At 38.2% G+C, this 144179-nt stretch overlaps 7 protein-coding genes and 1 pseudogene across 9 annotated transcripts; 1 reads left to right on the forward strand and 7 right to left on the reverse strand.

Moving 5' to 3' along the window:
• Positions 1–15887: 15887 nt before the first annotated feature.
• Olfr112 (olfactory receptor 112) lies at positions 15888–22199 on the reverse strand. 2 transcript variants are annotated; one of them, XM_011246462.3, is made up of 5 exons: positions 22116–22199; positions 19357–19453; positions 18301–18436; positions 17837–18104; positions 15888–17083 (listed from the first exon to the last, which is right to left on the reverse strand). In XM_011246462.3, the coding sequence occupies exon 5, from the start codon at positions 17055–17057 to the stop codon at positions 16095–16097; it is 963 nt and encodes a 320-aa protein (XP_011244764.1). In that variant the 5' UTR covers positions 17058–17083; positions 17837–18104; positions 18301–18436; positions 19357–19453; positions 22116–22199; the 3' UTR covers positions 15888–16094. The 2 variants fall into 2 exon arrangements, with proteins under 2 accessions (XP_011244764.1, NP_001013593.2); NM_001013575.5 differs by having other exon boundaries at positions 15987–17083; positions 22126–22199.
• Positions 22200–27230: 5031 nt separating this feature from the next.
• Positions 27231–28169, reverse strand: Olfr113 (olfactory receptor 113). The gene has a single exon (NM_146289.1). The coding sequence runs from the start codon at positions 28167–28169 to the stop codon at positions 27231–27233; it is 939 nt and encodes a 312-aa protein (NP_666401.1).
• A 13991-nt stretch (positions 28170–42160) lies between these two features.
• On the reverse strand, positions 42161–43099 carry Olfr114 (olfactory receptor 114). The gene has a single exon (NM_146287.1). The coding sequence runs from the start codon at positions 43097–43099 to the stop codon at positions 42161–42163; it is 939 nt and encodes a 312-aa protein (NP_666399.1).
• Gm18213 (predicted gene, 18213) lies at positions 61381–62260 on the reverse strand (annotated as a pseudogene).
• Olfr115 (olfactory receptor 115) lies at positions 62533–63527 on the reverse strand. Its single transcript, NM_001011753.2, has one exon. It carries the CDS (start codon positions 63501–63503, stop codon positions 62565–62567), a length of 939 nt encoding a protein of 312 aa, NP_001011753.2. The 5' UTR covers positions 63504–63527; the 3' UTR covers positions 62533–62564.
• Positions 63528–76415: 12888 nt separating this feature from the next.
• Olfr116 (olfactory receptor 116) lies at positions 76416–77381 on the reverse strand. Its single transcript, NM_146632.1, has one exon. It carries the CDS (start codon positions 77379–77381, stop codon positions 76416–76418), a length of 966 nt encoding a protein of 321 aa, NP_666843.1.
• A 34744-nt stretch (positions 77382–112125) lies between these two features.
• Olfr117 (olfactory receptor 117) lies at positions 112126–113079 on the reverse strand. Its single transcript, NM_207155.2, has one exon. It carries the CDS (start codon positions 113077–113079, stop codon positions 112126–112128), a length of 954 nt encoding a protein of 317 aa, NP_997038.2.
• An 11693-nt stretch (positions 113080–124772) lies between these two features.
• Positions 124773–125738, forward strand: Olfr118 (olfactory receptor 118). 2 transcript variants are annotated; one of them, XM_030249887.1, is made up of 2 exons: positions 124773–125112; positions 125533–125738. In XM_030249887.1, the coding sequence occupies exons 1-2, from the start codon at positions 124773–124775 to the stop codon at positions 125736–125738; spliced, it is 546 nt and encodes a 181-aa protein (XP_030105747.1). The 2 variants fall into 2 exon arrangements, with proteins under 2 accessions (XP_030105747.1, NP_998886.2); NM_213721.2 differs by having other exon boundaries at positions 124773–125738.
• The last annotated feature ends 18441 nt before the right edge of the window (positions 125739–144179 follow it).

Below are 144179 nucleotides of genomic sequence, written 5' to 3' on the forward strand. Positions count from 1 at the left end.
AACATTTTTAATCTTCCTGACTTTTTGGCTGCAATCTTCCACATATTAGAAGAGCCTTCATACTTATAAAGAGATGAACAAATTTAAAATAAATAAAAATCAAAGCAGTGCAGAAAATGTGAGTAATTTTTATAGCAATCTATTAAGATAATTTTTATAGCAGTCTATTAAGATATAAGTATTATATCTTGGTTTAAGGTTAATTGGTACAATGGGTAGTTCACCCAGATCTCAGAACAATTTCTACTGCTGTCCCTCTCCACCCATAGTCAAATGGATTCATATTCACTTCAGATAAGAAGAGACACCTGGCAAAAACATGAAGTTGTGAATGGAGTGACCATTATTTTGCATGTCTGTGTGTTGTCCATTTTCAAACAGCAAAAGCAAAGAAGTATTTCAGTTCTTAGCTTGAAAATGTAATCAGTCATTACTATTTTACAAAACATGAATGAAATATAATAAAGATATTAACTAGTCTCCAAGGAACAAATGCTGTGCAATTCCACAGAAAGAAGGGAGGAATTCAGTAAAATTCACTGTACATTGATATTAGCAGTATGTCATTTAATGTCAGAGAGTGCAATAGTGATTGCCCAAGACAAGGGAACAAAATGAAGAGATGTTTTATAGTGTGTACAACTTTTCTGTTATGAGGAATAAGCTCAAAGCTGGGTGGTGATGGCGCACACCTTTAATCCCAGTACTTGGGAGGCAGAGGCAGGCAGATTTCTGAGTTCAAGGCCTGCTTGGTTTACAGAGTGAGTTCCAGGACAGTCAGAGCTACACAGAGAAACTCTGTCTCGAAAAACAAAAACAAACAAACAAAAAAGAATAAGCTCTAAATGTTTGTGTAGCACCCAGTATTGATAGTTAACTATACAGTACTGTGGATATCATAGATTATTTAGAGGGTGGAGCTCACATTAAGTCTTCTTGACACAACCACATACAAGCACAACACAGGAAAACTTTGGGAGGAAATAGACACAACCATTACTTTGGTTATGATGATGATTTGTGGGAATCTAAATTAGCATAACAATTCTGGAAAACAGCGTGGAAGTTCCTTAAAAATTAGTACTAGAAATTCCATTTGATCCATCTGTTCCACTACTGGGTATATGAGTCCAAAGGAGGTATATTATATAAAAAAGAAGTAAAATTATTATATTATACATTTTACACACACACACACACATACACACACACACAAACACACACACACACACACATATGTAGTATTGTTTATAACTGTCAAGATATAAAGTAAATTGTGTTCACCAAATAAATGGGTAAGTGAAACATACTGTATATATACAACAGAATACTATCCATGTGTAAAGATGAAAGAAACTCTACTAGCTGTCACAATAGAGATGCATCCAGATGCATTAAGTGAAATAGATCAGCTAAAGAGGGGTAAATATCACACCATCTTCCTCATTGGTGGAAGTTAATTTGTAGATGATAAAAATACAGTTTAGTTATTATAGGCTAGACTGGTTAGAGGAAGTATTATAGAGATGCTGTTCAAAGGATGCAGTTTCAGGAAGAAAGGGTGCAAGTTCACAAGTCTAATGCACAGTGTATTCACTTTTGTGCAGAGTGATATACTGTATTATTCAAAATGCTAGAGTAGAAGCTTCCATCGTAATTACATGAGACAATGCAGATGCTAACAGGGTGGATTTAGTAATTTAACAAAGCTGCTATATACTTCAAACATTATGCAGAACATCATAAGCACATGCAATTTTATTTTTTCATTCAGTCCAGTGTTAGTATTTGGGATGGTGCCACCTACCTCCAGAGTACATCTTTTCTCTTTAGTTCAACCATTCTGAAAATATTCTCATGGCACTTGCAGAGGTGTTTCTTTTCTCATTTCTTTTCTTTTTCTTTTTTATGGTGATCCTAAATCCAGTCAAAATGACAATTAAAGATTACTTATCACAGATCTTCCCGGGAACCCACTGGTCACGTCATCCGGGAAAATGGGTGGGCAGTCTTTATTCTCCTTCTCTTCCTGTACTTTAAGTTTCCCAGTTTTATCCCAGCTTTGTAGCAGACAATCTGCTGGTGACTCTTCTTTCTCTCTGCCCTAATTACAAAGGGACTAAGCAGATCTTCTCCTTATCTTCTCCTACAGCCTTCCTTCCTCATTTCATCCCTTTGTCTGACCCACCAACACCCAAGCCGCTTTTACGATGAAACCCATTGGCCACATTAGTACAAGATTCGGTAGGTGTCTTAGTCAGGGTTTCTATTCCTGCACAAACAGCATGACCAAGAAGCAAGTTGGGGAGGAAGGGTTTATTCGGCTTACACTTCCATGCTGCTGTTCATCACCAAAGGAAGTCAGGACTGGAACTCAAGCAGGTCAGGGAGCAGGAGCTGATGCAGAGGCCATGGAGGGATGTTCTTTACTGGCTTGCCTCACCTGGCTTGCTCAGCCTGCTCTCTTATAGAACCCAAGACTACCAGCCCAGAGATGGTCCCACCCACAAGGGGCCTTTCCCCCTTGATCACTAATTGAGAAAATGCCTTACAGTTGTATCTCATGGAGGCATTTCCTCAACTGAAGCTCCTTTCTCTGTGATAACTCCAGCTGTGTCAAGTTGACACAAAACTATCCAGTACAGTAGGTTATCTTCACTTTTCTTCCTATTCTTCAATCTTATCCCCACTGTGAAGCAGACCACTTACAGGGGCCTGCCTACCCTCACTTCTTTTATTCCATGGGGACTCCACAGACCCTTGGGGCTGACACATTTTTCTTCCCTTCTTTGGATCTTCTCACCCCCCACCCCCTGTCTTCCAACCCATCCCCATTCCTTCTTGTCAGAAACCCAGAAACAAATTCTATCTGGGAATTCAGTGTCTCCATCTGGCAGGGCCACAGAAAGAGTCTGTATCAGGCAACCCACAGCCACCACAGGCTCCTAAAATCCAATGAAGGTGACAGAAACCAAGGAGTGGAAACTTCATCCAACAAAGACAAGACAAGATATAAACACCTAGAATCATAATCATCCCAAATTTACATGCTCAGATATCAGAGTGAAAACATAGTTAAACAGCTAGCACAAAATGTCTTTGCTTGAGCTCAGCAACCCTACTGCCATAGATCCTGAGAAATGAAATATAGCTAAAGCATAATAAAGGCAGTTTACAGGATGTCCACAGTCAAGATCAACTTAAATGGAGAGAAAATCAAAGAAATTTCCCCAAAAAGACAAAGTTGACCACTTTCTCCAGATCTTTTCAATATAGAATTGGCACTCTTAACAAGAACAACAAGACAACTGAAGGAGACCAAGGAGAGACAAATAGGAAGGGAAGAAGTTAAAGTTTCTTTATTTTCAGATGATATAAATGTAAACACAAGTGATCCTAAAAGTTTCACCAGGAAATTCCTACACCTGATAAACATTTTCAGCAAAGTAGTAGGGCACAAAACTAACACATAAATATTATTAGCCTATATACAAAAGAAGAATGGACTAAGGCAGAATATAATATATTGTGATTATAGCCTCCAAGTTCCTTCTTCCCCCTTCCAATCCAGATCTACACCCTGTTTCTCATTAGAAAAAATATCAGGCATCTAAATAATAATAATAATAATAAAGTAATATTAAATGAAACAAGCAAGGTCACCTCAGGAGTAAGCACATGCTCTCCTGCTGAGGCCAGACAAGGTAGCCCAGTTAGGGTAAAGGGATCCAAAAGCGACAGAATCAGAGACAGAGAATCCAAGCTCTAGTTGTTAGGGGACTGGAATGAAGAGCAAGCTGCACATCTGCTATATATGTAGAGGGAGCCTAGGTCCAGTCCATACATAATCTTTGATTGATGGTTCAGTCTCTGTGAGCCCCCGTGGGCCCAGGTTAGTTGGCTGTGTAGGTCTTCTTATGGTGTCCTTGACCCCTCTGGCTCCCTCAGTCCTCCTGATTCTTCTACAAGACCCCCTGAGCCCTGCCTCATGTTTGGCTGGGGATCTGTGCATCTATTTCCTTCAGTTGCTCCATGAAGATTCTCAGATGATGGTCATGCTAGGCTCCTACCTGCAAGCATAGCAGAATATCATTAATAGTGTCTGTGGTATTGTGGTTGTTGTTATTTTGCTTTTGTTTTTTAGATGTTGGCCATCTACTACTGATTGTGGAATCTGCCCTTAAGAGTGAGACGCCATTGGACAAAACTAACTTTACATCTGCATTTTTGTTTTTGGGTTATGAATGGGAACCGTGTCCACTTCTCAGTGCTGGGACCAATCTGGTGTACCTGTGCCGGCCCTTGGCACGTTACCACGTTCTCTGAGAGTTCCTATGTGCTTTAGTACCCATGTGTATAGAAGGCCTCACTTTCTTAGTATTCTCCATCTCCTCTTGCTCTTACTTTCTTTTATGCCGTCTGGCTCTTAAATTGTTTTTGCTTCCTCTTTTGGAGAATTCTCTGAGTTCTGAGGGAAGAGATTTGATAGAATTATACCATGTAGGACTGGGTGTTTCTAAGTCTTTCATTCTTTGTCCACTGTTCAGTTGTGAATCTCTGTATTTGTCCCCATATACTGCAGTTAGAAGCTTCTCTGAAGATGACACTAGTCCACGAATATTACAAAATGTTATGAGGAGTAATTTTGTTGCTATCTTCATTTAGTAGTATTGTGTTTTCTCTATAACCCAGGTCTAACTAGTCTCAGGTTATTGGCCATTTGAGCAGTGTCAGGGATAGGTTCCATCTCATAGAATGGGCCTTGGTTCCATGAGAATATTGTTTGGTTACTCCCATGATATAGATGCCAACATTGTATCAATGTATTTTACAAGTAGGTCACAAACGTATATTATATAGAAGGGTTTATATTTGGATTGGTGTTTGTCTTTCTTCTCTGGAAACTCTAATTAGAGTACTTTCCAGTACCATAAACATTAGTATATCATAGTGAAACTCCATTAATGTAACCCATTCCTGGTATTGGAATTTCTTTCTTTTTTAAAACTATTTTTTATTACGTATTTTCCTAAATTACATTGCCAATTCTATCCCAAAAGTCTCCCATACCCTCCCCCCTACTTCCCTACCCACCTATTCCCATTTTTTTGGCCCTGGCGTTCCCCTGTACTGGGGCATATAAAGTTTGAGTGTCCAATGGGCCTTTCCAGTGATGGCCAACTAGGCCATCTTTTGATACATATGCAGCTAGAGTCAAGAGCTCCAGGGTACTGGTTAGTTCATAATGTTGTTCCACCTATAGGGTTGCAGATCCCTTTAGCTCCTTGGGTACTTTCTCTAGCTCCTACAATGGGAGCCGTGTGATCCATCCAATAGCTGACTGTGAGCATCCACTTCTGTGTTTGCTAGGCCCCGGCATAGTCTCACAAGAGACAGCTATATCTGGGTCCTTTCAGCAAAATCTTCCTAGCGTATGCAATGGTGTCACCGTTTGGAAGCTGATTATGGGGTGGATCCCTGGATATGGCAGTCTCTAGATGGTCCATCCTTTCATCACAGCTCCAAACTTTGTCTCTGTAACTCCTTCCATGCATGTTTTGTTCCCAATTCTAAGAAGGGGCACAGTGTCCACGCTTTGGTCTTCATTCTTCTTGAGTTTCATGCGTTTAGCAAATTGTATCTTATATAGTTTTGGGCTAATATCCACTTATAAGTGAGTATATATTGTGTGAGTTCCTTTGTGATTGTGTTACCTCACTCAGGATGATGCCCTCCAGGTCCAACCATTTGCCTAGGAATTTCATAAATTCATTCTTTTTAATAGCTGAATAGTAATCTATTATGTAAATGTATCACATTTTCTGTATTCATTCCTCTGTTGAGGGGCATCTGGTTTCTTTCCAGCTTCTGGCTATTATAAATAAGGCTGCTGTGACATAGTGGAGCATGTGTCCATCTTACCGGTTGGGACATCTTCTGGATATTTGCCCAGGAGAGGTATTGCTGGATCTCCCAGTAGTACTATGTCCAATCTTCTGAGGAACTGCCAGACTGATTTCCAGAGTATTGTACAAGCTTGCAAACCCACCAACAATGGAGGAGTGTTCTTCTTTCTCCACATCCTCGCCAGCATCTCCTGTCACCTGAATTTTTGATCTTAGCCATTCTGACTGGTATGAGGTGGAATCTCAGGGTTGTTTTGATTTGCATTTCCCTGATGATTAAGGATGTTGAACATTTTTTCAGGTGCTTCTCTGCCATTCGGTATTCCTCAGGTGAGAATTCTTTGTTCAGTTCTGAGCCCCATTTTTTAACGGGGTTATTTGATTTTCTGGACTCCACCTTCTTGAGTTCTTTATATATATTGTATATTAGTCCCCTATCTGATTTAGGATAGGTAAAGATACTTTCTCAATCTGTTGATGGTCTTTTTGTCTTATTGACGGTGTCTTTTGCCTTGCAGAAGCTTTGCAGTTTCATGAGGTCCCATTTGTCAATTCTCGATCTTACAGCAAAAGCCATTGTTGTTCTGTTCAGGAATATTTCCCCTGTGCCCATATCTTCAAGGCTTTTCCCCACTTTCTCCTCTAGAAGTTTCAGTGTCTCTGGTTTTATGTGAAGTTCCTTGATCCACTTAGATTTGACCTTAGTACAAGGAGATAGGAATGGATCGATACGCATTCTTCTACATGATAACCGCCAGTTGTGCCAGCACCATTTGTTGAAAATGCTGTCTTTCTTCCAATGGATGGTTTTAGCTCCCTTGTCGAAGATTAAGTGACCATAGATGTGTAGGTTCATTTCTGGGTCTTCAATTCTATTCCATTGGTCTACTTGTCTGTCACTATACCAGTACCATGCAGTTTTTATCACAATTGCTCCTTAGTAAAGATTTAGGTCAGGCATGGTGATTCCACCAGAGGTACTTTTATCCTTGAGAAGACTTTTTGCTATCCTAGGTTTTTTGTTATTCTAGTTGAATTTGCAGATTGCTCTTTCTAATTCGTTGAAGAATTGAGTTGGAATTTTGATGGGGATTGCATTGAATCTGTAGATTGCTTTTGGCAAGATAGCCATTTTTACAATGTTGATCCTGCCAATCCATGAGCATGGGAGATCTTTCCATCTTCTGAGATCTTCTTTAATTTCTTTCTTCAGAGACTTGAAGTTTTTATCATACAGATCTTTCACTTCCTTAGTTAGAGTCATGCCAAGGTATTTTATATTATTTGTGACTATTGAGAAGGGTGTTGTTTCACTAATTTCTTTCTCAGCCTGTTTATTCTTTGTGTAGAGAAAGGCCATTGACTTGTTTGAGTTAATTTTATATCCAGCTACTTCACCGAAGCTGTTTATCATGTTTAGGAGTTCTCTGGTGGAATTTTTTGGGTCACTTATATATACTATCATATCATCTGCAAAAAGTGACTTCATCTTTTCCAATTTGTATCCCCTTGATCTCCTTTTGTTGTCGAATTGCTCTGGCTAGGACTTCAAGTACTATGTTGAATAGATAGGGGGAAAGTAGGCAGCCTTGTCTAGTCCCTGATTTTAGTGGGATTGCTGCAAACTTCTCACGATTTTCTTGGATGTTGGCTACTGGTTTGCAGTATATTGCTTTCATCATGTTTAGGTATGGGCCTTGAATTTCTGATCTTTCCAAGACTTTTATCATGAATGGGTGTTGGATCTTGTCGAATGCTTTTTCCGCATCTAACGAGATGATCATGTGGTTTTTGTCTTTGAGTTTGTTTATATAATGGATTACATTGATGGATTTCCGTATATTGAACCATCCCTGCATCCCTGGAATAAAACCTACTTGGTCAGGATGGATGATTGCTTCAATGTGTTCTTGGATTTGGTTAGCGAGAATTTTATTGAGTATTTTTGCATCTATAGTCATAAGGGAAATTGGTCTGAAGTTCTCTATCTTTTTTGGCTCTTATTGTGGTTTAGGTATCAGAGTAATTGTGGCTTCATAGAATGATTCGGGTAGAGTTCCTTCTACTTCTATTTTGTGGAATAGTTTGTGCAGAACTGGAATTAGATCTTCTTTGAAGGTCTGGTAGAACTCTGCACTAAACCCATCTGGTCCTGGGCTTTTTTTGGCTGGGAGACTATTAATGACTTCTTCTATTTCTTTAGGGGATCTGGGACTGTTTAGATCGTTAACTTGATCCTGATTTAACTTTGGTATCTGGTATCTGTCTAGAAATTTGTCCATTTTGTCCAGGTTTTCCAGTTTTGTTGAGTATAGCCTTTTGTAGAAGGATCTGATGGTGTTTCAGATTTCTTCAGGATCTGTTGTTATGTCTCCCTTTTCATTTCTGATTTTGTTAATTAGGATGTTGTCCCTGTGCCCTCTAGTGAGTCTAGCTAAGGGTTTATCTATCTTGTTGATTTTCCGAAAGGACCAACTCCTCGTTTGGTTAATTCTTTGAATAGTTCTTCTTGTTTCCACTTGGTTGATTTCACCCCTGAGTTTGATTATTTCCTGTCATCTACTCCTCTTGGGTGAATTTTCTTCCTTTTTTGCTAGAGCTTTTAGATATGTTGTGAAGCTGCTAGTGTGTGCTCTCTCTAGTTTCTTTTTGGAGGCACTCAGAGCTATGAGTTTCCCTCTTAGAAATGCTTTCATTGTGTCCCATAGGTTTGGGTATGTTGTGGCTTCATTTTCATTAAACTCTAAAAAATCTTTAATTTCTTTCTTTATTCCTTCCTTGATCAAGGTATCATTGAGAAGAATGTTGTTCAGTTTCCAAGTGAATGTTGGCTCTCTATTATTTATGTTGTTATACAAGATCAGCCTTAGTTCATGGTGGTCTGATAGGATGCATGGGACAATTTCAATATTTTTGTATCTGTTGAGGCCTGTTTTGTGACCAATTATATGGTCAATATTGGAGAAGGTCCCGTAAGGTGCTTAGAAGTAGGTATATCCTTTTGTTTTAGGATAAAATGTTCTGTAGATATCTGTTAAGTCATTTGTTTCATAGCTTCTGTTAGTTTCACTGTGTCCCTGTTTAATTTCTGTTTCCATGATCTGTCCATTGATGAAAGTGGTATGTTGAAGTCTCCCACTATTATTGTGTGAGGTGCAATGTTTGCTTTGAGCTTTACTAAAGTGTCTTTAATGAATGTGGCTGCCCTTGCATTTGGAGCATAGATATTCAGAATTGAGATTTCCTCTTGGAGGATTTTACCTTTGATGAGTATGAAGTGTCCCTCCTTGTCTTTTTTGATGACTTTGCGTTGGAAGTCGATTTTATTCGATATTTGAATGGCTACTCCAGCCTGTTTCTTCAGACCATTTGCTTGGAAATTTGTTTTCCAGTCTTTCACTCTGAGGTAGTGTCTGTCTTTTTCCCTGAAATGGGTTTCCTGTAAGCAGCAGAATGTTGGGTCCTGTTTTGTAGCCAGTCTGTTAGTCTATGTCGTTTTATTGGGGAATTGAGTCCATTGATATTAAGAGATATTAAGGAAAAGTAATTGTTGCTTCCTGTTATTTTTGTTGTTAGTGTTGCCATTCTGTTCTTGTGGCTGTCTTCTTTTTGGTTTGTTGAGGGATTACTTTCTTGCTTTTTCTAGGGCGTGATTTCCATCCTTGTATTGGTTTTTTTTTCTGCTATTATCCTTTGAAGGGCAAGTTTTGTTGAAAGATAATGTGTGAATTTGTTTTTGTCATGGAATACTTTGGTTTCTCCATCTATGGTATTTGAGAGTTTTGCCAGGTATAGTAGCCTGGGCTGGCATTTGTGTTCTCTTATTGTCTGTATAACATCTGTCCAGGCTCTTCTGGCTTTCATAGTCTCTGGTGAAAAGTCTGGTGCAATTCTGATAGGCCTGCCTTTTATATGCTACTTGACCTTTCTCCCTTACTGCTTTTAATATTCTATCTTTATTTAGTGCATTTGTTGTTCTGATTATTATGTTTCAGGAGGAATTTCTTTTCTGGTCCAGTCTACTTGGAGTTCTATAGGCTTCTTGTATGTTCATGGGCATCTCTTTCTTTAGGTTTGGGAAGTTTTCTTCTATAATTTTGTTGAAGATATTTGCTGGCCCTTTAAGTTGAAAATCTTCATTCTCATGAACTCCTATTATCCGTACGTTTGGTCTTCTCATTGTGTCCTGTAGTTCCTGGATGTTTTGAGTTAGGATCTTTTTGCGTTTTGTATTTTCTTTGATTGTTGTGCCGATGTTCTCTATGGAATCTTCTGCATCTGAGATTCTCTCTTCCATCTTTTGTATTCTGTTGCTGATGCTTGCATCTATGATTCCAGATTTTTTTCCTAGGGTTTCTATCTCAAGCGTTGCCTCACTTTGTGTTTTCTTTATTGTGTCTATTTTCCTTTTTAGGTCTAATATGGTTTTGTTCATTTCATCACCTGTTTGGATGTGTTTTCCTGTTTTTCTTTAAGGACTTTTACCTGTTTGGTTGTGTTTTCCTTTAAAGTCTTGTAACTCTTTAGCCATGTTCTCCTTTATTTCTTTAAGTGAGTTATTAAAGTCCTTCTTGATGTCCTCTACCATCATCATGAGATATGCTTTCAAATCCGGGTCTAGCTTTTCGGTTTTGTTGGGTTGTCCAGGACTAGGTGGGGTGGGAGTGCTGCGTTCTGATGATGGTGAGTGGTCTAGATTTCTGTTAGTAGGATTTTTACGTTTGCCTTTTTGCCATCTGGTAATCTTTGGAGCTAGTTGTTTTAGTTGTCTCTCGTTAGAGCTTGTTCCTCAGGTGATTATGTTAGCCTCTATCAGCAGACCTGGGAGACTAGATCTCTCCTTATTTTCAGTGGGCAGAGTACTCTCTTCAGGCAAGATTTCCTCTTGCAGGGAAGGTGCCCAGATATCTGGTGTTCGAACCTGCCTCCTGGCAGAAGTTGTGTTCCACTCAACAGAGGTCTTAAGATCCTGTGGAGCGTCCTGTGAGGACCTTGGGGGTGTCCAGAAACTCCAAGCACGAGGAACCCCGGAGCTAGATTGGACCAGAAGGGACTTGTGCCCCTGATCAGGCCGGGTTATCTGCTTCCTTAATTAATGCAGTCTCAGGTCCCATGCTATTGGATTGGAGCAGACGCTGTGTTCTACTCACCAGAGGTCTTAGGATCCTGTGGGGGAATCCTGTGTGGGTCCTTGCGGGTGTCCGAGGACTCCCCGGGCCAGGAACCCCGGTGCTGCAGTGGATCTGAAGGCAGTACTAGAATTTCTATCAGAGAGATGGGCTCTGTTCCCCTGTTAGCTACCAATTTTATTGCCTTCATCTATGTGTATATTTTTGGAAGCTTCTACTATATTAGGTTTCCATACCACCCTTCAAATGACCCAGAGTTTTAGTTGTTTTTTCTTCCATTTTCTCCCTCACCCTCCTTTCCTTTTCTTTCTCTCTTGCATCCTCCTGTGCCAGTGCTCTCCATTCCCATAACTACTTTTATATTTTTCTCACCTGGGGAGATCCACCTCCTAGTCCCCTACTCTATACCCAACTTCTGTGGCTATATGGATTGTAGCTTGTTTATTAATGACTTAACCGGTAACTTCTACATAAAAGATGATATGTACTATGCTCTATTTGTGTTTTGAGGTCATTACTAAGAATGATATTTCTCTAGCTCCATCCATTAACTAATGAATTTTATTATTTAATTTTTTAATGACTGAGAAATATTCTACTGTGTAAATATTTTCTTCATCCATTCATCCATTGACAATCATCAAGGCAGTTTTCAATATCTGGCTATTATGAAGAGAGTTGCAATGAACATATGTGAGTGACCATAGGATTTAAACTCCTTTGGGTATGCCCAAGAGTTGTAAACCTGGATCTTTATGGATATATAGTCTCAACTTCCTGAGGAACCACACATTGATTTTCACAGCAGCTGTACAAAGTTTTACTGCCATTACCAGTGGATGGATGTTCTCTATAATATACATTGTAGCCAGCATGAGCTTTCAGGTCTGGACCCTTTATGTATTATGGCTTTCAATTTATCATATTTAAGTACAACAAGAGATAAACAAATAATAATAAAACAGAGCAACCACAACACACTGAATTAAGTTGTCACTACCACACTCTTGTTATTTGTGGACATTGCTAAATAGTGTGCTTGAATCAAGCATATTGGTAATGCTACAGTGGGTATAATAGTAAGAAGATTGCCAGATGACTGAAATAAAAATAGTTTACTTATTACTGATACTCGGTTTAATGATTAACATTTTGGTCCAGATATAGTGATATTGTGTAAGATTTCATCTCTTATAAAAGTATACAGCCTAAGCCTTGTGACTTTTATGTAATCACACAAAAATGAGGACCAAACCAGTACTCAATGTTTCAGGAAAGTACTGTACATACTAATTCCCATAAACTCAAATTGTTGTAAAAGTGTTTATTCAAGTGTCTGCCCAAGGCAGTGTTTGTGCATGTTCTTGTTTTCTGCAGAAATATTCCCATTCCTTAATAAACCATCTTTAAATAGGAAAAAAATAAGAGAATAATATATCCCCAAAGGAATAAACCACAGAAAAAAATCCTTATGAATTATCTTATGATTTCTGTTTAATAATTTTGGGTCCAAAGTAGAATGTATGTGATGTTTTGGAGGGAGAAGAAAGTATATAATTATATTATAATGTGGAAAATTAAAATAAATTAAAAATAGAACTGAGGAACCTGAAACCAAGTGAGAGGCAGGGTGCCTTCCACCTCATTTGTTTATACTCAGACTAGGATCTGTTTCTGAAAATAATCCAACCTAGACAAAAAAATAATACTTTCATTTCACTTTTACAGAACAAGTAGGTTTTGTAAAATAGCAATACTTTAAGTTTTTGTAAGCGATATAACAGATATGTTTTAATGGGGAAGCATGATAGGATATAGAAGCAACTAAAGGAAATATAATGTGCCTGCATGGTCAAATTGAAGAAACATTTCATTTCTTCATTTTCTTTTCTTTCTTTTTTTTAATATTATTTTTAAATATTTTTTATTACATATTTTCCTCAATTACATTTCCAATGCTATCTCAACAGTCCCCTATACCCCCCCCCCCACTTCCTACCCACCCATTCCCATTTTTTGGCCCTGGCATTCCCCTGTACTGGGGCATATAAAGTTTGCGTGTCCAATGGGCCTCTCTTTCCAGTGATGGCCAACTAGGCCATCTTTTGATACATATGCAGCTAGAGTCAAGAGCTCCGGGGTACTGGTTAGTTCATAATGTTGCACCTACAGGGTTGCAGATCTCTTTAGCTCCTTGGATACTTTCTCTAGCTCCTCCATTGGGATCCCTGTGATCCATCCAATAGCTGACTATGAGCATCCACTTATGTGTTTGCTAGGTCCTATTTCTTCATTTTCTAAATATAAGAGTGAGTCTGGGAGCTGGAGAGATGGCTCAGTGGTTAAGAGCACTGACTACTCTTTCAGAGGTCATGAGTTCAATTCCCAGCCACATGGTGGCTCACAACTATATACAATGGGATCTGAAGCCCTCTTCTGGTGTGTCTGAAGAGAGCAATAGTGTACTCATACATAAAATAAATAAATAAATCTTTAAAAAAATGCATCTGAGAAGCTATAACATAACATGTGGAAAAAATTAATGTAAGGCATTCCATTGAAACTCAAGCTTTTGCCAGCTCCTTTTGTCCATTAACTGTATCATGAAACCCTGGGATTATTAGGTTATAAATATAATATATTAGTCATCTCTGTTTTGTGTTTGTATCAAATTTAGAGATACCTCTTATTTTTCTTTTCTCTTCTTCAAATTGTTCAAGGCATATATTCATATAAATGAAGAAGTTATTATTAAGGACGATCAAGGTTATTGTTTGATCTGAAGTTTCTTTCAAAAGCAAAAATACAAGATGTAAATACTGAGGATCTGATTATGTAGCTTCTACACACCCTATTTTTCTTTTTCTCACTTAATTAAACAGGAGTTTTAAAGTATACTGAGTATGTTACAGGATAACTTTGGAAGGCAGGTAACAAAGCTTCCAACAGATGAGCCCAGGGCCATGAATGGCCAGAACAGACCACTATGCTGGCAACTGAGCTCAGACAATGATTTCCATACTACTGACTTACTGATTCATAAGTTGGATTCTGAGCTCCAGAAGACTGCTTTCTAAAGCTGATCACCTAAGCCACCAACTTTGGTGAAAATGACTGCTGCTTAGGGTTTTCTGTTTTTTCCTAAGCTGGTGTCTCCAGCTGGAGAACCCAATGTTATAACCTACATCTTATATCTACATTCTAGATATAGAAAAACTAGAAGAGGGAGTGTTTTGTTAAGTCTAACGTTAATGGAAGTCACAGGTCATTGGTTGTTCATCACAGAGTTACTGTTAATAGAAAGTAAGTTATATGTAAATGAGCCACACAGATGCAAATATATAACAAGCATTGAAAAGAGTATTATTTTTAAAAAGAACTGAAATTTTATTTTTTGTTTGGGGTCTACAACAAAGCTTTTGGTACATGTGAAAAAAAGCAAACTATTTAATGTCACAGAACACATTTCCAAAACTATTTTTGAAATATATTTGTATATTTGAAAGATCAATAATCTCAAAGAAAATAACTTTAACAACTAAAATGAAGACATTCAACATATCTAGGACAGAAGACAACAAAATACTTATAAACCAAAATATTAGCTATTTACCCAAGTCATTTGGTAATGATAAGCCAATATTTTGTCAGCCAAAATTTACACATGAATGCTCATGTAAATAAATTTAAAATATGAGGTTAGAAAACAGAATAATTTTGCTTATGTTGTAACTCAGTTAACTAATAAAATAACAGGCTAGCACATATTTCAGAAAATATACAACTCAATAAGAATGCAATGTAATTTACATGTTTCTGCAGGTGGATTGAACAGTCCAATATCTGAAGAGGTAAAATGTCTGGTGATCAGTCATGTGTGGTAGTATCTTGAAAATCTAAACTGACCAACTTTTGTTATTACAGGTGTCAAATCTGAGACTAAATATACTATATACAAAATTTGAATTAAAAATAGCCTGAATAATAGAAACGGAGACAGAATTGTTTTACCAACTATAAAATGGGGGATTATTGTTCTTCATATCATTATGAAGCTTTTTACAAAAAGAAAAGGAAATATATAAGATTAAAATAATATGAAAACTAACAAGTATTATCAATGTATTTGATCTGTTGAGCTATCACATATTTGAAGAAATTTAGCAAAGGTGGATTACTACTGAAATACAAATCTCCACAGATCTGAGTGCTGTTTATCAATATATTTCATGCATCTGGTAGGATTTCATCCAGGTCTAAGTTTCTGTCTGTATCCATAGTTCTTCATGAACTAGTAAAATCATGGGAGTTTTAGAAGAGAAGTGCCTTTACCTTACATTGCTAATTGGCATATAAATTACTTATTTTTAGAAAACAATATGATCACATCATTTCAGAGAGCTGAATATTTTGTACAATTCGATTCAATGAGTCCATTCATTAGAATCATAAAGACAACGCTTAGTAACTTACAAATGCATGTATCAAACTAATTACAATAATTAAATATTGAAGATATATAGGAAAAACAAGTGAGTATATATAGATAAATTTTAATATGAGTTGGAAACTACTTCAGGAAAATTTTAACTGTAAGACTATGCAAATTCATCTAGTGATATCATTTACATTTATATCAATACATATTAATAGGTAAAATAATTAAAATAGAATTTAAAAAAATACGTTGTTGACTTAAGATTATAACATTATGGTGGACCTAGGGCTAATAGTAACACATTTGTGTTTCCATTTTGGTGATTTTGCCTCAGCAAAAGTGTAAGAAATATACCGAGATTGTCAGTGTGTCTGCATGTAGATGTAGTAGGAGGGAAAAATTAGTAAATCTGTATTACAAGACTTTTAAATATTTTATTAATTTGAAGAAACAGCACTTTTAGTACTAAAATGCGAGATATAAAACAGTGTACATCCATAAGGACTTGGTTATACAATGGAGTTTATCTATAAGAAAACAAAACAAAACAATACTCTTCATTAACATTACAGTTTGAAGGAATCCCAATGACTATAAACATTCTTGTGTATAATTGAAAAGTCAGAAACAACAGGAAAAAATGATTCTAACAGTGAATTTTGTGCTCAACAGTAACTTCCTTACAACATTCTTTATCGTCTCATTTCTCAGACTATAAATAACAGGGTTGAGAGTTGGAGGTAGTACTGTGTAAAAGATAGAGAGCAAGAACTCTAAAGCAGTTGAAGAGTCTGAGGTTAGGTTTAGATATGCAAAGGCGCCTGTAGAAAGAAACAATGAGACAACAAAAAGATGGGGCAGGCAAGTAGAGAAGACCTTAGACCTGCTTTCAGCAGAGGGCATCCTGAGAACTGTGGAGAATATGTGGACATAGGAGATGACAATCCCAGTGAAACAGGCAAAGGAAACTGCAGTCAGGAAACTAACCATGTCCATTATTACAAGGTGGTCATTAGAGCAGGAGAGCTTGAGCAACTGGGGGACATCACAGAAGAACTGGTGAATAATTTTGTCCCCACAGAATCTGATAAAGAGTGTACCTGTTATGTACAATGTTCCTGAGATACCTCCACTTAGCCACACAGTTGCCACAGCCCAAGTGCACTTTCTGGGACTCATGATGACCTCATAGTGCAATGGGAGGCAGATGGCCACATAGCGGTCATAAGACATCACTGTGAGAATGGCCAGCTCACCCCAGGCAAAAGCTGTGAAGAAAAAAATCTGCAGCATGCACTGTGCATATGAAATGTAGCCACTTTGTGCCAGGGAACTGTCAACATACTGGGGAACTGTGACAGAGAGGGATGAGAGGTCCAGAATGGAAAGGTGCTTCAGAAAGTAATACATTGGAGACTGGAGCTGTGGGTCTAGTGTTGTGATGGTGATAATGATGACGTTCCCTGCTGAGCCGACTAGGTATGTCACCAAGAAGAGCACAGCCTGTACGATCTGCAGCTCATGGTTGTCAGAGAATCCCATGAGGAGGAATCCTCTCATTGTGGTTATATTTTCCACTATCATTTTGAAAACATAAATTGCAGTAGCAGCTGGAAAATAAAACAGTACAATAAATGCAGTAGAATGACACTGAGGCATTATTTATTTTCATCAATATTCATTTCATTAATTATTCTCTCTTTATATTATGTTTATCATCTATACTTCTTGAGAAATTTAAGTGAGAACACATTTTTCCCATCTCTATACATCTCAGACTATTTCCTCATAAAGCAGTAGTTACAGGAGAATGTACAAGTGGGCCATCACTGTTCTTTCAAGGAATGTGGTTTGGTTTGCCCCATGAAAAAGCACTGTTCCACTGACACAAGTGAAACCCATTGCTTTTCTTTAAGTCAGCAATAGTCAGTCAGTGATGGACTGTAGAACGAGTTTTTGAACATAGATTAGGCTAGTTATGTATAGCTTGGGCAGTGTACCATGTTAGCAAATAAAATAGGCTTTTTTAGGAAATAGACATAGAATTAAATACAGTTTGCGTGTCCACTAGAAATAGCTATTCTCTTTAGAAAACAATGCTGTCATTCTAGCAAGAGGATATTGGTTATTGTAGAAACAAGTGTAAAAAACAGTTTTAAGTATTATACAGGAGTTATTGAAATCAATAAGAAAAATACTTATGTAAGGGGAATACTCACATGACATTCTCAATTTAAATATTCATTTCATTTTAAGGAGTGTTTTAGAGGAAAAGCAGCTTCTATTTGAACTCTATTCCTATTTAACTGCTGTCCATAGTACTTGCCTTCAGGTGTAGTCACAAAGGAGTTATTAGCACTTACCAAAACAGAGACAATTCTGAAGATAGATGGTGATTTCTTGAGATAGTTTAAGATGTGGAGGAAAATGACCAACATCCAATAAATGACTGAATTTTTCAAGTCATTTATGATTCCAGTAGAAGTGATACTTTAGATCATGTTCCTTTTGATAGCTGAAGGATTGAAAATAATCCCATGAAAGTTGCATTTGGTGTTTGGGGGTGATGAGCATAAAATGGAGTGTCATCTTCCTGAATGTTTTTCTTCTTTTTTGTCCCATTGGTGAGTTCTAGGCAACAAAACAAACGAAATACTGTCACATATTTTCAAGTTTACTTAAAATTTGTGTGTTTACAAATGTAATTGCAGAATAAATTTGAGGTCACCCTTTTGAATGTTGAGACATTTTTCATTTAATGGCATCTCTTTTGTGACAGCTCACTCCAGCTTCCTCTTTCTCAAAGAATGAACCTACATCCAAATACCTGACAGGATGTTGGATTTTGATTGTAGTTAAAGAGATCTTAGATTCAGCCATGACATTAGAAAATGAGCCCCAGGACCTGTGGCAGCAGTATGCTGAATTAAAACCAGTGTGAGCTTCACAGAAAGATCCTCCATCTATGGGAAAATAAAATACTGTTAAATAAACTAGGTAATTTTGTATCATCTGGTACAGCTTTTATGTTTGAAAGCCTCTTTTGTCCTGCTCTGTGTACCTCAGTCATTACTTGAATCATTCTAGAATATTCTCATACTGTTTGATTTCTTCAAAACTTCATATACAGAATAGAAAACTGAGTAAAGGACTTCCTTATATGTCTCACAGTTTTCATCTTTTTGAATTCTTTGCTTTGATAGTTTTTATCTTTGAGATTGTTAAATGATAAAGCAGATTTATAATTGTTGTTCATAATAAATTTTTTATTGGTTCATTTAAATTAACATTTCAATCTGATTAATCAAACTAGCTCATTTAATATTAATATTTTAAACTGTCAAATTAAACCAGTGCACTGAGAGTTGAAAAAGCTGAATAACATTGATTATTCATGTAAATGAATAGGAGTCATGTTTGGGTCTTACATAAAATAGGTCTTGATCCACACAGATAATTTCAACCTCTTGCAGTTAAGCATTTAAATAGAAAAAAATTAAGTGTTCAAAGCTTAAGTAACATCAAGTAATAATAATTTATACATACCAAAAACCACACAGGGACAGAGTAATAATCACATTTAACATGGCTACTTGGGCTGTTTCTAATGTTGACATCTGAGAGCTGTTAAAGAAGTGCTTTAATTGTTTACAGAAGTGTCACATATGCAAGAATATAAGATATTAACTTCTCTCATTCAGTAGTCTTCTCACATGGACTCTTATTATGTTTATGTGAATTTTTAAATTCGGTTTATTTTAAGTAAGGTGCTCTTGCTTCCTTGTTATACTGATAATTTTGATTTAACAAACTAACGTTATAAGGTTGTGTTAGAGTTTACATAAAATACTTATCGTTCCTCATCCAAGTTCCAGAAACTCACTCCAGGATGATGTGTTGTACATGTGGCTCTCCAAGCTGATCAATAATTTCTCATATTTCTTGTCTCCGGTTGCAGACTTTTAAATGGTATTATGTCCCTAGAGAACAATTTTGGTGAGCTGTCTTCTTGCAGAGAGGGGATAGACTTGGAGGTGTACTTTCTTTTGAAAGGGGAATTTGGACTTAGGCAAAGTTACTAGATTTACTCTGACCCCATGTCACCTGGGACATGGATTCCCTAAAATTTCCACACAGCTGTTGAGTTGTTTTGTGATCTTGGGGTTTATTTGTTCCAGCTCAGTGGTTTTCAGTCCTTAGTAGACCCATGAATCTCTAGAAAGCTGATTAGAGGTCAGAACTCTGGGCACCACACTGAGTGTCTCCGAATCAGCCATTGTAAGCAATAGCTCACAGGGGCAGTTTCTGGTCTGAATACCACAGGTAGAGGGCTATGGTGTAGCAAAACTCTTTATTTCTGACAAGACAAAATTAAAATATGTAAATTATAGTAGTAAAAGTGTAAAAAATACATTTGTCAACCATAGTTTATTACAGCAGTTATTTTTTAACTAACTCATAATTTATCAGCTAGACTAATGGAGGAAATATAAACAGGAAATATTAATTGTATTGAAGTGTCATGTTAGGAAATGTTCTGTACAGATGAATGTTGAGTATGGGCAAATCACAGATGATACTTTACAAAATTGGTTTGCTCCTTAAAATTAATTATTACTTTCTCAAGAACATAAAGTAATGCTTTGTTTTGCTTCAAATATAATCTCATGATTTCTTGAAACTCACCAACAGAAATACAATTATAGGATTTTGCCAAAACCTTCCTGTGCATTTAATGGGATGCATTGTGCAGAACTTTGCCTAATTTGAAGCATTGTTTAGTTGTGGATGGGCGATACCCAAATCCTTTCGTGAAATCAATGGAATTGAGGGACAAAATGGATCATGATGTTGCTTTTTCTATGACTATTTTTTCCATTGCTGGAGAATAAGCCTGGCTGTGCTACCAAGATCTATCTCTACAGCTATTCATATTTAGGTTTCTACACTGATAAGTGAACCAGGTAGGTGATCTTCACTGCTCTTCCACACCTCCATTTCCAATTCTCCAATCTCATTTCCATTGTGCAGCAGTTTGCAGAGGCCTGTCTATCCTCTCTACTTCCCTGTGGACTACTATATCCATAGACCCTTGGGGAAGACCCTGTTTTCCTCCCTCCCTCCTACAGATTTTCTCACCCCCCACCCCACTCTCCTAGCCTATCCTCATTCATTAATGTCAGCTCCTAAGACCTAGAAAAATATTCTCTCTGGTAATCCACAGTGTCTCACATTGCAGGGACACAGATATATTTTATATCAGCCCACCCACAGTCACCACATGCTCCTAAAATCCAGGGAAAACAACTGAAAGCAAGGAGTGGAAAACCCACCCTACAAAGACAAGACAAGATATAAACACCTAGAATCATAATCAGCTCTAATTTACATGCTTACACATTAGAGTAAAACCAGTCAAACAGCCAGCACTAAATGTCATAGCTAGAGCCTAGTAACCCTATTAGCATAGGTTCTGAGAAATATAACTAAAGCACAATAATGACAGTTTACAGGAAGTACGAGATCGAGACAAATGAAGTGAAACTCAAAGAAATTTCACTAAAAACACAAGGTTGAGCATTCTCCCCAGATTTTTTTTTCAATATAATTTTGGGAGTCTTAGCAAGAACAATAAGACAACTGCAGGAGATCAGGGAAAGACAAATATGAATGGAGGAAGTCAAAGTTTCTTTTTTAAGATGATATAATTGTATATACAGGTGACTCTGAAAGTTTCAGTAGGAAACTCTTTTTTTTTTCCTTTTTTTTTAAAAATTAGGTATTTTCTTCATTTACATTTCCAATGCTATCCCAAAAGTTCCCCCATGCCCTCCCTTCCACTCTCCTCCCCCCTCCCACTTCTTGGCCCTGGCATTCTCCTGTACTTAGGCATATAAAGTTTGGAAGACCAATGGGCCTCTCTTTCCACTGATGGCCAACTAGGCCATCTTCTGATACATATGCAGCTAGAGACACAAGCTCCGGGGGGTCACTAGGAAACTCTTAAAGCTGATAAATATTTTCAGGGAAGTAGTAGGGCACAAAACTAACACAAAAAGATTTGTAGCCTTTGTACAAGAGAAAAATAGTCTAAGACAGGATAAAATATATTATGATTTTTCCCTTTCCCAATGCCTCCAATTACCGTCCAACTTCCCCGTCAATCCAGATCCATAACCTGTCTTGTATTAAAACAATAAAAAAAACAGACATCTAAATAATAATAATAAAATATAGTATGAAACAAAACCAAAAATATTGCAACAGGACACACAAACACACACACACAGTAAAAGCAGAAGAAATACAGACAGAGAAAACTCATGTGAACCACAAGTAAGTGCAGAGATAACCATGTTCAAGTACCACACACAGGGATTCAAAAAAGAAATCAAATCAAGAGGAATAATGCATATGCAAAGTACCTGTAAGGTTAAGAAAAATGCCCTGACAAAATATAACAGATACAGCCTCCAAAGATGCCACTGTGGTTGTTTTTCTCCTTTAGTGATTAATATATTCACTTTATGTCCTGATCACCGTCGCCCTCCCTCATCTCTTTCCAATCCCATCCTCCAACCCCCCTAACTATTCCATCCTCCCCTTCTCTTCAGAAAAGTATAAGGCCCCCATAGTACCCACTTTAGTATACCATTTGCCTCAGAACTAAGTGCATCCTTTCCCATTGAGGCCAGATAAGGCACCCCAGCTAGGAAAGTGGAATACAAAGCCAGCCAACAGGGTCTAAGTCAGAGACAATCCCTGCTCCAGTTGCTAGGTGACCATTATGAAGACAAAGTGTAGGGGGCCTATGACTAGATGCTCTTTGGTTGTTAGTACAGACTCTTTGAGCCTCCATAGGCCCTGGTTTTGTAAGGCTTCTTATAGTGTCCTTGACACTTCTGGCTCCTTCAATTCTTCTGGGTCTTCCACAAGACTCCCTGAGCCCTGCCAAATATTTGGCTGAGGGTCTCTACATTCATTTCCATCAGCTGCTGGATGAAGATTCTCAGATGACAGTTATGCTAGGCTCCTACCTGCAACCATAGCTGAGTATCATTAATAGTGTTAGTGGGTTTGTTTATTTGATACTTTAGGTTGTTTTTGTTTTTAGAGTGAGACTCAGCTGGGAAAACTAACTTTACATTTGAATTTTTATAAATGTGTTTACTTCTCTTCTCAGTGCTGGGGCACCATCTGGTGCACTTGTGCAGGCCCTGTGCATCCTACCAGAGTCTCTGGGAAGTCACATGTGCTTTAGTACGCCTGTGTTTAGAACGCCTCATTTTCTTAGTGGCCTCCATCCCCTCTGGCTCTTATATATTCTTTTTGCCTCCTCTTTTGCAGGATTCCTTGAGCTCTGACTGGCAGAATTGATAGAGATACCCCATTTAGGAGTTAGCACGTCTAGGTTTTTCATTCTCTGCATACTCTTGAGTATTGATAGAGATACCCCATTTAGGAGTTAGCACGTCTAGGTTTTTCATTCTCTGCATACTCTTGAGTTGTGAAACTCTGTATTTGTTCCCAAATGCTATATGTGTAAGCTTCTCTGAAGATGCTGAGCAAGGCACTAGTCTCCAAATATTGCAAAATGCTCCAAGGAGTAATTTTATTTCTATATCCCCTTAGCAGTACTGGGTATTTATCTATATCATTAGTCTATCTAGTCTCAGGTTCTTGGTCATCCAACAGTGTCAGGGATGGGTTTCATTTTGTGGGATGGAACTCCCACAACTTATGTGCCAACATTGTATCAACGAATCATACATATATCTCATCATTGGAGATAGAAAGGTTTGTGTCTGGGTTACCATTTGGTTTCTCTGGAAACTCTTCAGGCTACTTTTTGTATCACAAACATCAGTCTACAGGGGTAAATGCCATTAAATTAACCCATTCCTGGTACTGGAAGTCCCATTTGGGGATGAGAGATGAGTTCAGTCTCCCCTGTAATTCCACTATTTTAATGGTTGCATTCATATGTGCATATATTTTAGGAAGCGTCTACTACATTAGGTTTCTATCCCACCCCTCAAATGATGAAGAGATTTATCTGCCCCTTCTTGCATTTCCTCCCTTACCCTCTTTTTCCCTTCCTCTCCGTGTTTGATACTCCTGTCTCAGTGCCTGCCATATACACCCATAACTATCTACTGTATTTTCCATTCTTAGGAAGATATAGCCCCTAGTCCCTAGCTCTATACCTAACTTCTGTGGCTGTGTAGACTGTAGCTGGATTATCAATGATTTAACAGGTAGTATCCAAGTACAAGTGAATATATACCATGCCAAATTTATCTTTTTTGGCTCTGAATTACATAATACAGGATGATGTTTTCCTAACTCCACCCAGTTACCGGTGAATTTTTTAATGACTGAGAAATATTCGATTGTGCAAATGTACAACATTGTCTTCATCCATTCATCCATTGACGATTATCAAGGCAGTTTCAAATTTCTGGCTGTTATGAATAGAGCTTAAGTGCACATGTGTGAGCAACAATCTCTGTAGTAGGATTTAAAGTCCTTTGTGTATACCCAAGAGTTGTATTGCTGGATCCTGAGACTTATCTAGTCCGAACTCCCAAGGAACCACCACACTGATTTTTGTAGTAGCTGTAAATTTGTACTATAAAGAGCTGATTGATGTTGCTTTTACTATAAATCCTAGCCAGCATAAGCTGTGAGGTCTGGACCTTGTACATATTTGCCATTCAATATATCCTTCATAGTCACAGCAACAGATTAACAACTAATCATGGAACAATAAAAGCACTCAGAATTTAATTATTAGTACCACATGTTTGTTATTTGTAGACACTGTTAAAGAAAATAAGCATCTTGACACAAGTATAGCAGTCGTGCTACAATGAGTGTAATAATAAGTTTGCTAGATCACTGAAGAAAATGTCCTTTACTTATTACTGATATTGTTTCATGATAAATATTCTGTTTGGGATTAAGTGAGATTATGCAAAATTCCATCTCTCACAAAAATGTACAGCCTACGACTTGTGACATTTATGTAATCACCAAAAAAGAGGACCAAATCATTACTCAATGTTTCAGGAAAAGTACAATACACACTGATTCTCTTGAGTTCAGAGTGTCATGATAGCACAATGCCCAAGTGTTTGTCCAAGGCAGTGTTTGTGCATGTTCATGTTCTCCTAGAAAACCCTTCCCTCAAAATAAAGCTCCGTTAAGTAGGAAAAATTTAAGAAGAGAATAAGATGTCCTCAAAGCAATAAATGAACAACACAAAAACCATAAAATTAGAAATTATGTGACAATTTAAAAAACTAAGAGAGCAGTATGCAGAATGCAGAGGGAAAGAGGAAAAGAGAAGCTGCAGAGAGAGCAGAAGGAACAGGCAGGCTTCTCCTTACCATGGGACAGAACAGGTCTTTCTTTTCTTTTTTTTTTTTCCATTTTTTATTAGGTATTTAGCTCATTTACATTTCCAATGCTATACCAAAAGTCCCCCATACCCACCCACCCTCACTCCCCTACCCACCCACTCCCCCTTTTTGGCCCTGGCGTTCCCCTGTACTGGGGCATATAAAGTTTGCGTGTCCAATGGGCCTCTCTTTCCAGTGATGGCCGACTAGGCCATCTTTTGATACATATGCAGCTAGAGTCAAGAGCTCAGGGGTACTGGTTGGATACAGAAAATGTGGTACATCTACACAATGGAGTACTACTCAGCTATTAAAAAGAATGAATTTATGAAATTCCTAGCCAAATGGATGGACCTGGAGGGCATCATCCTGAGTGAGGTAACACATTCACAAAGGAACTCACACAATATGCACTCACTGATAAGTGGATATTAGAACAGGTCTTTTCTTAATAGCAAGGTAAGTTTAGTTTTATTAAATGGTACAAAGCTTTCTTCTTAAAGACTTGGGTTTAGTTCATTTAGCATTAAAAGGCTAGACATTCTTGCTTTCTCTATGCAATAAAGATTGGAAACCATTTTTCATCCAGAATGATTGAGTTCTTTCTGCATTGATGCTTGGTCTTTTGCTCCAAATGCATACGTAAGATTGGATGCATGTGTAAGTATGCAATTATGAGAATGCATGTAAGCGAGGCCCAGAATGGAGGTTTAAGAAATTTGTATGCATGAATCTGCATGTGAATTTATGTGAGTTTAATCCACATCTGCTTGTGTAAAGGTTTTTTCCTTGTGCAAGTGTGATTATTTTCTCCTAGTTCAATAGAAATTTACTGCTCCAAACTTCCCCCTAGCCTGACAAGCAAGAGGCATTAGGATAAAAGAGAAAAGTCTCTAACAGTTAATCCATTTCTTAATTCCCCACTCTTAGGTACAGGTGTTAATCACCTAAAATAGTGGCTTTTAACCCTCAGAAAGAGCTAAGAAGTTTTTAGGACTTTTTAGAAGCTATCAGCAAACATTTAGTATAGTTAGCAAACTAGAACATCTGGACACAATCAATATTTAAAGCTACATTTCACTCTGGCTCTGTGTCTCCTTTCAACACACTAGCAACTGGAATGTTCCTAGCATACTTTGTTTCAATAAACCATTTCCTTAGAATTATAAAGACAAAACTTGAATATTTATTATCATTTATAATAATATTGAATATATTAATATAGGCTAAAAATAGTGAATATATACAGATAAAATTTAATATGCATTGAACCTGTGCTTCAGGAAAATTATAACCATGCAAGTTTACCTAGTGATATTATATATATTTATATCAATATGTATCTTGATCATTAAAATTAATTTAAAATAAAAATGTAAAAACAAAGGATTGACTTAAAATGATGTGTTCTTGTGTGGGAATGGGGCTAATTGTATTACTTTTATTCTTATTATTATCGTAATATTGTCTCTGCAAAACATTAAGATATTGAAAGACCCACAACGTGAGGACTCCCCCACGTTCTGACTCAGGAGAGGCGACACCCTAAATCACTCACGAGAAACGGTCTTGCTGCAAACTGCAAGAGGACTTTTAATTCAAGAGTGCTCTCGGGCCCAGGGTTATACTCCATGCAGGGGTAGAGGACCATGGCGCCCCGAGTAGCTGGGTAAGGGGGTATTTAAAGGAAGAAACCACAACTCAAGGAAGTGGGGAGGGCGTTGTTGGAAAATACCAAAGATACCACTTAAGAGTCACAAGGAAGTGCAGAGTCACAAGAGTCAGAAGGAATACCTGGTAATTGTTCGGGTTATCTCTCAAGACAGTTTCTAAGAGCCCCTAACAATAGCACATTTGCATAGCAGGTTCCAGCAATGGTCAGGGTGGGTCAGGGTGACATTCTTTGAATGGACACTGTTTGAACCCAGGAAGCGGGTGGGTGGAGGAATGTCACTATCTGTTTTATGATTAGCCCACCTTGGAGCATTGAGTCACAGAGGTCACATTCCTAAACTTGGGCCTAAAGGCCTAGAATTTTGGTTTTATATTTTTTCAATATATACTGAGAACGTCAGTGTATATATGTGTATGTTTCTGTGTGGATCCATTAGGGTGTAAATAGTGGATTTCTATCACAAAGATTTCGATATTTTTATTAATTTGAAGGAACAACAGTGTTTACATTAAAATGGAAAGAAATACAACTTTGTACTTCTGTAAGGATACTTGTTCTATAATGTAGATTATCTACCAAAAAAAGCTAAAAAAAATTGTCCTTCATTAACATTAGAGTTTGAAGGAAACCCATTCTTGTGTATAATTGATCAGTCAGTAGCAACAGGGCAAAATGATTCTAACCAGTGAATTTTGAACTCAATAGTAACTTCCTTATAACACTTTTTATCGTCTCATTTCTCAGACTATAAATAACAGGGTTGAGAGTTGGAGGTAATACTGTGTAAAAGATAGAGACCAAAAACTGTAAAGCAGTTGGAGAGTCTGAGGTTGGGTTTAGATATGCAAAGATGCCTGTAGAAAGGAACAATAAGACAACAAAAAGATGGGGCAGGCAAGTAGAGAAGACCTTAGACCTGCTTTCAGCAGAGGGCATCCTGAGAACTGTGGAGAATATGTGGACATAGGAGTTGACAATCCCAATGAAGCAGGCAAAGGCCACTGCAGACAGGAAATCAGCCACTCCAACTGTTACAAGGTAATCATCAGAGCAGGAGAACTTGAGCACCTGGGGGACATCACAGAAGAATTGGTGGATTATTCTGTCCCCACAGAATCTGATAGAGAATATGGATGCTATATACAGGGTTCCTGGAATGACACTGCTTAGCCATACAGCTGTCACAGCCCACCTACACTTGCTGGGACCCATGATGACTTCATAGTGAAGTGGAAGACAAACAGCTACATACCGATCATATGACATCACTGTGAGAATGGCCACCTCACCCCAAGCAAAACCTGTGAAGAAAAATATCTGCAGCATGCACTGTGCATATGAAATGTAGCCACTCTGTGTCAGGCAAATGTCAACATACTGGGGAACTGTGACAGAGAGGGATGAGAGGTCCAGAATGGAAAGGTGCTTCAGAAAGTAATACATTGGAGACTGGAGCTGTGGGTCTAGTGTTGTGATGGTGATAATGATGACGTTCCCTGCTGAGCCCAATAGGTATGTCACCAAGAAGAGCAAAGCCTGTAAGATCTGCAGCTCATGGTTGTCAGAGAATCCCATGAGGAGGAATCCTCTCATTGTGGTTATGTTTTCCACTATCATTTTGAAAACAGAAATTGCAGTAGCAGCTGGAAAATAAAACAGTACAATAAATGCAGTAGAATGAGACTGAGGCATTATTTAATTTTTCATCAATATTTATTTCAATAGTTTCTCTCTATATATTTTCTATCATCTACACTTGTTCAGAAACTTAAATGAGAACACATTTTTCTCATCTACATAGATCACAAGCTATCTATTCATAAAGCAGTAGTTACAGGTGAATGTACAAGTGGGCCATCACAGTGTTCTTTCAAGGAATGTTGTTTGGATTGCTCCATGAAAAAGCACTATTACACAGCCACAGTTGAAACCCATTGCTTTTCTTTAATTTATCCATATTCCGTTGGTGACAGACCGCGGAATGAGTTTTTGAATATAGATTAGGTTGTTTATATATAGCTTGGACAGGGTACAATGTTAGCAAGTGAAATAGGAATTTATAGGAAATATACCCAGAATTAAAATACAGTTTGGTTGTCCACTGGAAACAGCTCTTTTCTTTAGAAAACAATGCTGTCATTATAGCAAGAGGATGCTGGTTATTGTAGAATCAAGTGTAAAACTTGCTTTTAAGTACTGTGCAAGAGTTATTGAAATCAATAAGAAAAATACTTGTTTAAGGAAAATACTCACCGGACACTCTAAGTTTAAATATCCAATTTCATTTTAAGAAGTGTTTTAGTGGACAAGCAGCTTGTATTTGAATTCTATTCATATTTAACTGCTGTCAATAATACTTGCCTTAAGGTGTAGCCAGTCAAGAGTTATTAGGTCTTACAAAAGCAAAGAGAATTGAAAAGACAGAAGGTGATTTCTAGAGATGGGTTGAGATAAGGAGAAAATGGCCAATATTCAATAAAAGGCTGCATATTTAAAGTCATTTATGTTTCCAGTAGAAATTATGCTTTAATTCATGGTCCTTATGATAATTGAGGGATTTAAAATAACCCATTTTCCCATCATTATCATCTTGAATGATCCATGTTGGTGTCTGAGGGTTGATGAGAATTTAATGGAGTGTTAGTTTCCTGCGTGTTGTTTTTGTTTTTTTGTTTGTGTGTGTGTGTGTGTGTGTGTGTGTGTGTGTGTGTTTCTTTACCAATAGTGAGTTCTAGGCAATAAAAGCAAATGAAATATCGTGCAAATTTTCAAGTTTACTTAAAATTTGTGCGTACAAATGTAATTGTGAAATAAAATTTCAGATGATCCTTTTCAATTTGAGAAATTTTTCATTTAACAGCATCTCTTGGATGATAACAAAAACTCCCTCCAGCTCCCTCACACCACTATCTCAAAGAATAAACCTACATCCAAATATCTGACAGGATGTTGGAATTTGATTATAGTTAAAGTGATCTTAGAGCCAGCCATGACATTAGAAAATGAGCCCAAGGACCTGTAGCAGCAGCATGCTGAATTCAAACCAGTGTTTGCTTCACAGAAAAATCCTCCATCTATAGGAAAATATTACTGTTAAATAAAATAGATAACTTTTGTTTTATCTGATACAACTTTTGTGTTGGAAAGCCTCTTGTATCCTGATTTGTGTACCTCAATCATAACTTGAATTTCTTTCTAGAATTCTGTCATACTGTTTAATTTCTTCAACACGTTATATACACAATAGAAATCAGAGCAAATCAAGGTCTCACTTATGTTTCTCAGGGTTTTCTTTTTTTCAAATTCGTTGATTTGATAGTAATTTTCTTTGAGGTTGGTAAAATGATAAACATTTATAACTATTGTTCATAATAAATTTTATATTGGTTCATTTAAATTAAAATTTCAATTGATAATTAAAATGAGTTAATTTAATATTAATATATTAATCTGTTAAATCAAACAAATACAATGAGAATTGAGAAAGATGAATAATATTGATCATTTGTTTAAATGAGACAGGAGACATGTTTGGGTCCTTTCTAAAATAGGTGTCCCTTGCTCCACACAGATAGTTTAATCAGCTTGCAGATAAGCATTTTAATAGAAAAACATTAAGTGTTCATAGCTGGTCTCATGTTTATATGAATTTTAAAATCAGTTTGTTTTCAATAAGGTTCCCTAGCTTCCTTGTTATAATGATAGCCTTGCTTTTCCAAACTAAGGTTGTAAGGTTGTGTTAGAACTTCCATAAAATACCTTTCTGTATCCAAGTTCAGAAAATCACTCTAGGATGACTTGTTATGTATGTGGCTCTCCAAGCTGATCAATAGTTTCTCATATTTCTTGTCCATGGTTGCCCACTTTTAAATCATATTATGATCCTAGAGAACAAATGTGGTGAGCTATCTTTTTGAGGAGAGGGGATGGAATTGGAGGTTCATTCTCTTTTGAAATGGAAATGTGGACTTAAACAAATTACTTCATTTACTCTGACCCCATGTCACCTGGGACATGGAGTTCCTAAAATTTCCACACAGCTGTTGAATTGTTTTGAGATCTTGGGGTTTAGTTGTCCTATCTCAGTGGTTTTCAGTCCTTAGTAGACCTGTGAATCTCCAGAGGGCTGATTAGAGCTCAGAACTCTGGGCACCACAGTGAGTGTCTCCAAATCAGCCATTGTAAGCAATAGCTCACAGGGGCAGTTTCTGGTCTGAATACCACAGGTAGAGGGTTATTATCTAGCAAAATTGTACTTATCTGACAGAACAAAAGAATATATAAATTACAGTAAAATATAATGAATTTATACATTTGTCAGCCACAATTTATTCTATCAGTTATTTTCAAAGTGTCCATAATTTATCAGTTAGACTAATAGATGAAATCTAAATACAGCAACTATTCCTTCTATTTGAAGTTTAAAGTTTCTGTTAGGAAATCATCAGTAAGGATCAATGTTGAGTGTGGCTAAATCACAGTTGATGCCATAGAAAAATTGGTTTGCTCCTTAAAAATGAATTATTCCTTTCTATAGAAAATAAAGCAGTACTTTCTTTTGCTTCAAATAAAGTCTCTAGATTTCTTGAAAGTCTCCAACAGAAATGCAATTACAGAATATTGCCAAAAGCTTTATGAACCTCTGATGGGTTGAGTTGTGTAGAGCTTTGCCTAACTTGAAGCATCTGTTGGTTGTAAATAGGTGATGCCCAAATCCTTTCTTGAAAACAATGGAATTGAGGGACAAATAGATCAGGATATTGCTTTTTCTATTACTATTTTATCATATTGCTGGAGAACAAGTCCAGCTGTGCTACCAAGTTATATCTCTACAGCTATTCATATTTAGGTTTCTTCACTGATGAGAGAACCAAGTAGGTGAGCTTCACTGTTCTTCCAGACCTCCATTTCCTCCAATCTCATTCCCATTGTGGGGCAGACAGTTTGCAGAGGCCTGTCTACTCTCTACTTCTCCTGTAGACTACGACTTCCACAGACCCTTGGGGCAGACCCAGTTTTCCTCCCTCTCTCCTACAGATTTTCTCACCTCCAGTCTTCAAGCCTATCCCCATTAATTTTTGTCAGCTCCTAGCACCTAGAAAAACATTCACTCTGGGACTCCAGAGTGTCCTCACTTGGCAGGGACACAGAGAGACTCTTTATCAGACAACACACAGCCACCACATGCTCCAAAAATCCAGTTAAGGCAACAGAAACCAAGGAGTGGAAAACCCACCCTACAAAGACAAGACAAGATATAAACACCTAGAATCACAATCACCCCAAATCTAGTTGCTTAGATGCCAGAATGAAAAGATAATCAAACAGCCAGCACAACATGTTTTTGTCAGAGCCCAGCAACCCTACTAAAATACGTCCTGAGAAAAAATAATAAAGGCATTTTACAGGACACTCATAGTCAAAATCAACTTAAATAGAGAGAAACTCAAAGAAATTTCACTAAAAAGACAATGTTGACCATTCTCTCCAGAACTTGTCAATATAGTATTGGCAGTCTTATCAAGAACAGTAAGACTACTATAGGAGACCAAGAGGAGAAAATATTAGCGGAAAAAGTCAGTTTCTTTATTATCAGATGATATAATTCAGACGATATACTGAAATAGGTCCTGAGAAAAAATAATAAAGGCATTTTACAAGACACCCATAGTCAAGATCAACTTAGAGAGAAACTCAAAGAAATTTCATAAAAAGACAATGTTGACCACTCTCTCAAGAACTTGTTAATATAATATTGGCAGTCTTAGCAAGAAGAGTAAGACTACTATAGGAGACCATGGGGAGAAAATATTAAGGGAAAATTTAGTTTCTTTATTTTTCAAATGATGTAATTGTGTATAAAAGTGACCCTACAAGTTTCACCAGGAAACTCTTAGAGCTGAGAAAATTTTTCAGCAATATAGCAGGACACAAAACTAACAGGTAAAGATTAGTAGACTATATTCAAAAGAAAAATGGACTAAGACCAAATATAATATATTATGATTTTCCCTTTCCCAATGCCTCCAAGTTCCTTCTCACTTCCCCTCCAATCCAGTTCCACAACCTCTCATTAAAACAAATTGCCTGACATCTAAATCGTCATAATAAAATATAATATAAAACAAAACTGAAATATTCTGACAGGAGACACAAACAAACACACACAGATCCCCCCCCCCCCCCAGACACACACACACTAAAAACAGAAGAAATACAGCCAAAGAAGAAACACATGAAACACAAGTTAATACAAAGATAAACAGCTTCATACACCACACCCAGGGATTTCAGAAAGAAATCAAGACCAGAAGCCATAAGAGATATGCAAAGGACCTGTAAGGTTAAGAAAAATGCCCTGACAAAATATGAAACATGCAGCCTCAAAAGATGCCATTGTGGTTTTTTGCTCCTTTATTAACTACTATATTCACTTTACACCCTGATCCCAGTCTACCTACTTCCTCTCTTTCCGGTCCAATCCTCAAACACCTCTTTCCCTATTCCATTCTCCCTTCTCTTCAGAAAAGTGAAAGCCCCTCGTGGTACCCACCTTAGCATACCAGGTGGCCTCAGGGCTAAGTGCATCCTTTCCAACTGAGGCCAGACAAGGAAGCCTAGCTAGGGGAATAGAACCTGAAAGCAGCCAACAGAGTCTGAGTTAGAGACAGTCCCTGATCCAGTTGTTATGGGACCACTATGAAGATCAAGCTACACATGTGTAGGGGGCCTATGGCCAGATGCTCTTTGGTTGGTAGTGCAGATTCTTTGAGCCTCCATAGGCCCTGGCATTGTAAGTATTCTTGCAGTATCCTTGACATATCTGGCTCCCTCAATCCTTTTGAGTCTTCCACAAACCTTCCTGATCCCTGCCAAATGTTTCGCTGTGGGTCTCTACATTTATTCCCATAAAATGCTGGATGAAGATTCTCAGATGACAGTTATGCTAGGCTCCTACCTGGAAGCATAGCTGAGTATCATTAATAGTATCAAGGGGTTTGTTTGTTAGATATTTTTTTATTTGATTTTGTTGTTGTTGTTGTTGTTGTTGTTTTTAGAGTGAAACTCAGCTAGGGAAAACTAACTTTTCATTTCATTTTTATTTTAGGGGTAGGGATGGGAACTGTGTCTATTTCTCTTCTCAGTGCTGGAACCCCATCTGGTGCACTTGTGCGGGCCCTGTGCATCCTAACACAGTCTCTGGGTGGTCACATGTGCTTTAATATTCCTCTGTTTAGAAGGATTCATTTCCTTAGTGACCTCCATCCCCTATGGCTCTTATACATTCTTTTTCCCTCCTCTTTTGCAGGAATCGTTGATCTCTGACTAGACAGAATTGATAGATATAACCCATTTAGGAGTGTGTCTTAAGTTTTTCATTTTCTGCACAGTAATCCATCGTGAATCTTTGTATTTGTTCCCGTATACTGCATGTGTATACTGTAAGCTTCTCTGAAGATGCTGAGCAAGGCACTAGTCTCCAAATATTGCAAAATGCTCCAAGGAGTAATTTTACTTCTATATCCCCTTAGCAGTACTGAGTTTTTAATCTATATCATTAGTCTATCTAGTCTCAGGTTCTTGGCCATCCAACAGTATCAGGAATGGGTTCCATCTTGTGGGATGGTTGGTTACTCCCACAACTTATGTGCCACCATTTTATCAATGTGTCTTACAAATATTTCCGAATTGCAGATAGAAAGATTTGTGGGTTACCATTTGCCTTTATTCTCTGGAAACTCTTCAGTGTGCTTTATAGTACCACAAACATCAGTCTACAGGGTGAAATGCCATTAAGTTAAGTTAAGTTAAGTTAAGTTAAGTTAAGTTAAGTTAAGTTAAGTTAAGTTAAGGTAAGTTAAGTTATTACAGGTACTGGAAGGACTGTTTGGGGATGAGAGATTAGTTCTGTCTCCTCTGTTATTTGCCAACTTCAATGGTTGCATTCATTTATGCATATATTTTAGGAAGCATCTACTATCTTAGGTTTCCATCCCACCCCTCAACTGATGCATATATTTATCTGTCCCTTATTGCATTTCCTCCATCAACCTCTGTTTCCCTTTCTCTCTGTGTTTGTTATTCCTCTACCAGTGCCGGCCATATACACCCACAGCTATCTATTGTATTTTCCATTCTTAGGAAGATTATACCCCCTAGTTTCTAACTCTTTACCTAACTTCTGTGGCTATGCAGGCTGTAGCTGGATTATCAATGATTTAACATGTAGTATCCAAATACAAGTGAATATATACCATACCAAATTTATCTTTTTGTGTCTGGATTACTTAACTCAGGATGATGTTTCCTAACTCCACCCAGTTACCAGTGAATTTCATGGTTTCATTTCTTTAACGACTGAGAAATATCCCAGTGTGCAAATGTACCACACTGTCTTCATCCATTTATCCATTGACAATTATCAAGGCAGTTTCAAATTTCTGGCTGTTATGAATAGAGCTTAAGTGCACATGTGTGAGCAACAATCTCTGTAGTAGGATTTAAAGTCCTTTATGTATGCCCAAGAGTTGTATAGCTGGATCCTGAGACTTATCTAGTCCAAACTTCCCAAGGATACCCCACACCAATTTAGCTTTAAATTTGTAGTGGATTGACGTTCACTTTACTGTAAATCCTAGCCAGCATGAGCAGTCCGGCATGGATGCTGTACATATTTGCTTTTCAGTATATCCTCCTCAGTCACAGAAACAGATTAACCACTAATCATGGAGTAATAAAAACACACAGAATTAAGTTATTAGAACCATATGCTTGCTATGTGTAGACACTGTTAAAAGAAATAAACTGTGCTTGAAACAGGTATAACAGCAATGCTACAATGGGTGTAATAATAATAAGATTGCCAGATGAATGAAGTAAAAGCACTTTACATATCTGATATTCAATTTAGTGATTAATATTCCTGTCAGGATGAACTAAGATTGTGCAAAATTCCATCTCTCACAAAAGTGTACAGCCTGTGACTTGTGACATTTATATAATCACCAAAAAAAGAGGATCAAATCATTACTCAACGTTTCAGGAAAACTACAGTACATACTAATTCTTTTGAGCTCAGAGTGTCATGAAGGGGCCATGCCCAAGTATTTGTCCAAGGCAGTGTTTGTGCATGTTCATGTTGTCTTAGAAAAACCTTCACTCAAAATAAAGCTCCGTTAAGTAGGAAAAAATTAATAAGAGAATAAGTTTTCCTGAAAACAATAAATGAACAACACAAAAACCATGAACTTAGAAATTATAATTCAATTTAAAAAAACTAAGACAGCAATTAGCAGAATGTAGAGGGAAAGAGGAAAAGAGAAGCTGCAGAGAGAGCAGAAGGAACAGGCAGGTTTCTCCTTACCATGGGACAAAACAGGTGTTTTCCTAAGAACAAGGCAAGTTCAATCTTATTAAACAGTACACAGCTTTCTTCTTACAGACTTGTGTTTAATTCATTTAGCATTAAAAGGATAGAAAATTCTCTTTCTCTATGCAATAACGATTGGAGACCATTTTTCTTTTTTTTTTAATATTTTTTTATTATGTATTTTCCTCAATTACATTTCCAATGCTATCCCAAAGTCCCCCATACCCTCCCCCGCACTCCCCTACCAACCCATTCCCATTTTTTTGGCCCTGGTGTTCCCCTGTACTGGGGCATATACAGTTTGCGTGTCCAATGGGCCTCTCTTTCCAGTGATGGCCAACTAGGCCATCATTTGATACATATGCAGCTAGAGTCAAGAGCTCTGGGGTACTGGTTAGTTCATAATGTTGTTGCACCTACAGGGTTGCAGATCTCTTTACCTTCTTGGATACTTTCTCTAGCTCCTCCATTGGGGGCCCTTTGATCCATCCAATAGCTGACTGTGAGCATCCACTTCTGTGTTTGCTAGGCCCCCGCATAGTCTCACTAGAGACAGCTATACCACGGTCCTTGCATCAAAAGCTTGCTAGTGTATGCAATGGTGTCATTGTTTGGAGGCTAATTATGGGATGGATCCCTGGATATGGAAGTCTCTAGATGGTCCATCCTTTTGTCTCAGCTCCAAACTTTGTGTCTGTAACATCTTCCATAGGTAATTGTTTCCAATTCTAAGAAGGGGAAAAGTGTCCACACTTTGGTCTTCATTCTTCTTCAGTTTCATGTGTTTTGCAAATGGTATCTTATATCTTGGTATACTAAGTTTCTGGGCTAATATCCACTTATCAGTGAGTACATATCATTTGAGTTCTTTTGTGATTGTGTTAGCTCACTCAGGATGATGCCCTCCAGGTCTGACCATTTGCCTAGGAATTTCATAAATTCATTATTTTAATAGCTGAGTAGTACTCCATTGTGTAAATGTACCACATTTTTTTGTATCCATTCCTCTGTTGAGGGGCATCGGGATTCTTTCTAGCTTCTGGCTATTATAAATAAGGCTGCTATGAACATAGTGGAGCATGTGTCCTTCTTACCCATTGGGACATCTTCTGGATATATGCCCAGGAGAGGTAATGCGGGATCCTCTGGTAGTACTATGTCCATTTTTCTGAGGAACCACCAGACTGATTTCCAGAGTGGTTGTACAAGCCTGCAATCCCACCAACAATGGAGGAGTGTTCCTCTTTCTCCACATCCTCGCCAGCATCTGCTGTCACCTGAATTTTTGATCTTAGCCATTCTGACTGGTGTGAGATGGAATCTCAGGGTTGTTTTGATTTGCATTTCTCTGATGATTAAGGATGTTGAGCATTTTTTCAGGTGCTTCTCAGCCATTTGGTATTCCTCAGGTGAGAATTCTTTTTTTAGCTCTGAGCTCCATTTTTAATGGGGTTATTTGATTTTCTGGAGTCCACCCTCTTGAGTTCTTTATATATATTGGATATTAGTCCCCTATCTGATTTAAGATAGGTAAAGATCCTTTCCCAATCTGTTGGTGGTCTTTTTGTCTTATTGACGGTGTCTTTTGCTTTGCAGAAGCTTTGCAGTTTCATGAGGTCCCATTTGTCAATTCTCAATCTTACAGCACAAGCCATTGCTGTTCTATTCAGAAATTTTCCCCTTGTGTCCATATCTTCAAGGCTTTCCCCCTCTTTCTCCTCTATAAGTTTCAGTGTCTCTGGTTTTATGTGAAGTTCCTTGATCCACTTAGATTTAACCTTAGTACAAGGAAATAGGAATGGATCAATTCACATTCTTCTACATGATAACAACCAGTCATACCAGCACCATTTGTTGAAAATGCTGTCTTTCTTCCACTGGATGGTTTTAGCTCCCTTGTCGAAGATCAAGTGATCATAGGTGTGTGGGTTCATTTCTGGGTCTTCATTTCTATTCCATTGGTCTACTTGTGTGTCACTATACCAGTACCATGCAGTTTTTATCACAATTGCTCTGTAGTAAAACTTTAGGTAAGGCATGGTGTTTCCAGCAGAGGTTCTTTTATCCTTAAGAAGAGTGTTTGCTATCCTAGGATTTTTGTTATTCCAGATGAATTTGCAGATTGCTCTTTCTAATTCGTTGAAGAATTGAGTTGGAATTTTGATGGGGATTTCATTGAATCTGTAGATTGCTTTTGGCAAGATAGCCATTTTTACAATGTTGATCCTGCCAATCCATGAGCATGGGAGATCTTTCCATCTTCTGAGATCTTCTTTAAATTCTTTCTTCAGAGACTTGAAGTTCTTATCATACAGATCTTTCACTTCCTTAGTTAGAGTCATGCCAAGATATTTTATATTATTTGTGACTATTGATAAGGGTGTTGTTTCCCTAATTTCTTTCTCAGCCTGTTCATTCTTTGTGTAGAAAAAGGCCATTGACTTGATTGAGTTAATTCTATATCCAGCTACTTCACTGAAGCTGTTTATCAGGTTTAGGAGTTCTCTGGCAGAATTTTTTGGGTCACTTATATATACTATCATATCATCTGCAAAAAGTGATATTTTGACTTCATCTTTTCCAATTTGTATCTCCTTGATCTCCTTTTGTTGTCAAATTGCTCTGGCTAGGACTTCAAGTAGTATGTTGAATAGATAGGGAGAAAGTGGGCAGCCTTGTCTAGTCCCTGATTTTAGTGGGATTGCTTCAAAATTCTAACAATTTTCTTTGATGTTGGCTACTGGTTTGCTGTATATTGCTTTTATCATGTTTAGGTATGGACCTTGGATTCCTGATCTTTCCAAGACTTTTATCATGAATGGGTGTTGGATCTTGTCGAATGCTTTTTCCGCATCTAACAAGATGATCATGTGGTTTTTGTCTTTGAGTTTGTTTATATAATGGATTACGTTGATGTATTTCCGTATATTAAATCATCCCTGCATCCCTGGAATAAAAACTACTTGGTCAGGATGGATGATTGCTTTAATGTATTCTTGGATTCGGTTATCGAGAATTTGATTGAGCATTTTTGCATCTATATTCATAAGGGAAGTTGGTCCGAAGTTCTCTATCTTTGTTGGATCTTTCTGTGGTTTAGGTATCATAGTAATTGTGGCTTCATAGAATGAGTTGGGTAGAGTTCCTTCTACTTCTATTTTGTGGAATATTTTGTGCAGAACTGGAATTAGATCTTCTTTGAAGGTCTGATAGAACTCTGCACTAAACCCATCTGGTCCTGGGCTTTTTTTTGGCTGGGAGACTATTAATGACTGCTTCTATTTCTTTAGGGTATATGGGACTGTTTAGATCCTTAACTTGATCCTGATTTAACTTTGGTACCTGGTATCTGTCTAGAAATTGGTCCATTTCATCCAGGTTTTCCAGTTTTGTTGAGCATAGCCTTTTGTAGAAGGATCTGATGGTGTTTTGGATTTCTTCAGGATCTGTTGTTATGTCTCCCTTTTCATTTCTGATTTTGTTAATTAGGATGTTGTCCCTGTGCCCTCTAGTGAGTCTAGCTAAGGGTTTATCTATCTTGTTGATTTTCTGAAAGGACCAACTCCTCATTTGGTTAATTCTTTGAATAGTTCTTGTTTCCACTTGGTTGATTTCACCCCTGAGTTTGATTATTTCCTGCAGTCTACTCCTCTTGGGTGAATTTGCTTCCTTTTTTTCTAAAGCTTTTAGATGTGTTGTCAAGCTGCTAGTGTGTGCTGTCTCCAGTTTCTTCTTGGAGGCACTCAGAGCTATGGGTTTCCCTCTTAGAAATGCTTTCATTGTGTCCCATAGGTTTGGGTATGTGTGGCTTCATTTTCATTAAACTCTAAAAAGTCTTTAATTTATTTCTTTATTCCTTCCTTGACCAAGGTATCATTGAGAAGAGTGTTGTTCAGTTTCCACGTGAATGTTGGCTTTCTATTATTTATGTTGTTATTGAAGATCAGCCTTAGTCCATGGTGATCTGATAGGATGCATGGGACAATTTCAATATTTTTGTATCTGTTGAGACCTGTTTTGTGACCAATTATATGGTCAATTTTGGAGAAAGTCCCGTGAGGTGCTGAGAAGAAGGTATATCCTTTTGTTTTAGGATAAAATGTTCTGTAGATATATGTTAAGTCCATTTGTTTCATAGCTTCTGTTAGTTTCACTGTGTCCCTGTTTAGTTTCTGTTTCCAGGATCTGTCCATTGATGAAAGTGGTTTGTTGAAGTCTCCCACTATTATTGTGTGAGGTGCAATGTGTGCTTTGAGCTTTACTAAAGTGTCTTTAATGAATGTGGCTGCCCTTGCATTTGGAGCATAGATATTCAGAATTGAGAGTTCCTCTTGGAGGATTTTACCTTTGATGAGTATGAAGTGCCCCTCCTTGTCTTTTTTGATAACTTTGGGTTGGAAGTCGATTTTATTCGATATTAGAATGGCTACTCCAGCTTGTTTCTTCAGGCCATTTGCTTGGAAAATTGTTTTCCAGCCTTTCACTCTGAGGTAGTGTCTGCCTTTTTCCCTGAGATGGGTTTCCTGTAAGCAGCAGAATGTTGGGTCCTGTTTGTGTAGCCAGTCTGTTAGTCTAATTCTTTTTATTGGGGAATTGAGTCCATTGATATTAAGAGATATTAAGGAGAAGTAATTATTGCTTCCTTTTATTTTTGTTGTTAAAGTTGGCATTCTGTTCTTGTTGCTGTCTTCTTTTTGGTTTGTTGAAGGATTACTTTCTTGCTTTTTCCCAATACAAGAATGGAGACCATTTTTCATCCAGAATGATTGAGTCCTTCCTGCATTGATGCTTGGTCTTCTGCTGCAAATGCATACGAAAGTTTGGATATATGTGTAAGTATGCAATTATGAGGATCCATGTAAGCTGGGCCCAGAATGGACATTTAAGAAATTTGTATGCATGAATCTGCATATGAATTTATTTGAGTTTAATCAATATTTGCTTGTGTAAAAGGTTTTTTCCTTGTGCAAGTGGATTATTTTTTTCTGGTTCAATAGAAATTTACTGCCCCAACTTCCCCTAACCTGACAAGTAAGAGGCATTTGGATAAAAGGGGAAAGGCACTGACAATTAATCCATTACTTAATTCACCACTCTTAGACTAAAGGTGTTAATCACCTAAGCTACTGCCTTTTAACCCTCAGAAGGAACTAGGAAGTTTTTAGGACTTTTTAGAAGCTGTCCATAAACACTTAATAGAGTTAGAGAGCTATAACATCCGGAGATCATCAGTCTTTTTGTTTTTTGATGATTAATTTCTTTTTACTAGATATTTTCTTTATATACACTTCAAATGTTATCACGAAATTTCTCTATACACTCCCCCAGCTCTGCTCCCCTACCCATCCACTCCTGCTTTTTTGGCCCTGGCATTCCCCTGTACTGGGGCATATAAAGTTTTCAATACCAAGGGGCCTCTCTTCCCAATGATGGCTGACTAGGCCATCTTCTGCTACATATGCAGCTAGAGACACAAGCTGTGGGGGTACTGGTTAGTTCATATTGTTGTTCTACCTATAGGGTTGCAGACCCTTCAGATCCTTGGGTGCTACATGAGTCTGACTCTGTGCTCCCTTTCAATACACAATAGCCTGGGAAGCTCCCAGAACACTTTGAATCAATAAACATATTCTTTAAAATTGTGAAAACAAAATTTGAATTTTTATTATTACTTATTACTATAGAATATATATATAAAGGCAAAAGGGAGTGAATATATACAGATAAAATTTAATATGAATTGAAAACTGTACTTCAGTAAAATTACAACTGACCTTGCAAGTTTACCTAGTGATATTATTTATATTTATATAAATATGCATCTTGATAGTTAAAAGTAAATAATTGACATAAAAATTATGAGTTGGTGAATGAAATGAGGCTAATGTATTACTTCTCTTTTTTTTTATTGTTGTAATATTGTCTCTGCAAAAGTCTTAAGAAACCTGAGAAGGTTAGTGTGTGTGAGTGTATGTGTATGTATGTATTTGTGTGGATATATTAAGAAGTAAGCAATGAATCTTTATTACAAGGATTTTAATATTTTTATTAATTTCAAGGCCAACAGATTTATATTAAAATGCAAAGAAATAAGACATTGTACATCCATCAAGACAATTGTTATATAATGTAGTTTATTTAAAGAAAAAAAACCATTGCCCTTTATTAACATTAGAAATTGAAGGAATCTTACTCTTGTTTATAATTGAACAGCCAGTAATAACAGGGCAAAATGATTCTAACTAGTGAATTTTCTACTCAACAGTAACTTCCTTACAACACTCTTTATGGCATCATTTCTCAAACTGTAAATAACAGGGTTGAGAGTTGGAGGTAGTACTGTATAAAAGACAGAAAATAAGAACTCTAAAGCAGTTGGAAAGTCTGAGGTTGGGTTTAGATATGCAAAGATGCCTGTAGAAAGAAACAATGAGACAACAAACAGGTGCGGCAAGCAAGTAGAGAAGACCTTAGACCTGCTTTCAGCAGAGGGCATCCTGAGAACTGTGGAGAATATGTGGACATAGGAGATGACAATCCCAACGAAGCAGGCAAAACCTATTACTGACAGGAAGTCAGCCACTCCCATTATTACAAGGTAATCATTAGAGCAGGAGAGCTTGAGCAGCTGGGGGACATCACAGAAGAATTGGTGAATTATTTTGGCCCTACAGATTCTAATAGAAAATATGGTTGCTAGATATAGGGTTCCTGGAATACTGCTGCTTAGCCATACAGCTGTCACAGCCCACCTACACTTTCTGGGACACATGATGATCTCATAGTGGAGAGGAAGGCAAACAGCTATATAACGATCATATGACATCACTGTGAGAATGGCCATCTCACCCCAGGCAAACCATGTAAAGAAAAATATCTGCAGCATGCACTGCCCATATGAAATGTAGCCACTTCGTGCCAGGGAACTGTCAACATACTGAGGGACTGTGACAGAGAGGGATGAGAGGTCCAGAATGGAAAGTTGCTTCAGAAAGTAATACATTGGAGACTGGAGCTGTGGGTCCAGTGTTGTGATGGTGATAATGATGACATTCCCTGCTGAGCCGACTAGGTATGTCACCAAGAAGAGCACAGCCTGTAAGATCTGCAGCTCATGGTTGTCAGAGAATCCCATGAGGAGGAATCCACTCATTGTGGTTATATTTTCCATTATCATTTTGAAAACAGAAATTGTGGTAGCAGCTGGAAAATAAAACAGTACAACAAATGCAGTAGAAAGAAATTGAGGCATTATTTTCCATCAATATTTATTTCAATAGTTATTCTCTCTATGTACTCAGTCATCTATACTTGTTGAGAAACTTAAGTGAGAATACATTTTTCCCATCTCCTTAGATCTCAAGCTATCCAGTCATAAAGCAGTACTTACAGGTGAATGTATAAATGGGCCATCACTGGGTTCTTTCAAGGAATGTGGTTTGATTTGCCCCATGAAAAAAGCACCATTCCACAGTCCCAGTTGAATCCCATTGCTTTTCTTTAATATATCAATAGTCAGTGATGGACTGTGGAATGAGTTTTTGAATATAGATTAGGTTGGCTATGTATAGCTTGGGCAGTGTACCATGTTAGCAAGTGAAATAGGGATTTATAGTAAATATACCCAGAATTAAAATACAGTTTGGTTGTCCACTAGAAACAGCCATACTCTTTAGAAAACAATGCTGTCATTATAGCAAGAGGATATTGGTTATTGTAGAAACAAGTGTAAAAAATAGTTTTAAGTACTATACAGGAGTTATTGAAATCAATAAGAAAAATACTTGGGTAAGGGTAATACTCACATGACATTCTTAGTTTACATATCCGATTTCATTTTAAGGAGTGTTTTTGGGAACAAACAGCTTCTATTTGAATTCTATTCCTATTTAACTGCTGTTCACAGTACTTGCCATTAGGTGTAACCACTAAACTGTTAGTAGCTCTTACCAAAAGCAGAGGATGATGGTGATTTCAAGAGATGGCTTAAGATGTGGAGGAAAATGTTCAATATCCAATAAAGACTTCAAACTTAAAGTCATTTATTTTTCCACTATAAGTTATGCTTTAGTTCATGGTCCTTTTGATATTTGAGGACTTGAAAATAACCTATTATTTTCTGCTTGCAAGATGCATGTTGGTGTCTGAGGGCTAATGAGAATAAAATGGAGAGTTAGTTTCCTGTGTGTTTTCTTGTACCATTTGTGAGTTCTAGGCAACAAAAGCAAATGAAATATCATACAAATTTTCAAGTTTACTTAAAATTTTTGTGCTAACAAATGTAATTATAGAATAAATTTTCAGGTGATCCTTTTTATTTTTCATTTAATGGCATCTCTCTTTTGACAACAAAAACTCACTCCAGCTCCCTCACACCTCTTTCTCAAAGAATGAACCTACACCCAAATACCTGACAGGATGTTGGAATTTCATTGCAGTTAAAGTGATATTAGAGCCAACTATGACATTAGAAAATGAGTCCTAGGACCTGTGGCAAAAGCATGCTGAATTCAAACCAGTGTGTGCTCCACAGAAAAATCCTCCATTTATAGAGACATAAATCACTGTTAAAAAACGTAGATAACTTTTGTTTCATCTGATACAACTTTTTTTTTTTTGTTTGAAAACCTCTTGTCTCTTTTTTGTGTACCTCAGTCATAACTAGAATCATTCTAGAAAATCATCGTACTGTTTAACTTCTTTAACATTTCATATACACAATAAATATCAGATCAAATCAAGATGTCACTTATGTTTCTCGCAGTTTTCTTCTTTTCAAAGTCATTGCTTTGATAGTAATTTTCTTTAAGATTGGTAAAATGATAAACCTTTCTAACTATTGTTCTTAATAAATTTTATATTGGTTCATTTAAATTAACATTTCAATCTGATAAATCAAACTCGTTTAATATTAATATATTAAGCTGTCAATTCAAACTAGTACACTGAAAATTAAGAAAGATGAATAATATTGATCATTTATGTAAATGAGACAGGAGACATGTTTGGGTCCTTCCTAAAACAGGTGCCCTTTGATTCACACAGATAGTTTAATCAGCTTGCAGATAAGCATATTAATAGAAAAAAATCAAGTGTTCATAGCTTAAGTAACAATATTGGGATCAAGTTATATTAATTTATACATATCTAAAACACACAGGAACAAGGTAATAATTACATTGAACATGGCTACTTGGGCAGTCTGTAATATTGATATCTGACAGCTGTTGAAGAAATGCTTTAACTGTATACAGTAGTGTCACATATGCAAGAATATAACATGTTAACTTTTCTCATTCATTTAGTAGTCTTCTCACATGGTCTCTTACTATGTTTATATGAATTTTTAGAATCGGTTTATTTTCAGTAAGGTATCCTTGCTTACTTGTTCTAATGATAGCCTTGCTTTTCCAAACCAAAGTTGTAAGGTTGTGACAGAATTTCTATAAAAGACTTACATTTCCTCATCCAAGTTCAGTAAACTCAATACAGGATGACTTGTTGTGTATGTTCTCCAAGCTGATCAACAATTTCTCATATTTCTTGTCCACAGTTGCAGACTTTTAAATCATATTATTTCTCTAGAGAACAAATGTGGTGAGCTATCTTCTTGAAGAGAGGGGATGGAATTGGAACTGTACTCTTTTTTGTAATGGAAATTTGGACTTAGACAAAGTTACTTTATTTACTCTGACTCCATGTCACCTGGGACATGGAGTCCCTAAAATTTCCACACAGCTGTTGAATTGTTTTGTGATCTTGTGGTTTAATTGTCCCAGCTCAGTAGTTTTCAGTCCTTAGTAGACCTGTAAATCTCCAGAGAACTGATTAGAGCTCAGAACTCTGGGCACCACACTGAGTATCTCTGATTCAACCATTGCAGTCAATAGTTCATGGGGGCAGTTTCTGGTCTGAATATCACAGGTAGAGGACTAATGTGTAGAAAAGTTGTACATTTCTGACATACAGTAGAAAATAATGTAAAAAATTATACATTTGTCAACCATAGTTTATTCTATCAGTTATTTTCAAAGTGTTCATAATTTATCAGTTAGACTAATAGAGGAAATATAACTACAGCAAGAATTCTTTCTATGTGAAGTTTAAAGTTGATGTTAGGAAAGGATGAGTGTTGAGTATGGCCAAGTCACAGTTGATGCCATAGAAAAATTGGTATGACATCCAGTGGAAAAAAGACATTTCCAAAAAATAGTGCTGGCTCAACTGGTGGTTGTCATGTAGAAGAATGGGAAATGATACATTCTTATCTCCTTGTACAAAGCTCAAGTCTAAGTGGATCAAGGACCTCCACATATAACCAGCGACACTGAACTTATAGAGGAGATAGTGGGGAAAAGCCTCAAAGATATGGGCACAGGGGAAAAATTCCTGAACAGAACAGGCTTGTGCTGTAAGATCAAGAATCAACAAATGGGACCTCATAAAATTGCAAACCTTCTGTAAGGCAAAAGACACTGTCAATAAGACAAAAAGGCCACTAACAGATTGGGAAAGGATCTTTACCAATCCTAAATCTGATAGCAGACTAACATCCAATATATACAAGGAACTCAAGAAGCTGGACTCCAGAAAAAACAAATAACCCTATTAAAAATGGGGTAAAGAGCTAAACAAAAGATTCTCAACTGAGGAATACCGAATGGCTGAGAAGCACCTGAAAAAATGTTCAACATCTTTAGTCATTAGGGAAATGCAAATTAAAATATCCCTGAGACTCTACCTCACACCAGTCAGAATAGCTAAGATCAAAAATTCAGGTGACAGCAGATGCTGGCAAGGATGTGGAGAGGAACACTTCTCCACTGCTGGTGGGATTGCAAGCTGGTACAACCACTCTGGAAATCAGATTGGCAGTTCCTCAGAAAATTGGACATAGTACTACTAGAAAATCCAGCAATACCTCTCCTAGGCATATACCCAGAAGATGTTCCAACTTGCAAGAAGGACACATACCCCACTATGTTCATAACAGCCTTATTTATAATAGCCAGAAGCTGGAAAGAACCCAGTTGTCCCTCAACAGAGTAATAGATACAGAAAATGAGGTACATTTACACAATGGAGTACTACTCAGCTATTAAAAACAATGAATTTATGAAATTCTTAGGCAAATGGATGGATCTGGAGGATTTCATCCTCAGTGAGGCAACCCAATCACAAAAGAACACACATGATATGTACTCACTGATGAGTGGATATTAGCCCAGAAACGTAGAATACCCAAGATACAATTTGCAAACCACATGAAACTCAAGAAGTCCAAGAAGAAGGAAGACCAACGTGTGGATGCTTCATTTCTTCTTAGAATGGGGAACAAAATACCCATGGTGGGAGTTACAGAGAAAAAATTTGGAGCTGTGACAGAAGGAAGGACCATTCAGAGAGTGCTCTACCTGGGGTATCTATCCCATAAACAACCACCTAACCCAGACACTATTGCATATGCCAATAAGATTTTGCTCACAGGACCCTGATATAGCTGTCTCTTATGAGGCTATGCCAGTGCCTAGCAAATACAGAAGTGGATGCTCACAGTCATCTATTGGATGGAACACAGGGCCATCAGTGAAGGAGCTAGAGAAAGTACCCAAGGAGGTGAAGGGGTCTGCAATCCTATAAGAGGAACAACAATATGAACTAGCCATTCTCCCCAGAGATCTTGTCTCCAGATGCATTTGTAGCAGAAGATGGCCTAGTCAGCCATCAATGGGAGGAGAGGCACTGGGTCTTGCAAAGATTATATGTCCCAGTACACAGGAATGCCAGGGTCAGGAAGCAGGAGTGGGTAGGTTGGGGAGCAGGGTGGAGGGAGTGGGTAGGGGACTATTGGAGAGGAAATTAGTAAAGGGGCTAGGATTTGAAATGTGAATGAAGAAAATATCTAATTAAAAAAAAAGAAAAATTGGTTTGCCCCCTAAAATGAGTTATTCCTTTCTACAAAAAGAAAAGCATTACTTTCTTTTGATTGAAATAAAAATATCAAGATTTTTTCAAAGTCTCCAACAGAAATGTAATTACATGATATTGCCAAAAGCTTTCTGAACAATTGATGAGGTGAATTGTGTAGAGCTTTGCCTCATTTGAAGCATCGGTTAGTTACAAATTGGTAATGCCCAAATCCTCTCCTGAAAACACTGGAATTGAGGGACAAATGAGTCGTGATATTGCTTTTTCTATTTTTCCATTTCTGGAGAACAAGCCCAGCTGTGCTACCAAGTTATATCTCTACAGCTATTCATATTTAGGTTTCTACACTGATAAGTGAACCAGGTATGTGATTTTCAGTGCTTTTCCAGACCTCCATTTTCAATTCTCCAATCTCATCTCCATTGTGCAGCAGACAGCTTACAGATGCCTGTCTACCCTCTCTGTTTCCCCATAGACTCTAAAGTTCCTTGGGGTAGACCGAATTTTCCTCCCTCCTTCCTATATATTTTCTTACCCCCATTCTCCTAGCCTATCCCCATTCATTTTTGTCAGATCCTAATACCTAGAAAAAACATTCTCTCTAAGAATCCACAGTTTCCCCACCTGGCAGGGACATAGAAAAAATCTGTATCAGGCAACACACAGCCACCATAAGTGCCTAACATCTAGTGGAGGCAACAGAAACCAAGGAGTGGAAAACCCACCCTACAAAGACAAGACAAGATATAAACACCTAGAATCACAATCACCCCAAATCTACTTGCTTAGATGCCAGAATGAAAAGATAATCAAACAGCCAGCGCAACATGTTTTTGCCAGAGCCCAGCAACCATACTGAAATAGGTCCTGAGAAATGGAATATAGTTAAAGCATAATAAAGGCAATTTTCAGGACACCCACAGTTAAGATCAACTTAAATGAAGAGAAACTCAAAGAAATTTCACTAAAAAGACAAGGTTGACCACTCTCTCCAGACCTTTTCAGTATAGTATCGGCAGTCTTAGCAGGAACAGTAAGGCAACTATAGGAGAACAAAGGGAGAAAACAGTAACGGAAAAAGTCAAATGTTCTTTATTTTCAGATGATATAATTGCATATAAAAGTGACTCTAAATATTTCACCAGGAAACTCTTACAGCTGAGAAAGTCTTTTAGCAAAGTATCAGGGCACAATAATATCCCATACAGATAAGTACCCTATATACAAAAGAAAAATGGACTAAGACAGAATATAATATACTATGATAATGATTTCCCCTTTTTCAATACCTCCAAGTTCTTATTTACTTCTCTGACAATTCAGATCCACAAAATGTCTCTTGTTAGAACAAAAAGCCAGACATCTAAATAATAATAAATAAATAATATAAAATAAAACAAAACAATATTGGAACAGGACACACACGTGTGTGCGCGCACACACACACAGACACACACACACACAGCAAAAGGAGAGGAAATACAGCTAAAGAAAAATAACATGAAATACAAGTAAATTCAGACATACACATGTTCATGTACCACACCCAAGGATTCCATAAAGAAATAGAAAACCGTAGCCATAAGACATATGCAAAGTATCTGTAAGGTTAAGAAAAATGCCCTGACAAAATATGAGGCATACAACCTCCAAAGATGCCATTGTGGTTTTATTCCCCTTTATTAATTAATATATTCACTTTATGTCCTGATTGCAGTCCCTCTCCTTCCTCTCTTTTCAGTCTCATCCTCAATCTCCACTTTCCTATTACATCCTCTCCTTATCTTCAGAAAAGTGGAAGACCCTTGTGATACCCGTCTTAGCATACCAGGTTGCCTCAGGATTAAGCGCGTCCTTTCCCACTGCGGCCAGACAAGGCAGCCCAGCTAGGGGAATGGAATCCAAAGGTAGCCAAAAGAGTCTGAGTCAGAGACAGCCTCCACACCAGTTTTATGGGATAGCCATGAACACCAAGCTACACATGTGCAGGGGGCCTAGGTTCAGTCCATGGATGCTTTTTGTTTGGTGGTACAGACTCTTTAAACATCCATAGGCACTGGCTTTGTAGGTCATCTTGTGGTGTCTTTGACACCTCAGGTTCCCTCTATCCTTCTCTTGAGTCTTCCACAAGACTCCCTGAGCCCTGACAAATGTTTAGTTGTGGATCTTTACATATGTTTCCATCAGCTGCTGGATGATGATTCTCAGATGACAGTTACGGTAGGCTCCTACCTGCAAGGATAGCTGAATATTATTAATACAGTAAATGGGTTTGTTTGTTTCTTGATATTTTTTGTTTGTTTTCTTTGTTTTTATTGTGTGTTTTTAGAGTGAGACTGCTGGGGAAAACTAACTTTACATTTGCATATTTATTTCTAGCTTAGGAGTGGGAACTGCGTCCACTCTTTTTCTCAGTTCTGGGACCTCATCTGGTGCACTTGTGTAGGTCCTGTGGATCCTATGTCTCTGGGAGTTCACATGTGTTGTAGTACTCCTGTGTTTACAAGGCCTCATTTCCTTAGTGGCTTCCATCCCCTCTGGCTCTTATAGTCTTTCATTACCTCTGGCTCTTACATTCTTTTTGCCTCCTGTTTTGCCAGATTCTTTGAACTCTGACTGGCAGAATTGACAGAGATACCCCATTTAGGAGTGAGTGCCTACAAATTTTTCATTCTCTGCACACAGTTCAGTTGTGAATCTCTGTATTTGTTCTCATATACTGCATGTGCAAGCTTCTCTGAAGATGCTGAGCAAAGCACTAGTCTCCAAATATTGCAAAATGCTCCAAGGAGTAATTTTACTTCTATATCCCCTTAGCAGTACTGAGTTTTTATCTATATCATTAGTCTGTCTAGTCTCAGGTTTTTGGCCATCCAACAGTATCAAGGACAGGTTGCATCTTGTGGGATGGCTGGTTACTCCCATGACTTATGTACCACCATTGTATCAACGAATCTTACATATATTTCACCACTGTAGATAGAAAGGTTTGTCTCTGGGTTACCATTTGCTTTTCTCTGGAAATTCTTCAGTGTACTTTTTGGCACCAAACACATCAGTCTACAGGGGATGAGACATCATTAAATTAGCCCATTCCTGGTACTGGAAGGATCATTTGTGGATGACAGATGAGTTCTCTCTCTTCTATTATTTGACAATTTTATTGGTTGCCTTCATATATGTATATATTTTAGGAAGCTTCAGTTGTATTAGGCTTCCATCCCACCCCTCAACTGATGCATAGTTTTGTCTGTCCCTTCTTGCATTCCCTCCCTCACATTCTTTTTCCCTTCCTCTCTGCATTCCTCACTGATACTCCTGTCCCAGTGCCTACCATACATGCCCATAACTATCTATTTTATTTTCCATTCTTAGGTAGATACACCCACTAGTCCCTCAGTCTATACCTAACTTCTGTGGATATGTAGGCTGTAGCTGGATTATCAATGACTTAACAGGTAGCCTCCAAATACAAGTGAATATATACCATACCAAATTTATCTTTTTGTGTCTGGATTACATTACTCAGGAGAATTTTTTCTAACTCTACCCAGTTACCAGTGAATGTCATAATTCACTTTTTAATGACTGAGAAATATTCTATTGTGTAAGTGTACCACATTGTCTTCATCCATTCATCCATTGACAATTATCAAGGCAGTTTCAAATTTCTAGCTGTCATGAATAGAGATTAAGTGAACATGTATGAGCAACAATCTTTGTAGTAGGATTTTTAAGTCCTTTGTGTATGCGAACATATTGTATAGCTGGATTCTGAGACATATCTATTCCAAACTTCCTGAGGAACCCCCACACTGATTTTTGTAGTAGGTATAAATTTATACTCCTATAAACAGTGGATGGATGTTTGGAAAACATTTATCCAAGCAAATGCTCCCAAGAAACAAGCTAGAGTAGCCATTCTAATATTGAATAAAATCAACTTTCAACCAAAAGTTAACAAAAAAAAAAAAAAAAAAAAAAAAAAGGACACTTCATACTGGAGATGAACTCTCAATTCTGGACATCTCTGCTCCAAATGCAAGAGCAGCCACATTCATAAAAGAAACTTTACTAAAGCTCAAAGCATACATCACACCCCATACAATAATTGTAGGAGACTTCAACACCCAACTCTCAGCAATGGACAGATCATGGAAACAGAACCTAAACAGAGACACAGTGAAACTAACAGAAGTTATGAACTAAATGGATCTAACAGATATTTATAGAGTATTTCATCCTAAAGCAAAAGAATATACCTTCTTTTCAGCACCTCATGATACCTTCTCTAAAATTGACCATATAATTGGTCACAAAACAGGCCTCAACAGATACAAGAAGAATGGAATAATCCCATGCACCCTATCTGATCAGCATGGACTAGGTCTTAAATACCAACATAAACAATGGAAAGCACACATACACATTAACGCTGAACAATGCTCTACTCAATAATAACTTGGTCAAGGAAGAAATAAAGAAAAAAAAAAGGCTTTTTAGAATGTAATGAAAATGAAGACACATCATACCAAAACATATGGGACACAATGAAAACATTGGTAAGAAGAAAACTCATAGCTCTAAGTGCCTCCAAAAGAAACTGTAAAGAGTTTACACTAGCAGCTTGACAGCACACCTGAAAGCCCTAGAACAAAAAGAAGCAAATAAGCCCAAGAGGAGGAGACGGCAAGAAATAATCAAACTCAGGGCTGAAATCAACCAAATAGAAACAAAAAGAACTATACAAAATAATCAATAAAACCAGGATCTGGTTCTCTGAGAAATCAACAAGATAGATAAACCCTTAGCTAGACTAACCAGAGGACATAGAGAGAGTATCCAAATTAGTAAAATCAGAAATGAAAAGGAAGATATTATGAAATATATCTTAAAATAATTATTCTGTTTGTTGAATATTAACTGTTGAAAATATAGAAATCATGTTCTACAAACATCATGGAAATATTGAATTTTTTCTCATTGTGCTTGAAATTAGTATTTTATTAATGTTTAACTTTACAGAGTTTTTGCTCTTTTGACATTTTAAAAATATACTTACTGATAAAATAATTTCTCTCCTAGAAACACTAATAATTGTTTTTAAGTAAACTTACAGTTAGATGATGTACACAGATATATAATGTTTTTTTTTAATTATTATTTTTTTTTTCGAGAGAGGGTTTCTCTGTATAGCCTGGCTGTCCTGGAACTCACTTTGTAGACCAGGCTGGCCTCAAACTCAGAAATCCGCCTGCCCCTGCTTCCTGAGTGCTGGGATTAAATGCATGTGCCACCATGCCCAGCTATATAATGTGTTTTAAATACTCAATTACTATGTTAGGTGGTATCATATGAGGGCTCCTGAATATATTTATTAATGATTCATTTTTAATATTCTATACCTTTTTACTATGTTTAATTTCCAAAGAACATTTTGTATGTTTTGAAACAATTTAGTATTCAACATTAGATATAGGATCCTCAGTTATGGATAGTATTAAATGTTCATTAATTATATATTTAGGTTATGAAATGATATGAATATAAAAGTTGAACAATTATTTGTTTATTATTTGATTCTTAAAATACTCAATATTATTAATGTGTTTGATGTATAGAATGCATTTAAATAATAAAAATTTAAGAAAAATAATTAAATTTCATAAAATTAAAAATCCTATATTAATTTAGTTCAACTATATTATTTGGCTCAGGATTGAAAATCTTTATGAGAGATGAAGAACAAAGAACTCGGGCCCAGTTGTGAAAATTATGTAGAGTAGTATGTGACTGTCTTTCATGTATAGAATATTTATTTAGCATTTCCCTTGCTCAAAGTTTTAATTCTCTTTTATTACAAGAACAAATTTCACTGTAAGGCAAAGTGAGAGCATTCTTCTCTTAATACAGCATTAAATTAACCTAGAAAGTTGGAATTTGGGTGAGAATTCCTTCGTTTATCTTTCGTCTCTTTACTGGAAACAATCTAATTATACTGAACCATATCATATAGATAACATTGTAAGACATTTTAGAAAAAGAGTAAATAAATGAAGTTGAAAATGACAAAAAATGGAGGCGGCGCCATCTTCGGCTCCAGACAACCGGCCACCTTCCTGGCCAAAGCAACACAGCTTCTGGGAAAGATCCTGTTTTGGGCCTTCATCTTCAGCCAGGAGGAGGTCCAAACACCAGATAACTGTACACCTTCCCTGAAAGAGGAGAGCTTGCCTGCAGAGACTGCTCTGACCACTGAAACTCAGAGGAGAGAGTTAGTCTCCCACGTCTGCTGATAGAGGGTAAAAAATAAACAGAGGAACAATCTCTAAACAAAGACAAATATAACAACTAACTCCAGAGATTGCCAGATGGCGAAAGGTAAACGTAAGAATCCTACTAACAGAAACCAGGACCACTCACCATCATCAGAACCCAGAACGCCCACTTCGCCCAGTCCAGGGCACCCTAACACACCTGAAAAGGTAGACCTGGATTTAAAAGCATATCTCATGATGATGGTAGAGGACATAAAGAAGGAATTTAATAACTCACTTAAAGAAATACAGGAGAACACTGCAAAAGAGTTACAAGTCCTTATAGAAAAACAGGAAAACACATCCAAACAGGTGATGGAAATGAACAAAACCATATTAGACCTAAAAAGGGAAGTAGACACAATAAAGAAAACCCAAAGTGAGGCAACGCTGGAGATAGAAACCCTAGGAAAGAAATCTGGAACCATAGATGCCAGCATCAGCAACAGAATACAAGAGATGGAAGAGAGAATCTCAAGTGCAGGAGATTCCATAGAGAACATCGGCACAACAATCAAAGAAAATGGAAAATGCAAAAAGATCCTAAATCAAAACATCCAGGAAATCCAGGACACAATGAGAAGACCAAACCTACGGATAATAGGAGTGGATGAGAATGAAGATTTTCAACTCAAAGGACCAGCAAATATCTTCAACAAAATTATTGAAGAAAACTTCCCAAATCTAAAGAAAGAGATGCCCATGAACATACAAGAAGCCTACAGAACTCCAAATAGACTGGACCAGAAAAGAAATTCCTCACAACACATAATAATCAGAACATCAAATGCACTAAATAAAGATAGAATACTAAAAGCAGTAAGGGAAAAAGGTCAAGTAACATATAAAGGCAAGCCTATCATAATTACACCAGATTTTTCACCAGAGACTATGAAAGCCAGAAGAGCCTGGACAGATGTAATAGAGACACTAAGAGAACACAAATTCCAGCCCAGGCTACTATACCCAGCCAAACTCTCAATTACCATAGATGGAGAAACCAAAATATTCCACGACAAAACTAAATTCACCCATTATCTCTCCACGAATCCAGCCCTTCAAAGGTTAATAACAGAAAAAAAACCAATACAAGGACGGGAACCACGCCCTAGAAAAAACAAGAAGATAATCCCTCAACAAAACTAAAAGAAGACAGCCACAAGAACAGAATGCCAACTTTAACAACAAAAATAACAGGAAGCAACAATTACTTTTCCTTAATATCTCTTAATATCAATGGTCTCAACTCCCCAATAAAAAGACACAGACTAACAAACTGGCTACAAAAACAAGACGCAACATTTTGCTGCTTACAGGAAACTTATCTCAGAGAAAAAGATAGACACTACCTCAGAATGAAAGGCTGGAAAACAATTTTCCAAGCAAATGGTATGAAGAAACAAGCTGGAGTAGCCATCCTAATATCTGATAAGATTGACTTCCAACCCCAAGTCATCAAAAAAGACAAGGAGGGGCACTTCATACTCATCAAAGGTAAAATCCTCCAAGAGGAACTCTCAATTCTGAATATCTATGCTCCAAATACAAGGGCAGCCACATTCATTAAAGAAACTTTAGTAAACCTCAAAGCACACATTGCACCTCACACAATAATAGTGGGAGACTTCAACACACCACTTTCACCAATGGACAGATCATGGAAACAGAAACTAAACAGGGACACAGTGAAACTAACAGAAGTGATGAAACAAATGGACTTAACAGATATCTACAGAACATTTTATCCTAAAACAAAAGGATATACCTTCTTCTCAGCACCTCATGGTACCTTCTCCAAAATTGACCACATAATTGGTCACAAAACAAGCCTCAACATATACAAAATTATTGAAATTTTCCCATGCATACTATCAGATCACCATGGACTAAGGCTGATCTTCAATAACAAAATAAATAATAGAAAGCCAACATTCACATGGAAACTGAACAACACTCTTTTCAATGATACCTTGGTCAAGGAAGGAATAAAGATAGAAATTAAGGACTTTTTGGAGTTTAATGAAAATGAAGCCACAACATACACAAACTTATGGGACACAATGAAAGCATTCCTAAGAGGAAAACTCATAGCTCTGAGTGCCTCCAAAAAGAAACTAGAGAGAGCACACATTAGCAGCTTGACAACACACCTAAAAGGTCTAGAAGAAAAGTAATGAAATTCACCCAAGAGGAGTAGAAGGCAGGAAATAATCAAACTCAGGGGTGAAATCAACCAAGTGGAAACAAGAAGAACTATTCAAAGAATTAACCAAACGAGAAGTTGGCTCTTTGAGAAAATCAACAAGATAGATAAACCCTTAGCTAGACTCACTAGAGGGCACAGGGGCAAAATCCTAATTAACAAAATCAGAAATGAAAAGGGAGACATAACAACAGATCCTGAAGAAATCCAAAACACCATCAGATCCTTCTACAAAAGGCTATACTCAACAAAACTGGAAAACCTGGACGAAATGGACAAATTTCTGGACAGATTCCAGGTACCAAAGTTGAATCAGGATCAAGTTGACCATCTACACAGTCCCATATCCCCTAAAGAAATAGAAGCAGTTTTTAATAGTCTCCCTGCCAAAAAAATCCCAGGACCAGACGGGTTTAGTGCAGAGTTCTATCAGACCTTCAAAGAAGACCTAATTCCAGTTCTTCACAAACTATTCCACAAAATAGAAACAGAAGGTACTCTACCCAACTCATTCTATGAAGCCACAATTACTCTGATACCTAAACCACAAAAAGACTCAACAAAGATAGAGAACTTCAGACCAATTTCCCTTATGAATATCGATGCAAAAATCCTCAATAAAGTTCTTGCTAACCGAATCCAAGAACACATCAAAACAATCATCCATCCTGACCAAGTAGGTTTCATCCCAGGGATGCAGGGATGATTTAATATACGGAAATCCATCAATGTAATCCATTATATAAACAAACTCAAAGACAAAAACCACATGATCATCTCGTTAGATGCTGAGAAAGCATTTGACAAAATCCAACACCCATTCATGATAAAAGGCTTGGAAAGATCAGGAATTCAAGGCACATACCTAAACATGATAAAAGCAATCTACAGCAAACCAATAGCCAACATCAAAGTAAATGGTGAGAAGCTGGAAGCAAACCCACTAAAATCAGGGACTAGACAAGGCTGTCCACTCTCGCCCTACCTATTCAACATTGTACTTGAAGTTCTAGCCAGAGCAATTAGACAACAAAAGGAGATCAAGGGGATACAAATTGGAAAGTAAGAAGTCAAAATATCACTTTTTGCAGATGATATGATAGTATATATAAGTGACCCTAAAAATTCTACCAGAGAACTCCTAAGCCTGATAAAAAGCTTCAGTGAAGTAGCTGGAAATAAATTTAACTCACACAAGTCAATGGCCTTTCTGTGTACAAAGGATAAACAGGCTGAGAAAGAAATTAGGGAAATAACACCCTTCTCAATAGTCACAAATAATATAAAATACCTTGCCGTGACTCTAACTAAGGAAGTGAAAGATCTGTATGATAAGAACTTCAAGTCTCTAAAGAAAGAAATTAAAGATCTCAGAAGATGGAAAGATCTTCCATGCTCATGGATTGGCAGGATCAACATTTTAAAAATGGCTATCTTGCCAAAAGCAATCTACAGATTCAATGCAATCCCCATCAAAATTCCAACTCAATTCTTCAACGAATTAGAAAGGGCAATCGGCAGATTCATCTGGAATAACAAAAAACAGAGGATAGCAAAAACTCTTCTCAAGGATAAAAGAACCTCTGGTGGAATCACCATGCCGGACCTAAAACTGTACTACAGAGCAATTGTGATCAAAACTGCATGGCACTTGTATAGTGACAGACAAGTAGACCAATGGAACAGAATTGAAGACCCAGAAATGAACCCACACACCTATGGTCACTTGATCTTTGACAAGGGAGCTAAAACCATCCAGTGGAAAAAAGACAGCATTTTCAACAAATGGTGCTGGCACAACTGGCGGTTATCATGTAGAAGAATGAGAATTGATCCATTTCTATCTCCTTGTACTAAGGTCAAATCTAAGTGGATTAAGGAACTCCACATAAAACCAGAGACACTGAAACTTATAAAGGAGAAAATAGGGAAAAGCCTCGAAGATATGGGTACAGGGGAAATATTCCTGAATAGAACAGCAGTGGCTTGTGCTGTAAGATCAAGAATCGATTAATGGGACCTCATAAAATTGCAAAGCTTCTGCAAAGCAAAAGACACCGTCAATAAGACTAAAAGGCCACCAACAGATTGGGAAAGGATCTTTAACTATCCCAAGTCGGATAGGGGACTAATATCCAATATATATAAAGAACTCAAGAAGGTGGACTCCAGAAAATCAAATAACCCCATTAAAAAATGGGGCTCAGAGCTGAACAAAGAATTCTCACCTGAGGAATACCGAATGGCAGAGAAACACCTGAAAAAATGTTCAACATCCTTAATCATCAGGGAAATGCAAATCAAAACAACACTGAGATTCCACTTCACTCCAGTCAGAATGGCTAAGATCAAAAACTCAGGTGACAGCAGATGCTGGCGAGGATGTGGAGAAAGGGGAACACTCCTCCATTGTTGGTGGGATTGCAAGCTTGTACACCCACTCTGGAAATCAGTCTGGCGATTCCTCAGAAAATTGGACATAGTACTACCGGAGGATCCCACAATACCTCTCCTGGGCATATATCCAGAAGATGTCCCAACCGGTAAGAAGAACACATGATCCACTATGTTCATAGCAGCCTTGTTTATAATAGCCAGAAGCTGGAAAGAACCCAGATGCCCCTCAACAGAGGAATGGATACAGAAAATGTGGTACATTTACACAATGGAATACTACTCAGCTATTAAAAAAATGAATTTATGAAATTCCTAGGCAAATGGATGGACCTGGAGGTTATCATCCTGAGTGAAGTAACCCAATCACAAAGGAACTTGCACAATATGTACTCACTGATAAGTGGATAATAGCCCAGAAACTTTGGATACCCAAGATATAAGATATAATTTGCCAAACGCATGAAATTCAAGAACGAAGACCAAAGTGTGGACACTTTACCCTTTCTTAGAAATGGGAACAAAACACCCATAGAAGGAGTTACAGAGACAAAATTTGGAGCTGTGACGAAAGGATGGACCATCTAGTGACTGCCATATGCAGGGATCCATCCCATAATCAGCTTCCAAATGCTGACACCATTGCATACACTAGCAAGATTTCACTGAAAGGACCCAGTTATAGCTCTCTCTTGTGAGACTATGCCGGGGCCTAGCAAACACAGAAGTGGATGATCACAGTCAGCTATTGGATGGGTCACATGGCCCCTAATGGAGGAGCTAGAGAAATTACCCAAGGAGCTATAGGGAACTGCAACCCTATAGGTGGAACAACAATATGAACTAACCAGTACCCGGGAGCTCTTGTCTTTAGCTGCATATGTATTAAAAGATGGCCTAGTCGGCCATCACTGCAAAGAGAGGCCCATTGGACTTGCAAACTTTATGTGCCCCAGTACAGGGGAACGCCAGGGCCAAAAAGGGGGAGTGGGTGGGTAGGAGATTGGGGGTGGGGTGGGTATGGGGGACCTTTGGGATAGCATTGAAAATGTAAATGAGGAAAATACCTAATTAAAAAAAAAGAAAATGACAAAAAATGAATCTGTTGGATAAATAAGGACTTACCCTCAGACTTAATCATAATCATAAAGGCTCTGTGAGGTTTGGAATGATTTTATCACTTGAATTGTTCCATGTGTTTGTGTCTATCTAAGTTCAGATGTTTCTACATAACCCCAAGTTGGGGTGTTAACAAATGGATCCCTCAGAAGATAATTCTATCTTGAAAGCTGCTTTGTGATTATGATTTATAATCTTACTCTGAGTTCACCTTTCTCTGTCACCATGTAGGACATATATATATATATATATATACACCAGAAGAAGATTATGATTGGCCAGATTTTCATCCATGTGAGAAAATGCCTAACATAAACAATTGAAGAGAGGAAGGGTTCATTTGATTGATAAATTCAGAGGTTATAGTCCATTGAACCAAGCAGTTGCCATTGTTTCTGGGTCATGTAATATAGAGCTTAATGGAAGAAAAGTTCTGGATGAAAAGAGCTTGGTAGACATGAAGCAGACAGATAGAGGAATGAATCAAGGCAAGATATATGCCAAGAACATGCCACCAATGACCTACTTCTGTCAGTAACCCTCCCTAATTCCAGGACTTTTCAATCAATAACATCTATTCATGATGCAATAAATTCTCTGTTATCAATTGTCTGTCAACCAAGCAACCAAAAATGAGAGTCTGTGTTGGACATTTTCAAGAATGAGTCTTTGGGTTACTTGATATTAGATTTTCTATGTCTTCAGTACTGAAAAGAATATATGCTTTTGTCTCTAGAAATTTAACCAGTTGAAGAAATTCTAAGTATTCTAAGGGATTAAGTCAATATTCAAATTCCTTATTCTACTATAGCAGTGGGTTCCAAAACCATACTCTGGGAAATGTAAGCTGTATTACCTCAACAGTAGAAACGTGACACCCTTGGAGTCAGTCACTGTAGTGTCAAAATAGCAATTTGGGGATTGGATTAATTACTTTTCTTGTTGTGACAAAATAACTGATAAACAATGTTAGATCATAGGTTGAAGGTACATGATGCCAGGGGCATGAGGCCACTGATTCCATTGCATCTGCAGGTAGGAAGCAGAGTGTTGAATGCTATGATCAGCTTACTTTTTCCTTTTTATTCAGTTCAGAACTCCTGTCAATTTCGATGGTATTGCCCATATTTAGGGACTATCCATCTTCCATGGTTTCTGGGAAATCACTCATGGATATACCCTATTAATCCTGTCAAGTTGACAATAAAGATTACTTTTCACAGGAAAAAAGAAAAGAAATTTGTATGCATGAATTTGTATATGAATTTATGTGAGTTTAATCTATATTTGCTTGTGTAAAAGGTTTTTTCCTTGTGCAAGTGTGATTATTTTCTCCTGGTTCAATAGAAATTTACTGCTCCAAACTTCCCCCTAGCCTGACAAGCAAGAGGAATTTGGATAAAAGGGGAAAGGCACTAACAACTAATCCATTACTTAATCCCCCACTCTTAGGCTACAGGCATTAATCACCTAATCACAGCTGGCTAGTGACCCTCAGAAAGATGTAGAAAGCTTTAAGGACTTTTTAGAAGCTATCCACAAACATTTAGTATACTTAGTGAGCTAGAACATCTGGAGACCATCAGTCTTTAAACCTACACATGAGTCTGACTCTGTGTCTCCTTTCAACACACTACAGACTGGGATTCACCCGGCCCACTTTGATTCAACCTATTCTTTAGAATAATAAAGTCAAAATTTGAATTTTTATTATCATTTATAATAATGTTGAATATATTTATATAGGTAAAAGACAGTGAATATATAGAGATAAATTTTAATATGAATTGAAAAAAAATACTTCAGGAAAATTAAAACAATGCAAGTTTACTTAGTGATATCATATACATTTATATCAATATGTATATTTTTTATATAGAAAAGAGTTTATTTAGGACATAAGCAGGGAGTTAAGAGAGTAGCAGAGGCAGAGAAAAGCAGAGAGAAGAAGAGAATAGAGTAGTAGAAGCCAGCCATGACCACATGGAGAGAGAGGAGGGAAGGGAGTGGGGAGAGAGAGGGCAAGTGGGAAACAAGGGTAAGAGAGACAAGAGAGTAAGAGAGCAACAATATGTATCTTGAGAGTTAAAAATATATTTAAAATAAAAATTGAAAAAGAAATGGTTGACTTAAAAATTATGAGTTGGTGTGTAGAAATGGGGATTCATATAATAGTATTACTTTTCTTCTTTTTATTATTGTAATATTGTCTCTGCAAAAGTCTTAAGAAATATACTGAGAATGTCAGTGTGTGTGTGTAATATATGCGAAACTGGAGCTGTGGGTCTAGTGTTGTGACAGTGATAATGATGAAGTTACTTTCTGAGCCGAGGAGGTATGTCACCAAGAAGAGCAAAGCCTATAAGATCTCTCTCTCTCTCTTTCTCTCTCTCTCTCTCTCTCTCTCTGTGTGTGTGTGTGTGTGTGTTTGTGTGGATGCATTAGAATGTAAGTAGTGAAATTCTATTATAAAACTTTTAATATTTTTATTAATTTGACAGAACAACAGTTTTTTTATTAAAATGCAAAGAAATAAGACATTGTATTTCCATAAGGACAACTGTTATACAACACAGTTTGTCTACAGAAAAAAGTACATTGCCCTTCATTAACATTAGACTTTGAAGTCATCCTAATCTTGTGTATAATTGAACAGTCAGTATTAACAGGGCAAAATGATTCTAAACAGTGAATTTTGTACTCGACAGTAACTTCCTTACAACCCTCTTTATTGTCTCATTTCTCAAACTGTAAATAACAGGATTGATAGTTGGAGGTAGTACTGTGTAAAGGATAGAAAATAAGAACTCTAAAGCAGTTGGAGAGTCTGCGGTTGGGTTTAGATATGCAAAGGTGCTTGTAGAAAGAAACAATGAGACAACAAAAAGATGGGGCAGGCAAGTAGAGAAGACCTTATACCTGCTTTCAGCAGAGGGCATCCTGAGAACTGTGGAGAATATGTGGACATAGGAGATGACAATCCCAATGAAGCAAGCAAAGGCCACTGCAGACAGGATATTAGCAACTCCAATTGTTACAAGGTAATCATTAGAGCAGGAGAGCTTGAGCACCTGGGGGACATCACAAAAGAATTGGTGGATTATTCTGTCCCCACAGAATCTGATAGAGAGTGTACTTGCTGTGTATAGTGTTCCTGAGACACCTCCACTTAGCCACACAGCTGCCAAAGCCCAAGTGCACTTTCTGGGACTCATGATGACCTCATAGTGGAGAGGAAGGCAAACAGCTACATAACGATCATATGACATCACTGTGAGAATGGCCATCTCATCCCAGGCAAAACATGTAAAGAAAAGAATCTGCAGCATGCACTGTTCATAAGAAATGTAGCCACTTCGTGCCAGGGAACTGTCAACATACTGGGGAACTGTGACAGAGAGTGATGAGAGGTCCAGAATAGAAAGGTGCTTCAGAAAGTAATACATTGGAGACTTGAGCTGTGGGTCTAGTGTTGTGATGGTGATAATGATGCAGTTCCCTGCTGAGCCGACTAGGTATGTCACCAAGAAGAGCAAAGCCTGTAAGATCTGCAGCTCACGGTTGTCAGAGAATCCCATGAGGAGGAATCCACTCATCGTGGTTATATTTTCCATTATCATTTTGGCAACAGAAATTGTGGTAGCAGCTGGAAAATAAGACAGTACAACAAATACTGTAGAAAGAAACTGAGGCATTATTTAATTTTTATCAATATTTATTTCAATAGTTACTCTCTCTACGTATTCTGTCATCTATACTTGTTGAGAAACTTAACAGAGAACACATTTTTCTTATCTCCATACATCTCACACTATCAATTCATAAAGAAGTAGATACAGGAGAATGTACAAGTGGCCCATCACTGGGTTCTTTCAAGGAATGTGGTTTGGTCTGCCTTATGAAAAAACACTGTCCCACCAACACAGGTGAAACCCATTGCTTTTCTTTAAGTCATCAATAGTCAGTCAGTTTTGGACTGTGGAAGGAGTTTTTGAACATAGATTAGGTTGGTTATGTATATCTTGAACATGGTACCATGTTAGCAAATGAAATAGGCATTCATAGGAAATATACTTGTAATTAAAATATGGTTTGGTTGTCCACGGTAAACAGCTACTCTCTTAGAATACAATGCTGTCATTATAGCAAGAGGATATTGGTTATTGTAGAATCAAGTATAAAAATGCTTTTAAATACAATGCAGTAATTATTGAAATCAATAAGAAAATACGTGTGTAAGGGGAATACTCACATGACATGCTCAATTTAGATATCCTATTTCATTTTAAGGAGTGTATTAGCTCTTACCAGAAGGAAAGACAACTGCAAAGACAGGTGGTGATTTCTAGAGATGGTTTAAGATAAGGAGGAAAATGGCGAATATACAATAAGAGACTGCATAAAGTCATTTATGTTTCAGATAGAAGTCATGCTTTAGTTTATGGTCCTTTTGATATTGGATGGATTAAAAACCCTCATCATTTTCCCCTTGCAATATGTATGTTGGTGTTTGTAGGCTGATGAGAATTTAAAGGACTGTGAGCTTCCTCTATGATTTTTTGTTCCATTAAGTGAGTTCTAGAAAACATAAGCAAATGAAATATCATCACACAATTTCAAGTTTACTTAAAATTTTTGTGCTTACAAATGTAGTTGTAGAATAAAATTTCAGGTCACCCATTTCAATGTTATGGCATTTTTCCAAGTGATGGCATCTCTCCAATGACAGGAAAAACTCACTCTAGCTTCCTAACACCTCTTTCTCAAGAATGAACTTACATCCAAGTACCTGACATGATGACAATTGGATTGTAATTGAAGTGGTCTTAGAGCCAACATGAGAAAACGAGTTCCAAGACTTGTGGCAGCAGCATGCTGAATTCAAACCAGTGTGAACTCCAAAAGAAGTCTTCCATCTATACAGACATAAATCACTGTTAAATAAAGTAGATAGCTTTTGTTTCATCTGATACAACTATTGTGTTTGAAAGTCTCTTGTCTCCTGCTCTGTGTACCTCAGTTATAGCTTGAAACATTTTATAATATCATCATACTGTTTGACTTCTTCAACACTTAATCTACATAAAAGAAATAAGAGAAAAATCATAGATCTTCCTTACGTCTCTCATAGTTTTCAACTTTTCAAATTCTTTGCTTTGATAGTATTTGTCTTTGAGATTGGTAAAATGATAAACAGATTTATAATTATTGTTTATAATAAATTTTATATTGGTTCATTTAAATTAACAATTCATTATGATAAATCAAACTAGCTCATTTAATATTAATATTTTAATCTGTCAAATCAAACCAGTACACTGGGAGTTGAGAAAGCCGAATAATATTGATCATCCATGTAAATGAACAGAAAACATGTTTGGGTCCTTGCTAAAATAAGTGTCCCTTGGTCCACACAGATAATTTCATCATCTTGCAGATAAGCATTTAAATAGAAAAATTTAAGTGCTCAGAGCTTAAGTAACATCAAGTTATAATTTATACATATCAAAAAAACCACAGGGACAGGGTAATAATCACATTGAACATGGCTACTTAGGCTGTCTCTAATATTGATATCTAAGAGCTGTTGAAGAAGTGCTTTAACTGTTTACAGAAGTGTCACATATGCAAGAATATAACATGTTAACTTTTCTTATTCAGTAGTCTTCTCACATTGTCTCTTATTCTGTTTAGATGGATTTTAAAACCATTGTTTTTGTTTTTGTTTTTCAGTAAAGTGCCCTTGCTTCCTTGTTATAATGATAGCCTTGCTTTTCCAAACTAAAGTTGTATGGTTTTGTTAGACCTTCCATAAAATACTTATCTTTCCTCTTTCAAGTTCCAGGAACTCACTCCAGTATGACTTGTTATGAATTTGGCTTTCCAAGCTGATCAATTTCTCATATTTCTTCTGCATGACTGCAGTCTTTTAAATCATATAAAGTCTCTAGAGAATAATTTTGGTCAGCTGTTTTCTTGCAGAGAGGGGAAGAACTTGGAGTTGTACTCTCTTTTGAAATGGAAAATTGGACATAGAAAAAATTGCTTCATTCAAACCAGTGGGACCCCATGTCACCTGGGACATAGAATCCCTAAAATTTCCACACAGCTGTCTAATGGTTTTGCAATCTTGAGGTTTGGTTGTCCCAGCTCAGTCATTTTCAGTCCTTAGCAGATCTGTGAATCTCCAGAGAGCTGATTAGAGTTCAGAACTCTGGGCACCACACTGAGTGTCTGTGATTCAGACATTATAGGCAATAGCTCAAGGGGCAGATCCTGATCTGAATACCATGGGTAGAGGGCTAGTGTGTAGCAAAACTGTTTGTTTCTGACAGAACAAAAGAATATGTAAATTACAGTAGCAAATAATGTACAAATTTATACATTTGTCTACCATAGTTTATTTTACCAGTTATTTTCAAAGAATTCTTAATTTATCAGCTAAAGTAATGGAGGAAATCTAAACACAGCAAATATCTTTTGTATCTGAAGTTTCATGTTAGGAAATGATCTGTACAAATGAATGTTGAGTGTGGCCAAGTCCCAGACGATATTATTTAAAAATTGGTTTGCAACACAACATGAGGAAATCTAAAACATCAACAGATCCTACTAAAAAAGCTATAGCCAACAAACCTGGAAAACCTGGATGAAATAGACAAATTTCTAGACAGATACCAGGTACCAAAGTAAAATCAGGATCAGATTAATGTCCTAAACAGTCTCATATCCTCTAATAGTCTCTCAATCAAAAAAAAAAAAAAAAAAAAGCCAAGACCAGATGGGTTTAGTGCAGAGTTCTATCAGACCTTCAAAGAAGACCTAATTCCAATTCTCCTCAAACTATTCCACAATATAGAAACAGAAGGTATTCTACTCAATTCATTCTATGAAGCCACAGTTACTCTGATTCCTAAACCACGTAAAGACCCAACAACGATAGAAAACTTCAGACTAATTTCCCTTATGAATATCGATGCAAAAATACTCAATAAAATTCTCTCAAACCAAATCCAAGGACACATCAAAATGATCATCCATCATGATGAAGTAGGCTTCATTTCAGGGATGAAGGGATGATTTAATATATGGAAATCCATCAATGTAATCCACTATATAAAGAAACTCAAAGACAAAAAAAACCAAAAAAACAAACAAAAAAAACCCCACATAATCATCTCTTTAGATGCTGAGAAATCATTGGACAAAATCCAACACCCCTTCGTGATAAAAGTCTTGGAAAGTTCAGGAATTCAATGCCCATACCTAAACATAATATAAGCAATATACAGCAAAGTAGTAGCCAACATAAAAATAAATGGAGAGAAACTCGAAGCAATCCCACTAAAATCAGGAACTAGGCAAGGGTGCCCACTTTCTCCCTACCTATTCAATTTAGTACTTGAAGTTCTAGCCAGAACAATTAGACAACAGAAGGCTGTCAAGGATATACAAATTGGAAAGGAAGAAGTCAAAATATCATTATTTGCAGATGATATGATAGTACATATAAGTGATCCTAAAAATTCCACCAGAGAACTCCTAAAGCTGATAAAAAGCTTCAGTGCAGTAGCTAGATAAAAAATTGACTCAAACAAATAATTGGCCTTTCTCTACACAACGGATAAACTGACTGAGAAAGAAATTAAGGAAACAACACCCTTCACAATAGTCACAAATTATATAAAATACCTTGGTGTGACTCTAACTAAGGAAGTGGAAGATCTGTATGATAAGAACTTCAAGTCTCAGAAGAAAGAAATTGAAGAAGATCTCAGAAAATGGAAATATCTCCCATGCTCATGGATTGGCAGGATCAATATAGCCAAAATGGCTATCTTGCCGAAAGCGATCTACAGATTCAATGCAAATTCCATCAAAATTCCAACTCAATTCTTCACTGAGTTAATAAGGACTATTTGAAAATTCATCTGGAATAATAAAAAACCTAGGATAGAGAAAACTATTTTCAGCAATAAAAGAACCTCTGGTGGAATCACCATGCCTGACCTCAAGCTGTACTACAGAGGAATTGTGATAAAATCTGCATGGTACTGGTACAATGCCAGACACTATTCTATTGGAATAGAATTGAAGACCCATAAATGAACCCACACATCTATGGTCACTTGATCTTTGACAAGGGAACTAAAACCATCCAGTGGAAAAAAAGACAACATTTTCAAAAAATGGTGCTGGCACAACTGGCAGTTATCATGCAGAAGAATGTGAATTGATCCCTCCTTATCTACTGTACAAAGCTCAAGTCTAAGAGGATCAAGGAACTCCACATAAAACCAGAGACATTGAAACTTATAGAGGGGAAACTGGGGGAAAGCCTTGATGATATGGGCACAGGGGAAAAATTCCTAAACAGAATAGCAATAGCTTGTGCTGTAAGATTGAGAATCATTAAATGGGACCTCATAAAATTGCAAAGTTTCTGTAAGGCAAAAGACACTGTCAATAAGACCAAAAGGCCATCAACATATTGGGAAAGGATCTTTACCAATCCTAAATCCCATAGGAGAATAATGTCCAATATAAACAAAGAACTCAAGAAGCTGGACTCCTTAAAATCAAATAACACCATTAAGAAATGGGGTACAGAGCTAAACAAAGAATTTTCAACTGAGGAATACCTAATGACTGAGAAGCACCTGAAAAAAGGTTTAACATCCTCAATCCTCAGAGAAATGCAAATCAAAACAACCCTGAGATTCTACCTCACATCAGTCAGGATGGCTAAGATCAAAAATTAAGGTAACAGAAGATGCTGGCAAGGATGTGGTAAAGGAGGAACACTTCTTCATTGTTGGTGGGATTGCAAGATTTTACAACGACTCTGGAAATCAGTTTGACAGTTTCTCAGAAAATTGGACATAGCACTACTGGAGGATCCAGCAATACCTCTTCTGGTCATATACCCAGAAGATGTTCCAACTGGTAATAAGAACACATGCTCCACTATGTTCATAGCAGCATTATTTATAATAGCAAGAAGCTGGAAAGAACCCAGATGTCCCTCAGCAGAGGAATGGATACAGAAAATGTGGTGCATTTACACAATGGAGTACTTATTAGCTATTAAAAACAATGAACTCATGAAATTCTTAGACAAATGTATCTGGAGGATATCATCCTGAGTGAGGTAACCCAATCACAAAAGAACACACATGATATGCACTCACTGATAAGTGGATATTAACCCAGAAACTTAAAATATCCAAAATACAATTTACAAAACATATGAAACTCAAGAAGAAAGGAAGACCAAAGTGTGAATACTTTGTTCCTTCTTAGAATGGGGAACAAAATACCCATGGAAGGAGTTACAGAGACAAAGTTCAGAGCAGAGACTGAAGGAAGGACCATCCAGAGACTGCCCCACCAGAGATCCATCCCATATACAACCACCAAACCCAGACACTATTTCATATGCCAGCAAGATTTTGCTGACAGGACCCTGCTATAGCTGTCTCTTGTGAGGCTATGCCAATGCCTGGCAAATACAGAAGTCTATGCTCATAGTCACCTATTGTATGAACACAGGGCCGCCAGTGAAGGAGCTAGAGAAAATACCTAAGGAGCTGAAGGGATCTGCAACCCAATCGGAGGAACAAGATGAACTAACCAGTAGCCCGCCTTCACCAGAGCTGTGTCTCTAGTTGCATATTTAGCAGAGTATGGCCTAGTTGGCCAACTATTGGAGGAGAGGTCCTTGGTCATGTGAAGATCATATGCCCCAGTACTGGGAAATGCCAGGCTTGGACGTGGGAGTGAGTGGTTTGGGGAGTAGGTTGGGTGGAGGTTATACGGCGATTTGTGGATAGCATTTGAAATTTAAATGGAGCAAACAATTAATAAACAAATTGGTTTACTCCTTAAAAACTAACTATTCCTTTCTACAGAACACAAAGCATTACTTTGTTTTGCTTCAAATAAAATCTCATGACTCCTTGAATGTCTCCAACAGAAATGCAAATACAGAATATTGCCAAATACTTTCTCAACATCTGATGGGTTGAATTGTGTAGAGCTTTGCCTAATTTGAAGCATCAGTTAGTTGTAGATGGGTGATAACTAAATCCTTTTCTGAAAACACTGGAATTGAGAGACAAAATGGATCATGATGTTGCTTTTTCTATTACTATTTTTTCCATTGTTGGAGAAGAAGCCTTGCTGTGCTATCAAGACATATTTCTACAGCCATTCACATTTAGATTTCTACACTGATAAGTGAATCAGGTAGGTGATCTTCACTGTTCTGCCACACCTCCATTTCCAATTCTCCAATCCCATCCCCATTGTGCAGCAGGTAGCATGCAGAGGTCTCTCTACCCTCTCTACTTCCCCTATGAACTCCACAAATCCTTGGGGCAGACCCAGTTTTCCTCCCTCCTACAGATTTTCTCACCCCCACTCTCCTAGCCTATCCCCATTCATTTTTGTTAGCTCCTAACACCTAGAATATATTCTTTCTGGGAATCTACAGTGTCCTCATGTTGCAGGGACACAGATATACTTTATATCAGGCCACCCACAGTCACCACATGCTCCTAAAATCCAGTGAAGGCAACAGAAAGTAAGGAGTGAAAAACCCACCCTACAAAGACAAGACGAGATATAAACACCTAGAATCATAATCAGCTCTAATTTACATGCTTACATATTAGAGTAAAACCAGTCAAACATCTAGAACTAACTGTCATAGTGAGCCTAGCAACCCTATTAGCATAGGTTCTGAGAAATATAACTAAAGCAGAATAAAGGCAGTTTACAGGAAGCACATAGTCAAGATCAATTTAAATGAAGAGAATCTCAAAGAAATTTCATTAAAAAGACAAGATTGACCATTCTCTCCAGATTTTTTCATTAAAGTTTTGGGAGTCTTAGAAAGAACAATAAGACAACTGCAGGTGATCAAGGGGAGACAAATAGGAAGAGAACAAGTCAAAGTTTATTTTAAAATGATATAATTGTATATACAGGCGACCTTAAAAGTTTCACCAGGGAACTCTTAAAGCTGATAAATATTTTCAGAGAAGTAGCAGGGCACAAAACTAAGACATAAAGATTATATCCTATATACAAATGAGAAGTGGACTAAGAATCTAATATATTATTATGATTTCCTGTTTCTCAATGCCTCCAAGTTCCTTCTCACTTCCTCTCCAATCCAGTTCCACATTCTGTTTCTGATTAGAACAAAATGCCAGACACTGAGATAATAATAATAAAATATAGTATAAAACAAAACAAAACAAAAGAAACAGGGGACACACACACTAAAAGCAGAAGAAATACAGACAAAGAACACTCATGTAAAACACAAGTATATGAAGAGATACACATATTCATCCATCACACCCAGGGATTCAATAAAGAAATCAAAACCAGAAGGAATAATACACATGCAAAGGACCTGTAAGGTTAAAAAAATGCCCTGACAAAACCTAAAACAACTTCCAAAGCTGCCATTGTGGGGTTTTTCTTCTTTATTAATTCATATTTTCACTTTATACCCTGATTACAGACCCCCTCCCTCCTCTCTTTCTAGTCCTATACTCCAATTCCCCTTTCCCTATTTTATCTTCCCCTTCTCTTTAGAAAAGTAGAACCCCCCCCCCCCCATGGTACCCACTTTAGCCTACCAGGTTGCCTCAGGGCTAAGTGCATCCTTTCCCATTGAGGTCAGACAAGGCTAGAGGAATGGAATTCAAAGGCAGCCAACAGAGTCAGAGACAGCCCCTGATCCAGTTGTTATGGGACCAAGATATGTGGGAACTAAAAGGGGGGCATGGAAGAGGTGGGGAGGATAGCCCACGTTTGGCCAGAGTTATTCCTATGCTCTGGGCAGGCAGGCATGGCAGGGCTGCCAGACGCTTTCCACTCAGACCCTGGTGGGCATCTAAGCCACTGACCCCACTCGACAGGGGGTGGACAAGGGGCAGTCCCCAAAACCAAGGGGCCCCAGGACACATCCTGTGTCCCAGGGTTATAGGAGAGAGAGCTGAGGGAGAGAGGTTCTCACACAGACGAGAGTAAGCACAGATGAACACAGACAGTCTGTGGTTGTAGAGCTTTATTGTAGAAAAACAGGGAGAAAGAGAAAAGGTAAAATAGAGAAAGACTGGCCATGACCAAGAGGAGAGAAAGGGAAAAGGGAGAGAGAGAGAGAGCAGAAAGGCTAGAGAGGAAGAGGGAGAGAGAGGAAGAGACGGGAGAGAGAAGAGGAGAGAAGAGTGAAAGGGGAGTAACAGCAAGAGAGCAAGAGAATGAGGAGGGGCCAAATAGCCTTTCTTACAGTGTGCTGTTGCTAGGTAACTGAAGATGAGTTTAGCCTGAAGGTCAGAAGCTTGTGACATTACCTACTTGACTGCTAGCCACACACTTCTCCTGTGGGGGCTGAAGGGACAGTAACTTCAACAGGAGCCAGGGTCCAGGAAACATGAGAGAACTCCTTCTACCCCATGAATTATCACCACTGGGTCCTGGGGTTCAAAATCTAGCCTCAATTGGAAACCAGGCTGCCTGCACATAGCCCAATGCCCCACAAAGCTACACATGTGTAGGGGTCCTCGTTCCAGACCATGAATGCTTTGGGTTTGGTGGCACAGACTCTTTGAGCTTTCATCGGCCCCGGTTAGTTGACTTTGTAGGTCTTCTTGCAGTGTCCTTGACACCTGGCTCCATCAATCCTTCTGAGTCTTCCACAAGACTCCCTGAGCCCTAACAAATGTTTGGCTGTGGGTCACCTACATCTGTTTCCTTCAGCTGTTGGATGAAGATTTTCAGATGACAATTATAATAGGCTCCTACCTGCTAACATAGCTGAGTATCATTAAGAGTATCAGTGGGGTTCTGTTTGTTTGATAATTTTTTGTTTGCTTTCTTGGTTGTTATTATTTGTTGTTAGAGTGAGACTCTGATGGGGGAAAGCTAACTTTACATTTGCATATTTATTTCTAGGTTAGGGATGAAAACTGCATCCACTTTTTTTCTCAGTTCTGGGACCTCATCTGGTGCACTTGTGTAGGCCCTGTGCATCCTACCACAGTCTCTGGGAGTTCACAAGTACTTTAGTAGTCCTGTGGTTTAGGATTCACTTCTTTAGTGGCCTCCCTCCCCTCTGACTTTTATACTCTTTCATCCCCTCTGGCTCCTACATTCTTTTTGCCTCCTGTTTTGCAGGATTCTTTGATCTATGACTAGACAGAATTGATAGAGATAACCCATTTAGGAGTGAGCGTGTCTAAGTTTTTCATTCTCTGCATACTAATCCATTGTGAATCTTTGTATTTGTTTTAATATACTGCATGTGTGAGCTTCTCTGAAGATGCTGAGCAAGGCACTAGTCTACAAATATTGCAAAATACTCCAAGGAGTAATTTTATTTCTATATCATCTTAGCAGTACTGAGTATTTATCTATATCATTAGTCTAACTAGTCTCAGGTTCTTGGTCATCCAACAGTGTCAGGGATGGATTCCATTTAGTGGGATGGTTGGTTACTCCCACAACTTATGTGCCACCATTGTATCAATGTATCTTACATATATTTCACCATAGTAGATAGAAAGGTTTGTGTTTGGGTTACCATTTGCTTTTATTCTCTGGAAACTCTTCAGTGTGCTTTATAGTACCACAAACATCAGTCTACAGGGGTGACATACCATTAAATTAAGCCATTGCTGGTAATGGAAGGACCATTTGGGGATGGGAGATTAGTTCTGTCTCCTCTGTTATTTGCCATTTTTATTGATTGCCTTCATATGTGCATATATTTTACGAAGCTTCTACTACATTAGGTTTCCATCCCACCTCTCAAATGATGAAGAGATTTATCAGTCCCTTCTTGCATTTCCTCCTTCACCCTCCTTTTCCCTTTCTCTCTGTGTTTGATATTCCTGTCTCAGTGCCTGCCATATACACCTATAACTATCTATTATATTTTCCATTCTTAGGTAGATACACCTCCTAGTTTCGTACTATATATCTAACTTCTCTGGCTATTTAGACTGTAGCTGGATTATCAATGACTTAACAGCATCCAAATAAAAGTGAATATACACCATCACAAATTTATCTTTTTGTGTCTGGATTATATTACTCAGGATGATTTTTCCTAACTCCACCCAGATACCAGTGAGTTTCATTATTTAATTTTTTCAATGTCTGAGAAATATTCTATTATGTAAATGTACAACATTTTCTTCATTGATTCATCCATTGACAATTATCCAGGCAGTTTCAAATTTCTGACTAGTATGATAGAGCCTCAGTGATCATATGTGAGTAACAATCTCTGTAGTAGGATTTTTAATCCTTTGTGTATGCCCAAGAGTTGTATAGTTGGATCCTGAGACATATCTATTCCAAACTTCCTGAGGAACCCCCACATTGATTTTTGTAGTAGCTGTAAATTTGTACTCCTATAAACAGTGGATGGATGTTCCCTTTACTCCCAAAGCACGAGCTGTCAGGTTGAGACCCTGTACATATTTGTGTTTCAATATATCCTCATTAGGAACAGCAACAGATTAATAACTAATCATGGAACAATAAAAACACATCAGTTCTGCATGCTTGATACTTGTAGACACTGTTAAAGAAAAGAAAGTGTGCTTGAAACAAGTATAGCAGTAATGCTACAATGGGTGTAATAATCATAAGATTGCCAGATAACTGATATAAAAGTACTTCACATATCTGATATTCAGTTTAATAATTAATATTCCTGTCAGGAAGTGAGATTGTGCAAAATTTATCTCTCACAAAAGTGTACAGCCTAAGACTTGTGACATTTATATAATCACCCAAAAAAGAGGACCAAATCATTACTCAATGTTTCAGGAAAAGTACAGTACACACTGATTCTCTTGTGTTCAGAGTGTCATGAAAGAGCCATGCCCAAGTGTTTGTTCAAGGCAGTGTTTGTGTATGTTCATGTTCTCTTAGAAAAACCTTCACTCAAAAGTAAAGTTTCTTTAAGTAGGAAAAAATTAATAAGAGAATAAGGTGTCCTCAAACAAATGAACAAAACAAAAACCATAAACTGGGAAATTTTAAAACAATTTAAAAACAAAAAGAATGATATGCAGAAAGCAGAGGAAAAGAGGGAAAAAGAAACTGCAGAGAGAGCAGAAGGAACAGGCATGCTTCTCCTTACCATGGGACAGAACAGGTCTTTTCCTAAGAGCAAGATAAATTTAGTCTTATTAAACAGTACAAAGCTTTCTTCTTACAAACTTAGATTTAATTCATTTAGCATTAATAGGGTAGAAATTTTTTCTTTCTCTATGCAATAAAGATTGGAGACCATTTTTCATCCAGAATGATTGAGTTCTTTCTGCATTGATGCTTGGTCTTTTGCTCTAAATGCATATGTAAGTTTGGATATGTGTGTAATTATATAATTATGAGAATGCATGTAAGCTAGGCCCAGAATGGAGATTAAGAAATTTTTATGCATGATTCTATATATGAATTTATGTGAGTTTAATCCATATTTGCTTGTATAAAAGGTTTTTTCCTTGTGCAAGCATGATCCTTTTCTCCTTGTTCAATAGAAATTTACTGCTCCAAACTTTCCCCTAGCCTGACAAGGAAGAGGCATTTGGATAAAAGGGAAATGTCTCTAACAATTAATCCATTACTTCTTCTCCCACTCTTATGCTACATGTATTAATCACCTAAGCCAGTGGCTTTTAACCCTCAGGAAGAGCTAGAAAGTTTTTAGGACTTTTTAGAAACTATCAACAAATATTTAGTATAGTTAGCAAGCTTGAGCTTCTGGAGAAAATGAGTCTTTAAAGCTACATTTGAGTCTGACTCTGTGTCTCCTTTCAACACACTACAGGGTGGAATGCTCCAGGCATACTTTGATTAATAAACCTATTTTTTAGAATTATATAGACAAAACTTGAATTTTTAATATTACTTATAATACTATTGACTATAAAGGCAAAAGACAGTGAATATATGCAAATGAATTGAAAACAGTACTTTAGGAAAATTATAACAATGCAAGTTTACCTAGTGATATACATTTATATCAATATGTATCTTGATAGTTAAAAATAAATTTAACATAAAAGTTGAAAGATAAAGAGTTGACCTAAAAATTGTGAATTGGTATGTGGAAAAGGAGCTAATCATATCACTTTATTATTTTTATTATTGTAATATTCCCTCTGCAAAAGTCTTAATAAAGTCTTAAGAAATATACTGAGAATGTCAGTGTGTGTGTGTGTGTGTGTGTGTGTGTGTGTGTGTGTGTGTGTATGTGTGTGTGTGTGTGTCTTTCTGTGTAGATGCATTAGGATGTAAGTAGTGGATCTCTATTACAAAGCTTTTAATAGTTTTATTAATATGAAGGAACAATAGTTTTTATATTAAAATGCAAAGTAATAAGACATTGTACTTTTGCAAGGACAATTGTTACATAATGTAGTTTACAGAAAAAAACCAATACATTGTCTTTCATTAACATTAGAATTTGAAAGAATTCTATTCTTGTTTATAATTGATCAGTCAGTAGCAACAGGGCAAATAATTCTAACAGTGAATTTTGAACTCAACAGTAACTTCCTTACAACACTCTTTATCGTCTCATTTCTCAGACTATAAATAACAGGGTTGAGAGTTGGAGGTAGTACTGTGTAAAAGATAGAGAACAAGAACTCTAAAGCAGTTGGAGAGTCTGAGCTTGTGTTTAGATATGCACAGGAGCCTGTAGAAAGAAATAGTGAGACAACAAAAAGGTGGGGCAGGCAAGTAGAGAAGACCTTAGACCTGCTTTCAGCAGAGGGCATTCTGAGAACTGTGGAGAATATGTGGACATAGGAGATGACAATCCCAACGAAGCAGGCAAAGGCCACTGCAGTCATGAAACTAACCATCCCTATTACTACAAGGTGATCATTAGAGCAGGACAGCTTGAGCAACTGGGGAACATCACAGAATAATTGGTGAATTATTTTGGCCCTACAGAATCTAATAGAGAATATGGATGCTATATACAGGGTTCCTGGAATTACACTGCTTAGCCATACACTTGTCACTGCCCACGTACACTTTCTGGGACTCATGATGACCTCATAGTGGAGTGGAAGGCAAATAGCTACATACCGATCGTATGACATCACTGTGAGAATAGCTACCTCACCCCAGGCAAAAGCTGCAAAGAAAAAAATCTGCAGCATGCACTGTCCATATGAAATGTAGCCACTTCCCGCCAATGAACTGTCAACATACTGGGGGACTGTGACAGAGAGGGATGAGAGGTCCAGAATGGAAAGGTGCTTCAGAAAGTAATACATTGGAGACTGGAGCTGTGGGTCTAGTGTTGTGATGGTGATAATGATGAAGTTCCCTGCTGAGCCCAATAGGTATGTCAGCAAGAACAGCAAAGCATACAAGATCTGCAGCTCACGGTTGTCAGAGAATCCCATGAGGAGAAATCCGCTCATTGTGGTTATATTTTTTACAGTCATTTTAGTAATAAAATTTATAGTAGGAGCTGGAGAATAAAATAATATATTAAATGTAATAGTATTTAACCTTGCAGCATTATTTGTTTGTCAATATTTATTTTAATAATTAGTCTATATACTCTATCTTCTATCGAGATCTATCATCTATTTATCTATGCATTTTTCTATCATCTATTGATTCTCTATTTGTTGATAATCATAAGTGAGAGCACATTTTTCTCATCTGCATAGACCTCACACTATCTACTCATAAAGCAGTAGCTACAGGTACATGTACATGTTGTCCATCAATGGTCCTATCAAGGAATGTGGTTGTGTTTGCTCCATGAAAAAGTATTCTTCCACTGCCACAGTTAAAACCTGTTCATTTTCTTTAAGTCATCAATAAACACGCTGTAATAGACTATGGACGAGAAGTTTTTGAACATGGGATTAAATACCATTGTGGCAAACGAAATAGGTACTATAGGAAATATACTAGGAATTAAAATATATTTGGGTGTCCACTCAGAACAGTTATTCTCTCTTAGTGAACAATACTGTTGTTACTGCAAGAGGTTATTGGTCACTGTAGAATGAAGTATAAAAATGATCGTTTTATTTCCGTTAAATTACCACACAGGTATTATTAAAATGAAAAACAAAAACACTTGCGCAAGGGCAACACTCACATCCCACTCTTAATATACATACCCTGTTTCATTTTAAGGAGTGTTTTAGAGGTCAAATAGTTTCTCTTTGAATTATGTTTTTATTTCACTGCAGCCTATATTACTAACCTCAAGTGTAGCCATCAAACAGTTATTAGCACTTACCACAAGCAATGACAACTGCAAAGACAGATGTTGATTTCTTAAGGTAGTTTAAGATGTGAAGGAAAATGGCCAATGTCCAATAAGAGACTGGAAGGTAAAGTCATTTATGTTTCAGATAGAAGTCATGTTTTAGTTCATCGTCCTTTGCTTTGATATTTGATGGATTGAAAATAATCCATCATTCTTTCCTTGCAAGATGAATGTTAGTGTTTGATGGCTGATGAGAATGGAGTGTCAGCTTCCTGCATTTTTTTCCATTAGTGAGTTCTGTGCAATGAAAGAAAATATGCTCTGTTGGTCTTTTGAAATTTTAAGTCTTGTGAAATATCATCAGATACATTTTGTGCCTACCTAAAAATTGTGTCCTTACAAGTGTAATTGCAGAATAAAATTTAGGTCATCCTTTTCAATCTTGAGGCATCTTACATTAAGTGGCATCTCTCTTGTGACAGAACAAATTCACTCTACCTCCTTCATAACTCTTTTGCAAGAATTAACTTAATCCAAATAATTCCAAACATATATCCAATTACTTGCTAGGACATTGTAATTTGATTGTAACTAAAGTGATCTTGGAGCCAACCATGACATGAGAAAATGAGTCCCAGGATCTTTGGCAGCAGCATGCCGAATTTCAACCAGTGTGAGCTCCACAGGAAGATTCTCCATAGACAGGAAAAAATAACACTGTTAAATAAACTAAATAACTTTTGTGTCACCTGGTACAACTTTTGTGTTTGAAAGTCTTTTGTCTCCTGCTCTATGTACCTCAGTCATAACTTGAATCTTTCTAGAATATCCTCTTACTGTTTGATTTCTTCAATACCTGATATACACAAAAGAAATCAGAGCAAATCAAAGTTCTCCCTTATGTTTCTCACAGTTTTCATCTTTTCAAATTCTTTGCTTTGGTAGTGGTTTTTTTTTTTTTTTGAGGGAGGTTGGTCAAATGATAAACATATTTATAATTATTGTTCATAATTCATCTTATATTGGTTTGTTTAAATTAACATTTTAATCTGACAAACAAAACCAGTTCATTTAATGTTAATCTTTTAATCTGATATATCAATCCAGCGCTGAGAGTTAAGAAAGCTGAGCAATATTGATCATTCCTATGTATGAGACAGGAGACATTTTTTGAGTCCTTCCTAAAACAGATCTCCCTTGATTTACACAGGTAGTTTTATGAGCATGGAATTAAATATTTTAATTTAAAAAGTTTGAAAGTTAGTAATTTAAATAACAATATTGCCATTGAGTTATAAAAAATTTACACATATCAAAAAAGATACAGTGACAAAGTAACAATCACATTGATCTTGTCTACCTTGAGCTGTCTCTCTTGTTGACATCTGAGAGCTGTTGAAGAAGTGCTTTAACTGTTTACAGAAGTGTCACAGATGCAAGGCTATAACATGCTAACTTTTCTCATTCACTAGTCTTCTTACATTGTCCCTTATTATATTTATATGAAGTTTTAAAACCTGCTTATTTTCAGTAAAGTGCCCTGCTTCCTTGTTATAATGATAATCTTGATTTACCAAACTAAGTTGCATTGTAAGGTTATAATAGAATTTCCATAAAATACTAATATTTCCTCATTCAAGTTTGCCAAACTTACTCCTGGATGTCTTGTTGTGTGTGTAGCTCTTCAAGCTGATCTGCATTTCCTAATAGTTCTTGTTTACAATTGCATGTTTTAAAACCTTATTATGTCCCTAGAGTATAATTGTTGTGAGCTGTCTTCTTGTGGAGAGAGGATGGTCTTGGAGGAACACTTTCTTTTGAATGGAAGTTTGGACTTAGACCAAGTTACATCATTTACTTTGACCCTGTGTCACCCGGGACTTGGAGTCACTAACATTTCCACACAGCTGTTGAAGGATTTTTTGAGCTTTAGGTTTGGTTGTCCCAGCTCAGTGTATTTTAGTCCTTATTAAACCGGTGAATCTCCCAGAGGTCCACTTATAGTTCAGAATTCTGGGAACCACAATGGGTGTTTCTGATTTAGCCACTGCAGGAGGGGCAGCTGCTAGTCTGAATATCACAGATAGAGGGCTACTGTGTAGGAAAACTGTGCATTTCTGGCAGGCCAAAATAATATATAAATTACAATAGAAAAATAATGTAGGAATTTATACATTTGTCCACCATTGTTTTTTCTAACAGGTAGTATCAAAGGACTTATAATTTATCAGTTAGACCAATTGTTGAAATTTATATACAGAAATATTTCTTCTATGTGAAGTTTAGAGTTTGTGTTAAGGAATCATCAGATACAGAAGAGTGTTGAGTGTGGCCAAGTCACAGGTGATGCTATGCCAGGAACCATGGCCTCAGCCATGGCCTTGTGGATATTTTCTAGCTTACATAAACAATCTTGACAGAACGTTCATGATCATAACAGTAAGAATGTTTGTGGGCAAAGAGGACACTGTGACCATTGGTTCCAGGGGCCGAAGATTGCCACCTGAACTTCAGAGAGCCCCCGGGCTCTTCCCCCTCTCTTGGAGTCTCCTCTTGCTTATGCTTATATTGCCATTCTTGAATAAAGTTTTTCAAAACTTGATCAGTATGATTGAGTTGCTCTCATTCTTTTCTATTTTTATTTTATTAGATATTTTCTTTATTTAAATTTCAAATGCTATCACAAAAGTCCCTTATACCCTCCCCCTGGCCTGTTCCCCTACCCACTCACTCCCACTTCTTGGCCCTGGTGTTCCCCTGTACTGAGGCATATAAAGTTTGCTAGACCAAGGGGCCTCTCTTCCCAATGATGATGGCTGACTAGGACATCTTCTGCTACATATGCAGCTAGAGACATGAACTCTGGGAGTACTGATTAGTTCATATTGATGTTCCACCTATAGGGTTGCAGACTCCTTCAGTTCTTGGGTACTTTCTCTAGTTCCTCCATTAAGGGCCCAGTGTTCCATCCTATAGATGACTGTGAGCACCCACTTCTGTATTTGCCAGGCACTGGCAAAGCCTCACAGGAGACAGCTATATCAGGGTCCTTTCAGCAAAATCTTGCTGGTGTATGCAATAGTGTCAGGGTTTGGTGGCTGATTATGGGATGGTCCCCCTGGTGGGGCAGTCTCTGGATGGTCCATCCTTTCCTCTTAGCTCCAAACTTTGTCTCTGCAACTCCTTTCATGTATATTTTATTCCCTAGTCTAGGGAGGAATGAAGTATCTATGCGTTAGTCTTCCTTCTTGATTTTCTTGTGTTTTGGAAGTTGTATCTTGGGTAGTCTAGGTTTCTGGGCTAATATCCACTTAGCAGTGAGTGCATATCATGTGTGTTCTTTTGTGATTGGGTTACCTCACTCAGGATGATATCTTCGAGATCCATCCATTTGGCTAGGAATTTCATAAATTCATTCTTTTTAATAGATGTGTAGTACTCCATTGTGTAAATGTACCACATTTTCTGTATCCATTCCTCACTGAGGGACATCTGGGTTCTTTCCAGCTTCTGGCTACTATAAATAGGGCTGCTATAAACATAGTGGAGCAAGTGTTCTTATTACCAGTTGGAACATCTTCTGGGTATATGCCCAGGAGAGGTATTGCTGGATCTAACGGTAGTACTATGTCCACTCTCTCACTCCCTTGCCCTGATTATCCCTTCAGGTCGGGGCAAACTAGAGCCCTGCATGTGGCTTTGGGTTTGGGATCTGAGAGAGACCACTCCTATCATTGGGTCATCGCTTCATCAAAAGGTGAGTGAAGACCCACACTGAGCCACTGCTTCATTAGGAAGTGAGTGAAGGTTCACATTGGACTGAAACTTCGTCAAGAAGTGAGTGAAGGCTCACACTGAACCACCGCTTCATCAGGAAGGGAGTGAAGGTTCACACTGAGTGGTCCCTTTGTCAAGAGGTGAGTGAATACCAGCACTGGATCGCTGCTTCATTAGGAAGTGAGTGAAGATCTACACAGAGATCTCTGCAGTGTATCCTGCACTGTGAGACTTATCTGAGAACGGTAGGAAGAGTGGCTAGACTATGGGACAAGCATTAAGTAAACATGAATTGTTTTTAAAGGGATCTCAAGGAATCCCTCTAGACACGAGGAATATGGGTTAAGAAAAATTGTTCACAGCCAAGAGCTGCTACAGGTGGGAGGAATAGGGTTTAAAATAAAATAAAGTAAATAAAAAGAGTAAAAAATAAAACTACAAAAACAAAATAACAGATGTTAGAAAAAAATTTTAGCTCAAGTTCATTTATGTTGTTCTTAATTACCAGAAGTAGGAATGGTAAATATATAAATGAAAAAATTTGACAAGTTGAGGAGTAATTAGGAAAGTTAGAAAAGCAGGGCAGTGAGGAACAACTATCAGTAGCAACCACTGTGCCTCCTCTCCCTTCTCTGGCAGAATTCCCAGAAGAAGGAGATAAAGAAGTAGACTTTGAACATGAGAGAGAGAGAGAGAGAATAGGTTTCAGAAAAGCAGTTATCCCCTGTTCGGGACCTTTTAGCAAAAGAGAAGGAAAATAGAAATAAGCTATTTCAGAGCTCTCGTAGGGACAGGAAGAAATTGGGAGACGTCCTGCTTCCTCTCTGGCTCCTATGGAGATATTCTCAGTTCTGGTTAGGATATCTGGGTCTCGTTGAGACATCAAGTTCCATTCCCTCTCTGTCTGTCCTTGGTGCACCAATTTGTCCATATGTCTGTCAATTTATGTTTGTTTTTGTTTAGTTGTTTGAATGATTGTTGTTCTGTATTTCGTGTTGAAAGAAAAAAATGGTTAAAATTTTATCTGTTGGTTGTTCATCCTTTGATTTAGTTTAACTTGTTCAAAAGGCAGTCTCAATTTGCACAGCAGAAAATGATAAGTTATACTGCACTGTAGCTGGGAGTCAAATACAGCTGAAAAAGCCCTGCTAGAGGCTGATTATCTACACAAGCAACTCTTGAAGGGGCCAACAGATTTTTGCTTATATCAGAAAGTTAGCTTAAAATTGATAACTCAAGGTTGGAGTCATTTTAGACAACATGTGGCATGAGCTAACCCAGGAAAACCGGTCTTTAAAGATACTTCTAAATTTGGATAATATTTTATGTAATTCTTATTCTAGAAACTAGATTGATAAAGGATAGAATTTAAAACAATGTCTCTTCAATGAGCTATTAAAAGCTGCACTGTCATGCATTCATATATAAGAATTGGTAGCCAAACTTTGTAATGTGAAAGTGATGATTTTGGTATTGATTTTAAAGAGAATGGATTGTTTAAATTGAGTTTTGCTTTCCAAAAGTTATGGATATATTCTAATATTGCAAAAGAAACTTAAAATTTTTGGTTAAAAATTGCCAGTGTTCCATTGACTGTAGTTTGCAGTTTGATCACAAGCTCAGGATTTTTAACTCACCAATATATTGTAAATAGGATGGTTATAAGAGTTTATCTTATGAGAACACTAATGTGGCTCCCTGTAGGCATCTGGCCATACAAAGCTGTGAGGAGCCGCCCTCACAGTCGCCGTTACAAGATGGCGCTGACATCTGTTGCTCATAGTAAAATGTGCGCAGGTGTCAGGGTATCGTTCCATTACCTGAGCCCTGCCTTTCTCGTGGCGTTAACTGACTGATAGTGGGCAGCCAATCCCAGTGGTGCACATCTCCAACCGTTTTTTCGCAGCCTATAAAAGGGAAGGGTTTTCTGCTCTCTGGGTCTCCTCTCCTGAAGCTGATCATCTATCTTTCGAGATGTATTAAAGCTGTACTGCAGAAGGATCCGAGTGGCCTGCGTGCGTTTTGCTGGCGAGACGGTAGCGTGGGTCACAAAGCAAAGACAGAGTTCTCTACATATGTTCATCTTTGTGCAAATATTGAACCCTCATACAATCAGTTTGGCTATGGTTGCTGCCTTGCAGGGAACTACAGCACTAAGGTTATGAGGAATGTTTTAAGTATAAATATTCTGAAGAAAAACTGTCTAAAAATTAGATGCATGGACAGACGGTCAAATTGTTTCCCTAGAATCTGTCCACACTGCAGAAGGGATAATCTTTAAGCCAGTACTCTGGCAGTATGCTCAGATTATATTTGAGTTAATGCAAAGCTCAGAGCAGCCTCAGTGAGGTTTGTGTGGCATTTCTTTAGTTTTGCAAATCCTGGTAGGCGAGTTTTGGGACCTCATCCCTCCTTGCCTCCCAGGAATTATTTTTAAGCCACACACACACACACACACACACACACACACACACACACACACTATTACTGATCTACCCAGGTACTGTTCAAAATAAAGTTTAAACTTAAGATATATAAAGTGTCAATGAGGCTGTGGAACTTCTAAAGGCATTACAATCTGGCCTGCCTACTCCATATAGAGTAGAGGAAGCTTCTGTATTCAATTGTTATCAATTGTAATCAGTGGTAATTAAACATTAGTTGCATATTTTAGTTATTGTTACTCAATGTGCCCACAGTAATTCTTTGGTAAAAGAGAATATTAATGGGGCATTAATGTGGCTTATCTCCAAGTAAAGTTTTAACATCCTATTATGAAGGTGTTGTGGTGTTAATCAAGAATTGTAAGATAAAATTATGGAGATATTTTTTAAAAAGTCTTAAAAATCTGATGAAATGTCTATTTCTTGTCTCAAATAGCAATTAAATTGGTTATTACAAAATAATGATATTTGTCTATTATTTAGGAAACTTTTTAGGTAAAATTGATAATCATTATACAAAAGATAAGTTGTTAAAATTGCTTCTATGCATGCTTTTGTATTTCCTGTAATTTTACGCATGCATCCCATAAAGAATACATCTACTGTATTTATAAACAGCCCTTCTATGGGAGAGAAGTATATGTGATTGGATCAAATGTTTATTCTTTTGAGTTTCCTCCTGCCTTGGCACAAATAATTGAATTGTGTGCTGTAGCCAATGTTTTGAAATCTTGAACAATCAAGCAGGTGGAGACATTCATAAAGAATATTATAAAATAGCAGTAGATTTGAAAGATTGTTTCTTTACTATTAGTTTGCATCCTCAGAATTGTGAAAGATTTACTTTCAGTGTTCTTTCTATTAATTTTAAAGAGCCAATGAGAAGGAATCAATGGATAGTTCTTTCTTAAGGCATGGCTAACAGTCCTACATTATGTCAAAAAATTTTAGCACAAGCCATTCAGCCTAATAGACAGCAATAGCCAATAATATACATTATATATTGCATGAATGATATCTTATTAGCAAGGAAAGATCCTCAGGACTTGCTTCTATGTTATAGAAATTTACAACAGGCAGTATCTGATAAAGGATTACAAATAGCTCTAGAAAAAGTGCAAACTCAAGATCCTTATAATTATTTAGGTTTTAGGCTTACAGATCAAGCTGGTTTTCCTAAGAATATAATTATTTGTAGGGACAATTTTAAAACTTTAAATGATTTTCAAAAGCTGTTAGCTGATATTACTTTGCTTTGTTTTCATTTAAAGCTTACTACAGGATAATTAAAACCCTTATTTGATATTCTTAGGGGGAGTGCTGATTCTACCTCAAGTTTTAACTTCAGAAGGATTGTTGGCCTTACAACAAGTAGAAAGAACTCCTGAAAAACAATTTGTTACTTATATAGATTATTCTTTGCCTTTACATTTGCTGATTTTTAATACAACTCATATACCTACAGGACCTTTTGTGGTCAATTACCTCAGTCTGTGGAACTTGTCACACAGATCCTACAGGAGGTGGTGTAGCACAAACACCATTCTTGCTAAAAAAAAAAATTCTATTTATATTGGTCATATAAAAGCTCATTTTGATCTTTCCAGACCTTTAGATGCAGGTAATGCTTGTATTGACAAAGCTTTGATAGGAGCAGCTTTAGTTTCAGATCCTATTGTTTTGGTTAAATGGGGTCACAATAAAATTCATATTTTTAGTCACACCTTAAGGCTCCTACATAAGATCACTAAGGAGCAAGCTAGAATGATTTTAAAGCAATGTCTTGATTGTCTTACATTGTCTCAAGTTCCTTGTTTAGGGGTTAATCCATGAGGCCTTATGCCCAACCATCTTTGTCAAACAGATGTAACTCATTCAGAATTTGGAAAATTCAAATCAATATACATGCTTGTATTGATACTTGTTCAGGACTCATTTTTGCTTCTCTACATATAGGAGAAGCTTCTAGAAATGTAATTGATATTGCTTACAGGCTTTTACTGCTATGGGATTGCCTAAAATCATCAAGACAGATAATGGCCCTGCTTATACTGGAAACAAGTTTATACAATTTTGTATAAAATTTGGAATTGAACATAAAACTGGAATTCCTTATAATCCATGGGACAAGGAATTATTGAACTGTGCATTGCACTCTGAAAAATTGGCTTTTGAATAAAAAAAGGGGGAATCATATCCCCATACACCACAAAGAATTTAAAATTTCATGCCAAGGAACTCTCTGAGTGTGGGGAAGAGGGCATGTTTGTGTTTTTTTTTTTTTTTTTCTGCAAGATGCTGCAGGAGCATGCTAGCTGCCAGAATGGTTAGTGAGACATGCTGATGCTGGGATAAAGAATGATGCTGACCGTAAGTTTGTAGAGTGTCATAACAGTGATGATAGAGAAGTTGTATTGGGCCTTCATCCCTGATCCATCCTTTATTACATCCAACAGTATGGGAAGTACTAGAAGTTGTGGTAATGGTAAACAACACTAAGTTGATGAATATGCCTGCTGAAGGAAATTTCACTATCAATAGAGAAATTAATTATTAAAGATTGAGAGCTGAAGTCTCCATAGCCTTTTGTGGAAGGTACAACTACAGGCGCTTCTGCCCTAGTTTTGCAAGGAAAAAATTATGAGCTTCTTAGAACAACAATAGATACAGAATAAAGAAAGGGAGCTGGGTATACAGTTCTCCACATTGTCCACACATCACCCTTTTTCCTGGCTATCTCTCTTAAGAGGGCCTGATACTTGCCAATATTACTGGATTAAGAAAAGGTCTCAGCCTGCTTCCTTTGTGCTGCCTTAGGATGTCCTCCAATGAGAGTTGTCCCTTATCCCATCCCTTTTTAAAAGTCTAGTGCCAAACCTAAAACATTTTCCCAAATTTTTGAAGTACCTCTCTTCTTGATCCCTGAACAACAGCAATTTAAAATCTGCTGTACTAGTTCCAGTGATAATTTGTGAAATCTAACTAGCTTGCGTAGTCAGGATCTGATTGCCTCTGAAGTTTTTTTTTTTTTTTTTTGGTGTAATGGTACCCTTACTAAAACTCTTTCCAAAAACATACTTAAAGAATTGCTGTGTCTTCCTATGACCCTAGTTCCTCAGTTGACATTGCTAACTCCCGCTGAGATTTGAGCTGGAATAGCCCCCAGATATTAGAATCAAGCTAGCTGTTTCCCTCTCTGTAGTGGCCGGAGTCTCCCTGGTCACCTCTGTTGTGGCTGCCTGTTTAGCTGGAGGATCTTTAACCCATTCTCTTCTCACAACCACCAAAATATTCTCAACAATTTGAGTTGGCAGTGGAAGCCTCCATTGAATCATTAGCCTATTTACAGAGACAATTAACTTCCCTTGCCCAAGTTGCCTTACAGAATTGAAGAGCACTTGATTTGCTGACTTCTGAGAAAGGTGGCACCTGTCTCTTTCTGCAAGAAGAATGTTGCTTTCATGTAAATGAATCAGGTAAACATGAAACCAACAGGTACATAAACTTAAGTTGAAGCCCCAGAGAAAACAGTTTTCAGCTGTTACTGGTAATTGGTAAAAGTCCTCTGTGGGGAGCTGCCCTCACATTCGCCGTTACAAGATGGCACTGACATCCTGTGTTCTAAGTGGTAAACAAATAATCTGCGCATGTGCCAAGGGTAGTTCTCCACTCCATGTGCTCTGCCTTCCCTGTGACGACAACACGGCCAATGGGCTGCAGCCAATCAGGGAGTGACACGTCCTAGGCGGAGGATAATTCTCCTTAAAAGGGACGGGGTTTTGCCATTCTCTCTCTTGCTCTCTTGCTCCTGAAGATGTAAGCAATAAAGCTTTTGCCGCAGAAGATTCCGGTTTGCTGCATTCTTCCTGGCCGGTCGAGAACGCGTGTAAGAGTTGGTGCTGAAACCCGGGACGAGAAAACCCGGGATGGGAGTTACCACCATCGGCGCAAGGAAGATCCCTCATTCCGGAACCAGAACTGTGGGTCACGGTCATAAAGGTTCCTGCAAAACAGACTGTTGAGAAGGATCCGGTGTGGATTCAGAACTCTTCAGCTGGGGAACGGTGGTAATGAAGTGTTCCTGCAACACAGACTGTTGAGAAGGATCTGGCGTGGATTCAGAACTCTTCAGCTGGGGAACGGTGGTAATGAAGTGTTCCTGCAACACAGACTGTTGAGAAGGATTCAACTGTGTGGATTCAGAACTCTTCAGCTGGGGAACAGGGGTACCCGTAAGTACAGCTTTACAAGGTAAGTCTGGTCTTGAACTTTCTAACGAAATTCAAGTCAGTCTATCAGAAGTAAAGTGGGGAACAGCTTTACAAGGTACGTCTGGCCTTGAACTTTCTAATGAAATTCAAGACAGTCTATCAGAAGTAAAGTGGGAAATAGCTTTACAAGGTATGTTTGGCCTTGAACTTTCTCCAGTGTTAGGAGTCTTTTTGTTCCTTTTCACATGTTATCAAGCGGTTAAGGCAGGGTGGAAAATTCTGGATGAAATTCAGGGCAATCTATCAGAAGTAAAGCGGGGAGAGAGAGTAGGAGCAAAGAGGAAATATGGTGCACAAAATAAGTATACAGGCCTTTCCAAGGGTCTTGAACCCGAGGAAAAGTTAAGGTCAGGTAAGAATACCTGGGGAGAGATTGGAAGGAAGGAGAAGGAAAAAGAAAAGAAAAAAGATCAATCAGCGGAGGTTTCTAGGAGAAGGAGCCTATACTCATCACTAGATGAGCTCAAGGAGCCAGCTCTTAGTAGCTCTGAATCAGATGAAGAATTCTCCTCTGAAGAAACAGACTTGGAGGAGGAAGCAGCTCATTATGAGAGAAAAGGGTACCAGCCAGATAAAATGCTAGCTAATCAGTTAAGGAAAAAGCCAAAAGCGGCTGGCGAAGGCCAGCATGCTGCTCGGCCTCCGGGCAGTCGGCTTCAAGGTCATAGTGCACTTCTGCCCTATGCGGAGCCCTCGCCCTGCGTAGTGTGCCAGCCCTACGCAGAGAGGCAATGTGCAGACTCATTCATTCCCAGAGAGGAACAAAGGAAAATGCAACAGGCATTTCTGGTCTTTGAAGGAGCTGAGCAGTGGTGGCACACACCGTTAATCCCAGCACTTGGGAGACAGAGGCAGGCTCTTGCAGCCTACAAGGTCTTATTGGCCACCCTGGAGTTGTAGATCAGGATTATAAAGGGGAACTTCAGGTTCTCTGTTCTTGTCCTCAAGTTGTCTTTTCTATATCACAAGGAGACAGAATAGCTCAACTAATAATTTTGCCAAGCCTACATGGCTGTTTTCCTTCCTCTGATATTCCTTGAGCTGCCAGAGGGATTGGTTCTACTAAAAATGATTCTGATTACTTAATAATGCCTTTAGATTGTTGTCAAATTTTATCTACTCCTCATATAGGGGTAAACCCTCGTGGCGTCAGGCCATTACAGGTCTGGCAAATGGATGTCACGCATATTTCCTCCTTTGGGAGAAATCAATATTTACATGTCTCTTTTGACACCTGCTCTGGCATCATGTTTGCTTCTCCATTAACCAGAGAAAAGGCCTCACATGTGATTCAACATTGCCTTGAGGCATGGAGTGCTTGGGGGAAACCCAAACTCCTTAAGACTGATAATGGACCAGCTTATACATCTCAAAAATTCCAGCAGTTCTGCTGTCAGATGGACGTGACCCACCTGACTGGACTTCCATACAACCCTCAAGGACAGGGTATTGTTGAGCGTGTGCATCGCACCCTCAAATCCTATCTATTAAAACAGAAAGGGGGAGTCGAGGCTCTACACCGAGTACCAAGAGTGTCTGTGTCTATGGCACTCTTTACACTCAATTTTTTAAATCTTGATGCTCATGGCCATACTGCGGCTGAACGTCATTGTTCAGAGCCAGATAGGCCAAATGAGATGGTTAAATGGAAAAATGTCCTTGATAATAAATGGTATGGCCCAGATCCTATTTTGATAAGATCCAAGGGAGCTGTTTGTGTTTTTCCACAGAATGAAGACAACCCATTTTGGATACCAGAAAGACTCACCCGAAAAATCCAGACTGACCAAGGGAATACTGATGTCCCTCGTCTTGGTGATGTCTAGGGCGACAATAACAAAGAGAGAGCAGCGTTGGGGGATAATGTCGACATTTCCACTCCCAATGCTGGTGATGTATAATGCTCAAGTATTCCCCTGCTTTTTTACCACTAACAAGGAACTGGGTTTGGCCTTGATTCAGACAGCCTTGGCTCTGTCTGGACAGGTCCAGACGACTGACACCATTAACACATTGTCAGCCTCGGTGACCACAGTCATAGATAAACAGGCCTCAGCTAATGTCAAGATACAGGGAGGTCTCATGCTGGTTAATCAATACATAGATCTTGTCCAGGAACAATTAGATGTATTATGGCAAATAGCTCAGCTGGGATGTGAACAAAAGTTTCCGGGATTGTGTGTTACTTCCATTCAGTATGAGAAATTTACTAGGGCAGCTAATTTGTTAAAAAGTCTTTCTCAGTATATGTTACAGAATTGGACGGCTGAATTTGAACAGACCCTTCGGGAATTGAGACTTGCCATCATTCAGGTCAACTCCACGCGCTTGGACCTGTCCCTGACCAAAGGATTACCCAATTGGATCTCCTCAGCATTTTCCTTCTTTAAAGAATGGGTGGGGGTGGGATTATTTGGAGATACACTTTGCTGTGGATTAGTGTTGCTTCTTTGGTTGGTCTGTAAGCTTAAGGCCCAAACTAGGAGAGACAAGGTGGTTATTGCCCAGGCACTTGCAGCTCTAGAACATGGTGCTTCCCCTGATATATCTATGCTTAAGCAATAGGTTGCTGGCTATTCAGCTCTTGCACCCCACGAGGCTAGTCTCATTGCACGGGATAGAGTGAGTGTGCTTCAGCAGCCCGAGAGAGTTGCACGGCTAAGCACTGTAGTAGAAGGGTTCTGCGGCACATATGAGCCTATTCTAGGGAGACATGTCATCTTTCAAGAAGGTTGAGTGTCCAAGTGTCCTTTTCCCCAGGAAAAACGACACGGGACCATACCAGGACCCCTCCGGGTGATGAGCCTGGGAGGAGGTTATGTGTACGCCTCCTTTACCTGCACACTGGGGATTTGACCTCTATCTCCACTCTCATTAAAATGGGTGGCCTATTGCTCTTATTAAAAGGAAAGGGGGATATGTGGGGGAGCCGCCCTCACATTTGCCATTACAAGATGGCGCTGACATCCTGTGTTCTAAGTGGTAAACAAATAATCTGCGCATGTGCCAAGGGTAGTTCTCCACTCCATGTGCTCTGCCTTCCCTGTGACGACAACTGGGCCAATGGGCTGCAGCCAATCAGGGAGTGACACGTCCTAGGCAGAGGATAATTCTCCTTAAAAGGGACGGGGTTTCACCATTCTCCTTCTTGCTCTCTTGCTCCTGAAGATGTAAGCAATAAAGCTTTTGCTGCAGAAGATTCTGGTTTGCTGCGTTCTTCCTGGCCGGTCGCGAATGCGTGTAAGAGTCCTCTATGTTCACTCTCTTGATGCCCCTCCTTGGACCTTTAATAAGCATTTTATTATTAGCAACTTTGGGGCCTTTTATTTTTAACAGAATTACTGGTTTTATAAAATGGCAGATTGATTCCTTGGCATCGAAACTCTTGCAAATTCATTATCATATATTTGATTTGGCTGATAGAGGCCTTTCTGAACCTGAGGTTGATAATTCTTCAGGAGCTGGATAGGATTCAGACCTGTGCATACTGGTTCTTGATAAAATGAAGTATAGGCACCAGCGTGGGTTGCAAGGCTAAGCAGTGCAGGGGAAGGTCTAACATAGACCATCTCTGTATTCCCCATGAGACAAACGTGGTTTGCAAGGAGGTTGGTATCTGTTTTCAACCTTATCCTAAGGAATTTTCTAAGGCTCTACCTACCCTGCCCAAAAGATACCAAGAGTCATGACTGTGGGTCATCATGGTACCCATGGAGGGATCAGGTCAATGCTCTCCCTGCTGGTTAATGCCCACTTATCTAAGGATGAGATGACTATTGAACACCTCAGCTCTGTGGGGCCTTATTGAAAATAATTAAAAGGGAGGAGATGCCGGGAGCCATGCCTCAGCCATGGTCTTGTGGATACTTTCTAGTTTACATAAACAATCCTGAGAGGACATTCGTGGTCATAACAGTAAGAATGTTTGTGGGTGAAGAGGACACTGTGACCATTGGTTCCAGCAGCTGATGATTGCCACATGACCTTTAGTGAGCCCTGGACTCTTTCCCCCCTCCCTTGGAGCCTCCTATTGTTTATGATTATATTGTCACTTTGGAATAAAGTTTTTCAGAACTTGGTCCATATGATTGACTTGCTCTCATTCTTCCTGTCTCCATCCCTCCCACTCTCTTGCCCTTGCCTTGGGTCTCTGCTGATTATCCCTGCAGGTCGAGGCAATACTATAAAAAAATTGGTTCACTCCATAAAAATCAATTTTTTTTTCCACAGAAAATGAAGCATTCCTTTGTTTTGCTCCCCCAAAACCTCATCATTTCTTGAAAGTTATCAGTAGAAATTCAATTATATTTTTCCAAAAGCTTTCTGCACATCTGATGGGTTGCATTGTGTATAGTTTTCCCTAATTTGAACCATCAACTCATTGTCAATTGGTGGCCCTCAAATTGAAAAAAAAAATGGAGTTGAGGGACAAAATGGATTATGATATTGCTTTTTTATAAATTTTCCATTTCTCTACTAGTAAGCTATATAACTACAACTACTTATATTTGGAATTCATTTACTTGTTTTTATGTGTAATATGCAGATGTTTTGTCTGAATGTATGTAGCCATGTTCTATGTGTGTGTCTGGGATCCCTGGTGCCCAAAAAGTGTACCAAAACTCCCGGAACTGGAGTTATAGAAACTTGTGAGTCGTGTGGATGATGGGAATCTAAATTGGCTCCTCTGGAAAAACTGTGCTTTTAAACATCTCCCCAGTCCCAGCTATTAATAGTTTAAACAAGAGCAAAACTAACTTTGTGACAAAAATAGTTCTAACCTTAAAATTTGTTGTCTAATTTTTTTTATTTATTTATTTATTTATTTATTTATTTATTTATTTATTTTTTACCAGGAATTTCATCATTTTATGGAAGGAGCGTCTTGATTGGGTACAATTTGCAAAGCATAGAGATTTTTGTTTGAATTTGTGGTATTCATTAACAATAAATATTAATTAAATATATGAATATGCAAATAATTTTAATGTTTTAGGAAAATTTAAATAGATTAATATTCTTTGTTTTAAAAATCCAAAATAACTTTAAAAATGATATTTATTGTATGTATGTGCATGCATATCTATATACAATATATTTCTCTAAAATATTAGCGATTCTTTTTTTTTCCCATTTTTATTAGGTATTTAGCTCATTTACATTTCGAATGCTGTACCAAAAGTCCCCCATACCCACCCACCCCTACTCCCCTACCCACCCACTCCCCCTTTTTGGCCCTGGCGTTCCCCTGTACTGGGGCATATAAAGTTTGCAAGTCCAATGGGCCTCTCTTTGCAGTGATGGCCGACTAGGCCATCTTTTGATACATATGCAGCTAGAGACAAGAGCTCCGGGGTACTGCTTAGTTCATATTGTTGTTCCACCTATAGGGTTGCAGTTCCCTTTAGTTCCCTTGGGTGCTTTCTCTAGTTCCTCCATTGGGGGCCCTGTGGTCCATTCAATAGCTGACTGTGAGCATCCACTTCTGTGTTTGCTAGGCCCTCGCATAGTCTCACAAGAGACAGCTATATCTGGGTCCTTTCAGCAAAATCTTGCTAGTGTATGCAATGGGGTCAGCGTTTGGAAGCTGATCATGGGATGGATCTCTGGATATGGCAATCACTAGACGGTCCATCCTTTCGTCACACTTCCAAATTTTGTCTCTGTAACTCCTTCCATGGATGTTTTATTTCCTATTCTAAGAAGGGGCAAAGTGTCCACACTTTGGTCTTCATTCTCTTGAGTTTAATGTGTTTAGCAAATTGTATCTTATATCTTGGGTATCCTAAGTTTCTGGGCTAATATCCACTTATCAGTGAGTACATATTGTGAGAGTTCCTTTGTGATTGGGTTACCTCACTCAGGATGATGCCCTCCTGGTCCATCCATTTGCCTAGGAATTTCATAAGTTCATTTTTTAATAGCTGAGTAGTACTCCATTGTGTAAATGTACCACATTTTCTGTATCCATTCCTCTGTTGAGGGGCATCTGGGTTCTTTCCAGCTTCTGGCTATTATAAATAAGGCTGCTATGAACATAGTGGAGCATGTGTCCTTCTTACCGGTTGGGGCATCTTCTGGATATATGCCCAGAAGGGGTATTGCTGGATCTTCCGGTAGTACTATGTCCAATTTTCTGAGGACCGCCAGACTGATTTCCAGAGTGGTTGTACAAGCATGCAATCCCACCAACAATGGAGGAGTGTTCCTCTTTCTCCACATCCTCGCCAGCATTTGCTGTCACCTGAATTTTTCATCTTAGCCATTCTGACTGGTGTGAGGTGGAATCTCAGGGTTGTTTTGATTTGCATTTCCCTGATGATTAAGGATGTTGAACATTTTTTCAGGTGCTTCTCTGCCATTCGGTATTCCTCGGGTGAGAAATCTTTGTTCAGTTCTGAGCCCCATTTTTAAATGGGGTTATTTGATTTTATGGGGTCTATCTTCTTGAATTCTTTATATATATTGGATATTATTCCCCTGTCCGATTTGGGATAGGTAAAGATACTTTCCCAATCTGTTGGTGGTCTTTTAGTCTTATTGACGGTGTCTTTTGCCTTGCAGAAGCTTTGCAATTTTATGAGGTCCCATTTATTGATTCTCGATCTTACAGCACAAGCCATTGCTGAACTCCTAAGCCTGATAAACAGCTTCAGTGAAGTAGCTGGATATAAAATTTACTCAAACAAGTCAATGGCCTTTCTCTACACAGAGGACAAACAGGCTGAGAAAGAAATTAGGGAAACAACACCTTCTCAATAGCCACAAATAATATAAAATACCTAGGTGTGACTCTAACTAAGGAAGTGAAAGATCTTTATGACAAGAACTTCATGTCTCTGAAGAAAGAAATTAAAGAAGATCTCAGGAGATGGAAAGATCTTCCATGCTCATAGATCGGCAGGATCAATATAGTAAAAATGGCTATCTTGCCAAAAGCAATCTATAGATTCAATGCAATCCCCATCAAAATTCCAACTTAATTCTTCAACGAATTAGAAAGGGCAATCGGCAGATTCATCTGGAATAACAAAAAACCTAGGATAGCAAAAACTCTTCTCAAGGATAAAAGAACCTCTGGTGGAATCACCATGCCCAGCCTAAAGCTGTACTACAGAGCAATTGTGATAAAAAACTGCATGGTACTGGTATAGCAACAGACAAGTAGACCAATGGAACAGAATTGAAGACCCAGAGATGAACCCACACACCTATGGTCACTTGATCTTTGACAAGGGAGCTAAAACCATCCAGTGGAAAAAAGACAGCATTTTCAACAAATGGTGCTGGCACAACTGGCTGTTATCATGTAGAAGATTGCGAATTGATCCATTACTATCTCCTTGTACTAAGGTCAAATCTAAGTGGGTTAAGGAACTCCACATAAAACCAGAGATACTGAAACTTATAGAGGAGAAAGTAGGGAAAAGCCTCGAAGATATGGATACAGGGGAAAAGTTCCTGAATAGAACAGCAATGGCTTGTGCTGTAAGATTGAGAATCGATAAATGGGACCTCATAAAATTGCAAAGCATCTAATTTTATATTATGATATGTCTTTGGTGTGAATCAACTAGCATTTAAATTTTCATTTTTTCCCTGAATTTTCCTGTCATTTGTTTTCAGTGGAAGTCACCAGATAGTTACTGTTGGCTTACTTCCAGGAAAGACTCTTTTTGGCAGAGAGACAGTGATTATATAGAGGAAGATTTAATGTGGAGAAGATATTCATGTGTTTAGTACAGAATTTGAGACAAGACCCCAACTATATCACAGATAAGAGTGACTTCAAACTTAAGGGTTTGATTTTTCACTGAAAGAAAATAAGCAAGCATTCATCAATGTGCACATCATAAATATGGGGGTGTGAAAACCCATATGATTATTTGTATATGTGTGTGCATGAGTAAATCAATTTCCTAGAAATTATTTCTGTGAGAGTCTACAACCTTTAGGACAGTGCTCTGTCCTCCTCTGCATCAATTTCAGAGACATTTCCCATCCAGTGCTACCTTTCCCGTATTGCTCTCTCACATCTCTTTTGCAAAGAACAAACAAAATACTATCTCCTCTCAGATTATTGGGTTTTGATTATAAGAAAATTTGCTTTTAAGGCCAAGCGAATCTGTTGCTCAAGAGGCTGTAGCAAAAGAACTGTCAGTCTACGCTGACATGGGCAGACAACTCACTGTCGAATGGAAAAAAAAAACTGATAATAATTTAGCTGTTTTGAGCTTCTGTTTTCATGGGCACATTTGAAAGCTACCTTGTCTCTTGTTCTTTGTGTAGGAATAATAATTTGATCTTTCTAAATTACTTTAGATTTATTGGTTCCTTTAAAACCTTATGCCATGTGAAAGAAAGCAGGAATCAGAGCCCTCAGTAAAGTTTACCATGTAATGTGTCTATTTTAAATCTTGTTTTTAGTTTCTTTTCTCCTTGAGGTTGATAAAATAATGAACCTAATGATCATTTGTAGTAAATTTTTACGTTGATTGATTTAAAAATTTATCATACTTTGCCAAATTAAATAGTTGTCAAGGATGTGAACTCAGCAGTAGGTTCCAAGGTCCCCAGTGGACTCTCCATGCTGCAGGTGCCCTAGCACACTCAGGATGTTAGGATCACTGAGGAGAGTCGGCCTCTAGAGAGGGCTCTGAACCCTGGACTCAGGTGAGAGCACGATCTTGTATCCTGGGTCTCTCAAAGACCAGTCCACACAGGACAGCACATGGGCCACAGAAGCAACAAAGCTTCTTGGACAGAATCACATTGAGCCTTCATCTTCAGCCAACAGGTGGATCTGAGCTTCAGACCTTTGTGCACCTTCCCTGCAAGAGGAGAGCTTGCCTGCAGAGAGTGCTCTGACCACTGGGACTCAGGAGAGAGTTGGACTCCCAGGAGTGCTTACATAGACTAACAGAATCACAGGAGGTACAAGCTCCAGCCAGAGACAACTAGAACATCTAACACTAGAGATTACCAGATGGTGAAGGCAAACTTAAGAAACTTACTAACAGAAACCAAGACCACTCAGCATCATCACAACCCAGAACGCCCACCACAGTGAGTCCTGGATACCCCAACATACCCTTGAAGCAAGGTTTGGATTTAAGATCATATCTCATGATGCTGGTAGACGATTTTAAGAAGGGCATTAAGAACTCACTTAAAGAAATACAAGAGAACACTGCTAAACAGGTAGAAGCTCTTAAAAATGATCACAAAAATCCCTCAAAGAATTATAGGAAAACAGTGCTAAACAAGTAGAAGACCTTAAAGAGGAAACACAAAAATCCCTTAAAGAATTACAGGAAAACACAACCAAACAGGTGATGGAACTGAACAAAACCATCCAAGATCTACAAATGGAAGTAAAAACAATAAAGAAAACCCTAAGGGAGACAACTCTGGAGATAGAAATCCCAGGAAAGAAATCAGGAACCATAGATGTGAGTTTCAGCAACAGAATACAAGGGATGGAAGAGAGAATCTCAGATGCAGAAGATTCCATAGAAAACATAGACACAACTATCAAAGAAAATGCAAAATGTAAAAGGATCCTAACTCAAAACATCTAAGAAATCCAGGACACAATGAGAAGACCAAAAATAAGAATAATCGGTATAGATGAGAATGAAGACTTTCAACTTGAAGGGCCAGTAAATATCTTCAACAAAATTATAGAAGAAAACTTCCCTAACCTAAACAAAGAGATGCCTATTAACATACAAGAAGTACACAGAACTCCAAATAGACTAGACCAGAAAAGAAATTCCTCCTGACACATGCACAAATGCACTAAATAAAGATAGAATATTAAAAGCAGTAAAGGAAAACGATCAAGTAACATATAAAGGCAGACCTATTACAATAAAACCAGAATTCTCACTAGAGACTATGAAAGCCAGAAGATTCTGGACAGATGTTATACAGACCCTAAGAGAACACAAATGCCAGCCCAGTCTACTGTACCCAGCAAAACACTCAATTGTCATAGATGGAGAAACCAAAGTATTCCATGACAAAACCAAATTCACACAATATCTTTCCACAAATCTAGCTCTTCAAAGGATAGTAAAGGCAAAACTCCAACACGAGGAGGAAAATGATACCCTAGAAAAAGCAAGAAAGTAATCCTTCAACAAACCTAAAAGAAGTAGGTAGCCACAAGAACAGAATCCCAACTCTAACAACAAAAATAACAGGAAGCAGCGATTACTTTTCCTTAATATCTCTAAATATCAATGGACTCAATTCCCCAATAAAATTACATAGACTAACAAACTGGCTACATAAATAGGATCCAACATTTTGCTGCATATAGGAAACCCACCTCAGGGAAAAAGACAGACACTACCTCATAGTAAAAGACTAGAAAACAGTTTTCCAAGGAAATAGTCCCAAGAAACAAGCTTGAGTAGCCATTCTAATATCAAATAAAATTGACTTCCAACCCAAAGTTATCAAAAAAGTAAAGGAGGGTCACTTCATACTCAACAAAGGTAAAATCTTCCAAGATGAACTATCAATTCTGAATATCTATGCTCCAAATGCAAGGACATCCACATTCATTAAAGAAACGGTAGTAAAGCTCAAAGCACACATTGCACCGCACACAATAATAGTGGGAGACTTTTACACCCCAATCTTATCAATGTGCACATTCAGAAAACAGAAATTAAACAGAGACACATTGAAACTAACAGAAGTTATGAAATAAATGGATTTAATAGATATCTCCAGAACATTTTATCCTAAAACAAAAGGATATACATTCTCAGCACCTCATGGTACCTTCTCCAAAATTGACCATATAATTGGTCACAAAACAGGCCTTGACGGATACAAAAATATTGAAATTATCCCATGTATCCTATCTGATCACAACGGACTAAGGCTGATCTTAAATAACAACATAAATAATAGAAAGCCAACATTGACGTGGAAGCTGAACAACACTTTACTCAATGATAACTTGGTCGAGGAAAAAATTGAGAAAGAAATTAAAGAGTTTAATGAAAATGAAGCCACAATATATCCAAACTTATGGGATACAATGAAAGAATTCCTAAGAGGAAAACTCATAGCTCTGAGTGCCGCCAAAAAGAAGCTAGAGAGAGTATACACCAGCAGCTTGACAGCACACTTAAAAGCTCAATCAAAAGAAAGCAAATTCACCCAAGAGGTGTAGACAGCAGGAAATAATCAAACTTAGGGCTGAAATCAACCAAGTGGAAACAAAAAGAACTATACAAAGAATCAACCAACCCCGGAGCTGTTTTTCTTTTGAGAAAATCAACAAGATAGATAAAACCTTAGCCAAACTAACTAGAGGGCACAGGAACAGTATGGTAATTAACAAAATCAGAAATAAAAAAGGAGACATAACAACAGAACATGAGGAAATCCAAAACATCATCAGATCCTACTACAAAAGGCTATACTCAACAAAACTGGAAACCTTGGATGCAATGGACAATTTTGTAGACAGATACCAGGTACCATAGTTAAATCAGGATCAGATTAACAATCTAAACAGGCCCATTTCCCCTAAAGAAATAAAAGCTGTCATTAATCATCTCCCTACCAAAAGAATATCCCAGGACCAGATGGGTTTAGTGCAGAGTTCTATCAGACCTTCAGAGAAGACCTATTTGCAATACTCCTCAAACTATTCCACAAAATAAAAAGAGAAGGTACTCTACCCAATTCATTCTATGAAGCCACATTACTCTGATACCTAAACCACAAAAAGACCCAACAAAGAAAGAGAACTTCAGACCAATTTCCCTTATGAACATCCATGCAAAAATAATAAAATTCTCACAAACCGAATCCAAGAACACATCAAAATGATCATCCAACATGATCAAGTAGGCTTCATCCCAGGGATGCACGGATGGTTTAATATATGGAAATCTATCAACGCAATCCAGTATATAAACAAACGCAAAGACAAAACCCACATGATCATCTCATTAGATGATGAGAAACCATTTGACAAAATTCAACACCCATTCATGATAAAAAGTCTTGGAAAGATCAGAAATTCAAGGCTCATATCTAAACATAATAAAAGCAATATGCAGCAAACCAGTAGTCAACATCAAAGTAAATGGAGAGAAGCTGGTAGCAATCCCACTAAAATCAGGGACTAGACAAGGCTGCCCACTTTCTCCCTACCTATTCAATATAGAACTTGAAGCCTTAATTGGCAGATTTGTGGGGAATTTTCTTGTCTTTAATTTATGGAGGAGAACCAAGAGCACATAGTTGGTACCATTCTTAGGCAGATGAGCCTGTGTTTTGTAAGAAATATACCTGAATATGAGCCTAGAAAAAAGCCAGCAAGCAGCATGCTTCTGGGGGTTGCTTCAGTTCCTGTCTATAGGTTCCAGATCTGAGTTTCTGCTATGGCTTCCCTTTATGACTTACTCTTAGCTTGAAGTATAAGATAAAATAAAAGATGCAAATTATACTTTTATTTACTCAGATGACAAGCTGAGATGAGTGGTGTACACAAGATGTGTGAAAACATTGCTTGGTCTGAGCCCAGAGCATTTAATTTTCTGTTCTCAATGTCCGTAGGCCTAAGCATGAAAGCTTCTAGCCTCCATAAAAATTTAATCTTCCAGGGTGACTTATTGAATCCAGATTCTTTCAGCTTCTGACTGAATTGCTCTGCTTGACTTCATACTAACTTTGTCAATATGTTCTAATCTTCTATCTCACTCTCATTTTCTGGCTCACTGTGCCTTCACCTGTGTCTAGCTTATGCTCTCTGCAATTTGTCTCTGTGAAGGTGTCCCAGAAATACTGCTGAAGACAAATACACCATACCACTACTACCTTTCTCTCTTACTGCTCTGAAGAAACCTCTTTCCTTGTCTGTTCTCAGAAGAGTTAGGTGGATCCTATTTTGAACTCATTCTGTCAAAAGTTTCTATGATTTATCACCTTGTCTGCCTGTCTGCCTGTTAATTAGACATCATTGTCTCACGTTAAAGGTGTGTACTAAGGATCTGTCTGTATTCCATCTGGATCACACAGACATAGGACTTTGGATGTGATTCACAGCCAGAGTAGCAATATTGCTGGATTTAAATTCCTCTACATGCCCACATGGAAGCATTAGCAGGCCAGATCCCAGAGATATTAAAGACAGATAGTTAGAAAGCAAGCTGAGTGAAGAGGCAGCTGAAGAATCAGATTCTAGAATTTGGAATCAAATCTTGTGGGTGGCAGACAGACGTCAGTTCATAGCACTTGGTACCTGCATAAAACAGACAAATAAAGAAACAAAACGTTGGTTCCGGGACTCCACCAAAAGTATTGTCTGCACAGGTGAGAGTGTGCACTACAGAAGCTAACAGCTTCTGGGACAGGCAGGAGCCACAGAGCTTCTGAGACAGCGCCCTTTTCGGGCTCCAGACATCCGGCCACCTTCCCGGCCAGAGGACAGGTGTCTGCCCCAGCCAGGAGGGCTTTCCCTCAGCATCTGTGGGAGCCATCTTGGTTCTGGGACTCTGCCGAAAGTGGACTGCACAAGTGAGAGTGTGCACTACAGAAGCTAACAGCTTCTGTGACAGGCCAAAGCAACACAGCCTCTGGGAAAGGTCCTGTTTTGGGTCTTCATCTTTGGCCAGGAGGGAAGTCCGAACTCCAGATATCTGTGCACCTTCCCTGGGAGAGGAGACCTTGCCTGCAGAGAGTGCTCTGACCACTGAAACTCAGAGGAGAGAGCTAGTCTCCCAGGTATGCTGATAGAGGGTAACAGAATCACCAGAGGAACAATCTCTAAACAGAGACAACTATAACAACTAAATCCAGAGCTTACCAGATGGCAAAAGGTAAACGTAAGAATCTTACTAACAGAAACAAAGACCACTCACCATCATCAGAACCCCAAACTCCCACTTCGCCCAGTCCAGGGCACTCCAACACACCCGAAAAGCTAGACCCAGATTTAAAAGCATATCTCATGATGATGGTAGAGGTCATCAAGAAGGACTTTAATAACTCGCTTAAAGAAATACAGGAGATTACTGCTAAACAGGTAGAAGACCTTAAAGAGGAAGCACAAAAATCCTTTAAAGAATTGCAGGAAAACACAACCAAACAGGTGATGGAATTGAATAAAACCATCCAAGAACTAAAAAGGGAAGTAGACACAATAAAGAAAACCCAAAGTGAGGCAATGCTGGAGATAGAAACCCTAGGAAAGAAATCTGGAACCATAGATGCGAGCATCAGCAATAGGATACAATAGATGGAAGAGAAAATCTCAGGTGCAGAAGATTCCATAGAGAACATCGGCACAACAATCAAAGAAAAGGGAAAACACAAAAAGATCCTAATTCAAAACATCCAGGAAATCCAGGACACAACGAGAAGACCAAACCTACAGATAATATGAGTAGATGAGAATGAAGATTTTTCAACTCAAAGGAACAGCAAATATCTTCAACAAAATTATAAAAGAAAACTTCCCAAACCTAAAGAAAGAGATGCCCATGAACATACAAGAAGCCTACAGAACTCCAAATAGACTGGACCAGAAAAGAAATTCCTCCTGACACATAAAAATCAGAAAAACAAATGCACTAAATAAAGATAGAATATTAAAAGTAGTAAGGGAAAAAGGTCAAGTAACATATAAAGGCAAGCCCATCATAATTACACCAGATTTTTTCACCAGAGACTATGAAAACCAGAAGACCCTGGACAGATGTTACCCAGACACTAAGAGAACACAAATGCCAGCCTAGGCTACTATACCCAGCCAAACTCTCAATCACCATAGATGGAGAAACCAAAGTATTCCACAACAAAACCAAATTCACACATTATCTTTCCAGGAATCCAGCCCTTCAAAGGATAAGAACAGAAAAAAAAAAAAAAAAAAAAAAAAAAAAACAATACAAGGACAGAAACCATGTCCTAGAAAAAGCAAGAAGGTAATCCCTCAACAAACCTAAAAGAAGACAGCCACAAGAATAGAATGTCAACCTTAGCAACAAAAATAATAGGAAACAACAATTACTTTTCCTTAATATCTCTTAATATCAATTAACTAAACTCCCCAATAAAAAGACATAGACTAACAGACTGGCTACAAAAAGAGGACCCAGCATTTTGCTGCTTACAGGAAACTCATCTCAGAGAAAAAGGTTGACACTACCTCAGAATGAAAGGCTGCACAACCATTTTCCAAGCAAATGGTATGAAGAAACAAGCTGTAGTAGCCATTCTAATATCTAATAAAATTGATTTCCAACCCAAAGTTATCAAAAAAGACAAGGAGGGGCACTTCATACTCATCAAAGGTAAAATTCTCCAAGAGGAACTATAAATTCTGAATATCTATGATCCAAATGCAAGGAAAGCCACATTCATTAAAGAAACTTTAGTAAAGCTCAAAGCACACATTGCACCTCAGACAATATAGTGGGAGACTTCAAGACACCACTTTCACCAATGGACAGATCATGGAAACAGAAACTAAACAGGGGCACAATGAAACTAACAGAAGTTGTAAAACAAATGGATCTAACAGTTATCTACAGAACATTTTATCCTAAAACAAAAGGATACACCTTATTCTCAGAACCTCATGGTACCTTTTCCAAAATTGACCACATAATTGGTCACAAAACAAGCCTCAACATATACAAAATTATTGAAATTGTCCCATGCATTCTATCAGATCACCATGAACTAAGGATGATCTTCAATAACAAAATAAATAATGGAAAGCCAACATTCACGTGGAAACTGAACAACACTCTCCTCAATGATAACCTTGGTCAAGGAAGGAATAAAGAAAGAAATTAATGCCTTTTTAGAGTTTAATGTAAATGAAGCCACAACATACCCAAACCTCACCCTAGTCAGAATGGCTCAGATTAAAATTCAGGTGACAGCAAATGCTGGCGAGGATATGGAGAAAGAGGAACACTCCTCCATGGTTGGTGGGATTGCAAGCTTGTATAACCACTCTTGAAATCCGTCTGGTGGTTCCTCAGAAAATTGGATATAGTACTACTGGAGGATCCCTCAATACCTCTCCTGGGCATAGTGAAGTTCCAACTGGTAAGAAGGATACATGCTCCACTATGTTCATAGCAGCCTTATTTAAAATAGCCAGAAGCTGGAAAGTACCCAGATGTCCCTCAACAGAGGAATGGATATAGAAAATGTGGTACATTTACACAATGGAGTATTACTCAGCTATTAAAAAGAATGAATTAATGAATTTCCTAGGCAAATGGATGGACCTGGAGGGCATCATCCTGAGTGAGGTAACCCAATCACAAAGGAACTCACACAATATGTACTCACTGATAAGTGGATATTAGCCCAGAAACATAGGATACCCAAGATATAAGATACAATTTGCTAAACACATGAAACTCAAGAAAAATGAAGACCAAAGTGTGGACACATTGCCCCTTCTTAGAATTGGGAACAAAACACCCATGGAATGAGTTACAGAGACAACGTTTGGAGCTGTGACAAAAGGATGGACCATCTAGAGACTGCCATATCCAGGGATCCATCCCATAATCAGCTTCCAAACGCTGACACCATGGCATACTAGCAAGATTTTGCTGAAAGGACCCTGATACAGCTGTCTCTTGTGAGGCTATCCCGAGGCCTAGCAAACACAGAAGTGGATGCTCACAGTCAGCTATTGGATGGATCACAGGGCCCCCAATGGAGTAGCTAGAGAAAGTACCCAAGGAGCTAAAGGGATCTGCAACGCTATAAGTGGAACAACATTATGAACTAACTAGTACCCCGGAGCTCTTGACTCTAGCTGCATATGTATCAAAAGATGACCTAGTCAGTCATCACTGGAAAAAGAGGCCCATTGGACTTGCAAACTTTATATGCCCCAGTACAGGAAAACGGCAGTGCCAAAAAGTGGGAATGGGTGGGTAGGGGATTGGGGGAAAGGGTATGGTGGACTTTTTGGAATTGCATTGGAAATGTAAATGAGGAAAATTCCTAATAGAAACTTAAAAAAATAAACAATAAGAATGTTTGAAAAAGTCTTTTAGACACATAGCGTGTATATATGCTATGTATTTACTACATATAATCTATATGTGGGCATGTTTGTATAATTACATAATATACAATTAATTTTATATAACATTAAAGGTATTAACTTAAAAAAAGAAACAAAACAAAACAAACAAAAAACTCTGGAGAAACTGCATGTTGATAAATTCATGAGATGCTTGAAATCTCTAGAAAAATATTAATACACCCAAAATAAACATCAAGAAACAAGGAAACAGAGGGAAAGCATCTATGAAATAAAAACAAAACAGAAATCAATATAAGGTTTCAATGAAACAAGAATTAGTTCTTTGAGAAAATCCAAGAGATTGACAAACTTCCAAAAATGTAGAGAGAAGATCCTAATTAATACATTTAGAAACAAAAACATTACAACAGACAACAAGGAAATTCAGAGAATCATAAAAACATATGTTAAAAATCTGAATTCCACCAAATTTAAAAACCTAAAATAAATGGATAGATGTTTTTATGTGATCTACCAATGTTAAATAAAGATAATATGACTACCAGAGGATCAAGCAGTACCTCTCCTGGGGGTATACCCAGAAGATGTTCCATGGTAATAAGAACACAGACTCCACTATGTTCATAGCAGCCTTATTCATAATAGCCAGAAGCTGGAAAGAACCCAGACGTCCCTCAACAGAGGAATGAGTACAGAAAATGTGGTACATTTACACAATGGAGTACTATTCAGCTATTAAAATCAATGAATTTATGAAATTCCTAGGCAAATGGATGGATCTGGAGGATATCATCCTGTGGGAAGCCACATGTGCCGTTGCAGAGTGGCACTGACTACTGCTGGCCACCACGCATAAGTTTGGACAAACAACCAATGTGTACATATGCAGTAAAGTTTTTTGCAAAGACACTGCCTGGCCCGGGTATGATAATGAGGCTTTGAGAGTATAACCAATCAGATGTGAGACATGCAAATGAGGTATGATAATGAGGCTCTGTGAGGTACAGAGAGAGAGAGTAGCCAATCAGATGAGGAACATGCAAATGAGGCATAGTGCATAACCAATCTGGGTGTGAGACATGCCTCTCCTAGGCCTATAAAAGCAGCACCAGTTCTGGGCTCGGGGTCTTTTCGCCTCTACAATCAAGCTCTCCCAATAAACGTGTGCAGTAGGATCCTGTTGCAGCGTCATTCTTCCTGGCCAGTTGAGCGCGCACAAGATCATCCTGAGTAAGGTAACCCAATCACAAAAGAACTCACATGATATGAACTCACTGAGAAGCAGATATTAGTCCAGAAACATAGACTAACCAAGATACAATTTGCAAAATAAATGAAACTCAAGAAGAAGGAAGACCAAAGTGTGGATACATCCCTCCTTAGAATAGGGGAACAAAATACCCATGTAAGGAGTTGCAGAGACAAAGTTTGGAGCTGAAATGGAAGGAAGGACCATGCAGAGACTGCCACATCTGGAGATCCATACCATAATCAGCCACCAAACCCAGACACTATTGCATATGCCAGAAAGATTTTGCTGACATGACCCTGATATAGCTGTCTCTTGTGAGGCTTTGCCAATGCCTGGCAAATACAGAAGTAGATGCTCACAGTCATCTATTGGATGAAACACCGGGTTCCCAATGGAGGAGCTAGAGAAAGCACCCAAGGAGCTGAAGGGGTCTGTAGCCTTATCGGAGGAACAGCAATATGAACTAACCAGTACCCCCAGAGCTCGTTTCTCTAGCTGCATATGTAGCAGAAGATGGCCTAGTTGTCCATCATTGGGAGAAGAGGCCCTTGGTTTTGCAAAGATTATATGCTCCAGTACAAGGGAATGTCAGGGCCAGGAAGTGGGAGTGTGTGGCTTGGGGAGCAGGTTGGGGGGAGGGTATAGGGGACTTTCAGAATAGCATTTGAACTATAAATGAAGAAAATATCTAATAAAATTGTTTTTAAAAAAGATATACTGAGATTCCACCTCACACCAGTCAGAATGGCTAAGATCAAAAATTCAGGTGACAGCAGATGCTGGCGAGGATGTGGAGAAAGAGGAACACTCTTCTATTGTTGGTGGGATTGCAGGCTTGTACAACCACTCTGGAAATCCGTCTGGCGGTTCCTCAGAAAATTGGACATAGTACTACTGGAGGATCCAGCAATACCTCTCCTGGGCATATATCCAGAAGATGCCCCAACTAGTAAGCAGGACACATGCTCCACTATGTTCATAGCAGCCTTATTTATAATAGCCAGAAGCTGGAAAGAACCCAGATGCCCCTCAACAGAGGAATGGATACAGAAAATGTGGTACATCTACACAATGGAGTACTACTCAGCTATTAAAAAGAATGAATTTATGAAATTCCTAGCCAAATGGATGGACCTGGAGGGCATCATCCTGAGTGAGGTAACACAATCACAAAGGAACTCACACAATATGTACTCACTGATAAGTGGATATTAGCCCCAAACCTAGGATACCCAAGATATAAGATACAATTTCCTAAACACATGAAACTCAAGAAAAATGAAGACTGAAGTGTGGACACTATGCCCCTCCTTAGAAGTGGGAACAAAACACCCTTGGAAGGAGTTACAGAGACAAAGTTTGGAGCTGAGATGAAAGGATGGACCATGTAGAGACTGCCATATCCAGGGATTCACCCCATAATCAGCATCCAAACGCTGACACCATTGCATACACTAGCAAGATTTTATTGAAAGGACCCAGATGTAGCTCTCTCTTGTGAGACTATGCCGGGGCCTAGCAAACACAGAAGTGGATGCTTACAGTCAGCTAATGGATGACCACAGGGCTCCCAATGGAGGAGCTAGAGAAAGTACCCAAGGAGCTAAAGGGATCTGCAACCCTATAGGTGGATCAACATTATGAACTAACCAGTACCCCGGAGCTCTTGACTCTAGCTGCATATGTATCAAAAGATGGCCTAGTCGGCCATCACTGGAAAGTGGGGCCCATTGGACACGCAAACTTTATATGCCCCAGTACAGGGGAACGCCAGGGCCAAAAGGGGGAGTGGGCGGGCAGGGGAGTGGGGGTGGGTGGGTATGGGGGACTTTTGGTATAGCATTGGAAATGTAAATGAGCTAAATACCTAATAAAAAATAGAAAAAAAAAGATATACTGCAAATGAAAAGCCTGACCATGACTTGGTTTAATAAAATTTTATACTTCAAAAAATAAAAATAAAAATAAAGATAAAAATAAAGATAAAAATAAAGATAATCTGCATCCCACCAAACTTGATAATCCAAAATAAATGCATGGATTTTTTGATATGTGATGTACCAAAGTTAAATCAAGATACAGTAAACAATTTTAAAAGACCTATAATCCCTGCTGTAATAGAAAAAGTAATTAAAAACCTCCTGGATGTGTGTGTGTGTGTGTGTGTGTGTGTGTGTGTGTGTGTGTGTGTGTGTGTGTGTGTCAGGGCAAATGAATTCAGAACAGAATTTTCCCAGACGTTCAAAAACCTAATGCCAATATTCCTTAACTCATTGCGCAAAAAGGAAATGGAAGAAACATTTCCTAATTCTTTTGTTAACCCAATATTACACTACTCCTAAATCCACAGAGACTCCTCAAAATGAGAAAACTATGTCCTTTGTATCCCTTATCTATCCAGGACTTTTATCATGAAAGGATATTGGTTTTTTTTTTTCAAAGAGCTTTTCTTCATCTAGTGAGATGATTCGGTGGGTTTTATATTGTATCTGTATACAGAGTGGATTCTGTTAATTGATTTATGTATGTTGAACTATGTCTGCATCTCTGGGATGAGGCCAACTTGATCAACAGTGGATAATTCAATATATATGTCCTATTTATGGTTCAGTCTCTTCTCTGCATTTTCAAAAGTTATGCATTTCTCTCCTCTTCCTGCTGCCCAATGCAAAAACCAACCAAAATCAAAACCAAACCACCAGAAGCTGGAAAGAACCCAGATGTAAGGACCAAGGGCCTCTCCCCCCATTGATGACTGAATAGGCTATCCTCTGCTACATATGCAGCTAGAGCCATGAGTCCTACCATGGGTTTCTTTGATTGGTCATTTAGACCCAGGGAGCTCTGGGGCTACTGGTTATCATAAAGGTTTTTTTTTTTTTTTTTTTTTTTTTTTTTTTTTTTTTTTTTTTTTTTTTTTTATGGGGCTGAAAACCCCTTCAGCACCTTGGGTAATTGCGGATGCCAATAAGAGCTTGCTGACAGGAGCCGGATAAAGCTGTCTCCTGAGAGGATCTGCCAGTGCCTGACAAATACAGAAGTGGATGCTCATAGCCATTCATTGGATGGAGCATGGATCCTCTGCTTTTCAAATCCGATGTTCCAAATCCACATTTGTCCAAACAAAATCATGGTCAGGTCTATCACAACAATTCCCCACTCTCAGTACCAACTTCGGTCTTAGGGTTTTACTTCTGTAAACAAACACTATGAAGAAGGCAACTCTTATAAGAATAACATTTAATTGGTTCTGGCTTTTAGGTTCAGAGGTTCAGTCCATCTCCAATATACTGGGATCTTCTGCTGGAACCAGGCTTCACCAATAGCCATTTGTAGGCTCTCTTCATGGTGCCAAACCTCAAACCTTTTGCATGACCCCTCCAGTCCTGGTTCATCAACTACTACTGAGGCTGCACTTTCACCAATGGCCTTCTACAGCCTCCCAAAGTGCCAAGCCTCAGCTGCTCTTCATGACCCCTTCACGCCATCAAAACCAGTCCCACCTGGGTGACTCTTACACATTACCAAGTACAGCTGTAGTATGAGATAAAACCTTGACTATCTCTGGAACATAAGCTTCTTTGTACTCTCAGAAAACACATCCCAGATTTCACCTCAATGATGCTCTTTTTGTTTTTTGTTTTTATTTTTTAATTGGATTTTTTATTTACATTACAAATGATATCCCCTTTCCTACTTTCCCCTCTAAAACACACCTTCCCTCTATCCCCTTCCCCCTCCCCCTGCTCACCAACATACCCACTCCCAATTCCTGGCCCTGGCATTCCTCCACACTGGGGCATAGAGCCTTCATAGGACAAAGGGCAGGAACATGGCAGCATCCAGGCAGGCATGGTGCAGGAAAAGCTGAGAGTTCTACATCTTCATCTGAAAGTTGCTAGTAGAATACTGACTTCCAGGCAGCTAGGATGAGGGTCTTATAGCCCACACCCATAGTGATATTCCGACTCCAACAGGGCCACACCTTCTCTAATAAGGCCACATCTCCCAATAGTGCCACTTCCTGGGCAGAGCATATATGAACGATCACACCTTTGTTACACCAGTTTCTTTTCTCAGATATTGACAGATATTGGGCCTAAAATGGATATTCATTTTAAAAGTTTGGTATGATGGGAAAGGATGGTGATCTTTATCATTAGTGAGATTAATCATAGTGCAAACACAAAGACACAGAGAAGAGTCCATTAAAAATCATTAAGACAAATCACTCAGAATCTTTCAATCCTACATCTTCCATAGAAAAATATATTTGCTGGGTGGGGGAGTGGGTGGGGGAGCGTGTGGGGGACTTTTGGGATAGCATTGGAAATGTAAATGAAATAAATACCTAATAAAAATGAATAAATAAATAAATAAACAAATAGATAAATAAATGTATTTGCTTTAGACATTAGACTATTCCAAGGGACACACACACACACACCGCAAATCAATTAGGCCCAAATTTCATGTCTGATTTTGACTGGAATGAATTTGATTTCTAAGATCACATGATAAAAATTATCTAATATTCTGAACACAAAAATCAAAGCTCAGTAATAACCATCCAATATAAATACTTAGATATAGAAACTTGAATTTTTAATGAAAATCTCACTTAGCAAATGCACCAGATGTAAAAATCAATAAAATCCACTATGAGACCCACTGGAACAGACCAGTGAGGGAGAGCCCAGGCATATATTGTTGACTAGGACATTATCAGAGGATATCGGTCCAAGGATATAGGGGGCTCTATTTCACTGGGTTAACAGAAACACACCACTAAAGAATACCTCAAAGACGTCTAGCTAGCTGTGAACACACTTTATCTTCATACAAAAGAAACAAACCAGTAGACATACTTAATCTAATAAGAACCTGGATTCTTAAAAAAAGAGTGACAACTTAAAAAGAAAAGAATTGCAGGAGTCTTGACAACAGCAAATATTGCTTTAAGTTCATTAGATAAACTGATTGTCAGGACTAAATGGGACATCTCTGACTATGATAATTAGGGGAGTGGTTTCCTTGCTTGTAGCACTCCAGAGAGGCCTGTGAGTTTTGTTTTGGAGCATCTATGTCAAGGCGACCCTGGATAATTCATGTGGATCAACACCTTCATTATTGTGAGGACAGAGAGAACTATGTCTCTACCTCGAAAGAATTTTCTTTCCAGTGCTAGAATCTTTCCTTACCAGTCTCTTCAAAGCTCCTTTTACATCTTTGTTTCTTAAAGTGTAAATGAGGGGGTTTAGAGTAGGAATAACCACAGTATACAAAAGGGTGATAAACTTTCCCTGACTCTGTGCATAGGAGCTGTTAGGATGAATATAGACAGCAGTGCTTGTGCCATAAAATAGTACTACTACAATTAGGTGAGATCCACAGGTTCCAAGAGCTTTACCCCAGGTTAGAGCTGACCTTAACCTCATCAGTGCTTGGGCAATGTACCCATAAGATACCAAGATGAGTGTCAGGGGAAGGAGGAGCAGCACCAAGGAAGCCATGAAGAGCTGCACTTCATTGGCATGAATGTCTACACACGCTAACTTGATCATGGCAGGAACTTCACAGATGAAGTGATAAATTTTGTGGTTCCCACAGCGAGGCAGGCGAAGGGTGATGGTGCCCTGAATCAGAGTGTTGCCCACTCCACTCAGCCACGCCACTCCTGCAAGAGATTGGCAGAGCCGTGGGTGCATAACTGTAGCATAGTGAAGTGGTCGGCAAACAGCAGCATAGCGGTCAAATGCCATAACTGCGAGGAGGACACATTCAGTGGACCCCAGAGCCAGAGACACATAAAGCTGTATAGCACAGCCTGTGGCAGTAATTGTCTTGGCTGGACCATGGAGGTTCCACAGCAGCTGAGGAACAATGCTGGTGGAGAAGCAGATATCAACGAAAGAGAGGTTGGTAAGGAAATAGTACATGGGTGTTTGGAGCGCAGAATCCAAACAGGAAACGAGGATGATCGCTGTGTTGCCTACCAGTGTCAGGAGGTAGGAGATCAGCACCAGCACAAAGAGGATCTTCTCAAGTTGTGGCTGATCAGAGAAGCCCACCAGGATGAAATCACCACCCGAGCTCTTGTTAATTGTCATCACTCTTTTCAGAAAAAAGGAGGGTGACAAGTGCAGAAATACATGTTAGATAAGGAGGAATGTAATGGGGTCAGAAATTCTTTTGAGAGACATGGACCCTAAAGGTGGAAGATGGGTTATGTTTTATACAGGAAAGAGAGAGAGAGAGAGAGAGAGAGAGAGAGAGAGAGAGAGAGAGAGGAAGAAGTAGGAGGAAGAAGAGGAGGAGAGAGCAGAGAGAAGGAAAAACAGAAAGAAGGAAGGAGGAGGAGGAAGAATAGGAGGAAGAAAGAACAGGAGAGAGGAGAGGGGAGAGAGAGGGAGGGAGGGAGGAAGAGAGAGAGAGAGAGAGGAAGAAGTAGGGGGAAGAGGAGGAGGAGAGAGCAGAGAGAAGAAGGAAAAACAGAAAGAAGGAAGGAGGAGGAGGAAGAATAGGAGGATGAAAGAACAGGAGAGAGGAGAGGGGAGAGAGAGGGAGGGAGGAAGGGAGGGAGGGAGAGAGAGAGAGAGAGAAAGAGAGGAAGAAGTAGGAGGAAGAGGAGGAGGAGAGAGCAGAGAGAAGAAGGAAAAACAGAAAGAAGGAAGGAGGAGGAGGAAGAATAGGAGGATGAGAGAACAGGAGAGAGGAGAGAGAGGGAGGTAGGGACGGAGGGAGGAAGAGGGAGAGAGAGAGAGAGAGAGAGAGAGAGAGAGAGAGAGAGAGAGAGAGAGAGAGCCTTCCAGGAGGAAAGTCAAAGAATACAGAATGCACTGAGAACTGTTAAAGGTACAGAGCTACACATAGAACTACAAAAAACAATGAGAGTGAGCGAAGTAGTCTTACCCTGGTAAGTGGACACCAATTGGTAAAGCAATCCCAAATGGTCAGTCCTAAAAACACATAGAGTAACATTATACAAACTGAACAGAACAGACACATGCACACACACCCATTCTTAAATGTGTACATGTAACAATTAATGAGAAAGGCCATGGAATGGGAAGAGAGCAAGAGGAGTATATTGGAGGATATTGAGGAAGGAAAGAGAATGGGAAAAAGATGAAATTATATTACAATCTCAAAAAGTAAAGAAAAAAAATGTTTCAGAAAGATTCTGAGCTCTAAAACAGATCATGTAGAAAACTACTCAACAGTCAATGGTTGCTCAGTTCTTCCAAGTTGCATCAATTGTTCTTTCAGGAAATTTACCTTCTTCTTCCTCAACAGCCCTTGTAAAATTATCAGCAAAAGGTAGAAAGAGAGATTGCAAACATATAAACAAGGTCTTGGTAGGTATCCAATTGTGTCAGAAGGAAAAGTAACAAAGATGCATTTATGTAGAGAAAAAAATAAAAGGACATGATACTTCTCTACCTGGAACCTGTATTTTTAAGCTATTCTATCTCTCTACCTAAATGTATAAATGTATAAACACCATGCTAAGAACAAAGTACACAACCATAATGATTTGAGTGTTAGGTATCATGCATGGATTGTTTTTCAGCCAGAATTTTCCTTACAATATGGAAAAGACAGTCTGGAATATTTTTAACAGTCAAGATAGACTACTCTTGTTAGTTTTGTATAATTTTAGAGCCTTGTAAAATTATTTTAGGCTTGTGCATTTTATTTTTATGTCACAGTAACTACAACTCAATTTTTCATCTCAATAGGAAGCCTTATAGAAGATTACTTATCTTTTGGCTATAACTCTTCATTACTTGACCTCTTGTGGCCATAAGAATAATATAATAATAGGATATTATCAACATAAAATTATTTCTAAAAATATTAACTTCACATACTATCAATTTATTCAAGGTTATGTACAATTTTCATCTTCCTTTCTGTTTTAAGAATGATATCCCAACTGTGTTACTTCTTACTAAATCGAGTTTTAACTTCTTTATTTATCCTGTGTCTTTTTCTAATACTATTTCAATTATACCTAACAACTTCTGTCTACATGTCAATACCTATTTCCAGTTGAACATCTTCCAAGCAGCACTTTCCTGAACACTCCTCCTGAAACCCTCAGCTGCTTTGTTTGTAACCATGTAAATTTGTGCATAAGCCCATTTCACAGAGCAGATCAAATGTCCTAAAAGAAGAAGGGAGTGCTTAGTGAGTATAATCTTTTAAAATCTATTTCTTATGACCTAAATCGAGTGACTATTTTTAAGCAACAAAATAGACGTGAATGTACTTTAATAAGTTGATATTTTTGCTATATTATTAAATTCTTATTCTCCCTACATTCCTCTCTTAACCTGAAAATGTTGTTTAAAGCTTCTTTTAAATATTTGGTGTGGTAAAATAATGTTTCTTAAATCATCTAATTCAAAGCTAACATATATATGCAATATATTAACATTTATTGAAAAAAATAAACTTACAAATTGAAATTTTCAATTCAATTTATAAAAATTGAAGAATGTGGTTAACACTATCAAAATTGCTATTATAATTTCTTTCCAACAGAATCCACACATAAAATCTATCCCTGGATTTTTCTATTCCATCCATACATATTTATTTAAAAAGACATGTGTTCATTCCCTAACTTTGTGCTCTCCATATTGTTTAGTCAAGGTATTTGAATGTCCTTAGGAATTGTGTGAATCCATATTTTAATATTATAATATTGTAAAATAAAATTTCTCAGACATGTTAGGGCAGTGATATATTGTATTTTAAAGTTTTTCTTCAGATATGGTCATCCTGTCCAAATATATTTATTTAATTCATCACTGTTAAGGAAGTAGAAGGCATGAATATCTTAGTTTACTCATATTGTAAATGTAAGTATTTAATATGAAAGTCATGTTTTTAATTCTGTGTATTTTCCAAAACTACAATGATTCACAGTCAAGGGAACAGAAATAGTTACCATACCTGTACATGAATGCAGAGAAGCATAGACTGTCTTCTCAGTACCACATGCATATCAACACTATCGTTGTATCAGAAAGAACTTCACATTTTTAGTTCTTCAGAAAACTGTAAACTTGTAAAGAATTTAAGAGATCTAAGTCATAGGGAAATCCTTCCAAATATAAAAGTGGTCTCGTTTTGCTTATCTATCTTTGCTTTTTTTCCTATTGTTTAATGTTTGTTCTTCAAGTTTAAGGTAACTGTAAAATATGAATTATTTTAAATCCAATTTTATATTGAAATCTAGCTTACTATATCATTCAAAAATACTTTGAATGCTTACCATGATAAAAGCCACGTGAATTATTAACTGAATCATTTAAAAATGACTTGGCAGTTGATAAAAATAATATTTTCTCAGCTAGAGAGTTTGAGGTACAGAGAGATAAGGAAAAGAAAAAATGTAGCGCTATTATATCCTCACTTCTGAAATTTTTGTAAGCTCATTCTTTCAATTATTTCCCTAGTCTGAGAAGGTAATGAGTTCCAGAAGTAAGATATTCTGGAAATGAATCTTAGAATCCAAGGCCAAATATCAGATGTGAGTGCTTTGCCCAGAGCCAGGGGATATTGAAGTGTGTCACTGAAGAAGAAAATTATATCAGCTCAAACTGGGACCTGGAGGTCCCTATATTCCCAACAGAACAATTATCATCAGGCATGAGAGTGACCAAGAGCAAAATCTTCGGGGAACCTGCATTGTAATCACTGCTGCTGCACAGTTAGGTCTTTAATATGAGAAAATTCTAGGCTGTCAAGTCACATTCTGGACATGGATTTTGAAAATTAGAATACATGTCTTACTCTGAACAAGTCAAGATTGAAGACCTGTTTCTCATGGATTAGTTGCCTTCAGTGATATATATTTTAGTCTCTATATAATCAGAACACAATTTCAAGGTCTTCTAACATGAATATAGGTGAATATATGTATCAACTGTTGTCATAGGGATAGATTTTCACATGTGGAGTTGGTTGGAGAGAAATAAGTGTAGGTATTTTGACAGTGTTATCCACGTTCTTCAATTTTATAAAAAAAATCTTGTGGTCAATTAGTTGGAGAGGCTTCACATATAAAGTTCTTCAAAACTCTCAAAGTTCATTGGCACTTCCTTCAAGTTCACAAAGCAAAGCACATAGGCTAAGATGCTTGAGACTACTTTCTTGCAATTCATTTTCTTAAAAGCCTTTACTTGGGTACTATATCTTAAGTTGTATAAAGAACATATAAAAGCAAATGCAGAGAGACTTCATTATGGAAGCATTCATTTAGGAATAGAGAGGGCAAACACTCGACATCACTCATAAATCACAGCTGATAAACACACAAACAGCATAAGTTTCATGAAGAACATTGACATGAACACAGATAATTCTCTCAATGATAACGTTCAGAAGATCTGGAAAAGAAAGCTTAGTTCATTCGGTGTCATCTCTAAAAACAAACTGAAAATATATACATGACAATTTCACAATAAAAATCTGTCATGTTGAGACATATAAGAGATGTAGCTGTCTTTATGCCTTCAGGTAGGGTTGAAACAAAATTAGATCAGTTTTATATAGGCTCCAAGTTAGCAGTAAGTCCTTAATGCAAAAATGCTTTTAAATAAGCTATTAGGTGGTGGGAGATTTTGACTCATTAAATAATAGCTCTTAGATATGCTCCTGATGCTCCTGGATTCCATAATTGAAAAATTATGCTGGTGAGTTTTATGTCAATTCGACACAACCTAGAGTTATTTAGGAAGAGGGTTCCTCCTTTGAGAAAATGGGTTGAACAGATTAAGTGTGGCCAAACTTGTTTATTTTCTTGATTAATTGATGTGGGAAGATCCATTACTTTATGGGTGCTATCATCTCTTGACTGGTGGACCTGGGTGCAGACAGAGCAAACTATGATTGAATAAGCCACTAAGCAGCAGTCCTCCATGACGTTCTGCATCAATTCTTATTTCCAGATTCTTGTTTTGACTTCATTCCCTGACTCATCTGGATGATGTACTAATTAAAAATTGTAAGATGAAATAAACCTCCTGTTCTCTAAGTTGCTGATGGTCCAGTTGTTTGATTTTAGCAATAAGAGCCTAACTAAGACAAAGGAATTAAGCCATGCAACAAACTGGATAGCCATGATGTCAAAACTGGATGCTGCAACACTAGTGCCCGAGGAAGCCACCAAAAACAAAACAAAACAACAACAAAAAACAAAAGAACAACAAAAAACAAAACAAAACAAGCAAACAAACAAAAAACCCTAGTTAGTGTTGAATACTATATCAACTCCAGAAAGGACTCTCTCAGCCTTGGTTGCCTCAAACAATTTCATCCAGACCTTCCCATTAAAAGACTTGATGAATTTCAGATACTACTTATTCTTCAATATTCTCAATTCAGGCCACTGTGGTGAGCACTTCCCTGTCTGCCTAACAGAAATCTCATAATTAATTCATGATTCATCAGTTTTTCTTGTGCAATGTTCATCTGAGAATTTTCTCTCAGCAGTGCATTTGTGTGTTTGTTAAAATTTGTGAAAGTTGTGTGTTCACGAATTTAATTCTAGGAACTTTCAAGTTACTTCCTGATCTTTTCAATGATTGACGAGGCTCTCCAAAGTTTCCTGTTGGAGTCCAAGTGGTTTTGTAGTTTTTGTACTCTCCTTATTCTGATTTCTAGGTTGGTTATACTATTATATGAAAAGTAGAATACATTAATTTTGTTCTTTTATGGTAATATTTCCCTTATGTCATAACATTCACAATGTCCTAGAAACAAAAGATATCAAAACTGTTTCATGTAGAAACACAAGATCTGAATTTACCTAAAGTAGTTATGGAAGACTAAATCAGTGATCATGAAATATAATCCTTGAACAAATGAATGTTTTGTAGGTCCTCACCTAGGTTTGGCTGTTGTGCACCAGTGGTCTCAGAATGCTCAGAGCAGCGAGGGATCAGGGTCTCTGATGGTGGTGGGTATGATTGGTATAAAAATCCCAGGAGACTCTATCAGAGGACAGTTTGTGAACTGAAATGGCAGGGCTAGTTTACATAGGTCTCATAGGTCAAGGCAGGGGCAAGGGGAGGAAAAAAGAAAAGGGAGAAAATGTACCTAATGTGAATGAAAACTTTACTCAGTTATCACTAAGAAGATAAGAATATAATATTAGCTGGGCGTGGTGGCACACGCCTTTAATCCCAGCATTCGGGAGTCAGAGGCAGGCAAATTTCTGAGGTCGAGTTCAGCCTGGTCCACGAAGTGAGTTCCAGCACAGCCAGGGATACACAGAGAAATCCTTTCTCAAAAAACAAAACAAAACAAAACAACAACAACAACAAAACTATAATATTCATCACCTTAACTTGAAACTCAGAGTGCCTAGGCATGAATAAGTGCTGTGGTTTACAGACTTATTTTCTAGGAGACCATATGTCAAATCTTTGTCATCAGTGTGGCAATTTTGATTTAGTAGAAAGATGATTAGCTTACTGTCGTCCTTCATTGTAGATGGAATGATTCAGATTTTTATGATAGCACTATTTCTCAGGGGAAAGGGCTGTTGCAGAATTTAGCTCCTCTGCACAGAGCTATTGTCCTATCCATAAGGACTCTCAGGAGGGCAATGAGAAGCCTTCTGAAAATCACTAGTGAGAAGAGATTGTGAACCTCCTGGGAAGAGTAAAAGAAAAAGGAGTTAGAAGACAGAATACTTTTAGTATAATATAAGCTCATTGTTTTCCAGGAAAGGAAAAAATGCATATACTGAGAATAGTGAAGTAAATGTGTGTGTGGTGTGTGTATGTGTGTGTGTGAGTGTGTCTGTGTGTGATATTGCACGATGCCTTAAAGAACATGGTGCTTTCTCATGAGACACACAATTTCCTTGGCATCAGGCATGGTTTCTGACTGTAACCAAAGCTTTTTAGTACAAAGTTGAGATGAAGATGGGGATGGTGTGTGTTTCATGTAAGGAAAGGATGAACAGAAACCCAGGAATTGCTAATCAGAAGTAGAAACCACCTATCATATCTTCATATACTGTGATTTGAGGTAGGTGCCACATTTAATTCATTAAGAATAGACCTGAGAAAAGTGAAGTATATAAAAGGATATCGATACTCAAAACATTTTTCCATTCTTGGTATTGTAATTAATTAATTCTTTGAAGGCTGTTAAAGTTTACACAGACTCCAGCACTCCTCTCAGAAATCAGATGTGTGTTGTGTTAATGACTTATTTCATAGTAAATTAGAATTCACTTATTACTGTCCTACTCAGGTTACACGGTACATTGTAATCTAGTCAAGTGATCATACAGTCTCTATTTTATTGAGGTAAAGTATCACTCAGATGTATAAATGTTACTAGGTGAGTGATGTAAGGAAACTGGGAAGTCAGGGGTGAGTCTTCTGATAGTCTTTTCCTGAGCAATGTATACAAGTTGTGCATGCTGTAGTGGCTATTCCTGGTTGTCAACTTGACTATATTTGGAATGAACTACAATCCAGAATTGGAAGGCTCACCAGTGACCCTTATCTGGAGGCTTGGAGATCCTTATCTGGATCTTGATATGGAGATCTTGAGCCATAGTGGCTATGGATTCCAGAAGATTGAATCTCCGAGTTCAAGGAACACACCTTTAATCTGGGCTACGCCTTTCATCTGGGATTAAGGGTGAGGTGGAACACACCTTTAATCTGGGCTACACCTTCTGCTGGAGACAATATAAGGACATTGGAAGAAGGGAGTCTAGCTCTTGCTCCTTCGCCTGCTTGCTGTGTGAGACTGAGTAACTGCTAGATCCTTGGACTTCCATTCACAGCTGCGACTGAACAATTGTTGGGAATTGGGCTGCTGACTGTAAGTCATCAATAAATTCCTTTACTATCTAGAGACTGTCCATAAGTTCTGTGACTCTAGAGAACCCTGACTAATGTAACACATGCTGTTACAGAATTTTGGAAGTAGTCACCACATAGTAGTGAAGATGAATTCTTCTTGAAAGCTCCTTGTACCCACACGGCAGTCTTTCAGAAACAGTTTCTAACAATGTGTAGCAGCCTTAAAAGATCAGATAAAGCACTGAACCTACCAATGATCATTCCTAACCTTTTGACACCAGGGGAAAATTGTGTTGTTTTTTTTTTCCCCATTGTACCATTCATAAAACAGAGAGCTCTTTAAAGTGGGGTCTAGGCTATGTGAGGTATCATAAAAAGCCAATACAGTAAGATTTCAAGGTCCTCTCATATCATACATAATCTCTTGCATATATACAGTTGCCAAAAAAAAAAAAAAAGAAACCACACCTTGTGGTATGAACCTTCAGATTCTTACAAGTGCTTACTGCACATTTGATTTTAATAACACTGAAGGTCTATGTATATAATATAGCTGATTATTGGTAGGAAACCTGTTCAAACAGCTCAACTAGAAAGATGCTGAGGACATGCAATGTTCACAAAGAAGTAGTGAATTGAAAATTACGTCAAGAAAATGTAAGAGATGAGAGGCAGATGGGATCCATACATCACAGTGTTCTGACACTAGTTTCTCAAGAATCTTGATACATTTTCCGAGAAAATCATTCTTATTACACAAATAGAAATGAAAATATAAGATTCTGAGTCTTAAGCTGAGTTTCTGGAAATTTAACTTAGGCAAGACCACATTCTCAAGACCAATTAGAGAGCTACCCAAACAAATACAGAAACTACTAATGAAAGACAAGGTGCTTTAAAAATGTTTCAGACTAAAATATAGGCATTTCTTTGTTGGTTCTTTGGGGGCATTGTTTATTTGGAGTTTTGTTTTGTTTTGTCTTAATTTAATATAGTACAGCAGACTGTATAAGTATAAAATGCATCACAACAGAATTGCCAGCATTCCAGCAAATTTTACATGAACAGAGTCTACTGAGAGGTCATAGTTGTCAGAGCTTTAAGTCAGTCCTCATATCTTTAGAATTTCTTCCTAAATACTTGCATATCTAATATAATATATCCAATAAGCTATTATATACAACTATATCTCCCTAGGATAGAAAATTATGTATGCTTTTTTGGTTTGTTTTCCATTATCACCAATAGAAAAATAATCTTGTGATCAATTACTGAATAGGAACAAAAATTATGGATTATGGTGTGAAACTCCTCAAATTAGATAGAGTGTACACAAACATAAATCTAAAGTTGTTATGGGTAGACATACACACATGTTCATGTCCTATGTAGCTGATAAGCATTCAGCACCTGATCAACTTGAGTGATTTGGGAAATTAACTTAATTCTCACTGCAGTTTAACCTCATGGGAAATATGTTTTTTTCACCCCCACAACCCTTTTTATAAGTGACCAAAATGGAGAAGCAGAGTGTGAACAAGTGCTGTTACCCTGCATTGTTGTTTATACTAATATTTTAACTCATACACCATGTCCCCTTGCTCTACTCTGTTGTGCTTCTCTGTATCCATGTTTCTGTATGAATATACAGGCACACGTGTGTATGTGTCAAGCATATAGTTACATGTCATTTATGTGTTAATGAACATGGGTAGCATGTTCATAATAATTTGGAATCACTGAAGCCCACATTTGACTTGTTCATCAACCATGATCTGGTCTACTCACATAACCTGTGATATTTTATTATGTCAAGAGAATAGAGGGAGGGTCTAACAGGCTGGTGGTATCTCTTATTCTACCCTTGTCAGAAAAAAAATATGATGCATTCAGATTTTTGATAGGAAAACCCAAACTTCAGCAAAGACACATACACCCTACCAAAAAAAAAAAATAACAAATAAAAAGGATCACCTCATTTGAAGGGAAAAGTTATCAGACTGAGAGAAAAATAAGTCATCTGCATCTTCAAAATTTGAGGGAGATGAGACTGAACTTCAGAGGATACAATGGGCAAGGACAGAAGGGGACAGAGTAAGCTAGACACTGGAACTTCTTATTACAAGAGAACTTATGGATTGGTAAAGATGGTAAACATAATAATAAGAACATTGACGTCCATACTCAGGTCCATACTCAGTCTCTGTATAAGGCAACACTGTGAAAGAAATGAGTAGTCACCACCAGAGTGCTAACGGCTATTTTAGCAGTTATAGTGAGAAAAGCTTAGAGTGTAACAGTAGGCAGAAGAGATGTATGATATCCAGAAAACAGACAAGGCTGTGCTGGGAATGATCAGTTTTTCATGTAAACAAGCAAGCAAGCACACAGTAGATGCACTGTGAGAAAATGAGCAAAGAGAAACACAGAAGTGGATGCTCACAGTCAGCTAATGGATGGATCATAGGGCTCCCAATGGAGGAGCTAGAGAAAGTAGCCAAGGAGCTAAAGGGATCTGCAACCCTATAGGTGGAACAACATTATGAGCTAACCAGTACCCCGGAGCTCTTGACTCTAGCTGCATATATATCAAAAGATGGCCTAGTCGGCCATCACTGGAAAGAGAGGCCCATTGGACTTGCAAACTTTATATGCCCCAGTACAGGGGAATACCAGGGCCAAAAAGGGGGAGTGGGTGGGCAGGGGAGTGGGGGTGGGTGGATATGGGGGACTTTTGGTATAGCATTGGAAATGTAAATGAGTTAAATACCTAATAAAAAATGGAAAAAAAAAAAAGAAAATGAGCAAAGAGAAATGAACTATATATACACTATGTGTATAGAAATATAGGTAATTTGATGGGATAGCAATGTAAAGTTTGTTGAGATAGAAGGTTGGGAAGAAGTTTCTATCAAGCCAGGCACCATGGCTTTCTCCTAGATTTCCAGCATACAAAAGATTGAAGAATGGAAATTATGAATCTGAGGCTAGCCTGGACTACATGCCAAGGCCCATTCTCTTTTACTCTTTTTTTATTCAACTTAATAGCCTGATTCATAGAATATCAGGAATAACATTAAGAAAACAGAAATTTAATGTTCATGCAATGATACTCTCACTAAGGAAACATGATGAGAACTATTATGTTACACAAATCAGCTGCCCTGTGAGGTTTGTGGTATGAAGTGCTGGCTACTATTGTGTTTGGTTGACCCTGCATCTCTCCAATGTCTCAGCTTATTCATCTTAAGAAGCTTCTCTTACCATCTCATTACTTCCCAGACATCAAGATGTGCCTTACCTTTAATTATATGCATTACAGAAATCATTTATTTATTGAAATGTTATTTTTTTTTTACTTATCTTTCACAAAAATATGAGTCTTACCTGAGGTAACAATAATTTTAATGACTGGATCTAAATTCTGGCAAGATCAATAACAGAGTAATTTGGACCCAAAACACAAAGAGAATGGGTAAAGAGACAGTATCTGTGGCAACAGGAAAGCATAGAGATGAGTGAGTAGATCAGCTCTTCTGAGTAACATTGAGAACTAGTTAGTGAGAAAACTGGGTAAAAAATAGAGCTATAATTAATGTTGCTTTTCTTATTTTATGATAACTCAACGCATGTAGCTGAATTCAGGCACATGGTAAGTCTTCTGCCTGAGCTTCATCAGTGCTGAGACTACAAGTATACACCATCTTCTGTAAACCCTTTTACACTTACTTTATACAATGCTCAGTACACTTCAGAAAATCACCTGATGTAAAGACAGAAAGTATAAGCTATCATAATTGCTGAGGATGAATCACTTTCTTCATGATTTGATTTTTTTTTTTTGACTGCAGAGAAGGATTCTGTCTCTGATGTAACTGATGCTCTTACAGAAATAAAACGATAAATTTCTCTCATGGGCAAAAATGGATCTAATGATTTGCTGTCCTTTCTTTCAGGAGATGAGTGTCAACTGCTCTCTGTGGCAGGAGAACAAGTTGTCTGTCAAACACTTTGCATTTGCCAAGTTCTCTGAGGTTCCTGAAGAATGCTTCCTCCTGTTTACCCTCATTCTCCTCATGTTCTTAGTATCACTGACAGGCAATGCACTTATAACTCTTGCCATATGCACCAGTCCAGCCCTACACACCCCCATGTACTTCTTTCTGGCCAACTTGTCTCTCCTGGAGATCGGCTACACTTGTTCTGTCATACCGAAGATGTTGCAGAACCTTGTAAGTGAGATCCGAGGTATCTCTCGGGAAGGGTGTGCCACACAGATGTTTTTCTTTATATTCTTTGGTATAACTGAGTGCTGTCTATTGGCAGCCATGGCCTTTGACCGCTACATGGCCATATGCTCCCCACTCCATTACTCAACCCGAATGAGTCGTGAGGTATGTGCCCATTTGGCATTAGTTTCATGGGGAATGGGATGTATAGTAGGGTTGGGACAAACCAATTTTATTTTCTCCTTGAACTTCTGTGGACCATGTGAGATAGACCACTTCTTCTGTGACCTTCCACCTGTCCTGGCACTTGCTTGTGGCGATACATCCCAAAATGAGGCTGCAATCTTTGTGGCCGTAGTTCTCTGCATATCTAGCCCATTTTTGTTGATCATTTATTCCTATGTCAGAATTCTGGTTGCAGTGCTGGTGATGCCTTCACCTGAGGGTCGCCATAAAGCTCTCTCCACCTGTTCCTCCCATCTACTTGTAGTCACACTGTTTTTTGGCTCAGGATCTATTACCTACTTGAGGCCCAAATCTAGCCACTTACCAGGAATGGACAAACTCTTGGCCCTTTTCTACACAGCAGTGACATCCATGCTGAACCCCATCATCTATAGCTTAAGGAACAAGGAAGTGAAGGCAGCACTGAGAAAAACTCTGAGTCTGAAGACATCTCGGGCAATAAATAGGTAACAGAACCTTGCAGAGCTGCTGGCTAATGAAAATGTGCAATGAATGAGATTAAACAAATAAAAACTGGTACATTCTTTTGTCTGCCTTATGTTGAGTCTTTTTGTAATTTTGAAGGTACCTCTATAGTCAGCTGTATTTTCTAACTGCTGATTCTGAAATAATATAAAATACTAATCAATCCAAGTAAAGAGTACAATGTGACAGATTTTCCATTATGTTTAATTCTCAGATGTCAATCTAAATGCAAATTTATATCTCAGAAGTCTTGCAAATTCAAGACTTGGTGTCCCTATGCTTTCTGCTCTTTATTCAGACATATCTCATATGACTCTTTATTCCATAGTAACTATATAAAGGGTCTTATTTTAGTAATATTTGTATTTTTATTAAATAATGGCACATACTACAACTCTCTTAATTCTTTGTGACCTATGTATACCAAAAAATATGGATAAATGCTACAATATACTGAACTGTTCAGATTTGACATGATTTGTTTTAAAAATTTAAATATAACATAAGAAATATTTTTTAGAGTTTCCATGGTAGTTCTTCAGACTTTTAATCTTTCTTCTTGTTATTATTTTATGTATTCACTTTACATTCTGTTCATTGCCCCCCACTCATTCACCCCTCCCACAACTTTTACCCCAATCCCATCTTTCCTTCTTCTCTGAGTTGTTTGTGTCCTCCCTGGGAATCCCCAACCCTGGCAGTTCAAGTATCTGTGAGGCAAGGGAAATATCCCAATGAGGACAAAAAGGCATCCAAACTATAAAATCATCCCAATTGCGGGCAACAGCTTTGTGGATAGCTCCTGTTGCTATTGTTCAGGATACACATCAATACAAAGCAACACATCAGTTACATATGTGCAGGTAGGTCTAGGTCCAGACCATATCTTTGGTTGGTGGTTCAGTCTCTGGGTACACCAAGGATCCAGGTTAGATGACTCTGTTGGTCTTGCTGGGGAGTTCCAATCTTCTTACAGGATGCAATCCTTGCTGTGATTTTTCCATAGGAGTTCCCGAGCTCAATCCACAGTTTGTCTGTGGGTGCCTGTATCTGTCTGAGTCAGCTGCTGGGTAATGCCTCTCAGAAGACAGATATGTTAGACTCCCATCTGCAAGCATAGCAGAGTATCATGAAGAGTGCCAGGGATTGGTGTTTGCCAATGTGATTAGTCTTAAGTTGGGGTGGTTATTGGTTGGTCATTCACTCCGTCTCTGCTCTACCATTCCCATGGCAGCATTCCTTGAAGACAGGATAAATTTTTGGTCAAAATATATATGGGTGGGTTGCTGGCCCTATGGCTCCACTGGTGTTCCTGCCTGGCTATAGGTGGTGGCTCTTTCGGGTACCATATCCTCAACATAGTGAGTCATAATTAAGGACACCTCCATGGATTCTGTGGCACCTCCCTTATCCCAGGTTTCTGTCTCTTCCTGGAGGGGCCCCCTACTTTTCTACCTCTTTCAGTTGTAGATTTCCATTCATACTCATGGCTATCTGGTCATGTCTCATGTCCTTCCCTACACCTGATCTGGAACACACACACACACACACACACACACACACACACACACACACACACATACACACACACTTCTTCACCCTATTCTTATCTCACCCAGTTTATTCCCTCCATCTGCCTCTTATAACTACTTTATTCCCACTTCTAAGTGAGATTCAAGCATCCTTGCTTGTGTCTTTCTTCTTGTTTACCTTCTTTACCTAGCTTGGTTGATTGTGTTCTTTCATGGGCCTTTAGCTTTCTGGGTATCTTTGGTTCCTGTGTGTTCTTGTTGTAGTCCATACTGGGAAGGGGTTTAGCCTCCATGGTCCTGGTGTGGCTGGCCTCTGATGGGTATCCTTGTGTTGTATCATTCCATATCTAGAGGTCTGTGTGGTTTAGTATCTGTAGGTGTGTATGGTTCAGTTTCTGCCAATCTGATGAATTTCAGCAGAGAGTTGGCAGGAGAATGGAGGTCCACCTGGGCTATCAGTCTATTGTGGGCAGCATAGCATGTCCATAGAACTCAACAACAAGGATGGGTGGAGGAAGGGAAGCTAACTTGTATAATTCAGTGTGTATGATGAAGGTAGGGGGAGAGGTGGACAAATAATGGAGGTTCCCCTGGGATAGCAGGCTGGTCAGGAAAGCTCAGCTTGCTCCAGAGTATTCAGCAAGCCTGTATTAGGTTTGAAAATAATGTTTAAAATATTAATATTCAAGAATCCATGGGCAACTCAGGAAAATGAATCAGGTAGGTTAAATGCAGACCATTGTGGGGGATATGGAAGTCAACCTTGTTGAAAAAAAAAAGTGGATTGGAGATGGAGGCACCACAGGCTCCTTCAACTCCTCGAAGATTACTGATCTGGTGAACATGACATTAGAACTAATATAGTCCCAGGAACAACAGTGAGAAAGCAAAAAAGAACCAAAGCCTGCATGGCGGCTACTCCCCCTGTATTTTTGTTGTTGTTGTTTTAAGATTTATTTATTATATTTATATGAGTACACTCTAGCTGTCTTCAGACACACCAGAAGAGGGCATCAGATTCCACTACAGATGTTTGTAAGCCATCATGTGGTTGCTGGGAATTGAACTCAAGATCTTTGGAAGAGTAGTCAGTGCTGCTAACCACTGAGAATTCTCTCCATTCCTATTCCCCTGAATTCATATTAGTCTTACCAGGAGATAACACTCCCCCTCTCCCTTTTTTACCCCACCTCCAAATCCTTCTGAGTGACCTCATCAGGTAGATCTTTCATTGGGGCATAGGGAAGGTGTAGCATGGTACAATTGGCTGAGGATTTAGAGAATTTATATCGTCTCAAACAATGTATATATTCAAGAATATTGCACAATAAATCCAGATATGCACGTACTATTGGTCCCTGGAGCTGGTTTCTTGGGATTCATCATGCAATTCTGTCACCTCTCAACCCTATCCTTTTCCCTGAAAATCAAAACATCTACTTCCATTCCTCCAAGTTCAATACCCCATCCCCTTTTTTGTATCAGAACACATCCTGCAGTTACTGACACCAAACTCAAACAGATCATGTAGACCTCCAATCTTCCTTTTCCCAGCTCATTCCACCCAGCTTCCAACATCATCAGTAATTCTCTGGGATTCTGCAGGTTACTCTTGCCTGGAAAGAAGATAAACTAATTGAGAATCTTCAAGGCTCTCTCATTTCCACTCTCCTTTTCACCAAATCCAATTCTCCAGTCTCACTCCCATTTCTGTAGCAGATCACCTCCATTCTGACCCCATCTCCAGCACACCATGCACATGATCTCTTAACCTTCCTCCATACTCACCTTCTTATCTTAGACCCAACTTCATCTGGATTTTTCTAAGACTATGCAAATCTTGTCTGACTGTGATCCAAATAGGCCAGTGAAGCAGGTAGATGAAATTCAGATGTTCACACTTCTTCCTTGTCTCCATAGCCAATCACCTATCTCACTCCCTGCTTATGGGAACTAAAAAGGGGCCCAGGGGAAGAGGGGAAGAAAGGACCCTTGTTCCGCCAGAGGTCCACCTATGTTCTGGATAGGCAGACGTGGGAGGGCTCCCATATGCTTTCCACTCAGCCCCTTGTTGGGCATCCAAGCCTTTGACCTACTCTTCGGGGGGCAGTGAACAAGGGATAGCCCTACCTGGGAGCCCAGGGGCTACTCTCTAAAGCCTCCGGGTTTTGGGAGACAGAAATGAGGGAAGCGAGGTTCCCACACAGGTGAGAGTAAGTGCAGTGGATCTTGATGAGCAGAGATTGTATAAGGTTTTAGAGCTTTATTATAGAAAGGCAGGGAGAAAGAGAGAAGTTAGAAGAGAGAGAGAGAGAGAGAGAGAGAGAGAGAGAGAGAGAAGGCTAGAGTGAAAGAGTAAGAGGAGAGGAGAGGAGAGGAGAGGAGAGGAGAGGAGAGGAGAGGGATGAGTGAGGAGAGAAAACAAAGAGAGATGAGGGAGAGGGTGACAGTGAGAAGTAAGAGAGAGGTGAGGAGGGGCCTCACAGCCCATTTTATGGTCTTTACTGTTGCTAGCTAACTGGAGAGGAATTTAGCCTGAAAATCAGAATCTTGGGAAATTGCCTATGTGACTTCTAGACATACTTCTCTTGTGGGTTTGCGGGGGGGGGGGGGAGGCAGTAACTTAGACAGGACCCAGAGTTCCAGGAGCATGAGGGAACACCAACCGTGTCATGTAGGTGGATTATCAAGATTCTGGGGTTCAGACCTCAGCTCAACTGGAGACCAGCCTGTCTGTGCATAGCCCAATGCCCCACACCAGCTCTGTAGCAGACTACCTGTTTTGGCCTCTCCTCACTCTGTTACTGTTCCTAGGAGACTGAGGCTATCCAGGTAGAACAGGATGCTTTCTTTCTTCTTAATGATGTCATTGTTTTTAATAGCTGAGTAAGATTCGATTGTGTATATTTACCACATTGTTCTTTATCCATTCATTAGTTGAGGAACATCTAGTGTATTGTCAGTTTCTGGCTATAATGAATCCACTATGAGCATGGCTAAGCAAGGGTCCTTGTGGTGTGGTGGAACATCTTTTAGGTAAATGATAGCTGATACTGAGGTAGAGTTATTCCTGATTTCCTGAGAATCTTCCAAAATGACGTCCAAGTTGTTTGTACAAGTTTTCACTTCAACCAACAATGGAGGATTGTTCCTATTGCTCCACATCCTCATCAGCATGTGAAGTCGCCCTAGTTTTTGTTCTTGGCCATTTTTACTGGTATAAAATTAAATCTCATAGCCATTTTGATATGCTTTTCCCTGATGACTAGGGATGTTGACCATTTCTTTAAGTCCTTCTTAGTCATTAGAACTTCTTTTGTTGAGAATTTTCTATTGAGAACGAAACCCCATTTTTTTATTTATTAGGTATTTTCTTCATTTACATTTACAATGCTATCCCAAAAGTCCCCCATATCCTCCCTCCGACCTGCTACCCTACACACCCACTCCCACTACTTGGCTCTGGCATTCCCCTGTACTGAGGCATATAAAGTTTGCAAGGCCAATGGGCCTCTCTTCCCAATGATGGCCAACTAGGCCATCTTCTGATACATATGCAGCTAGAGACATGAGCTTAGAGGGTACTGGTTAGTTCATATTGTTGTTCCACCTATAGGGTTGCAGACCACTTTAGCTCATTGGGTACTTTTTCTAACTCCTCCATTGGGGGCCCTGTGATCCATCCAATAGCTGACTGTGAACATCCACTCTGTGTTTGCTAGGCCTCGGCATAGCCTCACAAGAGACAGCTATATCAGGGTCCTTTCAGCAAAATCTTGCTAGTGTATGCAACGGGGTCAGCGTTTGGAGGCGGATTATGGGATGGATCCCCAGGTATGGCAGTCTCTAGATGATCCATCCTTTCATCTCAGCTCCAAATTTTGTCTCTGTAACTCATTCTATGGGTTTTTGTTCCCAATTCTAAGAAGGGGCAAAGTGTTCATACTTTGGTCTTCATTCTTCTTCAGTTTCATGTGTTTTGCAAATTGTATCTTGTATCTTGTGTATTCTAAGTTTCTGAGCTAATATCCACTTATCAGTGAGTACATATCATGTGAGTTCTTTTGTGATTGGGTTATCTCACTCAGGATGATGACCTCCAGGTCTATCCATTTACCTAGGAATTTCATAAATTCATTCTTTTTAATTGCTGAGTAGCACAATATTGTGTAAATGTACCATATTTTCTGTATCCATTCCTCTGTTGAGGGGCATCTGGGTTCTTTCCAGCTTCTGACTATTATAAATACAGCTGCAATGAACATAGCAGAGCATGTGTCCTTCTTACCAGTTGGAACATCTTATGGATATATGCCAAGGAGAGGTATTGTGGGATCCTCTGGTAGTACTATGTCCAATTTTCTGAGGATATGCCAGACTGATTTCCAAAGTGGTTGTACAAGCTTGCAATCCCAACAACAATGGAGGAGTGTGCCTCTTTCTCCACATCCTCGACAGCATCTGCTATCACCTGAATTTTGATCTTAGCCATTCTGACTTGTGTGAGGTGGAATCTCAGGGTTGTTTTCATTTGCATTTCCCCGGTGATTAAGGATGCTGAACATTTTATCAGGTGCTTCTCAGCCAATCGGTATTTCTCAGGTGAGAATTCTTTCTTTAGCTCTGAGCCCCATTTTTTAACGGGGTTATTTGATTTTCTGGAGTCTACCTTTTTGAGTTCTTTATATATATTGGATATTAGTCCCCTATTTGATTTAGGATAGGTAAAGATCATTTCCCAATCTGTTGGTGGCCTTTTTGTCTTATTGACAGTGTCTTCTGCCTTACAGAAGGTTTGCAATTTTATGAGGTCCCATTTCCCAATTCTCAATCTTACAGCACAAGCCATTGCTGTTCTATTCATGAATTTTCCCCCTGTGCCCATATCTTTGAGGATTTTCCCCACTTTCTCCTCTGTAAGTTTCACTCTCTCTGGTTTTGAGTGGAGTTCCTTGATCCACTTAGATTTGAGATTAGTAATAGGATATAGGAATGGATCAATTCGCATTCTTCTACATGATAACCTCCAGTTGTGCCAGCACCATTTGTTGAAAATGCTGTCTTTTTTTCACTGGATGGTTTTAGCTCCCTTGTCAAAGATCAAGTGAACATAGATGTGTGGGTTCATTTCTGGGTCTTTAATTTACTCCATTGCTCTACTTGTCTGTCTCTATACCAGTATCATGCTTTTTTTTTTTTTTTATCACAATTGCTCTGTAGAACAGCTTTAGGTCAGGCATGGTGATTCCACCAGAGGTTCTTTTATCCTTGAGAAGAGTTTTTGCTATCCTAGGTTTTTTTGTTATTCCAGATGAATTTGCAGATTGTCCTTTCTAATTCGTTAAAGAATTGAGTTGGAATTTTAATGGGGATTGCATTGAATCTGTAGATTGCTTTTGACAAGATAGCCATTTTGACTATATGGATCCTGCCAATCCATGAGCATGGGAGATATTTCCATCTTCTGAGATCTTCTTTAATTTCTTTGTTCAGAGATTTGAAATTCTTATCATACAGATCTTTCACTTCCTTAGTTAGAGTCATGCCAAGTTATTTTCTATTATTTTTGATTATTGTGAAGGGTGTTGTTTCCCTAAATTCTTTCTCAGAGTATTTATCCTTTGTGTAGAGAAAGGCCATTGACTTCTTTGAGCTAATTTTATATCCAGCTACTTCACTAAAGCTGTTTATCAAGTTTAGGAGTTCCCTGGTAGAAATTTTAGGGTCACTTATTTATACTATCATATCATCTGCAAAAAGTGATATTTTGACTTCTTCCTTTCCAATTTGTATCCCCTTGATCTCCTATTGTTGTGGAATTGCTCCGGTAAGACTTCCAGTACTTTGTTGAATAGGTAGGGAGAAAGGGGGCATCGTTGTCTAGTCCCTGATTTTAGTGGGATTGCTTCCAGCTTTTCACCGTTTAATTTGATGTTGGCTACTGGTTTCCTGTAGACTGCTTTTATCATGTTAAGGTGTGGGCCTCGAATTCCTGATCTTTCCAAGACTTTTATCATGAATGGGTGTTGGATTTTTCAAATGCTTTCTCCACATTTAAGGACATGATCACGTGGTTTTTGTCTTTGAGTTTGTTTATATAGTGGATTACGTTGATGGAGTTCCTTATATTAAAGCATCCCTGCATTCCTGGAATGAAACCTACTTGATCAGGATGTATAATTGTTTTGATGTGTTCTTGGATTTGGTTAGCAAGAATTTTATTGAGTATTTTTGCATCGATATTCATAAGGAAAATTGGTCTGAATATTCTCTATCCTTGTAGGGTCTTTCTGTGGTTTAGGTATCAGAGTAATTGTGACTTTATAGAATGAATTGGGTAGAGTACCTTCTGCTTATATTCTGTGGAATAGTTTGTGAAGAACTGAGATTAGATATTCTTTGAAGGTCTGATAGAATTCTACACTAAACCCATCTAGGCCTGGGCTCTTTTTGGTTGGGAGACTATTAATGACTGCTTCTATTTCTTTAGGGGATATAGAACTCTTAATATCATTAACCTGATCCTGATTTAAATGTGGTACCTGTATCTGTCTAGAAATTTGTCCATTTCATCCAGGTTTTCCAGTTTTATTGAGTATAGATTTTGGTAGAAGGATCTGATGGTGTTTTGGATTTCTTCAGGATCTGTTGTTGTGTCTTCCTTTTCATTTCTGATTTTGTTAATTAGGATGCTGTTTCTGTGCCCTCTAGTGAGACTGGCTAAGTGTTTATCTATCTGGTTGATTTTTCTCAAAGAACCAGCTCCTTGTTTGGTTGTTTCTTTGAATAGTTCTTGTTTCCACTTGGTTGATTTCGCCCCTGAGTTTGATTATTTCCTGCTGTTTACTCCTCTATGAATTTGCTTCCTTTTGTTCTAGAGCTTTTAGGTGTATTGTCAAGCTGCTAGTGTGTGCTCTCTCTGGTTTCTTTTTGGAGGCACTCAGAGCTATCAATTTTCCTCTTAGAAATGCTTTCATTGTGTTCCATAAGTTTGGGTATGTTGTGGCTTCATTTTCATTAAACTCTAAAAAGTCTTTAATTTCTTTATTCTTTCCTTGACCAAGGTATCATTGAGGAGAGTGTTGTTCAGTTTCCACATGAATGTTGGCTTTCTATTAGTTATTTTGTTATTGAAGCTCAGCCTTAGTCCATGGTGATCTGATAGGATGCATGGGACAATTTCAATATTTTTGTATCTGTTGAGGCCTGATTTGTGACCAATTACATGGTCAGTTTTGGAGAAGGTACCATAAGGTGCTGATGATGGTGAGTTTTCTTGGTTTCTTTTAGTAAGATTCTCACATTTGCCTTTTGCCACCTGGTAATCTCTGGAGTTCGTTGTTATAGTTGTTTCTTGTTAGAGCTTGTTCCTCTCATGATTCTGTTAGCCTCTCTCAGCAGACCTGGAAGACTAGTTCTCTCCTGAGTTTCAGTGGTCAGAGTACTCTCTGTAAGGAAGCTCTCCTCTTGCAGGGAAGGTGCACAGATATCTGGTGTTCGGACCTGCCTCCTGGCAGAAGATGAAGGCCTGAAACAGGCCTGTCCCAGAAGTTGTGTCTCTTCGGCCTGTCCAGGAAGCTGTTAGCTTTTGTAGTTCACACTCTCACCTGAGCAGACTAGTCTCAGAGGGATCTGGGAACAAATATGCCTCCCCCAGGTGCTCTGGCAAATCCCTCTTGGGTGGGGCAGACACCTCTCCTCTTGCAGGAAATGTGCCCAGATATCTGGATCCTGAAATGGGGTCTGCCTCAGAAGCTGTGTGGCTTCTGTCTGTCCCATAAGCTGTTAGCTGCTGTAGTCCACACTCTCACCTGTGCAGACTAGTCTTGGAAGGATCCGGGAAACAAGATGGCTCCTCCAGGTGCTCCGGCAAAGCCCTCCTGGGCAGGGCGGGCACCTTCCCTCTGGCAGGGAAGGTCCCTTATGTCTGGAGCCTGAAACGGGGTCTGCCTGAGAAGCTGTATGGCTTCCATCTGTCCCAGAAGCTGTTAGCTTCTGTAGTCCACATCTCACCTGTACAGACTCTAAACACCATTTTAAATTGGGTTATTTGATTTGTTGATATCTATTCTCAAGTTCTTTCTTCCTTTTGGATATCAGCCCTATGTCAGATGTAAGGTTGTTGAATATCTTTACCCATTCTGTAGTCTGCTGTTTTGTCCTTTTGATGGTGTCCTTCACTTTATAAACACTTTTTAGTTTCATGAGCTTCCATTCATTAATTGTTGATCTTAGTGCCTCAGCTGTTGATGCTCAGTTCATGAAGTTGTCTCCTATGTCAATGCATTGATGGTTATTACCTATTTCTGTTCTGTCATATATAGAATAATTCATTTTATATTGAGGTCTGTATTCCACTTGGACTTGAATACTGTGCAGGGTGATAGATGTAAATCTATTTTCATTCTTCTACATGTAGATATTCAGTTAATCCAGCACAATTTGTTGAAGATGCTTTCTTTTTTCCTTTCTATAATTTTGGTTCCTTTGTCCATAGGAGTGTGTTTACGCCTGGGTGTTTGATTCACTACCATTGATCAACATTTCTGTTTTTTTGGTTTGGTTTGGTTTTCGGTTTTTTTGTTTGTTTGTTTCTTTCTTTCTTTGTTTTTTCTGATGCTCTGTAGTACAGCTTAAAATTGGTACTATTGATAACTCCAGAATTTTATATATATTTTTTTATTATTTTACAGGATTGTCTTAGTAATTCTGGGATATTTGTTCTTCCATATGAAATTGAGAATTGTTCTTTCAAGATCTGTACGAGTTGTTTTGGAATTTTGATGGGATTTTTGTTGAGTCTACATATTCCTTTTGGTAAAATGATCATTTTCTTTTTTTTTATTGGTTATTTATTTCAATTACATTTCCAATGCTATCCCCAAAGACCCCACATGCTCCCCCACCCACTAACTTACCCACCCACTCCCACTTCTTGGCCCTGGCATTGCCCTGTACTGAGGCATATAAAGATTGCACGACCAATGGGCCATTCTTTCACTGATGGCCGACTATGCCATCTTCTCATTCATATGCAGCTAGAGACACGAGCTCCAGGGGGGGTATTGGTTAGTTCATATTGTTGTTCCACATATAGGATTGCAGATCCCTTCAGCTCCTTGAGTACTTTCCCTAGCTCCTTCATTGGGGCCCTGTGATCCATCCAATAGCTGACTGTGAACATGCACTTCTGTGTTTGCCAGGCCCTGGCATAGTCTCACAAGAGACAGCCACATCTTGGACCTTTTAGCAAAATCTTGCTAGTGTATTCAATGGTGTCAGCGTTTGGAAGCTGATTATGGGATTGATCTCCGGATATGGCAGTTTCTAGATGGTCCACCTTTTCATCTCAGCTCCAAACTTTGTCTCTGTAACTCATTCCATGGGTGTTTTGTTCCCAATTCTAAGAAGTGGAAAAGTGTCCACACTTTGGTCTTCATTCTTCTTGAGTTTCATGTGTTTAGCAAACTGTACCTTATATCTTGTGTATTCCAAGTTTCTGGGCTAATATCCACTTGGCAGTGAGTACATATTGTGTGAGTTCTTTTGTGATTGGGTTACCTCACTCAGGATGATGCCCTCCAGGTCCATCCATTTGCCTAGGAATTTCAAAAATTCATTCTTTTTAATAGCTGAGTAGTACTCCATTGTGTAAATGTACCACATTTTCTGTATCCATTCCTCTGTTGAGGGGCAGCTGGGTTCTTTCCAGCTTGTGGCTATTATAAATAAGGCTGCTATGAACATAGTGGAGCATATGTCCTTCTTACCGGTTGGGACATCTTCTGGATATTTGCCAAGGAGAGGTATTGCAGGATCCTCCGGTACTACTATGTCCAGTTTTCTGAGGAACCCCCGTAATGATTTCTAGAGTGGTTGTACGAGGTTGCAATCCCACCAACCGTGGAGGAGTGTTCCTCTTTCTCCACATCCTCGCCAGCATCTGCTGTCACCTGAATTTTTGATATTAGCCATTCTGACTGGTATGAGATAGAATCTCAGGGTTGTTTTGATTTGCATTTCCCTGATGATTAAGGATGTTGAACATTTTTTTCAGGAGCTTCTCAGCCATTCAGTATTCCTCAGGTGAGAATTCTTTGTTTAGCTCTGAGCCCCATTTTTAATGGGGTTATTTGATTTTCTGGAGTCCACTCTCTTGAGTTCATTATATATATTGGATATTGGTACCCTATTTGATTTAGGATAGGTAAAGATCCTTTCCCAATCTGTTGGTGGCCTTTTTGTCTTATTGACGGTGTCTTTTGCCTTGCAGAAGCTTTGCAATTTTATGTGGTCCCATTTGACATTTCTCAATCTTACAGCACAAGCCATTGCTGTTCTATTCAGGAATTTTTCCCCTGTACCCATATCTTCGAGGCTTTTCCCTAATTTCTCCTCAATAAGTTTCAGTGTCTCTGATTTTATGTGGAGTTCCTTAATCCACTTATATTTGACCTTAATACAAGGAGATAAGAATGGAGCAATTCGCATTCTTCTACATGATAACTGCCAGTTGTGCCAGCACCATTTGTTGAAGATGCTATCTTTTTTCCACTGGATTGTTGTTGCTCCCTTGTCAAAGATCAAGGGACCATAGGTGTGTGGGTTCATTTCTGGCTCTCAGTTCTATTCCATTGCTCTACTTGTCTGTCGCTATACCAGTACCATGCAGTTTTTATCACAATTGCTCTGTAGTACAGCTTTAGGTCAGGCATGGTGATTCCACCAGAGGTCTTTTATCCTTGAGAAGAGTTTTTGCTATCCTAGGTTTTTTGTTATTCCAGATGAATTTGCAGATTGCCCTTTCTAATTCGCAGAAGAATTGAGTTGGAATTTTAATGGGGATTTCATTGAATCTGTAGATTGCTTTTGGCAAGATAGCCATTTTGACAATATTGATCCTGCCAATCCATGAGCATGGGAGATCATTCCATCTTCTGAGATCCTCTTTAATTTCATTCTTCAGAGACTTGAAGTTCTTACCATACTGTTCTTTCACTTCCTTAGTTAGAGTCATGCCAAGGTATTTTATATTGTTTGTGACTATTGAGAAGGGTTTTGTTTCCGTAATTTCTTCCTAAGCCTGTTTATCCATTGTGTACAGAAAGGCCATTGGCTTTTTTGAGTTAATTTTATATCCAGCTACTTCATTGAAGCTGTTTATCAGGCTAAGGAGTTCTCTGGTGGAATTTTTAGGGTCACTTATATATACTACCATATCATCTGCAAAAAGTATTTTGACTTCTTCCTTTCCAATTTGTATCCCCTTGATCGCCTTTTGTTGTCCAATTGCTCTGGCTAAGACTTCAAGTACAATGTTGAATAGGTAGGGAGAAAGAGGGAAGCCTTGTCTAGTCTCTGATTTTAGTGGGATTGCTTGTAGCTTCTCACCATTTACTTTGATGTTGGCTACTGGTTTGCTCTAGATTGCTTTTATCATGTTTAGGTGTGGGCCTTGAATTCCTGATCTTTCCAAGACTTTTATCATGAATGGGTGTTGGATTTTGTCAAATGCTTTCTCCGCATCTAACGAGATGATCCTGTGGTTTTTGTCTTTGGGTTGGTTTATATACTGGATTACATTGATGGGTTTCCGTATATTGAACCATCCCTGCCTCACTGGGATGAAACCTACTTGGTCAGGATTTATGATTGTTTTGATGTGTTCTTGGTATCAGTTAGGGAGAACTTTATTGAGTATTTTTGCATCGATATTCATAAGGGAAAGTGGTCTGAAGTTCTCTATCTTTGTTGGTTCTTTTTGTGGTTTAGGTATCGCAGTAATTGTGGCTTCATAGAATGAGTTTGGTAGAGTACCTTCTGTTTCTATTTTGTGGAATAGTTTGTGAAGAACTGAGATTAGATCTTCTTTGAAGGTATGATAGAACTCTGCACTAAACCTATCTGGTCCTGGGCTTTTTTTTGGTTGGGAGACTATTAATGACTGCTTCTATTACTTTAGGGGATATAGGACTGTTTAGATCATTAACCTGATGTTGATTTAACTTTGGTACCTGGTACCTGTCTAGAAACTTGTCCTTTTCATCAAGGTTCTCCAGTTTTGTTGAGTACAGCCTTTTGTAGACAGATCTTATGGTGTTATGGATTTCTTCAGGATCTGTTGTTATTTCTCCCTTTTCATTTCTGATTTTGTTAATTAGAATGCTTTCCCTGTGCCCTCTAGTGAGTCTGGCTAAGGGTATGTCTATCTTCTTGATTTTCTTAAAGAACCAACTCCTCGTTTGGTTAATTCTTTGAATAGTTCTTGTTTCCACTTGGTTGATTTCACCCCTGAGTTTGATTATTTCCTGCAGTCTACTCCTCTTGTGTGAATTCACTTCCTTTTGTTCTAGAGCTTTTAGGTGTGTTGTCAAGCTGCTAATGTGTGCTCTCTCTAGTTTCTTTTTGGAGGTCCTCAGAGCTATGAGTTTTCCTTTTAGAAATGCTTTTATTGTGTCCCATAAGTTTAGGTATGTTGTGGCTTCATTTTCATTAAACTCCAAAATGTCCTTAATTTCTTTCTATATTCCTTCCTTGACCAAGGTATCATTGAGAAGAGTGTTTTTCAGTTTCCATGTGAATGTTGTCTTTCTATTATTTATGTTGTTATTGAAGCTCAGCCTTAGTCCATGGTGATCTGATAGGTTGCATGGGACAATTTCAATATTTTTGTATCTGTTGAGGCTTGTTTTGTGTCCAATTATGTGGTAAATTTTGGAGAAGTTACCATAAGATGCTGAGAAGAAAGTATATCCTTTTGTTTTAGGATAAAATGTTCTGTAGATTTCTGTCAGATCCATTTGTTTCATAACTTCTGCTAGTTTCACTGTGTCCCTGTGTAGTTTCTGTTTCCATGATCTGTCCATTGCTGAAAGTGGTGTGTTGAAGTCCCCCACTATTATTGTGTAAGTTGCAATGTGTGCTTTGAGGTTTACTAAAGTTTCTTTAATGAATGTGGCTGTCCTTGTATTTGGAGCATAGATATTCAGAATTGAGAGTTCCTCTTGGAAGATTTTACCCTTGATGAGTATGAAGTGCCCCTCTTTATCTTTTCTGATGACCTTGGGTTGGAAATCGCTTTTATTCGATATTAGAATGGCTACTCCAGCTTGTTTCTTCAGACCATTTGCTTGAAAAATTGTTTTCCAGCCTTTCATTCTGAGGTAGTGTCTGTCTTTTTCCCTGAGATGGGTTTCCTGTAAGCAGGAAAATGTTGGGTCCTGTTTGTGTAGCCAGTCTGTTAGTTTATGTCTTTTTATTGGGGAGTTGAGTTCATTGATATTAAGCGATATTAAGGAAAAGTAATTGTTGCTTCCTATCATTTTTGTTGTTAAAGTTGGCATTCTATTCTTATGGCTCTCTTCTTTTAGGTTTGTTGAGGGATTGCCTTCTTGTTTTTCTAGGACATGGTTTCCATTCTTGTATTGTTTTTTGTTTTGTTTTGTTTTTCTGTTTTTATTCTTTGAAGGGCTGGATTGTTGAAAGATAATGTGTGAATTTGGTTCTGTCATGGAATACTTTTGTTTCTTCATCTAAGGTAAATGAAAGTATGGCTGGGTATAGTATCCTGGGTTGGCATTTGTGTTCTCTTAGTGTCTGTATAACATCTGTCCAAGCTCTTCTTGTCATCATAGTCTCTGGTGAAAAATCTGGTGTAATTCTGATAGGCTTGCCTTTATATGTCACTTGACCCTTTTCCCTTAATGCTTTTAATATTCTATCTTTATTTAGTGCATTTGTTGTTGTGATTATTATGTGTTGCAAGGAATTTCTTTTCTGGTTCAGTCTATTTGGAGTTCTGTAGGCTTTTTGTATGTTCATGGCATCTCTTTCTTTAGGTTTGGGAATTTTTCTTCTATAATTTTGTTGAAGATATTTGCTGGTCCTTTGAGTTGAAAATCTTCATTCTCATCTACTCCTATTATCCGTAGGTTTGGTCTTCTCATTGTGTCCTGGATTCCCTGGATGTTTTGAGTTAGGATCTTTTTGCATTTTGTATTTTCTTTGATTGTTGTGCCAATGTTCTCTATGGAATTTTCTGCACCTGAGATTCTCTCTTCAATCCCTTGTGTTCTGTTGCTGTCAGTAAAAGTACTCCTCAAAATATCCCACAAAATAGACACATAAGGAACACTGACATATTCTTTCTATGATAGTAATTATGCTTGCATCTATGGTTCCAGATTTCTTTGGTTTCTATCTCCAGCATTGCCTCACTTTGGGTTTTCTTTATTGTGTCTACTTCCCTTTTTAGTTCTTGGATGGTTTTATTCAATTCCATCACCTGTTTGGTCATGTTTTCCTGTAATTCTTTAAGGGATTTTTGTGCTTCCTCTTTAAGATCTTCTACCTGATTAGCAGTGTTCTCCTGCATTTCTTTGAGTAAGTTATTAAAGTCCTTCTTGATGTCCTCTACCATCATCATGAGATATGCTTTTAAATCTGGGTCTAGCTTTTCGGGTGTGTTGGGGTGCCCTGGACTGGGCGAGGTGGGAGTGCTGGGTTCTGGTGATGGTGAGTGGTCTTGGTTTCTGTTAGTAAGATCCTTCTGTTTACTTTTCGACATCTGTTATTCTCTGCAGTTAGTTGATTTAGTTGTCTCTGGTTAGAGCTTGTTCCTCAGGTGATTCTGTTAGCCTCTATCAGCAGACCTGGGAGACTAGCTCTCTCCTCTGAGTTTCAGTGGTCAGAGCTCTCTCTGCAGGCAAGCTCTCCTCTTACAGGGAAGGTGCACATATATCTGGTGTTAGGACCTCCCTCCTGGCCGAAGATGAAGGCCCAAAACAGGACCTGTCCCCGAAGCTGAGTTGCTTTGGCTTGTCCCAGAAGCTGTTAGCTTCTGTATTCCACACCCTCACCTGTGCAGAATACTCTCGGAGGAGTCCCGGAACCAAGATGTCAAATGATCATTTTCATTACGTTTACCATACCAAACCATGAGCATGGGAGATCTTTTTTCTTCTAATATCTTCTTTAATTTCTTTCTTCAAAGACTCAAAGTTCTTTTCATTTAAGTCTTACTTGCTTCGTTAGAGTAACAACATGATGTTTTATACTATTTAGGACTATTGTTAAGGATGTTGTTTCCCTATTTTTTTTTCTCAGTCCATTTATTCTTTGTATGTACATTGGCTACTGAGTTTTCGAGTAATTTTTTTTTTATCAAGCTACTTCATTGAAGGAGTTTATCAGTTATAGGAGTTTTCTGGAAGGACTTTGGGATATCACTCATATATACTATCATATCATCTATAAATAGTGATATTTTGAGTTCTTCCTTCCCAATTTGTATTCCCTTGATGTTCTTTAGTTGTCTAATTGCTCTAGCTAAGTTTCTTTCCATTTAATTTGATGTTGGCTATCAGCTTGCTGTACATTGCCTTTATTGTGCCTTGCATCCATTGTTTATCCAAGACTTTTATCATAAAGGGGTGTTAGATTTTTTTCAAAGACTTTTCTACATCTAATGAAAAGACCATGTGTTTTACTTTTGTTCTGTTTGATTATATGGTGGGGCTACATTGACGGATTTTCATATTTTAACCTTCTCTGCATCTGTAGAATGAAGCCTACTTGATCACAGAGGATAATGATTTTTTATGTATTGTTGAATTCAGTTTGCCAGCCATTTATTGATTATTTTTGCATCAATATTCATAAGGCAAATTGTCCTGAAATTTTTATCCTTGGTTAAGTGTTTGTGTGGTTTTGGTATTAGGGTCATTTTGCTATCATAGAAAGAATATGTCAGTGTTCCTTATGTGTCTATTTTGTGGAATATTTTGAGGATTATTATTATTGACTGTTCTTTGAAATTCTGGTAGTATTCTGTACTAAAAGTATCTGGCAGTATGTTTTTTTATTTTATTTTATTTTATTTTATTTTATTTTTGGTTAGAAGATTTTTTAATGACTGCTTTTATTTCCTTAGTGGTTATAGACCTACTTAAGGTGTTTACATAATATTTATTTAACTTGGGTAAGTGGTATTTATAATGAACACTGTCTATTTCATTTAAATTTTTCAAATTTTTGAAGTACATGTTTTTGATGTAACACCTAATGATTCTTTGAATTTATTTGTTGTCTGGTGCTGTAGCTGCCTTTTTACTTTTGATTTTTTTGATTTATATATTTTTCTTTGCCTTTTAGTTAGTTGGGCCAAGGGTTTGTCTATCTTACTGATTTTCTGAAAGAACCAGTTCTCTCTTTGTTTTATTGAGTCTATCTACTGTTCTCTTTGTTTCTAATTTATTGATTTCAACTCTGAATTTGGTTATTACTTAGCACTCAATCCTCTTGAGTGTGTTTGCTTCTTTTTGTTCAAGAACTTTCATGTGTGCTTTTAAGTCATTAAGATGAGGAATTTTTGGAGGACTGTGTTTGTGGATAGGTATTGGTTAAATTTGGTTTTGTCATGTAATATGCTATTTTCTCCATTTATAGTGATCAAAAGTTCTACTGGATATAGTAGTCTGGGCTGGAATCTGTGGTCTCTTAGAGACTTCAAGACATCTGCTCAGGCCCTTCTGGACTTAAGAGTCTCAGCTGTTTGGCTATAATTCTCATAGGTCTGCCTTTATAGTTACATGGCCTTATAATCTTGCATCTTTTAATATTCTTTCTTTGTTTGGTACACTAAGATTTTGATTGTTACATGGCAGGAGGAGCTTCTTTTCAGGTCAAATCTATTTGGTATTCTGTAAGCTTCTTGTATTTTTGTATCTCTTTCTTTAGGATGGGAATGTTTTATTATATGATTTTGTTGAAAACATTTTCTAGGTCTTTGCACTGGGAATCATCTTTTTCTATTTCTATTACTCTTAGGTAGGTGTCTAAGATTATTGTCTCAGAATTCCTAGATATTTTGTGTAAAATCCTTTAGAAGTAATAT

The sequence above is a fragment of the Mus musculus genome, chromosome 17 (genome assembly GCF_000001635.26).
Source record: "Mus musculus strain C57BL/6J chromosome 17, GRCm38.p6 C57BL/6J".
Lineage (NCBI taxonomy): Eukaryota > Metazoa > Chordata > Mammalia > Rodentia > Muridae > Mus > Mus musculus.

Coding starts and splice junctions, on each gene's coding strand:
- Olfr112 (XM_011246462.3), bottom strand. CDS start 17,057: ATGATAGTGGAAAATATAACCACAATGAGAGGATTCCTCCTCATGGGA.
- Olfr113 (NM_146289.1), bottom strand. CDS start 28,169: ATGATAGTGGAAAACATAACCACAATGAGAGGATTCCTCCTCATGGGA.
- Olfr114 (NM_146287.1), bottom strand. CDS start 43,099: ATGATAATGGAAAATATAACCACAATGAGTGGATTCCTCCTCATGGGA.
- Olfr115 (NM_001011753.2), bottom strand. CDS start 63,503: ATGATAATGGAAAATATAACCACGATGAGTGGATTCCTCCTCATGGGA.
- Olfr116 (NM_146632.1), bottom strand. CDS start 77,381: ATGACTGTAAAAAATATAACCACAATGAGCGGATTTCTCCTCATGGGA.
- Olfr117 (NM_207155.2), bottom strand. CDS start 113,079: ATGACAATTAACAAGAGCTCGGGTGGTGATTTCATCCTGGTGGGCTTC.
- Olfr118 (NM_213721.2), top strand. CDS start 124,773: ATGAGTGTCAACTGCTCTCTGTGGCAGGAGAACAAGTTGTCTGTCAAA.